The sequence below is a fragment of the Trematomus bernacchii genome, unplaced genomic scaffold, assembly GCF_902827165.1.
Source record: "Trematomus bernacchii unplaced genomic scaffold, fTreBer1.1, whole genome shotgun sequence".
Classification (NCBI taxonomy): domain Eukaryota; kingdom Metazoa; phylum Chordata; class Actinopteri; order Perciformes; family Nototheniidae; genus Trematomus; species Trematomus bernacchii.
This window is the reverse complement of record NW_022987720.1, coordinates 10,310,009-10,411,958: the sequence shown is the minus strand read 5'-3', so window position 1 is coordinate 10,411,958 and position 101,950 is coordinate 10,310,009. Positions and strand designations below refer to the sequence as shown.

Genomic DNA, 101,950 nt, shown 5'->3' with positions numbered 1-101,950 from the left:
CTGCATCACACAGTAGAGTCTCCCGAGGCTCTGCATGAAATGTCAGTTAAATATCAGAGACATGAGTTCCCGCTGACCATAATACTCCCTCAGAGAGCTCCAGCTATCATATGAGCAGTGATGAAGTGCAGCAAAGTGAGTGAGCAACAGCTGGGGTGCAGATATTGCAGTCATCTGTTCTCACTCCTTAAAGAAAACACTGCTGGGGAAAATGTCAAGACAGGCGTAAATGAAGTGAATATTTTTAGGGTTCAACACACAGATTAGATAGAGGACAACGTAAATTCAGCTTTTCTTTTGTAATACTATTTTCAGTTTAGGAGCTTCCACTCACACACTTAGGTTGCTGTCAAATGAAGTCGATAAATGAGTTTTTACTGACATCTCATGGTGAATTCTTATCAATACACTGACCTTCATGGTACAACCAAGTGTGTGTGAACGGGACAGTTGTTGATTTTATTGAAGTACATTTACTCAAGTATTGCACTTTTTGACATATTTGTGCCACTTATTTAAGTATTTTCATTTTATGCTACATATACTTTGTGTCGAATATTGTACTTTTTTATCCATATAATATATGTATCTAAAATGTAGTTACTAGCCAATTTTTAAATATATATTGGCTCAACATTGGTAAACTAAATGTAAACTAAAACATTACATGTTATTAAAACCTAATACTACCATTCTGCATACTGAGTGCTATTCTGTGACTTTTATTGAAGAACAATTTTCATAATTATGTACTTCTAACTTCTATTTTTGCAGATAAGTATTACAGAAAATAGTATTTCTGCTTTAAATCAAGTTAAACGTTCATTAACATTTCGACTTAATTCTAAACACTTCCATTTATTCTTAAGATTTCGACTTTATTCCCGACATTTCCACTTTATGAATATTGAAGTATCAATGTTTTTTTATTTGTTCTCAATATTATAATATTTATTCTCGACATATTGACTTTATTCTCAATATTTTGACTTTATTCTTAATATTTGTAACCTCATTTATTGATTTATTTTCCCTTATGCTGGTCCTTATACTGTAGTCTTCTTTCTGACAGAATATACCTTAATTTTCTGCCGCTTCCTTTAAGCCTGTCACTAATTCATGTGAGTTAGATAAACACATGCTCTTCCCCCATGAGGAAAATATAAAGTTATAACGTCCAGAACAGAAGTGGATTGTCTATAATCAAGATGGAATTCAAAGTGGACGATCACTTTAGAGCTACTTAAGGATGAATTACACGGATGCTCGAGGTTAAAGAGCGTTTATAGACTGCAGGATTCTGCGTAATCTCTGTGCTTTGAAAACTATAACCAAATTAGATAAAGTCAATATGCTGCAGGCCTCTTCTTATCCTATTATGGTTGGGCCTTCTCCACTGGGTATTCGGTATTTGAATAACCACACAGGCTCCACTTCATGTTATGTAATAACTGCTGTTTGAAGCAAAGTGCTGCGTGCTGACACCAGGAAGAGTTTAAGACATGAAATACAATCAGATCATTACATTTTACATAATTAGTCTGACCCGCCCCCTGGTCCAGTCCGTCAGCTGTATGTCTACACCTGTAGAGTACGGCTGTGCTGAGGAGGATTTTACCCCGGAGACATCGCGGAGAGACGGAGTGGCTCCACGCTTCGGGCTTGGCCTGCTTCCACCGGGCGTGTGCTGCTGTGCGGAGGAGGATTTTACCACGGCTGGGGCCTGCTTTCCACCTGTCCTGGTTCTGCTGTTGCGGAGGCCTGCTCCCACCTGTCGTGTGCTGCGGTGTCGTGTGCTGCTTTGCTGAGGAGACCTTTTACCCCGGGGATACCACGGAGAGACCGGAGCGCTTCCACGCTGCTGCTTTCGCCTGTCCTTTGCTGCTGTGCTGATTTGCTCCAGGAACATCGCGGATACTGTGTGCTGGTCTAGGAAAATGGTCCATATTGTGATTCTGCTGTGCTTGTTAACTGTTTTGGACTATGAGAAGATCTCAAGTCATTCTGAGAAGTCTACTGGATTCAGGTCTGTTCTGCCACCCGCAGTGGGCATCCCCTGCAAAGGGTCGGATGTGTTACACAAACAATTACCGGTTGCCTTGTCACAGACAATCTGCTCGACAAAATATGTTTGTCTTTTTTGTTTGCCTGCGATGATGGTTCTTCAGGACTGCTTCTTAAACTCTGATCACACTCTCGCAGACTTTTCCGGTGATTCTAAAGTAGATGACAATGTATGTGTGTCGATTAAGAGGAAAAGATGCCTGTTTTTTTTGTTGTTATTACTGTCAGGAAATGTACAACCTAACCCTGGTCCGCCCAGTAGTAGTAGTCAGATCGCTACTCCTGATGATTTTAAAGCTAGGTCTGGGTTGGGTTTCATCCACTTGAATGTGCGCAGTCTGTTAGGTAAACTAGATTTTGTCCGCATTTGGGCAAGCTCGACTGACGCTGACGTCATTGTTTTATCAGAAACATGGCTAAATAAATCTATTTTGGCCTCTGACATTGCCTTAAATGGTTATAATGTGTATCGTGCCGACCGGCCTAATAAAGGTGGTGGCGTTGCCATTTATGTTAAGAATAAGTTCAGTGTAACCACATTGGTTTCCAAATCTATCAGTAAGCAATTCGAATTTTTTGCCTTAAATATAGAAGTGGCAAAGGGTCAACTGGTCATGGTGGTGGGCTGTTACAGACCCCGCTCAGCTGTCAAGGACTCCTTGTCTTCACGAGCAAATCTTTTATCGCAACTAGACTATAAGGAAATAGTGCTACTTGGTGATTTTAACTGGGACTGGTTAACTGCAGTATCAGAGGATTTTAAAAACCTTTGTATCTCTTTAAATGTTACTCAGATTGTTGACAGTCCTACTCGCCCTAACATTAAGTCCCCTAATAAATCCTCCCTAATTGATCTCATTCTAACTAATGTTCCCTATAAATACTCATCTGTGGGAGTATTTGCGAATGATGTGAGTGACCACTGTGTTGTAGTCACAATTAGGGACACTAAGGTCCAAAAGGTTAAACCTCGTATTATCATTAAGAGAGACACAAAACATTTTGTGGAGCAGGGTTTTGTACACGATCTGTTTGGGTTTGATTGGGGGAAAATCGATCTGTGTGCTGATGTAGAAACTGCATGGTCTTATTTTTATTTTGGTTTTATGGAGATCATTGATAGACATGCACCCCTACGTACATTTAGAGTAAAGTCACGAGACAATCCTTGGTTTTCTGCTGAACTGTCCAGTCTCATGAGAGAAACAAGGCCTGGGCAAAGGCTAGGAAATCAGGCTCAGAGGTAGAATGGCTGCGTTTTAGGCAGCTAAGGAATAGCTTCACTTCACATGTCAAAAGTGCTAAGTCGAAGTACTATTTGTCAGTTACCACAGAAAACCTAAATAATCCTAGGAAATTTTGGAAAGCCATAAAATCGATATCCACCGGTGAGATCCGAAATGAGCTACCTCCGTGCCTTACCACAGCATCTGGCTCTATATCGGACAGGGCCACCATGTTAAATTGCTTTAATGAGCATTTTGTGTCCTGTGGCTCTCTGTTTGATTCTGTGACTAACTCTGCTTCTGTGAACACCCCAATCCGTGACTCTGAACAATGTGGTCTGGAAAACCCTTTCAGTTTTACTCCTTTTACTGTAAATGTTGTTCATGAAGCATTATCTAAGTTAGATCCTAAGAAACCGGCCGGCCCGGACAACGTAGAACCTTTCTTTTTAAAGATAGCTGCAGATTTTATTGCTCCACCTCTCACTACTCTTTTTAACCTCTCCCTCAGCACAAATGCAATTCCAAAAGTATGGAAGTCAGCTTACAGATGTAGCAGCTAATTTAGGACAGTTTGAAACGCGAGGGCCGTGATCAAGAGACTGCCCCCAGTCTGACTTGAGACCACCCCCGTGATAAATAAATGTAATTATTGTGAAGCCAGCTGCAATGGATCATTGATCAACCAGGGGGTGCAGTGGGGTTCCACACTGGAGCTCATGTGAAATTAACTTCGATACAGTAAGCTGGATGTACAGTACGTCTGGTACTACTGTATAGCGGATCTTTGTTAAGATCCATATGTCACGGATAGGATCATAGTCTGTGCTAAATAAGAGACATGTAATCATTTACAAAACATCACCATGTTGTTATTTAACAAAATAATGTTGTTTAGTCGAAAAAAATGAACGAGAGGAAATGCAGCCGGCTCTCGATTTTTAATCCTAATTTAATCATCATCTTCACCACGATAATTTATGTTTATGTTCGCCGAATTGACATGAAATCACTGACAAATATGAATATTCTGTATTCAACTTCATTAAAACGTTATTAACGTGCCTAAACTCAGTAATTCACTAAATATATTTATATTTTAATGGAGCCTTGTCAGGCAGATCAGGATCCCGACGCGTAGCGGAGGGATCCTGATCTGCTTGATTTCCTAGCCTTTGCCCAGGCCTTGTTTCTCTCATGCACGAGACTGGACAGTTCAGCAGAAAACCAAGGATTGTCTCATCCCTTTACTCTAAATGTACGTAGGGGTGCATGTCTATCAATGATCTCCATAAAACCAAAATAAAAATAAGATCCCTGGGTGTTATTTTTCCCCATAATGACCAAGTCGCTGCAAATTATCCCGCTTATTACATGGCCACATTCTCAACAAAGTAACGACATGACTCCCAATATTAATTGAAATGCTTTTATGGATTTAGAAAATGTTTTTATTGATTTAAAAAATAGTTGTATGTATTGATTTAAATTGACATGCATCCGCTAAGAAAAATAGTCCGTTGTTACCGTTTTTTAAACAGTCTGAATGCTGTGTGTTTACACACCTAATGGCCCATCAGCCACAGCTCTCTCTCTCCTCTTAGTAGCGCACACTCCTTTCCTGTAAATTACAGGTCCAGCCAGGCAAAACAGTGCACTTCTCTTTCCCGCACTACTGTGACAGACCATGGGGCTGGGTCAGCCACTAACATATTCATATTGCTCTTCTCAAAAAGAGAAATATGAACGTTAGTTTTTAACTGAAATGATCAAATAAAGTCAAAATGTCACAGTGTTTACAAACATTGACCATACCGTTCACCAGCCCCCACCCCCCTGCCTACTGTAGGCCTATGTGGAGTATACTCTTTGTTTAAAACTAATTGGCCATCGGAATGTGTGTGTCCCAACCCCCCCCCTGTGATATCTCTTCTCCAGCAGTCTGTAGGTTTGTGTTCGCATATTTATGCTGTCGCAGTTCCTAAATGACACATTTACACCTTACAACGATGTTTAAAACGAAAATTAAACGTTCAGGGTTTTTATTAATGGTAATTTTCAGACTGTGGGTTGTTTAGTGGTAGCTCATATAGTCTTGATTCTTGTGGTTAAACTTTTCGGTGGCAATGGTGTTTTTATTTATTTATTCATTTATTTAACAGGGACAGTGCACATTAATGAACATTTCTGTAAATGTGCCAGAGTTAGCCAAGAGGCTATTTTTCATCTGTAGTCCCTGGACAGATTTTAAAAGTCAATCTAAAACACATTTCATTTTAAACAAGTAAATACAATACATTTAAAACATGCAACATACATTACTGGGATACTTAAATAAAACAATTTAAAATACAGAACATTAAAACAAAACAAATAAAACAAAACAAAAGAACATGTTAAAACATGTTAAAACACAGGCAGTGGGTTGTAAGGAGCAGAAGATTGGGTCAGTGTTGGCAGAGCTGATTCCTCACTAACCATATTTTGAGTTTTGATTTAAATAAAGTGAATGTGGACTGGTCTCTGATTGGAGATGGGATTGAGTTCCATTGCTGAGCAGCTTTAACAGAAAATGAAGACTGACTGAAAGAACTTTTTCTGAGTGGAATAATGCAATCTCCTCTCTCTGCACCTCTTGTTACCCTAGTTGCAGTTGTGCGTATGTTAATAAACTGTCTAAGAGGAGGTGAGGTAAGGCCGTTGACAATCTTGTAAAAAAGGCAAGCATTTGCATGTTTACTGAGGTTTTCCCAGCTTAGCAACTTGGCACTAAGAGTACTGATATGTCTACCATTTATTTTCTGAGTGTAATATCTGCATTTTCTCTTTTGAAAAACTAAGGCGCCGTTTACACGAGGAGAAAACTGCTTGTATCTGCATAGTTTCGCGTGCGTATAGCCCTATTATTTACACGAGGCCGATAGAAACTGACCCCACAAACGATAACGGGTCCCAAGGTGGATAGATTTGCAAACGAAACGCTCTGGGGGGTCAACCGAGTCCGTGTAATCACCTCTATACGAATATTTCCTGAAAAAATAACGATAGCCCCACCTTTCCCCACCTCTCCTGCTCACTGCTGTAGCATGGCTGTGTTAATTAAACGCACAAGGGGTTCTTGAATGAAATAATATTATAAAAGGCAAACCAGAATTGTTAACGCCCAATATACTCCTTAAACAAAATAAACAGAGTCAGATTTCATGCATTGATCCATTATATTGACAAAGGAGGATCTCACCCGGTGTTTGTAGAGAATATCTCTCTGAGCGAGTCCTCTCCACGGAGACATGCTCCTCCTCCTGTCAGTAGCTACTGCTAGTGCTACTGCTACTGACCATGCTACAGATATTAGTGCAAAAATATACAGCTCCTCTACCACAACCATCAGCAACAAGTGGACATGGAGAATTACATGAACTACATGTTGCTAAATCCACGGCGCGGCGTAAACAGAAGGGTAGCCATGGCAACATTGCTGCGGGGCTGCTGCGGAGTCTTCTTCACTGCTTTTGGTGTATTTTGTGGCGGAAGTTACAGCGCCACTTACAGTCCCGGCATATGTACTACAGCGTTTCCAGCGGTCTCGTTTGAACAGACACGTTAAATGAAACAAATGCATGTGAACGGAACACTTTTTTGAATACGCATACTGTGCATAAACGCAAACGGTCCCGTGTGAGCGGGGCCTAAGTCTTAGGCCCCGGCTCCACGAGGACAAATACGGCAAAACGCATCGGAGTAACGCAAATGCAACCGCAAAAAACCTTCCGTCCCCACGCAATATACACCGGATTGTGTCAAGCTCCACAAGACGGCTCCGTTTACATCCAAACGCTGGAAAAGCTGCAGTACATATGCCGAACCTGTACGTGGCGCTGTAACTTCCTCCACAAAAGCAGCAACTTCCTCCACAAAAGCAGCGAAGAAGAATGGTTGTCATGGCTGCACTTCTGTGTATTCTCCGCGGTGGGGGCCGACAGAACCGGGCAGAGTTTTTCGCCGGTCAGCGTGTGTTAAAGTTTAAATCTTTATCAAAATTATAAAAGTGCCGGTCAAAGGTCTTCATTGTTATTTATTGAGCTTTAAAACAAATGAATAACGACGATATAATGATATATAATCATCAAATACATCTCTTTTTCCTCTCTTCTGACAGCGTCAGTGTCTGTCTCATGCAGCAGCTGATCCTGTAATGAGTGACCCGACAGTAAAAATGAACATATTTATAACTAGTTTAGGTAGTTTGAGAGGTAATTAAAATAGCTAAGGGTGATGATCTGACTTGAAGTGTGTGTTTTGCTCCCGCTGCATCACAGCGGCAGGAGCTGCGTGTCTCCGTCCTGTCAGATTAGACTTCACTCGCGTTTATGTCCATATCGAGATAAAGATAAATAATCTGAATTCAAGGAGGAGCTCCTGTAGATGTTGCACAAAGAACTGTAGCATGGTCAGTAGCGACTGGAGCACGATAGCAACCCCGCGGGGGAGAGGCAGGGAGAGGCAGGGCTATGAAAACGAATGACCGTATAGGCGACTCCACGGCCCCGTTGGACCCCCCAGAGCGCTCCGTTCCCAGATCTATCCACCTTTGGACCCGTTGTCGTTTGCGGGGTCTGTTTCTACGTTTCCCTTACGGCGTCGTGGAGCTTAGAGGGCTATACGCATGAGAAATATGCGGATTCAACCAGTTTCCGTCCTCGTGGAGCCGGGGCCTTAGTTTGCCCATAGTTTGGCCACTCATTTTTAATCACACACGTCTCCCCATCCCATTCAAATTCAAATTCTTGACTGAAAGAGCAGTGTAGCCTACAGTACATGTAAATAGTTGGCATTGCCTATATGCATTTGAAAAGAAATAGTAACCCCCTCTGAGTGACTAAGTGTTGACTTCACATCTTGTCACAAACCAGGGACTTTACTTCCTGATTTTTGGAAGACAAGACTGACCCAAGATACCTGTCCATAGTGGAAAGTGAAATTGACATTGTCAAATTTAATAAAAATGCAAATTAATGTTCACATTTGGGAACCGATTGGAAACATAGGACTCAATCTTTTGCTTCACATTGAGGGGAAGAGGCATTTTCCCATTGGTCCCAGTCCAGTTGGTTCTTTTCACCATTCTCCCATATGTTACAAATGGCGTTATGGCCATGAAAATATTAGCAGCATACAGTAGATCTCAGGGCGATGCTGTCCCTTAAAAAAGCTGTCCTGATAAAAATGTTCCTCTCGCTCTGAGGAAACTGCCTTGGTGGGTTCATCAGGTGTGGCCGCCGACCCTGGAGTGACCACTGGCACTGGAATGACCGGTGGCAATGGTGTTTTTATTTATTTATTCATTTATTTAACAGGGACAGTGCACAACAATGAAGAGGGTGTCTGTTTCTCTGCTGTGTAAATGTACCACAACCTGCAAAAAGAAGCTGTCTAGCCCTGTTTGTATTTTTGACCTTTCAGATGTTGTTGTATAGCCTCTGGAGCAGAAATGAAAGAGTTTTAAAAATGTTTACGTTTTGGTAAGTTTTTAGGGAAATGTTGTAATATTGCAATGTTGGCCTTAGGTGGGAGCAGAATTTCTAACAATTTCTAACAACCTAAACTAGTTATAAATGTTTATTTTTACTGTCGGCCGGGTCACTCATTACTGGATCAGCTGCTGCATGAGACAGACACTGAAAAGTATTATCATCTGAAATTAATCATTATGTTATTAGTATTAAATACATATAAGTATTTTTACAGCTTGTATTTAGAAATACTCTGTTGTAATTATTGATGCATAAATGTGTTCATCCATTCAATGTGGCATCTGCTATAATGGGGTTAATGTATGATATTACTTAATAATACAATACACTATATAATATATGATATGATAATTACATTTGAATTTGATTCATTTCTTATTTCATAGTTTCTCTTCATTATTGTAACAGTTCTGTTTCATATGAGTGTTGAGAGCTGTATCCATAAATCTCTTAATTTTGCCCTCAAAGTGCACCAGATTGATGCATTTAACTTCAATTTAAAGAAAAACATCTTCTGTTGCCAAAGTGCTGTACATATAATAAAAATACCCTACAGTAAAGACACTTTACAGCAAATACAACAGCATAGTTTGTTCAGAATATCAGTATGAGTATGAGCACCCAATATTGATGTGTTCAAATGCTCTTCTAAACAAAACTGAAAGTCCATGAAAAGTTGTCTTTCTGTATTTGTGAATGAAGCGCCATCTCCTGGTTAAATCCTGAAATTGAAAATCTGGCCACGCCCTCTTGGAAAATAGTGGGAGGGCTTAACATTCCCAGATACTGGTCTTAGGCAGGTAGCTGGCAGGTAGCTGGCAGGAAGCTGTAAGCTGGAGTCTGAAATAAGCTGCTACATCTGTATGTCTTGCCTTTACTGAAAGGAGGGGGGGCAACTATTTTAAATAACTATAGGCCAATCTCTAAATTATCAGTTCTGGCTAAGGTTCTTGAACGCCTAGTGAGTGAACAAGTAAAGGTGTTTTTATGTAAAAATGACATCCTGTCTAAACATCAGTCAGGCTTCAGAAAGAAACATAGCACCATCACTGCGACAATGAAAGTGGTGAATGACATTACGAGTATTTTAGATAATAAGCAGAGTTGTGCAGATCTATTTATTGACCTTTCCAAAGCTTTTTTTTTTTTACCGTCGATCATCGCATCTTAAAGCAGAGGCTACTCAGTATTGGCATATCCAGCCATGCAGTGGGGTGGTTTGTGAACTACCTCTCTGAAAGGTCCCAATGTGTTCATTTTGATGGGCTGTCTTCTGAGTGGTTGAACATTGCTAATGGTGTTTCTCAAGGTTCCGTTTTAGGTCCACTTTTATTCTCCATCTACATCAATAGTTTAGGTGAAAATGTGGATGAAGCTACTTTACATTTTTATGCGGATGATACCGTGATGTATTGTGTAGGTCCCTCCATTAAGGAGGCGGTTGTTAAATTACAGGCTCTTTTTAACATTATTCAGACTCAGCTCGCTGAACTTAAGCTTCTTTTAAATGTTGAGAAAACCAAGGTAATGCTCTTTTCTAAAGCTAAAAAGACTCCAGAGACTGCTTTGGATATTGTTACTATGCAAGGACAAGTACTTTAAGTGGTTACCTGTTATAAATACCTTGGTATCTGGCTTGATGATTGTCTTCAGGTCATTAATCTGCTTAAAAAGCTGAGGGTTAGACTAGGTTTCTTTTTTAGAAACAAGTCCTGTTTCTCTTTTGAAGCCAGGAAAAGGCTAGTCACTGTGACCTTTTTACCTGTGCTGGACTATGGTGATTTGATATATATGAATGTACCTGCCCATTGCCTGGAAAGGTTAGATGCTGCCTATCAAAGTGATCTGAGATTTGTTACTAACTGTAAAGCACTTACTCATCACTGTACCCTGTATGCCAAGGCACGTCTGCCTTCACTTACTGTACGGAGGCTCAGTCATTGGTACATATTTATCTATAAAGCTATGCTGGGTAAACTCCCAACTTATATATGCTCTTTGATCTCACAGAGAGTGACAAGTAGCTATTGCCTGAGATCCCAGGATGTGTTTTTATTACATGTGCCAAGTGCTAGGACTGTTTTAGGTACTAAAGCTTTTATGTGCGCTGCTCCTCTAGCTTGGAACACTATGCAAAACAAATTGAAACTGAGCATTTTGGTTCCCTTGCATCATTTTAAAGCGCGGCTGGATTAAATGTTATTAGATACCTGTCATTGTGAATAGGTTGCTAATTTATACCCCTGTAATTATGTTGTGATGTCCTTTTTGTTTTCTGTTGTTTTTATGTGTAACCAATGTACTGCAGGTCTCCCTTGAAAAAGAGATCGTTGATCTCAATGGGATTTTTTAACCTGGTTAAATAAAGGCTAAAGAAAGAAAGAAAAGAAAGTCTAGCAAAAGACTATAGCAGGTTGAAATACTGTCAGTCTAAAAAACTTGATCGGCATCAGTTACGGAATGTTATTATTATATGTTTTTGTTTGTATTATTACCTATTTTTTACTTCCTTTTTGATGGTTTTGTTGTACATTATTTTACATATTTCTTATTGTAGACTAAATGTTTTTAATTTATACCAATTTTCCTTGACTATTGCATTCTTTTTTACTTTTGATTTTAATTTTGCTCTATGTTATTAAAACAAGGCCAATTATTTTTCGCGGAAAACCTACAAAAATAAACCTGCATTTATAATTATAATTATTTATTTATTACAGCAGATATTTAAACTTTTTAAAGCAGAAGAAGAGAAAAAAAAAATGTGTATTTTTAGACAGTTTTACAGCAGCTAATTCAGAAATAATAAGTAAACAAAGGTTTTATTATAGCACGAGGAAAACACAAAAGAATAGTGTTTTTATTATAAATCTTGCTCTTGTTTAACTTTCATTTATTTCCTAGGTTTGCTGTTTTCAACCCTCGACACATTATTGGTTATTTGATTAATGTTAAATGTTACAGTTAATCAGTTACACCTGGGCTCTTCCTGCTAACATATCTGTGTAAAGTCAGCACAGCTGCTGCCCCCATCTGACTAATCAGCCGGGTAATTAAAAACACCTGTGTGAATGTGCATGGTATTTCAAAATGTCCAAAAACATCAAGGACTTTGCTGATCCCCTTACTTTCCATCTGGTGCCTTGATCAGGTCAAAAAGTTCAATTTGTCCAGTTCACATTCGCCTAAAATGTACTCTGTGATTATTGACATGGCAAACATTTTACCTGCAGAACACCAGACTGTCATAAATAAGTAAAGACTGTCACTGGAAATACTTAAATATACAGTAATTTAGTGCTGCTCGATGATTCGCTTGGTTTTGTCAGTCTTGAAACAAAAGTTGTTCACTTTTATGTGATATAAAACAGAAAAGATGGACATTGCATTTTTCTGATATTTGTGCAAGAAAAAAGTCTTGAAAATGTAATCGAAAATGATGTAGCATATAAATAATTACAATACAATATTGTTATATATAATGATATTGCTACACTGGAACTGCTACTTTCATTCAAGTAAAGGATCAGAAAAAAGCATATCAATAAATGATAAGTAGCTCCACCTTTACCAACTACAACACTAAAGTGATGTAATTATAACCCAATATTGTTATTCTAAAATGGCCCATATTGTATAATAAATACTATTACTTTTGATACTTTAAGTACATCTTGATGTTAATACTTTTGAACTTTTTTTTTTATGAATTTAAATGTGTACACTGTGGAACTGTACTTTATTTTCACTAAATTAAGTAAAATATCTAGATCAGGGGTGTCCAAACTTTTTTCAACGAGGGCTACATACAGAAAAATATACGAAGGGCTGGGCCAGGTGAGGTGTATTGCCTCATAAGGTCAGTTATAAGTTGGAAAAATCAATCCAATGTAGGTAAATTATTCTTGATACTTGAAAATGCTTTAAGAAAAAAACAGCCTACATAACTGCTCTCCATGGTTTCATTTATTTTGTTGGCAGCTCATTCCTTAAAACAGAAGCTTCAGATTGCTTATAATAAGAGGAAATATGAATGGTATATTTCAAGGTTGTTATGTAAATGTGTTATTGGGCTTTTTCTCATCAACTAAGATTTGTTAGAACATGTTTTCAACTTTAATTGACTGAATTTATTTGAAAATTGGGCATATTAACACATGAATACAGTGTAATATTATTGAACATATATATTTAAGAAGTACAAAATAAGAAAAGCAGAAGTTTATTATACTTAAGTCATTATACTTTTTGTATTTGCTGAGGGCTGATTCAAAATGGTCCGCGGGCCGCATTTGGTCCCCGGGCCGTAGTTTGGAAACCCCTGATCTAGATACTTATTTTACCATTAATATCTATAGGCACGTGCACACATAGACATCAAAGTGGGCTTGAGCCCCTGCCCTTTTTCTTCCTCCAGAGAAAGTGCCCTTTTCCCCCACTTTTTTTTATTTTTATAAATGAATATATATATATATATATATATATATATATATATACTGCTGTTTGCGCACAGTTTCCCTTTCCAAAAATATATTGATTGAATAAAAAATTAAAATATCAGGTCGGGAGATTAGACTCTGAAGTTCCGTAGCCCTCCCTCCACGTCTCCTGCACAGCGGTGCGGACATCGGCAGTCCCTTCAGACAGACAGGTACAGACTGCCGAACATATAATAACCACCTGCCCTTTATATAGACCACCCTCGGAAGCCAGCCTCTTCGACGTAGGACCAGAGATGCGGGCATGGCTACACGACACCGAGTTGGACCTCTGACGTTACACGAAAGAAGAAGAAGACAGACAGGTAGCAGCACCTCCCACTTTACTGTCCCATGTTATGCCGGCTTTTCTTGGCTTATTTTGAAGGTGAGGGGTGATGAACAAATTACTAAACTGCCAGTGCCTCAAGTTTACAGCTAATTAGCTAAAAGACAATAACAAATATAGTTAACTAAGGTAGGCTACTAGCTAATGGATAAGTTAGCTCAAGGTTTAGCTAAGGCAATTTATCATGGGCATACAGGCTAATGTACTGTACTTAAGGGGAGACACTTAAAGTGAATACAGTAAAATGTGTATCTAATAATGTCATCACAATCGCCACATTGATATGCAAGTTAGGCGTTAACTAGGCCTAATTCAAATGCGCTAATTTGCATGCAGTTACCAAGGCATTGCAGGTGAAAAGGATAAAACAAAAAAACACATCACCTCACAACTTCCCCAGATAGTTACTTACGTCAAGTCAGTATTTTCCCCTGAAATGTTATGTTTAAATATGCAGATTAGCTTTAATCTAGCCTATAGATGAATTCAGACATTGTAGTAAAACAAACACCATTTATATGTGAAAGAAAACATGGAAGCAAAATAGACCAAAATAACAAGTAGGCTACATGAAAAAACGATATGTTTGCCTGTAATGTCCTTAAACAGTAACTTCATAATTTTGATTGTTGGCTGCTCATTTAATAACTATTAAATGTACTAGTTTGTTGTCTGCTCTTGTACATTGTGAATACTAAAGAAGACCATTGTCTCTGTGTTAGCTGATTATTTTGTAGAATTCTGTTGAGTATTAAACAATTGCGTGAGTGTGAGGGTATTAAAATAAATTGGTCAGTAAGTCAGAGATGTGCAACTATATTTAACTTTTTGTTTTACATTTTTTTTTATAAATGAATATGGGAAGTGCCCTTTTTCTCACTTGAGCACCTGCCCCCCAAAATGTCTGTGCACGTCGCTGTCTAGGACAACATGCATTTTGAAATATGCCTTAACACCAGACTACATAAAGTTACATACAGGTCTAACTTGATTAACTTAAAATCAAAGAGCCAATAAAGAGTATTTTAATAAGTCTAAAAAGTATTTTTACTGCAGTTGCTTCACCAGCTCCTCGTCAGTGACAGAGTCTGGAGGTTTTTGCAGATTCAACATTTTCTCCCTGCCGAGCTTCAGCTTCGGTTTGAAGCCCACAGAGAGCAGCTCCTTCTGGATCCTCTGCTCCCTCTGCCGGCTCAGCAGAGTGAGTATCTCCCGCCTCTGGTCGGCCATGGCGGCATACCGCTGCCTCTCCTCCCGTCTCTGCCGGAGAGCAGACACGCTGGGCGGCTGTGGGGCCGGGGCGGAGGGCTTGGGACCGGCGCTGCTGCTGCGCTGCGGCCGGAACACCGGCAGCCTCTGGCGGATGTCTGCGGACACCAGCCGGGACTCCAGCGGCGGCAGGAGGGACAGCGAGCTCCACAGCTGCCGGGCATGGGACACATCCTCCGGAGAAGAGCCGTCAAACACGGTGAAGCATTTATCTAAGTCCTCCTGCTCAACCGATGCAGACATTTAAATTTTCTTACAGAAAAGTGTTAAAAAGAAACTTGAAGCAAGTGAAGTTAGCTGTTGTTTGGTATAGTCATTAGTCACCATGGAAACCAGACATCGCATAAACCTTTCAAAATAAAAGAACGTTAGGCCCATAGTATGTTAGCTAACTTGATTTCCCCTTAAGACAATTGAGAGTTTACTCAAAAATATCGTTTTCAGTATTCGTAATATGATTGTCAACCCAGTAACGTTTATAATACTTACACATTTGTTCAGCAGGATGTTCTCCACATTAACACCGTTTATTATTAATTTTTTTAAAGCTACAGTTCACTAAGATAAACAAACTAGGCCTACATCTCGGCCCTTGACTTCACATTCACCACCCTGCCCAGTGCCCACTCTGTCGGATCTGTTTTAGTAATGACCGGCTTCACATATCCCTTTTGGTTTGTAAGTAGGCTATAGGCCTACTTTTAACGATATTTGGGAATTAGCCGATATGAAATATGATATATCTTAGTGTAGCCTATGTTGTAGGCTATAGTCGTTTGTGTACAGTAAGTGTTAAATGATTATGTGGAAATCAACAATCAACTACAGCTGGCAAATGAATATTTTGAAGCATGAATTGAGTTAAACTGTAAACGTACAAAATAAGAGTTAAATTAGCGGAAACTTAAAGTTGTTTTAAGTACAATGCTTGAGTGAATTTAGCAGCCAAGAATAATAACAGAAACAATTGCTCAATATCAGAAAAACCCCAAATTCTGTTTAGAACATTTATGCTTTTGTTTTGAAGGCAAACCTCTCCTGCTTCTGTGATTGGCTGAATGGACGTCTCTGCCAACTTTGGAAACGAGGTGGGTCGCGCGCGCTTCTGCTCCACCCCCAGGTATCGCGGGCCAGTTTAAATAGTGAGAAAGGAGGAAGGACATGATCATCATCATCAGTTCATTTACCTGACATGATATTCTCATTTCCCTGGAGTGGAGTCTGCATCCTGCACTGAGGGCTGAAGAACTGCACAGTGAGTACAAATACTTCATTTATTCATATATTATATACTTTTTATACGATCATATTTAATACAGAAGACAAGGGCAGGCTAATACTCCCATGTAATGAATTCAGCTGAAATAACCTGCTGAATTCATTTTAATGTGCAAAAAAATAACTTGTGTGTATATAAAAGTTATGTCACTTTTAGAGCAATATGTGACAATATTAATTAATTATTAATAGAGTTGTTAATTAAGTAGATATGAACATTGATTAAAAAACCAGTAGCCTGCTACATTATCCTGAATTTCTTGTAGTGTTAAATGGTTAACACTTCTTGGTATTTGGATCATTATGGAGGATCATTGACCTTCACTTAAATCATTAAATGTCTCAGTAAAAATGTCAGAAATCTTCATTAGAGATTCCTGCTCACATACCTGCTCTGTTGTGCGTGCACGCCTGTGCCACCCTTGGGTGCACCTTGTGACATGTCACCATTTTGGTGTAAACGGTGAGCTTGGCTGGACACATGAGCCGCACCTTATAAGGTAGTATGCCTGCTAAGTCCCGTAGCATCCCTCTTTGGGCTACCAAAGCTACCAGGAGCAAAGGGGTTAGCCAAACATGGGCATTCCAGCATGGCAGCCGAGTTGTTTGATTATAGGTATTATCTTCTGTGTGCTGCTTTTCATGTTTTATTGCCTGCTCTTCCATCGGAGGTCAACGCAGCCTTGTGACCTGCAGGCAGAGGCAGAGAAGAGGATAAGGGAGTAAGTAGCTCATTGTGAACCTGTAGGGAAATGCACTGAGGCAGTTATCTGCAGTAATGTGTCATAAATGTAAATTAAATTAGAGTGAAAGTCGGCAGCAGTTTGAGGGACGAGGATATGTTTTATGATGCTGGTTTGTCCTCTGTGTGATGTGTTGTAAAACTATCCTCCTCTGTTGGATGATAATTGAGCTCTTTCAATCTTACACTCATTAAGTACTTATTCAAATAGTTTTGAAGAGTTGTTGGGTTAGGTTGGTTTTTTTTGCTCACTGTATGCTTCCAGCTCTTTAATCACATCTGATTAACCAAGGAAGTTTTTGAGTGTTAATATATATATTAAAATAGATTTTTTTTCACCAGGCTTTAACTTTGATTGTTTATTCTTAAAGTATAAATATAAAATGTTACAAAGAAATACTTGAAACTAACGGCCAACGTTTTTTGCTTACTTTTTTTAGGTTCAGTTTTCTTCGGTCCGCAAGACTTTTCACAACACTTTGTTAGTGAATTAATATTTTATTACAGTACAAGTTCATTTTACAGCACATTTTTAACAAAAGCAATTCAACGTGCTTCCAATAAATCATAAAAAAGGCCCAAAAAGATTTTTTAAGAAAACATAAGAAATACTGTAAGCTTTAAGTAGGGCAAAAGAATAAAAATGGAAGTTGATAAGGTATTAATTCAAGAAAAACGATAAGAAATAGTTTTCTGGGAAATCTGATTATTTTCTTTTTTGCTTGAATAAGAGATCAATACCAGTTTCGTGTCTGTACAGTACTGTATGTATGAAGCTACCACCAGCAGCCGATTAGCGTAGCATACATACAGCTGGTAAACCGGGGGCTGCGTGGTCACCAGCACCTAGAATTGTTGTTTCACAAGAAATTATGTGTTCAACTATTTATTTTCTAGCAGCAATGATTTGCAGGATTCTGCTGCTCCTGTTGTCATGTTGTGGTTCACGTTTTCAGCTATTTTGATTATGTCGTCTGTTATGTCAGCAGGCCAGAAGTCAAACCGAGGTCAGAGGTCAACCCGACTCCCATCGACCCACCAGAGGCCGACCCAGTCGTCAGTACCGACCCAGACCCCACAGCCTCTGAATCTGAGCCTGAGATCGACTCGACTCCTGACGCTGAAACCTCCAACATGGCTGACCCGGCCCCCGACGACAGCAAGTTCCTCTTCCTGGATAACGACTTCCGCAACAGTGGGGTGGCGCAGGCGGATTGGTCCGCCAAGAAGATGGTGTGGATCCCGTCGGAGAAGGAGGGCTTCGAGACCGCCAGCATGAAGGAGGATAAGGGGGACGAGGTAAAGGACGCCAGTATGAGATAATCCAACTGTAGTCGCATAACTGCATACCAAGTACTCTGATTCTTTACTGCTGAGGAAAAGTAGAAATAACACATTCTAAATATACTCCTTTACCAGCTTGGCAATATGGAGCCAATTTAAGGTACTTGGCAGAATATTATTTCATCATATCATATCAGTAAAAAAAAGGGTTAGGTAAAAGGTAGAGTTCAGTTAAAAATACAATATTTGCCAATAATTGGGAACCGTTTTAAAATCAATTAATTTGAGAAAATGTATTTACGGCTCTTAAGCCCGATTGCCCCCGCCCTTAAGAGGTTAAATGAGAGGATTTTAAGCTTTTCATTTTCATATATTATAGGTTACTTCATATTTTGGGGTTTCTGGACATGAAATTGCAATTTTTGGGAAAATAAAAAAAAATGTATATACTAAATGAGGTACCATTCATTTAAATAGTTATGGCACATTAATCGATATTGGAAAAATAATCGGTAGTTGCATTAAGCAGAGACTAAAGTGCAGAACTTCAGAAAATGTTGAAATGGTCATACAACAACAACAAAAGTCAAGGTTTTAATGTTCATTGGCAAAAATCTGATATCTTTCCAAAAATATTTTTTGTTTGTGTTTATCTGTATTTCTTTTTTTCAATCTGTTGGTACAACATTTATTTAATTAAAAACATTAGCGGAATCTGTTGAACACTGAAGTTGCATCTTGTGACATGATTTTTTTGTGTTAATCTTTTTCTTATTTTGAACATTCTGTTTTTATGGAAAATGTTGGAAACAATAAGGTCTTAAACGACAACACAGAGGCAGGCAAAGCTTTGATTCCTGGGTGTGTTTTGGGCTGCAGGTGGTGGTGCAGCTCTCTAACGGTCAGAAGGTGACGGTGAACAAAGACGACATCCAGAAGATGAACCCGCCCAAGTTCAGCAAGACGGAGGACATGGCCGCCCTCACCTTCCTCAACGAGGCCTCCGTCCTCCAGAACCTGCGGGAGAGATACTTCTCCAGCCTCATCTATGTGAGCCACACACACACACACACACACACACACACACACACACACACACACACACACACACACACACACACACACACACACACACACACACACACACACACACACACACACACACACACACACATACACAAACACTTATAATTGTCAGAAAGTTATCAAGGCACATACAACATTAAAAATACACGATTTTGCAGGATAAGATGAGCCAATAAATGCAAATACAAAACTCAAAGTATATTCATAGTATAATCCAGTTCAAAATGTTTGTCCTAAAATGTATCATAGGGGATTAAATAAATCATATGTGCAAGAAGAAGGAAAAATGACATGAAGAAACCAAGGATTACTTTCCATAAAAAAAAAAGCATGAACTCAGAGTTACGGGAAATCAAATAACATTTCTTAAACAATAGTGCCGTATTGATGTCTTGAGGATGACTCCTCTCTGGATAAAAGTGAAACAATGAACGTTACATACAAATCTAACTGATGTTATCTCTGTGGAAAAAGAAAGAGAAGCAGCTCTTTTATATCTACCTGTAAAACCTAAATATGAGGACTAAAAAGAAGCTTCCTAAGCCAGAGGTAACCGACTGCTTTTGTTCTCCTTATAAACCCACACAGACTCCACTTTTAGGTGAAAAAGTCCTTGTTCAGGGACTGTGTGCAGGCGCTATAGACTCAGGATGTACTGAGAGGATCAAGGGCTTATGCTTTTTATTTTTTCAGTCTTACAAAGTCTAATAAGGTAGGGCGATGTAAAATTAAAAAAGCCACGCTGATGCATCTAATACAGACGGCCATGAAGATAACTGCAGGTTAGGAACTGAAGTCCCTCCGCTCCATATATGAGCAGGCCAAACCTGAGCAGCCAAAAACAATATTATACTGTGAACTGTGAATTTTAGAGGTGATCCCACAATGTAAAGTAAATACATTATTGAGAACCACCTAAACCTGGATTCCAAATCAAATAGGATGCAGGGTTTGAATTCAAACTGCAAGCAGTCATTTTAATGTGTTTTTTTTTGCATGATATTAAAGTTTTGGAGGCTGTGCAGTATGTCAGAAAAGCTTGTGTAAAATATTCATTTGGGATTTTAAGGTTTAAAATATATGATTTATTTATGTTTCGGCGAATATATTTGGGTTTATTTTAGTTGGCATTAATAAATGTGATGTAGGTCTGAGATTCAATTTTGTTCTCAGTTAATCTAAAGCAAATGTTTTGATTTGTTGACAAATTTCCTTTTCTGTAGAAAATTGTGAAAAATTTCCAAAACCCAAAAGATACTTAGTACCAGTATATCAACTGTATATGCTAACGTATTGTTGCGTAAGGCACAATTAAACCAAAACAAACAAAAGGCACCAGAGGAAAAGAGAAAACAAGACATTTTTAGGAAAACCTGCTCGTGCCAAATGAGGGGCTCAGCAATCTGACACCTTTAAACAAGGAAGGAGAAGGCAGGAAAAGTGCCAAACTACTGAAATAACTGTACCTTTCACCCGGTCCTTTAATGTGTTGGTGGATTGATGGATTACCGAACAGTCCTATGAGGCACAGGTCCAGGGCGCCCTGGCCTTGACTGAACAAAGAGTCCACAAAGACACAAAGCAACTAGAGTACAACATTATGTGTACCTTGCTTCTTCGTAGGACAGATGCTGCAGCCTTTTGCATGTATGTCTGCCCATGGAGAGGTTAAAAGTAAAGGAAACAAACAAGATAAAGCTGACATAATTGTATAGGAAAACAAGTTCTGAGGATTTATTTATATGAAACTTAAAACTAACATTAATACACAAAGCATTTTTGATGTGTCTATTACACCATGTCCCTACTATGTTCTTGGAAAATCATGATATAAGGAGGACAGTGTTCCAGGACAATCTGTTCAGCAGAGTGTGTTTATCACTTTTAACAACCAGAGAGATGATCAGTGCTCTGACGTTGTGACTTCCTCTCTGTTCCCGCAGACATACTCTGGTCTGTTCTGCGTGGTGGTGAACCCCTACAAGATGCTGCCCATCTACTCTGAGAAGATCATCGAGATGTATAAGGGCAAGAAACGCCACGAGGTGCCGCCGCACATCTACTCCATCACAGACAACGCCTACAGGAACATGATGCAGGGTAACTCTGCGTGTGTGTCAGTGATCAATCATATATATATACTGTATATATATATATATATATATATACAGTATATATCATCAGCATTCCCGCCTTCAACGCTCGTGTCTGAATGATAACCCTTGATTTGTGAAACTTAGCAAAACCTCTTTTGTGAATCGATACAACCATGTATGATATTGACATTCAAAGGGTACATTTACCGATTACAAAACAATTAACAAATATTTTGTCCTTTCTAATGGGAGAAAAAAAAGCCTAAATGTTTTCCCTAGCCACTTAAGCTTACCTTTAAGGGATGGTTTTCATTGGTTCAAGAAGCGGATCTGACCAGATTGAGTGTGGCAAAGTGTTTTAAGACATGCCGAAGTGCCCTTCTGTAAGGCACTAGACCCCCGCACTACTCCCTAGGCACTGTATATATTATAACTAACAAAAACACACTTTTCTATGTGAGAGAAAACTATTCTAAATTGCTGGAGTATCCCTTTAGATGTTAAACATGTTCTGCAATACTGCACTCAGTTTGATTTCTAATTACTTTTATGCGAACCTCTTCATCATTGTTATTGTGTTGAAACTTTTAATTCCCTATTTTCTCACGTTTAGAATTTGTAATGTTTAAAAAATGCTGATTCATAGCACAAAATGCCTCGAAAACTATCAATGCAACCGTCCTAAGTGAGTTTTTTCCTAGAGTACCTCACCACACAGACACAATAGCCCAGTGAAAGCTGCTTAATGAAAGTGAAATGGTGCAGAGAGCAGCCCTGCCTGGAGCCCCGGAGCGTGCCGCCTCATGGTCCACCGCTGACCTCAGACCAACTGCGTAGTTTCCACTCAGCCCCAGAATAGCCATACATGGAGCAGGCAGACCAGATTACAGCGATGGAGCCCCGCATCCACCTGCTATTTTTAGACCATATGAGTGATGGAGGCTAATCTCCCTCAGAACGAGATTTCCGAGCTGTTTGCTCTCGTGTCCGAGTGAAGAAGCACCGCCTTCAGAGTTCATGTTTGGTGTGTTCACCCCGGCTTCCACTAATGAGTTCAGCTCAGTCAACATTTCACATTACTTCCCCCTCTTACATCCCTCTCCACCCTCTGTCTTTCTCTCCCCCCACAGACCGTGAGGATCAGTCTATTCTCTGCACGTGAGTCAAAACACACTAAACCATTTTCCATCCCACTGCACCATGCATGTGAGCACACACAGTGTCTATCAATTAAAAGGGCAGTGACTTATAGTCATTTCCTGGAATACATGTTCCTGTTTATGTTTTGGGATTTAGATTCTGTCCCCAAAAGGGAAGCAAGTCCCCATGTGACTTATTTTGTATGGATGTATGTTCAGGTTTATGTAAGGCTGCAACTAACGGTTAGCATCATTACCAATTCATGTGAAAGCCTTTTTTTTTCAATTAGATTATAATTTATTTCTCAAAGGAATTCATCGAGATAATCGCCAAAAGAACGAGATGATTAATTAAACAGTTTTTTAGACAGAATTAAAGGCAACAATTCCCAAAATCAATTGATCGTAAAGCAAACATGCTAATACACTCCAGTTCCAAAGTCCCACATGTTAGTTTGCTATATTCATCAATGAAGGGAAAACGACTAACTATCACCATGAAGTTTACCCGGTTGATTACCCATACAGTATAACAACAGCTCTTTTGTGTTACAAGTTTTGCTTTTGCTTACCTGGTGAATTTAGGCAAACAACCATACAGAAACAAAAACACAAAGTTAGAAATATAAACACCTGCATGTGTGTTTTGGAATGTTCCTTTCCACTTGTCAGAAAGACGACATGGTGTGGAAGTAAAATAGCACACAAACTCAAGAATGGCCAGGGACCCACCCTAGTTCGTAAGGCTTTAAAATGCCAGCTAATATTATTAATAAAAGGCTTTAAATTGTGAAAATTCTTCTTTTGTTACGGGAAAAAGATTTAAAAATCCCCAAAATAATCAGTTTACTATAATGGAAGACAATAACATGTTTAAGTCAATAAACTATTGATTGAGCATCTACTTGTTGCATCCCTAATCAAATGTTCAGGAACTTTATATTGTCACAAAATATCATCTTTAAAAATACCCTGCTTCAATTAACAGTATTTATTTGGTCTCCATTTTAAACTCTCATTTAATATATCATCTGCCCTCTAATATAATAATAATATCCCCCCCCCCCCATCCCCTCTGTCTGTTCCCCAGAGGTGAGTCTGGAGCGGGGAAGACAGAAAACACCAAGAAGGTGATCCAGTACCTGGCTGTGGTCGCATCCTCGCACAAAGGCAAGAAGGACGCCAATCCTGTGAGTGCTGATTCCTCCAGAAGAAAATGAATCTACATGGAAACTAAACACTGACTTAACACATCTAATAACAAATACAAGTTGAATATATCAGAATATAATTTATAAGAACAAAAAAAGTAACTCTTTATAAAAAATGTGTCTTATAGTGAGATACATTATCTCCAAAATATTTTAATAAATATCTTAATTTTCTGCCAAGCGACAATCTTCCCCAGCCGCATTTTTTTTTTTTAAACGTTTGCCAAATGTTGCGAAAGGGCAGTGGCAGGCACACAACATGTTAATACCCAGAGGTAACTGCTAAGAGTTCTCAATCTGATTAATGTACACTTCGAGGGGTATAAGAGTGAATGCTAAATGATATTTCCAATGCATTTTATTTTTAAATGCAGCCTTTTAATGTTGGAAATTCTGTTAACTATTGTTAAATACTAAAAATGTTTTACCGGAAGTACTATACTTAGTTACTTTACTGGAAACACTTGAAAATGTTGGTTTGCTTCATGAAGAATGCCTCAATTTAGAAATCTTTCGAAAAAATCTGGTTACTATTATAACAAAAAATAGATTTTTCTTACACATCCTCCATAACTCTGATTAAAAGTCATAGCTTCTGTTCTCTCAGCTGCGTATGATCCTATCTGTGGTTTGTTTATCATCATTCATTCATTTGAGACCCTAAGCAGACACTTTTTAGGGAATGTAGCTTTTTAAATGAAGATAAATAAAGTTTCTGACCAGTTTTTTGTTGTTTTGTTTCCTGCTTCAGCAGCCACAGCAGCCGCAGGCTGGATCTCTGGCCTACGTGAGTATAACAATTCACACTTTTACATGACAAATAGTTGAAATTCTGTTCACAATAATGAAGAGATATATTATATATGCAGTATAGAAATATTTATATATTTTAATTCAAGTTAAAGAAGTAATGCAGGTACATAATTAGGACTGTCTATGCAGGGCTTACCTGCATTGACAGTCTTAAGTATCAGCATCTAAATGCACAAAAGATACCACAAGTAAAAGTATTATTGCATTAACGGATTTTGAATGTTTTAATGTTACCAACTACAGCTTAAAATAACTATTTACTTCTGTGTTGTTTAATTATAATATTATATCATTATTTATTAGTGATTTTATACTCTGTTTTAAGTTTCAAATGGAAAGTGAAGTACTTAATTAAATGTACTAGTGTACAAATGTGTTCTGTGCTGCAGGGGGAGCTGGAGAAGCAGCTGCTGCAGGCCAACCCCATCCTGGAGGCGTTCGGAAACGCAAAAACCATCAAGAACGATAACTCCTCACGATTTGTAAGTTAATAAATCCCTTATTGGAAAAAACACTCAATAACAGCGTTAAAAAAGAAATGTACTCAGTGATTTATGGCGCCATGTAACTCACTCTCTGCAGATGGAAATGTGCAGTTTATGGCATGAATCACCCTTTTATGAGATGAATGATCTTATGCGTGGTCCTTAAAATAAGGAATCCTAATATCATAACTGTCCTCTGTCCACAGGGAAAGTTCATCAAGCTCAACTTCGATGTGACCGGATATATTGTTGGGGCCAACATTGAAACCTGTATCCTTTAGTTTGTTAATATATGAATTGGAAAGAAATAGATACAAAGTGTTATTTTTGCCAGCCCTGGTTATTCTTTTAACCAGATCAGACCTGCTGGAGAAGTCTCGCTGTATCCGGCAGGGGAACACAGAGAGAGCCTTTCACATCTTCTACTACCTGGTGGCCGGGGCCAAAGACAAGCTGAAAGGTGAGAGGGGTTTTCACTGTGACATTTAACAGTTCATTATTTACCTTTAAAAAAAATTATAATACAGCTTTTATTCAAAATCCATACTTTATTAATGTGGCAATTAGTCAGAGTAACTTAGAGTAAACAACAAAGAAAAACACCAAGCAGCTAAAGTGGGAAATAATAAAGATTAATAAGCATATGCTATAATAAAACATTAAACCCCTATTAAAGAGACAGATGTTGTTCCGTTTTTTTAATATGTGTTCCTCTCAATATCTTTTGAATTTCATGAAAAATCATTTAAAATAAGAAGAATAAAAAATGTGCATTTTTGTAAAAAATAAATAAACAATAATCTCATTAATTAAAGAAATAGCTGTTTTTATGAAGACAAGAATAGTCAAAATAACTTTTGGAAATAATAAAATAAAAGTAATAACAAAAAAGGATAGTTTTACAAGTTGTTTCATTTATACATTTAATATAATTCATTTACATTATTATTCAATTGCTTATGTATTTAATATTGAAGACTTTTGGGCTTCACTGGGGCCAGCAGTTCTTAAAACAATGGTACTTTATTTTTCAGTTAAGCATTTATTTGCATCATCAATACATTCATAATTATACATTTTAAGAATAATTGTTTGTATTTATTATCCATTGATCCTACTGAATGTCACTTTCATTTCTCACACACGGATCCAAGAGTTCAGTTTCTAATAGATTCAAATGTAAATATTATAATGTGTGTGCATGCGTTTGTGTGTGCAGAGGAGCTCCTGCTGGAGGACTTCAGCGCCTACCGCTTCCTGGTGGCGGGACACGTGGAGATCCCGGGTCAGGAGGACGACGAGATGTTTCTGGAGACTCTGGAGGCCATGGAGATCATGGGCTTCACCGAGGAGGAGAGGATAGGTACAGAGGGCTCTGCAAAACTCCAACAATACACCATTTCTCTCTAGGAACAGATCTTACAAAAAAGATCAGACAGAGGAATAAGTACTCAGATCCTCCTTTAGTAAAAGCAGGAAGAAAATGGTGTTAATATTCCATTACAAGTTAAGTCCTGAAATAAAAAAAGATCCTTAAGTGAAGGTACAGAGGTATTATGAGCTAAAAGTACTCAGTATTCAAACAATTCACAGTTATATATTATTATAGAATACTATATTATACTGTTACAGTATTATCACTGAATTGAAAAGCCTTTTAATCTTGAATTGAGTTAATGTGGAGACATTTGAGATACTATGTAAAACACCAGGTAAATTAGTAGTACAGTACAGTACCGCACTGCACCATATCCTAAAGCGTTTTATATGTAACAAACTATGAATGATGAATAGATGTGTTCTATAAAATACACAATATTCCCTGAAATGTAGTGGAATAAAAGTAGCCTAAACTAAATATACTCAAGTAAAGTACAATCATGTCAAAATAGAACTTCAGTACAGTACTTGAGTAAATGTATTTAGTTACATTTCTCCACTGGATTTACCAGCTATCAAATTGTAATCTCATTACTTGAATGAGGCGGAAACTGTTTTTGGACATCTTTAACATTTCTGTAAATTCCTGCACCGTATTGATGTCCCTCCTCCTGCAGGGATGATGAAGGTGGTGTCCACCGTGCTCCAGCTGGGCAACGTCAAGTTTGAGAAGGACAGGAGCAGCGAGCAGGCCACCATGTCCGACGACACCGGTAACCTTTTTAAAAACACCACCAGCACTGTTGGTAAATGTATGTTTCAAACGTCTCTGACTTTTTCTTCTTCCCAACTTTCTGTTACCCATCAACCCCAGCTGCACAGAAGCTGTGTCACCTGCAGGGCATCAACATCACCGACTTCACCCGCGCCATCCTCAACCCCCGCATCAAGGTGGGCCGCGAGGTGGTGCAGAAGGCGCAGACTAAGCAGCAGGTAATGGAAAAACTGACGCCATTAAAACTCAAATATGATTTCAAGGTACATTTGTAATATTTTCTTTTTTAGTTTATGAAAATCTCATGTGGCAAAACTGGGCAAATATGCACTTACTCTCAAAAAATTAAAGACATGAATGAAATATTTCTTGAGTATTAAAGGGTCAATGTTGGAGCAACACAAATATACAAACAATTATTCAAAAATCAATATTTAAAAATTCTAAAGAAATGATAAGAAACGGAAAGTATGATTTTTGTAATCCTGTTTTTTCTGATGTTGCATTGCAAATTCTAGACATAATTGGTACTTCAAAAAGCCTCTTGGATAAATGTCACACATTTCCCGACAGTGGTAATTTCTGCATAAAAATAGGTCTTAACTTTTTTAAGTTCTGGGTGAAATGAAAAGATGTCCATCCTTCTGCATTCCCTCTTCTTCCTCCCCCTCCTCCTCCTCCTCAGGCTGACTTTGCGGTGGAGGCTCTGGCTAAGGCGATGTACGAGCGTCTGTTCCGTTGGATCCTGGCGAGAGTGAACAAGACTCTGAACAAGAGCAAGAGGCAGTCGTCCTCCTTCCTCGGCATCCTGGACATCGCTGGCTTTGAGATCTTTGAGGTGAACGCTTTATGAAAACTAGGGGTGGGAATCACCAGGCTCCCCACGATACGATACTATCGCGATACTTAAGCCACGATACAATAGTATTGCGATTCTACGATTTGCTTAGTATTGCGATACGATATATTGCGATATATTGCGATATATAGAGTGGCGAAGTCACGCCCACCTACTTCCGGGTAATGGGACCTTATTTCGGAAAAATTATGCATTGAAGTCAATGGGGAGAGAAAACTTATCTTTCGATCCCGTTTGAATTGTGCCATGAATTACACATATGATGTTTGTCAATCTTAAAAAATCATTTCCATGTCAAAAAAGTCACAGTTTGTCGTAAAACTGTTGAAATATAAGACTATGAAAAATACGTAACTAGAAAGACTACAAATCCCAGAGTCGCGTAAGTGATGTTTCCTCCACCATTCAGATACCTAAGATCAGCGCAATATAGATAGAATCTATCTATATGACGCTGGCTAAGATAAGATAACTTTCACAAGATGCCTGTGTGCTTAGTACCAGGTTGTTATTATACCAGCAATGGGTCTTGCTCGTTCTTTTGCTTCCCATCTGATGAAAGGACCAGGAGTGGCTTGATCAAGTTAGCTACCTAGCTAGTAGCTAGCACGTTAGTTAGCATTACAGCCTTGTCATTTTTATTAGCCTTAACATGAAGTAACATTAAGTAACCCAAAATGTTAAACAGTAAGAGTAGTAGTCATATTTCGTGAACCCTTTGAATAGTACTGTCACCGGTGTGATCATTCTATAATACACCATTTAAGCCCGGGGGAGAAATGCTAACGCTAACGTTAGCATCGGCAATCTTCTCTACTTCATGCTATCTGCACAAATGGTTGACATTAAACATTAAAACGACCAGGCAGTTCAGAGAGAATCAAAGGAAGGCAGGCAGGCAGCTTTGCATGACTTTCTTCAGGACGTGTTTCATTGTGGTGATAGTGAGGGTAGTCAATCGTTTTGTTGACAAGACAGTAGTGACGGCCATCTTGGTGACGTGTGTTGTTGACCAGAGATGTAGTTCATTGAGCGTTTCACACAAACAAATGTGTTACTTCACAGTTTTACGACACATTTTTTTTTTTTGACTTGCAAAATTATCTTTTAAATTGACAAACATCATATGTGTAATTCGTGGCACAATTCAAACGGGATCGAAAGATAATCTTTCTCTCTCCATTGACTTCAATACATAATTTTTCCGAAATAAGGTCCCATGGAGGTCCACCGGAAGGGGAGGGACTTCGCCACTCTATTGCGATATATTGCGATTGCGTCTTCCCTTCCTGGTTAAAAAATCCAAAATAATTCCACACCTTTTGATTTAAATGCGACCGGCGCATTTCTGGTTTCTTTCCTCGCTGACTCCATCTTTGTTTTGACTAACTTCCTGCGCTAATCCCACTGACTTTACCCATGGCCATGACCGCACAAGAAAAAGCTCAGCACCAGTGGATTGAACAAGCAATTGTTACCAAAAACTTTCATTTGGATTTTCAATATGAAACATATATACATATATTTATATAATAAAATATCGATACTTGGCGTCCGTGTATCGATACAATATCGCCACGCACAGTATCGCGATACTATGCTGTATCGATTATTTGCCCCACCCCTAATGAAAACATACATTGACATACTTTTGTCATTGTTGGATTACTTACTACCACTGGTAGTATTCACACTGTTTCCTAACCACTGTAATGTTTCTGCGCCTCAGGACAACTCCTTCGAGCAGCTGTGCATCAACTACACCAACGAGCGGCTGCAGCAGCTCTTCAACCACACCATGTTCGTGCTGGAGCAGGAGGAGTACAAGAGGGAGGGCATCGAGTGGAACTTCATCGACTTCGGACTGGACCTGCAGCCCTGCATCGAGCTCATCGAGAGGGCGGTCAGTCACCGGTCCTTACCTAAAACCCAACAGAAACAAAGATAAGATGTTTCCTAAGCTAAGCCTCTGTGTGTGTCTCTGTCCTGCAGAACAACCCCCCCGGTATCCTGGCCCTGCTGGACGAGGAGTGCTGGTTCCCCAAAGCCACCGACGTCTCCTTCGTGGAGAAGCTGCTGAACACACACACCGGCCACGTCAAGTTCTCCAAACCCAAACAACACAAAGACAAACTGATATTTACTGTCATGCACTACGCCGGCAATGTGAGGGCCTTTCAGACAAAAAACCTGACAACTTTTCCTTTTTGTCAAAAAATAGTATATTACTATCCCTATAGAACTTCCTTCTCTGCGCCACAAAGCTATAAACTATTAAAAACACATCAATGAGCCACACTGCATTAAGTGTTTCTTTTTCTCCATAAAGTAACGTTTTCATGACATTTTGCATCAGGTATATTGGTTGTCTAGAAATATATTTTATTTCTAGACAACTTTTGGATAGATTGTGACAAAACATGAATTTTTAAACCCTTATTTGGACTTTATTCTCAACAGTAATTGGTTTTGTAGCTGAGGTATTCCTCATGAAATGTGTTGAAAAATAGAGATGAACCGCATCCTGATCACCATCAACGCTCTGCCATTATGTTTGAAGGTTGAGTATAACGCAGCCAGCTGGCTGACTAAGAACATGGACCCTCTGAACGACAACGTGACGGCGCTGCTCAAAGTCTCCTCCAGCAACTTCATCCAGGACCTCTGGAAAGATGGTTGGTATCGAAAGAAATAGTAATAACATGCGATGACACTCAAAGTCATCTTACATCACATAAGAGCTGTAATAAAACCTACAATAATCAACAAAGCACCCGTTTTTAACCCTCAAATAATCATTTCATTAGTAAATATAGCTCAGTTATGAGTTAAAAATCGGTATAAAACCAGTATGTATTTGTTGCCGTCAGTGGACCGTGTGGTGGGACTGGAGACGATGACCAAGATGTCGGAGAGCTCAGCTCCCACTAAATCTAAGAAGGGGATGTTTCGCACGGTGGGTCAGCTGTACAAGGAGTCTCTGGGGAAACTGATGGCCACGCTGCACAACACGCAGCCCAACTTCGTCCGCTGCATCATCCCCAACCACGAGAAGAGGGTAGGAAGCTTCAAACCTTTATAAAGCTATGTTTTGATTAATCACATTTTTTATATCTACAAGGAAGTTAAATGTGAAGCTTGAAAAAGTTGATCAGAGGTCCTCGGAGGACAGAAATATCAGCATCAAAAGACTGACTTTTCACTTAGATAAGTCTTTTAAATAATTCAGTCCTATCATCCAATCATAGCTACCAAATGTATTTCCAGAATGTATTGTTGTGCCTGGAACCAGTAAGATAGCATGTTAATGAAAAAACTTAGTAGAAAACAAAAACATTTAAGCCAAGTTGCAATTCCATTTGTATAAGAAAGTAGGATTGAAAAAATAATAATTAGAAAGCACAATAGGTCCCTAGTGATGCATACGAGTTGAGGTGACATGCTACGTTATATCTCCCTATATACACCCCGAACAATGATTGTATTTGAGCTAAAGCTGCGGTGTGTTGACTGAGTGTGCTGCTGCTGTTGCAGGCGGGGAAGATGGACTCCAACCTGGTGCTGGAGCAGCTCCGCTGTAACGGCGTGCTGGAGGGCATCCGCATCTGCAGGCAGGGCTTCCCCAACCGCATCGTGTTCCAGGAGTTCAGACAGCGGTGAGCAGACCACTCACTGTTAGTGTTCTTTGGAGGTTCCATAACTATATTATGTGTGTGCTAATGTTAATAGAAATGTGAATAATAGTATAAACAACACCCTTACTACACCCTACAGTAAGCATTACATTTGTAAAGATAGTATGCAGAGCAGACATCCTGATGGAAAAAGAGTTTGTCTATTCATTTAAACATGGTTTTGCACTTCCTCACTTAGACCACTGGAGGAAAACACAGATGTACACATTTTCCAATTAAAAAAATAAAATAACCAAAAGCATCAATTGAGAATTTTTCCAAACTGCAACAGGGTCCACAAAAAGTGTTTTTACTTTTTTTAATTAATAAATGTCACGGCAAAATGAAAACAAATGTGTTTCTCTGTTTGCAGATATGAGATTCTGGCTGCCAGCGCCATCCCAAAAGGCTTCATGGACGGGAAGCAGGCGTGCTGTCTGATGGTACGTTTTGTATTATTAATGCTTTTTCTTTTTATGCATACATTCAGTGTTAAAATGAAAGTCAGAGGATGTCCACATTAACAGCTCCTGTGCAGGTCTTTTGAATATGGATTTAGCTGAATTAGGAGGTATAATAAGCAGTTATTCCCCTGTCCTCCCTCTCCTCTCCTCCTGCAGGTGAAGCACCTGGACCTGGACCCCAACCTGTTCCGCATCGGGCAGAGTAAGATGTTCTTCAGGACCGGAGTGCTGGCCCAGCTGGAGGAGGAGCGCGACCTCAAACTGACCGTCGTCATCATCGCTTTCCAGGCACAAGCACGAGGCTTCCTGGCCCGCAAGTAAGAGAAACATATTGAGACACTACACTTTCACATACAAGGAATTTATTTGAGAGTATTGGTGAAAACCTTAACATTAACAATGATGTACAGTATATGTCAATACAAAGTTAATTGCTCTGCAGGTTTAAAAATTAAAGTGTTGTGCAAAATTGTCAGAGGTATGTGCAAAGGATTTGGATTAAGGAACTAAGTACTTATTAAATATAAAATAAATCTGAGGTACTTATGCTTGAGTATTTCAATTTTGTGTCACTACTACACTTTTCATTTACAGCTATCAGACAACTTGTGTTACTCTGCATATTCGGATGTGTAGCATCTAATATTGAAATAATAATCTGAAAATGTATTAAGTAATAACATCTTAAATTAACCTGATCAAAATTGCTTAGTTATTTGGCCATTTTTGCTGAATTCTGAATAAATCTTCAACCTTTTGCAGCTCACATCATATTATTTATTTGTGTGTTTTCAGAGCGTTCAATAAACGGCAGCAGCAGCTGACAGCGATGAAGGTGATCCAGAGAAACTGCGCCTGTTACCTCAAACTGAAGAACTGGCAGTGGTGGAGGCTCTTCACCAAGGTTACACACCTTTTACTGACATTATCAGAACAACGTTTTGTCATTTTTAGAAGTGTTTAAGATATAAGATTAACAAAGAGGTATTCTCCATTAATCATTATCCCTGTTTTTATTTCAGAAATATAATATATCAATGTATGACAATAAAAATAATAAGTAATCGGCCTGCGTGAAGAGAACAATTACAAATTTAAAGTCATTAACAAGAAATACAAAAACAATAAAACGCTTTACAATAAAAGTATGATTTCAGAAGAGACTGCAAGAAAACCATGAGGTGTATATTCAAAATGTAAATGGCTCTGTGTGTGTGTGTGTGTGTGTGTGTGTGTGTGTGTGTGTGTGTGTGTGTGTGTGTGTGTGTGTGTGTGTGTGTGTGTGTGTGTGTGTGTGTGTGTGTGTGTGTGTGTGTGTGTGTGTGTGTGTGTGTGTGTGTGTGTGTGTGTTCCAGGTGAAGCCCCTGCTGCAGGTCACCAGACAGGAAGAGGAGATGGGTCAGAAGGATGAGGAGCTCAAGTCGGCGAAGGAGGTGGCGTTGAAGTCTGAGGCGGAGCTGAAAGACATCTCGCAGAAACACACCCAGGTGAGAGAACATCGTTTTATTTACATTAGATTGGAACCTTAGAAGATCCTGAAGTGACTGAAGTGTGTGTTTGTAGCTGATGGAGGAGCGCACCCTGCTGGAGACGAAGCTCCAGGCGGAGACGGAGCTATACGCCGAGGCGGAGGAGATGAAGGTGCGGCTGGAGACCAAGAAGCAGGAGCTGGAGGAGGTGCTGCACGAGATGGAGGCCCGGCTGGAGGAGGAGGAGGACCGCAGCCACGCCCTGACGCAGGAGAGGAAGGAGACGGAGCAGCAGCTGCAGGTGGGGGCACAGCACTATTATAATAATAATAATAATAATAATAACAACAATATTAATAACAACAACAATACAAATATAATATAAAATTAATATATTATATTAATAATCATACTCATAACAATTCTGATAAACTAAAAGAAAGAAAGACATATATCATTGTTTAAAAAAAAAACTGTGAAATTACAAAATGTTATTGTCTAAATATACTTGACATATTTTCTCATAGTAATTCTCATATTCTTATTTGTACACGTGTTTATTAATCATAATAATAATAATAATAATAATGCATTTTATTTATAGAGCGCTTTTCTGGAAACTCAGACACTTTTCAGAGTAAAAGTTCATAAAAAAACATAATTAAAACAACACACACTTAAAATTAAAGTGGACCTATCATGCTATATTTGAATAATATAGTGTAGGACCATACCTATATAAGGCATATTTATACTTTTTTTTTTTCAAAATACCAAACAGATCATGCATTTTAGCCATGCCTCATTTCGCTCAATTTGAAAAACGTTAGCTCTGTTTTTGCAAGGGCAGATTCAGTGAGAACAGTACCACCTACAGGCCTGGCATATGTACTACAGCGTCTCCAGCGCTTTTGAACGGCAATGGCCGTGGCTGTCTCCTCCTGATTGGTGGAGTTGGCCCAATAGCCGTAGCGCCACTGTCCTGACGTCAGGACAGTGTTCAAATCTGGATCAGTTTTTATCAGATCCGTTGCAGCCCCTTTTTTAGAGATTTGGGTATGGAGGAAAATAGAGAGGGTTGTGTTTTCTGACACTTGGTGAGTTCCCTGGAACACCGGGGACACATATTCATGTATAAAAGACGTACAAAAGTGCATTTTGCATGATAGGTCCCCTTTAAATTAAAATATAAAACACACCATAAATTCCAGATTAAAAGCAGTTCTGAAAAGATGAGTTTTTATTTGTGATTTGCACATGGTAATATCGGTGAAGTTACAGATGTGTTTGGGGAGTGAGTTCCAGAGGGAGGGGGCAGCGACGGAGAAGGCTCTGTCCCCCCAGGTTCGGTCCTATGAGGAAATATGAATGTGAAGCTTTTAAAATATTCATTTGTGGCTCTTATCCTGCTATTCTGATGCTATGTATCGACCAATTCTCTAAACCAAGCTTACACCTACTTGGCATCATCCAAACTGTCCCGCTGTTTTCTCTGCAGCTGATGGAGGCCCACATAGCGGAGCAGGAGGACTCCTGTCAGAAGCTGCAGCTGGAGAAAGCGTCTGTGGAGGGGAAAGTGAAGAAACTGGAGGAGGACGTTCTGGTGACGGAGGACCAGAACAACAAGCTGCAGAAGGTACAAACAATCTGGAAGATTTTGCTAGGTAGATAGCACAATACAATCTTTACTGTTGTGTGTTTTCAGGAGAGAAAGCTTCTGGAGGAGAGGATGTCCGACATGAACTCCAACCTGACCGAGGAGGAGGAGAAGTCCAAGAATCTGACCAAACTCAAAACCAAGCATGAGTCCATGATCTCAGACCTGGAGGGTGAGGCAGCAAAGCACTCACAATACTCTATTCCTTAACGGCGCTTTATTTTGCAGTTAAATGGAAAAGTCCAAAGGAGATTAAGAGAGACAGCGGAATGGATGAAAGCACACAGTAACAGACACAAACACAATAAAGGCACCAGCAATCATAAAGGTTTTACCAGGGAAATGAAAAAAACATTTACATCTAAAGAAATATGTATTTTTTGATCCCAAGCCATTTGTCTGTGTACATGTACTGAAAAGAAAGGGCCCATATTATGCCTTTGGGGGGGGTTTCCTTTCCTGTAGTGTGTTATATATATTTTTGTGTGCACGGAAATGGTCTGCAAAGGCTAAAATCCCATTTTTGTAGGAGAGATTTAGCCTATAAAAGATAACTTGCATTGTATTTTCGAGGCTGTAAAATCCAATTTCTTCTCAGGTGCCCCACTCTAGGGGACCAGTGATTTGAAACAAATAAGGGGACTCACAAGACTTGATGACCTTAAAAATCAGTTTTTGTATAATGAACAGGTCTGTGACACTGTTCTTCTCTCTGCTGCAGTGCGTATGAAGAAGGAGGAGAAGGGCCGTCAGGACGTGGAGAAGGCGAAGAGGAAGGTGGAGGCGGAGCTGGCCGACCTCCAGGAGCAGCACGCCGACCTGCAGAACCAACTGGCAGAGCTCCGAGCCCAGCTGGCCGCCAAGGAGGAGGAGCTGGAGGCCACGCAGGCCCGGTAAACTGGGGAGGTTCAGATAACAGTTCAACACGGTGTTACACAGAATAATCAGCAGTGGAGCTAAACATGTAAAGATTACCCTGGGAGGGGCGCTAAAAAAAGGGAGAATTCCGGAGTTATAACAGGTGTTAATACTGTATTCTGTTTATTTATATGTAAAGATAATGTAACAGTCTTTTCCCGACACAAAGATCTCCTGAATTCAGGCTTATATTGCTCTAAACCTGCTGGGTACCTTTTTATAGAAGTTGACGGCCAGAATAACAGAGTGATAAGTGAGACAACTAATGCAAAACAACTATATTCTATGACACTGCAGATCTCTAGTACGTGGATGTGTGTGGTCTCTCATAGTGAGTGAGCATATGTTTAAAGAAAACTGTTCACAAGAAACAACACAGAGCACATGAGCCCTTAGTGTGTCTTAGCAGCCAACTCTACTGAGATGTTTCTACATAGAACTCCTTAATACTTAGTTTGATGTGAAGATATTAGAAACGTTATCAGAACCTTGCCTGTGTCCCCAGGCTGGAGGAGGAGTGTAATCAGCGCGGCGCGGCGGTGAAGCGAGTCCGGGAGCTGGAGGCTCTTCTCTCAGAGCTGCAGGAGGACCTGGAGGCGGAGAGGGGGGCCCGGGGGAAGGTGGAGGCGGCCCGGAGGGATCTGGGAGAGGAGCTGAACGCTCTCCGCACCGAGCTGGAGGACAGCCTGGACACCACCGCCGCACAGCAGGAGCTACGGTGGGTACTCGGGGTCGGGGGGGGGGGTTACTACTGTGTGGTCAAAGTCGTCTATCACGGTATATGTGTCATTTCAAAGTTTGTAACCACACTTACAAAATGGCAACATCTACTGTACATCAACGTCTACATGTATAATGGCCTAGGACGTTTAAGATAAAATAAATAATCTAGCTTAATCCTTGCACTCTTTACGGTGATAACAGTGAAGGTACTTCATTTAAAGCAAATGTTAAATATTAAAATCTGTGTTAAACAATGTTAAAAACAGCTTCTTTCTAAGATTGTGCAGAAGAATAAAAAAGGGTTTCATCTGCATAAAAAGAGACCTCTGTGACCCCAGATGTGTAGTGTTGATGTTGTGTGTGTGTGTGTTTATTGTACGTCATATGTGTGTATTTGTACCTGACAGGGCGAAGCGTGAGCAGGAAGTGGCCCTGCTGAAGAAAGCCACGGAGGACGAGGGCCGGGGCCACGAGGCTCAGGTCCAGGACCTCCGACAGAAACACAGCCAGGCTGTGGAGGAGCTCAACGAGCAGCTGGAGCAGGCCAAGAGGGTACTCACACACACACGCACACACACACACACACACACACACACACACACACACACACACACACACACACACACACACACACACACACACACACACACACACACACACACACACACACACACACACACACACTGATGCATACCTGGGACACATCATTTCCTCGCTCTGATATTAAAGGGTCAGTTTACTCAAATTGCATTAATTACAAAATATTTTCTCACGTCTAGTTTAGACATACTTAAAATGTGGCCCTGTATTTCCACATGAACTATATTTTACAGTTCACCTGGTGTAGTTTAAACTTTTTTATGGAGAATGCGTTCATGAAAGTAGCAATATAAACACACGTTATGACTGAAATAAATAATGAAGTAATGAAAGATAAGGATATTAGACGAAGGTGGTTTGAATTACTTTCTCAGGCCTGCTTCCTTTTAATCAATAAAGATATATTTAGGGAGGAGCAGTGTGTCATGAACCCCCCCCCCCCTCTCTGCCCCCAGGTGAGAGCGGGTCTGGAGAAGGCGAAGCAGGCTCTGGAGAAGGAGCAGGCGGACCTCAGCGCTGACCTGCGCTCCCTGGGCAGCTCCAAGCAGGACGTGGAGCACAAGAAGAAGAAGGTGGAGGCGCAGCTCAGCGACCTGAACGGACGCTTCAGCGAGAGCGAGCGGCAGAGGACCGAGCTGGGGGAGCGGGTCTCCAAGATGACTGTGAGATCAATAAATAAACAATGGAGTATATCACTAGAAATTAAACAACAAATAAATATTTCTTTATTGTTCTTGCTGTTTCCAAGAGATTTCTGTTATATTTGGCCGACTGAGATAGACGGTTATATTATTAATTAGTTCTACTGTTTTTTTAAAAGGATGTATTGCAAGTCAATTTCAAAATTCTAAAATGATTTGAAAAGTTGGACAAAGTTTATGAAGTTTAGGTTGTTTTGTTCATTAGTTACATTTGAAAAGAACATTTAGTGTAGAGATTATAAGGTGATCATATTAAGCCTTTATTTGTATATATATTATCATTTTTTGTTTGATTCATGTTTGTTTGAAGATCTGCTGATCTAAGTGCATTTAAGTGTTAAGCAGGATGCATTGATTTGACTTTGTTCTTTTGTCTGTTTTAGTGTGATCTTGTATTTGCTTTTGTAAAAGATCTACATAAAATGGGTCATTTCAAGCAGGAGTTAGTCCTGGTTTTACCGCTGCGAGAATGATTTATAATGTGGACAGAGAAAGACAAAACCGTATATTAGAGACTTTATTTATCTTCTTATTTTCTCTGCCCTGTTTTCATTGTTGTGTCCCCCCACATTCCCTCTTCCTATTGTAAAGCGTCCTTGCGTTTTTAAAAAGGCGCTATATAAGTCCACGTTATTATTATTATTATTTAAGATTGCCTATCTTCTCGTTTGCTCGGCCTCCGTCAGATGGAGCTGGACGGTGTGACCGGTCTGCTGAACGATGCGGAGGGGAAGAACATCAAGCTGAGCAAAGACGTCTCCAGTCTGTCCTCCCAGCTGCAGGACGCACAGGTGGGGGGTTTACAGTACAAGTGGGGAATTTCTTGTCTCTTAAATGGGAGTGGTCTTATTTATATGAAGTTGTCACAATAGATATTTTTCAAAAAGTATAGTCCGCGTTGTACGTGTTTTTTTATTTAGATAATTTTGGAGAAAAAGTTGTTGACACCTTTCCCCACCCTATATTCCCCCTCCTTCTCCTGCAGGAGCTGCTGTCGGAGGAGACCCGTCAGAAGCTGAATGTGTCGGGGCGTCTGCGTCAGATGGAGGAGGACAGGAACAGCCTGATGGAGCAGCTGGAGGAGGAGATGGAGGGCAAGAGGGCCGTGGAGAGGCAGCTCTCCAGCCTCAGCATGCAGGTCAGTGACTGTCTAACTGTCGGTGAGGAGAGTACAGAGAAAATACTGTTACAAGTCAAAGTCATGCATTGAAAATATATCATAACTAAAAGTAATTAAGTATATTAAATCAGTAAAATGTAGTTAAAGTAATACATTTAAAATAACACCCAAACAAATTATTAAAAATAAATAAAAAATCAACTTTATAGATGCCAATACATTTTCTTACAATCTCTCAAAAACCAGTTTGTTTTACCTTTAAGCTTCTTTTTTTGTTGTACTTGGCTACATTGAATGTTACAACTGAAGAAATGTAAATGGCCTTTTTTCAAGTTTTCTCTCCCCCTTCTCCTCCTGTCAGCTGTCAGACTACAAGAAGAAGCTGGAGGAGGCGTCGGGGGCGGTGGAGATGCTGGAGGAGGGGAAGAAGCGTCTGCAGCGCGACCTCGAGGCGGCCAACAGCGAGTACGAGGAGAAGGCGGCGGCCTACGATAAGCTGGAGAAGAGTCGCAGCCGCATGCAGCAGGAGCTGGAGGACGTGCTCATGGACCTGGACGGACAGCGGCAGCTCGTCTCCAACCTGGAGAAGAGGCAGAAGAAGTTCGACCAGGTGTTTAAAAAATAAATATAACTTTATTGTTTTTCATAGCTGAGGCAAGGCTACTTATATGGCCCATTTCAACAGCAAGGTCTTTCAATGTGCTTTACAAAAACATGAAAAACATGATAAATAAAACACATTGTATATTATTGCCATTAAAGCCAGCACAAATATAAAAAGCAATCTGAAATAAAATAAGACGGCATACAAAAAACAGGAATAAGAGTTACTGTGCTGTGAAAGAGAAATAAAGTTGTTTGATCTAATATGTCATAGGGATATAGAAACGTTATAATTATTATTTACACAATTATTAATCACGACAGAATCCTCAATATAATCTCTATCAATAAGAAATTAATATTACACTCTAGTCCCTTTTAGTCATTATTTAACTTTGTGTCTGTGTGTTGGATTATTTTACACAATATAATCATGATTATTGTGCATATGGGTATAATGTGACGACCCTAATTGAAATGTATTGTTTTCACACAAGTAATTCTAAAAGATGAGTAGTAGGATTTTCTGAATAGTTATTTTTTCTTACTTTGCATTAAAAAAATTAAATATTTAATGTAAACAAAATATTATGATTTTTGTATGTATTAATAAAGAACCAGAAGCCTTTCGCATTAAGCAAAAAGCACAAAAAAAAGATCCTAAATGTATTTTCAAATTGAACTTTGCTTAAAGGGGACCTATCATGCAAAATGCACTTGTGTACGTCTTTTATACATGAATATGTGTCCCCGGTGTTCCAGGGAACTCACCAAGTGTCAGAAAACACAACTCTCTCTATTTTCCTCCATACCCAAATCTCTAAAAAAGGGGCTGCAACGGATCTGATAAAAACTGATCCAGATTTGAACACTGTCCTGACGTCAGGACGGTGGCGCTACGGCTATTGGGCCAACTCCACCAATCAGGAGGAGACAGCCACGGCCATTGCCGTTCGAAAGCGCTGGAGACGCTGTAGTACATATGCCAGGCCTGTAGATGGTGCTGTTCTCACAGAATCAGCCCTTGCTAAAACAGATCTAAAAAATGTCAAATTGAGCAAAATGAGGCATGGCTAAAATGCATGATCTGTTTGGTATTTTGAAAAAAATATATATAAATATGCCTTATATAGGTATGGTCCTACACTATATTATTCAAATATAGCATGATAGGTCCACTTTAAGCTGTAGGAATTCTGGTGAAAGATTCCATAAAACGTGTCTCTTTCCTCCTCGTGCCCCTCAGATGTTGGCAGAGGAGCGCGCCGTGTCTTGTAAATTTGCTGAGGAGCGTGATCGGGCGGAGGCGGAGGTGAGGGAGAAGGAGACGCGGTTGTTATCTCTGGCCCGGGCGCTGGAGGACAGCCAGGACGCTCTGGAGGAGGCAGAGAAGACCACCAAGGGTCTGAAGGCCGAGATGGAGGACCTCATCAGCTCCAAGGATGACGTGGGAAAGAGCGTAAGAGAAACATCATAAATAAATGTATTACTCACGCGTTATTTAAAAAAGGAAGTGAAAAATAAATAACATTTTATTAATTACTCCTTTTCAGCATGATTTTTTTCTGTGGGTTCCTATTGATGAGCAACAATCGATGAGCAACAATCACTTCCTTACTCGTATTTATAAACGTATATAATGCCCACATTTTCTTTTGTGAAAAGGGAGCTCAATCCTTGAATTTCTTTTGCCAAAAAATATATTTTCATTGGTAATAAAATATTTTAAATACATTTTTCTGAAGTCTCAAACATTTTATAAATAATTGATAAAATCCAAAAATATATATAATAACAAATATTGCATTAACGTATTAATTAAATATGGAGTTTTTAAGACTATGTTGGAAAGAGCTTAAGAGTGAACATCAGAACATGAATACACTTCTCTTTGTTTCTGACGTTGACTTCTCTCCGTCCTGCCTCAGGTCCACGACCTGGAGAAGGCGAAGCGCGGCCTGGAGGCCATGGCGGACGAGATGAGGATGCAGATGGACGAGCTGGAGGACGAGCTGCAGGTCGCCGAGGACGCCAAGCTGCGTCTTGAGGTCAACATCCAGGCTCTGAGGGTGCAGCATGAGAGGGAGCTGCACGGCCGCGATGAGCTGGGCGAGGAGAAGAGGAAGCAGCTCGTCAAACAGGTGGAGTACAAAGGAGCTGCTGTGAGATGTGAGCATGCTGCAGGACGGGAAGATGTTACACTCCCTGCAGGTCCTGGTGGAACCTTAGCCTGCTAAATTGTTTTAAAAAATGTTTTACCTACTATTGCACCTTATTTTTATTAGATTGTTTATGTTCGCACCACCAGATACCAGCGCAAATTCCTTGTATGTCTAAACGTACCTGGCAATAAACTTGATTCTGATTCTCATTCTAATGCTATATTAATTTCAACACCGGACTTTGTAACTGTGTCCCTCTGTTGCTGCATCAGGTGCGAGAGCTGGAGTCGGAGCTGGAGGAGGAGAGGAAGCAGCGCGGCCAGGCCTCAGGCAGCAAGAAGAAGCTGGAGGGGGAGCTGAAGGACATGGAGGACCAGCTGGAGGCCTCCAGCAGGGCCCGCGACGAGGCCGTCAAGCAGCTCCGCAAGATCCAGGTCAGCACACACTTTTCATTTTTCAATATCTTCCTATTGATGAGCAACAATCAAACTGCATCCTGTAATTCCTTATTTTGATTGAGTTACTAAGCGTTACTGTAAGAGTCATATATATGTAAAACCTGACATCCTCTGCTCTCCTCTCAGGGCCAGGTGAAGGATATCCAGAGGGAACTGGAGGACTCTCGTGTGGCCCAGAAGGAGGTGCTGTCTTCAGCCAGAGAGTCTGAGCGCAGAACCAAGGCCATGGAGGCCGACATCGCCCAGCTGCACGAGGTGAGGCCTTTTAACCCTGCAGCTTCAAAATAAACTACATTTCATAAGAGGCAGGACCATTGTTTGGTCTTCCCCAGGAAAATATCAATAAAAACATCACATCAGAATCAGAATCAGAATCAGAATCAGAAACAGGTTTATTGCCAGGTAGGTTCGCACGTACTAGGAATTTGACTTGATGTCATGGTGCATACATAAAATATAAAAAATAAGAAATCTAATATAAAACACAAAATCTTTTACACCGTAATAAAATACAGTTAAATAGCAATAAAATAAAAATTAAATAAAGCAGTAATTTACATGGAAATAGAATGCTATGAATGAATTTTTGCATATAAACTATGAAATGTGAAATCAGAATATGTGCAGAAAGGAGTATGACATTGTGTGCATTAATGTAATGCATATAGTCTATGATGTGGCAGAGGTAAAGTGTCAGCGGGGGGGCCGGGCCTTGTTTAAGAGGCTGGTAGCGGAGGGGAAGAAACTGTTCAGGTGGCGAGAGGTTTTGGTCCTGATGGAGCGCAGCCTCCTGCCAGAGGGGAGGGGGGCGAACAGTTTGTGTCCAGGGTGGGAGGGGTCGGCCACTATCTTCCCTGCCCGCCTCAGGGTCCTGGAGGCGTGCAGGTCGTGGAGGGATGGCAGATTGCAGCCGATCACCCTCTCTGCAGAGCGGATGACACGCTGCAGCCTGCCCTTATCCTTGGCTGTGGCTGCGGCGTACCAGATGGTGATGGAGGAGGTGAGGATGGACTCCATGATGGAGGTGTAGAAGTTCACCATCATCGTCTTTGGCAGGTTGAATTTCTTCAGCTGCCTCAGGAAGAACATCCTCTGCTGGGCTTTTTTAGTGAGGGAGCTGCTGTTCTGCTCCCATTTGAGGTCCTGGGCGATGATGGTGCCCAGGAAGTGGAAAGACTCCACAGCAGTTACTGGGGAGTCACACAGAGTGATGGGGGCGGGCGGGGCTGCGTTCTTCCTGAAGTCCATGACCATCTCCACTGTTTTTAGGGCGTTTAGCTCCAGGTGGTTTTCCCCACACCAGGTCACCAGATGGTCCATCTCCCACCTGTAGGCAGACTCGTCCCCACCAGAGATGAGTCCGATGAGCGTGGTGTCGTCTGAACTTCAGGAGCTTGACAGACTGGTGACTGGAGGTGCAGCTGTTGGTGTACAGGGAGAAGAGCAGAGGGGAAAGAACGCAGCCTTGAGGGGAACCGGTGCTGATGGTCCGGGGGTCAGAGACGTGTTTCCCCAGCCTCACGTGCTGCTTCCTGTCAGACAGGAAGTCTGTGATCCACCTGCAGGTGGAGTCGGGCACGTGCAGCTGGGAGAGCTTGTCCTGCAGCAGAGCCGGGATGATGGTGTTGAAGGCGGAGCTGAAGTCCACAAACAGGATCCTGGCGTAGTAGTTTCCTGGTGTGTCCAGGTGCTGGAGGAGGAAGTGAAGGGCCATGTTGACAGCGTCGTCCACAGACCTGTTGGCTCTGTAGGCGAACTGCAGGGGGTCCAGGAGTGGGTCTGTGATGGATTTCAGGTGGGACAGGACAAGGCGCTCAAAGGACTTCATAACCACAGACGTCAGGGCAACGGGTCTGTAGTCATTTGGTCCTGTGATCCTTGCTTTCTTGGGAACCGGGATGATTGTTGAGGTTTTGAAGCATGCTGGGATGTGGCATGTCTCCAGGGAGGTGTTAAAGATGTCAGTAAACACAGGAGACAGCTGATCAGCACAGAGCTTCAGGGTGGAGGGGGAGACATTGTCAGGGCCAGCCGCTTTTCTGGTATTGAGTTTACTGAAAAGTCTGTTTACATCCCTTTCATTGATTGAGAGAGAGTCTGATGTGTCGGGGGAGGTCAGTGGTGTAGAATAAAAAAGGACAATGATTTTCAAATTGCATCCACGTACATGTTGTACTGTACAGCATACCCTCTCACATTAAAGGTGGGGAAGGTAATTCACTTCAGAAACACTTTTTGTTATATTCCATGGAATGCTCTTAACATCCCGATAGCAATGAATATCTTAAATGCTTTGACAATAAATACATAAAAAAATGTCATCTGTGGAAGCCGTAATACTGTAAAAAGCACGACCAATCATCTGAGCCGGGCCGACTAAAATAACTGGATGGCCTACCTGCCTGTCAGCCTTCCATCTGTGCACAAACTTATCTCGTGCCCTCATTGGTCATGTGCACGTTCGTGTGTGATGGAGGAGGGGCTCTGTGAGGAAGTCTGAAGGAAGGGGCAGATTTTTTTCGGCTGCGTACTTTCAAATTCTAGCGCACTCAAGCTGGTTTCTCCATTCTTACCTATACCCTACCTTTAAGTGTACAGTTACCATCTTTTTTTGCCCACATTGATTGCATTTGAAATAAACCACCTTTTTTTCTTTGCTAAGTTTTAGCATCGTGCTGAGGAGAGCAACTCTTATATTACAAAATAATTACACAAATAATAATATCCTAAACGCTCCTACGAACTCAAAATCAGGTTGGAGGGGATGTGTTGTGATTTTGATCATTTACCAGGCATTTACCCATCAATATGATTTTGATATCCTATTTTGATCATAAGGTCACTATTCTTAAAAGTGTTTCTTGCCTGTCTTTCTGTCTGTCTGTCCGTCCAGATGTTGGCAGCTGCGGAGAGAGCTCGTAAACAGGCGGAGACAGAAAGAGACGAGCTGGCTGATGAGCTCACCAGTAACTCCTCTGGAAAGTGAGTGTCTTGTTTGATGAACACATGTTTATATTTTATTTTATGATGTTCATGTGTTAGCCCTACAGTTTAAATGCATTGTGTTGGAGTTTGTGTCAAATAAGAATGACCATACAACTAAAAACCTCATTCAGTTCTAAAGCTTTACAATTGATCTTTTTATTGGTGAGGTAAAAAGAGAAAATAATAATTTAAAATATGGTAAGTTACATTGAAGATATTATCATACAAATTAGCTATAAAACTGTGTGAATTTCATCTTATTTTGTATTTACTTCCCAACATTCCATTCTTGTTTGTGCTCATCTCTCGATACTCCGCCCCTTTTTCTTCAGATCAATGCTGTCTGATGAAAATCGCCGCATGGATGCAAAGATCATCCAGCTGGAGGAGGAGCTGGAGGAAGAGCAGGCCAACGTGGAGAGCCTCAATGACCGGCTGAGAAAGAGCCAGCAGCTGGTGAGGGTGTGGGAGAGAGTGGAGTGGGTTTAGTCGTCCTGCTCATCAAATAGGCATTTTAAAGTTGCCAAAGATAATTATATGTCCTCATATACTCCTTTAACTCTGCGGAGTTCCACAGGGTTCAATCCTGGGCCCCATGTTTTTTTCCCTTTTCATGTTACATTAAGGCAAACTGCTTATGCGGCTTTCACACCAGCGCTTTTCCCTTTCTAGCTCCTAGCTAGAGCTTTTCTGGTTCAGCTCCGGTTTCCCTTTTCAGCTCCCGCTCTGTTCACACCGCCCAGCTGCCGCTGCTGCGTCATGACGTCACCGTTTACATCGCTGATTTTCTCCCCAACGGAGCTCACAACAACAACAACGGGGGGGGGACTGCGTCGGGTCGATGATCGTGGTGCTTTTAATCATACGAAGCCAGATTAAATTAAATAACGACTTCTCCAACCTTATACTTTTCTCCAGAGTGCCGTGGTTCATTGTTTATTAATGTGTTTCAGCGGCATTTACCGACCGCTGCAGTGCTGGCTGCTCTTCCACGGGAGTTTATTCTCCCGTTAGCTCCGGGTTAGCTCACACGGCTCTAAAGTATTCACTGTCTGACTGTCACACAAGCAGCTGATACATATCCCCAGTTCCCCTTAAGTGAATGTGTGTCAGTCTGAATTGACGCTGTTTGGCATCACAACGCTGTTATGAAAGTTTCTCTGGTATAACATGGGTGATGTTAGCATAGCAACCGAAGCTAAACTGACTACTTGCTAAGCCGTTTTCTACAGGCACATTTTACCGGCGTATTTTTCATTATGATTCTACTTGTGATAGTCGGACATGACAACCTGTGAAGCCCAGGTATTGATTCCATCCGATAGCTACTATAATAACAAACAAAACATCTGCCTGCTCTCCACAATGATCAATAACAGCGAACGGATGGTCAAAGTAAGGTACAAATTTCCTGCACGCCTCGACGTAAGAGAGACGTAAGCGACGCCGCGTCATAGCTCCGAAGCTCTTGCCTCTAGACCGACAATTTTTTGGAGCTGGAAGTGAACCGTATTCCGGAGCTATGACGCGGCGCCGCTGCGGTGTGAACAGGAAAAAGCGCCGGTGTGAAAAGGGCATTAATGGGTTAGGGTGGCAGAAAAAAAGCACTCTGACAAACAAGAGTTTATGATACTTACACGTTTTGTTCAGCAAAATAATTTCCACATACTAACAGTTATATCTTTTTTTGAGGCACAAATGCAATCACCAGTAATAAAAAGCTAACGCGAGGCTATAATGTAACTAAAGCACGGTCATATGACTTCATCTCCCCACGACTAAGCTAAGGTTTGCTAATGTCATAGCGATTACATTTTCCAGTGTCCTAAGCAGCTGCCATTTTGAAGACAAAAGAAGCTACAGTACGGTAAGAGTTGACTATGTACTGACACACTTATTAAGGAATTGCTAAAAAGCTGACTTGTTTCTGGGTTTAGGGAATCTTTCCTGCGCATCTTTATAGGAGCTGCTATTTATTTAGGACTTTATTTATATACGTGTCTTGTGTTTATAAATATGTGTATTGTTTTCCCGGTGAAAGTGCTAAATAAATGAAATCCTACTTACCCATTACCTGCTGGGATATATATACATTAACGCATCAATAATCCAATATTTTTAAATAAAAAACTCTGAAATGAAAAGTAATTTTACTTTTACTACTTAATCTTACTGCTAAAACATCTGAGTACTTCTTCAACCACTGGTTTAAGGCGTTTCCTCCCCGAGTGAATCCCTTTTCCTCGTGTCCCTCGGTGTGCAGGTGGATCAGCTGGGTGCGGAGCTGGCAGTGGAGCGCTCCACCTCTCAGAGCAAGGAGGCGTCCCGGCAGCAGCTGGAGAGGCAGACCCGGGAGCTGAAGGCCAAGCTGCAGGAGGTGGAGGGCCAGGGCCGCTCCAAACTCAAGTCCTCCATCACCGCCCTGGAGTTCAAACTGAGAGAGGTGGAAGAGCAGCTGGAGATAGAGAGCAGGTACTGGTGCATGGTGGGAAACGGAGTTTGTCAAGTTAATTTCCAACTAACAATCATGCAGTGAAACCAAGTTACATAAAAGATCATTATTGTACATGCACAGTATTACATTGTTATACAGGTTGTTGTTATCTTATTCTATCTTATAAATGTTTGGTGATATTTTTTATTTATTTTGTGCAGAGAGCGTCAGTCCAACGCCAAGAATCTGCGTCAGAAGGAGAAGAAACTGAAGGATTTAACCATCCAGATGGAGGACGAGAGGAAGCAGGCGCAGCAGTACAAAGACCAGGTAAATAAAGCTAGTGTAGAAGTATGTAAAGCTGCATGTAACTGTCATTTACTGATGCTACTTGTTGCTGCTGCTTTGTGCAGGCGGAGAAGGGCAACGTGAGAGTGAAGCAGCTGAAGCACCAGCTAGAGGAGGCGGAGGAGGAGGCTCAGCGCGTGGCGGCCGCTCGCAGGAAGCTGCAGAGGGAGCTGGAGGAGGCCAGCGAGGCCAACGACACGATGAACAGAGACATGGCCTCACTCAGGAGCAAACTGAGGTACCGCAGGGACACGAGGAGCTGTTACATAAATGCTATTTAATACATCACAATGATTTTTATTTAAAAAACTATTAACATCTAAATAAATACTACTTTAATAAATCACAACAAAATTAAAATAAAAATTCACTAGAAAATAAATAATATTTAAAAATTCACAACCAAATAAATACTATTTAAAAAAAAATCAAATAACATTTATTTGTGATTTTAATTGACTAAATACATTTTATTTTAAGAAATACATCAGAAAAAATAACTATTTGAAAGAAACATAACTAAATAAATACTTCCCCACAAAATAAATAGTAAAAAATATTCAAACAAAATTAACCAAATCCGAGAAATCCAAACAAAATAAAATACTTAAAAAAAAATCAAAACAAAAACACTAATCACAAATACAACTAAATGTATTCTATTGAAAAAATCCTAACATTATTTGTTTATATATATATTTATATATTTTTTGTTGAAAGATTTCTTAAATATTGAATAATATTGCACATTTTTGCTATTATTAAATGTCGTCCTCCTCCTCTCGTCCTGCCTCGCTTCCCTCAGACACTACTGATCTGCAAACTGCCTCAAAGCTTCCTGCACATATCCTTCTCTGCTTCAACGGGACTCTTTCTCATTTCCTCATCGCTCTCTTTTCACTTTTACGGGGCTTTAACCTTTATTTTGTTCAAACTCGCTTTGCAATAAGCCGCCTTCCTCTTTCCTCAATCTCCTCCTGACCTCCTCTTCCTCCTCTTCTTCTTCCTCCTGGTGTGGTGGGTGTTCCCAGGCGTGGCAGCGGGGGGGAGGCGGTGTTCAGCAGCCCGAGCCCCCGCAGCAGCAGTGGAGGAGGAGGCATGAGCAGCATGAGGAGCCTGGGGCTGGGGGGGGGCCTCAGCCGGAGGAGCATCAAGGAGAACTCGCTGGATCTGCAGGAGGAGGAGCTTCCGTCACGCTCCCCGTCCCCCCCACTGGACCCCCGCGAGGAGTCCTACTCCCCCGACGAGTAGAGGCCCAGGAATGTTTCCACACTTTTTATTTAAATTATTTATAAAGTTGCCTTATATTATAACGTGAAAGAGATATTTGAATATCACAATGGATTTATGTTGAAACTCTAGAGGTACTTACACAAACAAGTTGGCAAAAAGTATAATAATAATAATAATACATATTCACAACAATATTTTTTTTTTTCTATGGCAGAACCTCTGCCAGAAATATTTTCACACATTTATTTTAAATTATTTAAATAGTTTCCTTATATTATAACTTGAACAACAAATAATTTGGAGTTAGGAAAAACATGATTTATGAGTCAAAAGTATCAATTTGAACACGGTTGAAAGGACACATCCAGGTCTGGTTTAGTTCAACACAAATGTGCACAAAATGATCTTCAAATTTTTTTATGTGAATTTAATATATTGAAAATGTCTTTATATTAAATGTAGTTTAAATATTTAAATGTCTATTATATTTATTTATAATGATGCCACAGAGAAAAGTAACCTTTCCACACAAAAATTAATATATTACTCTCTAATCTAGAATACTTTTCTAAACATTACAATTATTCTTATATATCTATTTCACAATGAACACATTTTTTTATCCGTTTCTCAATTTGCTGTATTTTTCATCCAGATAACCAGAAAACATGTGTTTGTAAAACACAATGAAAACATATTGAACAAGAAAAGTCAATATATTGTGATTTATACATTTAAAAAAAATGTTTTCAAGTTTTTAAAATGTTGATGAATATGAAAAATTGAGAAAGGGTTCAATCATATTTTTTAAGAATGCAGCAAAAAATATAGTTTCTCAATTGAATAGCTAAATAAAAATAAGCATTTAAAAAAAACTTCAGATCACTTTGTTTCTCTAAACTAATGGGTTCCTCCAGAAAAAAATCACGGGTTTATTTTTTGGAAAAAGAGGCTTTTGCTCTGGTTTCTTGAGTATTTTAGAGATGATCTGTTCATTTGGAAAGTGTATGTAAAGCTATACATGTAACCCAAATGTTGTATAACCAACTGTAAGATTAGGCGGAGTGATTTAAACCTCACAATATAATATCAAATATAATAATAAATGTGCATTGTACAATGAGTGCTTTGACGCAGCTTGACTTTCTGAAGTGCTATTAAACTGCTCAATACAATCCTCACCGATGTTTCGCCTCCCTTTTTTGGCTTTCTAGAAGGAACAAAATGATGATAATCAAATATTTTATTAACATTTCAAGTTGTATTGCTTTCTCAGAAACATAAGCAGCACTTAAGGTTGACAGAGATCATGGTATTACTCAACAGTCATCAGAATGAGGCCACGGAAAAAAACAAGAACAAAAAAACGTTTGCAACACTTTACAATAACCATTGGAATTAAACCCCAAATAAGTTATTTTACTATGAACAAACAATACAATTATGATTAATGTTTACCTATAAGTCATTCTATAATATGTTATCATCATGAATTGTTTGTTACTAGTAAAATAAATGTATGAATGACCACATATAAATGACGGTTATCACAAAGTGTTCAGTCTGCCCTGAGCAGCTCAATGTTAGTCAACCCTAACATCTGTATTAGTGACTCTACAGTCAAAGTACAGTATATTCAACACTACAATTCAAACCTATTACATACTTTTCCTTTTTAACATAAAACACGAGTAGCCTTCACTGAAGTTTTCATATCTCCTGGCTAACAGGAGACGTTTCCTATTTCACTCCTGAGACCCAGAAGTAGCTCTGCAGAGGGTCAGCCCTGCTGCGTCAGAGTTCATTCACACATCATATCAAAGAATGGGACAGAGTAAACAACATACAGTAACATTATACAATTATATTTTAAAAAACAAATCCTTGCAGTATAATCCAATTCTCATTATCTAGCTGTACAACCTTTTGCTAAAACCGTATAATTCAACCATATAATCTAACCATAACCCTGACACTCCTGCAAGTGTTTTTGTGAAGTAGGGAGCTAGATAAAAGACACTTGGATTATACTGCACACGTTTTGTAAGAGTTTGATGTTATGAAACGCGTCCATTTACTTCAGTTCATCAAGACGCCGTAAAGGCATGACAGTATTCATTAAAGGTGACTGGAGGTGAGTTATTAATATGAAAGGGATCTTTTTGTGGGTGAAATATTCATTCATTCATTCATTCCGGCGCTTATTCTATGTGCACAATTATATAGTTTATTTGGATGCCCTTTATTCTATCTCTGCTTATTTTCAGGTTGTAGCTCGGAGTGTGCGCTGGGCGTCTGCGTCATGCAAGTATCTCGATCGCAGATAACAGATATGAAAAGACTCTGAGCCAAAACAGATATTAGCAAGTCAACAGGAGTTTCCTTATTCAGAGTCTAAGTTCATATCTTGAACAGTTACCATTGAGCTGAATGAGGAACACAACCAGATCGAGTTCAATGAAGATCCGCATAGAGCTGCAAAAAATCATCTCACATTAATTCATTATGTATACAATAAATTAAATAAGGCAGCTTTAAGATGCAGAACCACTGATGGCCACTAGATGTTGGCAAGATCTGCATTTAAACATTATTTTTTCCCCACAAAACATTATCATTTTAACAGTAATTTGAAGTGTAACTCACAAAAAAAAAGAGAATTACTGAGATCCAGTTATGTTAGAGTTGACCTGGTTTTAGATGTAGTACCCAAAGTCAATCAAGTACGACATCCCACGGATTTTCTTTGACATTCAAAGCTTTTATTGATGTTTTCAGATAAGCTCAAAATGTCAAATCAAGCTTTTGATGTCATCTCCCTAAAGATAAAAACCCTTCATTTGAGTAAAGGGATTAAATAGCGTGAGCTTTTGTTTGTGTGCAGGACAGCAGTATTTTGAGGATATTGAAAAAAAATGCTGTTTTTGAAAGGCTTAACGCAAGCAAATGTGTATCGAAGCAGAATATCATTTTTAAACTATTCGCCCAAAGAGATGCATATATGTTGCTAAATGTAAACGACTATTAAATTCAATCGTGATTAATTGACTAATGTAAATGTGGCCTTTATCTCTGTGGCTGTGTTTGTAACTGGATATTACTCTCATATGTAACATTGTGGGAAACCCTGTTATAGTTATAGTGATACCGTTTAAGAATAAAGGCTTTTTCCTCCCTAAGTTCAAGCATCTCCGTCTCAGCGTAACCCTGCATCCGTTTGTGACTTTTCCTTTACCCTGAAATCTGCTTTGAGTTCAGTCTTGACACACAAATACAAAAAAATACAAAAAAAAGTGATGGGGTGACATGCAGCACAAGTCCGTTCCAATAGTTCAAGCTAAGTGCGAGTGCTGAAAGAAGCTGCTGACAAACAGAGTCAATGATAGCTTGAGCCAGTGACACGATCCAAAGTATCCAGAGAAATGTTCATTGGTTTACATCAGCTGCTCCCAGTGTCTGTACGACGTGCAACACAGTACCGTTAAATCCAGGATGGACAGGGGGGGGGGGGGGGGGGGGGGGGGACTGAGGGTGGAAGGAGAGACGTTTCACAGCAGCAGCTTGGGTCCCGCTCCGAAGTCTAACCTCTTCACCAGCCTATAAAACACACAACAAACACTTTACAATGGAACGGTATACAAAGAAACCCTCACAACCCTCAAACCATGAAAGGAAGTAGACTGCTGTTGGCTGGTGGTAGAGAGTAGCTAAGTATGTTTACTCAGGTACAGAGCTCAAGTAAACATATAGGTACTGGAATGAATAAACCCATTTCATGCTGCTTTTTATTCCAATACATTTAGGTCACATTCACACCAGCCTTGTATAGTCCGGTTGAATCGAACCCTGGTGCGTTTAGCCGCTTGGTGCGGTTCATTTGGGTCGGTGTGAACGCAGTCCGAGACCTCTGAAGTGAACTAAACAACCGGACTCTGGTCCGCCTAAAAGAGGTGGTCTCGGACCGCTTGCTAGTGAACTCTGGAGCGGTTCATCGCTGGTGTGAACGCAGTCCGCACCAAAACATAGGAAGAGTAGTATTTACGTGTCACATGAACGCGGGTGTCTTCAAAATCGTTAGCGAAAGAGTGAAGCAGAATGAAGTGTTGAATAGTGTCGTGTAAAGTAAACACAACTATCAAACTAAAAACTATACATAAATGTTAGAGCCACCTGTCGTCGGTGAAACCCCCTCCTTACTGCAGAACGTCTCATTATATGTGTTATAATGCTTTTAATCGCACATTGTCTGATTATATAATCATATGCGCCGTTGCTAGAATCTGTTGATATGCTCTCCAGAATAACAACAGCATGTGACCTGCCGATGCTCCATGGCGGAGGCTCCGGTAGAAATTGCTGGGATTTGCGTTTTTACCCCCTTAATGTCTGACCAATTGTTGAACAGCATTTCCGAGCACATGACTTGTGTTTAAAGTTTATAGTCCGTTTGAGTTTTGCCCGTGTGAACGCAAACCGAACCTTCTGAAAAATGAAACAAACTGTGGTCTGGTGCGCACCAGCGGACTATTAGGTGTGAATGCGACCTTAGAGGGAATATGTTTGGAATGTATGTCAGAAAGTTTTCAGATTAAAGGTCACCACGGCAAAACTTTTTTTCATTAAACATTGTCAAGAACTGACTACCCAACAGTATATGAACTGAAATGTCATTAATACCGCAAAAAATTATCGGAAAATATAATATTAGTGTAATATAGCGCTGACCAGGGGCCATTCCTCATCCTAGGATTTGGACTTTATGTAAATATTTTTGATAACACAAAAATACTTATGTCACTTAAGTAGACATGTATATGCAGTACTTTTATTTGCACGTACATCTTCCACAACTGGTACTTTCTAAAAAACACTGACTGGGATGTAAAAAAAGGGGAGAAAGCGAGTACAGCTCTGGAAAATATTAAGATACCACTCCAAATGTTTCTTAGATCTCAATCTCTACATGTTTGGCAGCCATTCCAGTGTTGAATTCCAACACAGAGAAATGTTGTCAGTAGTTTATCAAATAAAATAAAAATATATTTATTTTACTCAAACACATACCTAGAAATAGAGACAAGAGAAACTGATCATTTTGCAGTGGTCTCTTAATTTTTTTCAGATCTGTACTTCTAAAAACACGTTTTATATATATATATATATTACATTGAAATGTGTGTTTTTCAACAAAACCTGGACTAATTTGAAAAATGTTCTCCCTTTTACAAACTGTTCTGGGTAAGAACACATTGTCTGAACACTTACGATACACACATTTATTATTGCACATATTATTATACTTATTTAACTTCACTTTTTTTTTTTATACCATTTTATTTGTATATTTATTCCACCCATTACGTTTCTTGCACTATTTTATTTCTGTATTTATTTGTATGCCTTATAGATTTAAGATTTACATATGACAAAAAAACGTTAAATCTGTGAACCTCACCCCTTGCTGTAGAGGCCGTTGGCAGGATGGCTCTCTGAGGAGCTGTTCTGGCTCGGCGTGGCCCCCGGACCCCCAGCGGGGCCCCTGCGACACGACGCCAGTTTGGACTCCAGGTTCTACAAGAGGGGAAGAAAACAGGTTTAAGTTATTTTACGTTTGTGATCCTGGAGTTTAGAATCAATGTGTTACGGGGAGGTATTTAAAATAAATCTCATCTGCAGCAAGTTGAGACTGGAGGAGAAATGTAAACAAGGCGAAGAATCCCATGTTTATTATAAAAAAACAGTTAAAAAGGATAAAATGTCGCTACTTTACAAATAGCTAAGAGGCTTCACTCATGTTGATATTCAAATTCTAAACTTTTAATTGCGACAGTGATTATTTTGTTTTGGATGTCTATTTAATGTTTGCCTCACTTTGCAATCAATCATTATTATTTAGCGATATAGGAGTTACAAGACAAGTGCATACACGTACAGTGTCACATATACACAGAAGTGTGTGTGTGTGTGTGTGTGTGTGTGTGTGTGTGTGTGTGTGTGAGTGTGCACGCCTGGGGGACCAGACAAGCAGAGAGTAATAAATTACAAAATTAAAATGAAATGAGTAACAATATAATAGTCATATATCCTAGGAAGGGGGGGGGGCATATAAATAGTAGCATGACCTTAAAGAAGTAGAAAGGGGTGGTGGGTGAAATTGGATTGAGGATTATTAATTAAATGTATCAATGAATGGGTTCCAGATTGCATTAATATCATTGTTGTTGTTTTTTATGCCGACAGATAATTTTTCCATTGAAATGTATTCCATAAGCAGGTTTTTCCAAATTGTGATATTGCTTTTGTGTCCTGATTTCCAATTCATGAGGATAGTTTTGTTTGCAATGATTAGGGCTATGGACAGAATTCTACTTGTTGAGTGAGCAATGAGGACAGATGGCAGAATCTGCAAAACCCATTTTAAACATCCTTTCCCCCGTGTAGTGCACTCTGTGAATAATCTTATATTGTATGAGGTGCATGTTGGTGTTGGTTGATATGGAGAAGATGTTTCTGCAGATTTGAGACCAGAAGTCTGCGTTGGGGGTGATCTGTAGATATCTTTCCCATTTATTTGAGGGTCTGCAGAATAAATTAATTAATATATTTTTGAAAGCAGTTTTTTTCTTGATTTGGGATATTTCTGAGGGGGGATAAGAGTTCAAAGTTTTGCTGTTAACTTTGGTTTGAATGGATGATTTGAGTTGTAAATATTCTAAATATTGATGTTCCCTGATGCCGTACCTCTGGACCAAATCAGAAAATGGAATTAACTTGTGTTCATGAAATATATGTTTGAGGTGTGTGATGATGCCTTTGGCGATCCATGATTTGAAATGTAAAGGTTTTCTGTTTATTAGAAAGTCAGGAGTGTGTTCGGTGGGTGAAATTGTGTTGTTAGTTAATTCGTTACATTTTCACCAGGCTGTCAGAGTTGTGGCTATTGCAGGGTTTTTGAAGCATGGATGACGTATGATGGAGCGGCTTATGAACGGTAAATCTTTAATATGAATATCTTTGCATAATGTCTGTTCAATGTCTAACCAGGAGGTGTCGGAATTATTAGGATTAGTCCATTTGCAAATGTATTGTAGTTGCTGGGCAATGAAGTAATACAGAACGTTTGGTGCTTCTAAGCCACCTTGACTCTTGCGTTTTTGAATAGTAGATAGTTTGATTCTAGGTGTTTTGTTTTTCCAGTAAAATGTTGAGATGGCAGAGTCTATAGATTTGAACCAAGTGGGTGGGGGTTTAATAGGGATCATTAGGCGCTTTCACACCAAGTACTTTGCCGTACTTAGTTCATCAGAACTTAGTTCATCAGAACTCTGTAGTTCTCATGAACTAAGTACAGATCGCGTTCACACCGGAATAAGTCCCTGAGGGAAGATTAGGCAAATGAAGCCGCTGACGTCACTTCTTCTTCTTCTGCTTTGGGTTTACTGGCAGGCCGCAAACCACTTCACGGTGTATACTGCCACCCGAAGTCCCCGGCCGGAAGTCACCGGAGTTGGGGACTGGCTTCAGTAGAAGCTGCTGGGACTCCCAGCAGCTTCTACTGAAGCCTTCCGAGTAAATCGCCAGAAACGCCGACACCTCCTCATCTCCACCGCTCCCATGTTTTCTTTTGTGTTGCCATAAGTTAGTCTCTCTCCGTTTGTGCGCTGGGCTAATGCTAATGCTAATAATGCTAATGCAAGGAAAATAAAATGGCGGCTTCACAAAACTTTTTGGGAGTTTTACGGGGCGTGGTTTGCAATCCGCCCAGCCAATCAGAAATGGGAAAAAATGTCTCCCATGAAAGTACCTGCTCTCTAGCAGGGACTGAAAAGGGGGTGGAAAGGTTCTCATGAACTCAATTCTAGTTCCGGATTTTTTTGGTGTGAACGCACATTTTCGGAACTATATCGGAACTATACTGGGAAAAGTACTCCGGTGTGAAAGCGCCTATTGAGAATAGGTAATATATCATTGGGAGTATGGTCATTTTGACTGTTGCAATTCTGCCTATAAGGGATATTGGGAGATTCATCCAACGTTGAAGGTTGTCTTCTATTGTTTTGAGAAGTGGGGTGAAGTTCAGATGTACTAACTGTCAGCCTGGGGGAAATGTTGATTCCTAAATAAGTGAAATGACCAGTACGCCGAAAAGAAGGCGGTGTTTGGACTGCCATCACACAGCTATTAGATGAGAGTGGAAGAAGGGTTGATTTAGACCAGTTAATAGTATAGTCAGATAATTCAGAAAAGGTGTTTATGAGGCGGATGGTTTCAGGTAGTGAGGTAGAGGGATTTTGTAAATATAGTATAATGTCATCTGCATAAAGGCTAATCTTGTGGTGTATATTATTTGTTTGTATTCCTGTGATGTTAATGTGTTGACGGATAGCTGCAGCAAGTGGTTCAATGAATATAGCAAATAGTGATGGAGAGAGTGGACATCCTTGCCTAGTACCCCTGTGTGAAGTGAAGCATTGTGATATCAGTCCATTGGTGGTGATTGTGGCCATCGGGGAAGTGTATAAGATCTTGACCCATTGAATAAAAGACTCACCGAATCCGAATTGTTTTAGTGCTGCAAAATAAAAAAAATCCAGGTTTAACTGTTCTTTTTGTCATAAACACTTTCACACAGAATGCCAATTTTACATTGCGAAGAAGTGATGATTATTTCCCGGAGAGAGTTGATATTTCTAAGCTAAAAGTTAAATATGGCAATAGAGATTTAAAGCTTCATCGAAAAAGAGAAAATGGCATTTAACGACCGACACGTGGAAGGAAATGTTCTAATCTATTCAAGAAGAACAATTATTGGTTTGTGCTTGTTTGTATTGTGGGTACCCTGCAGCGTCACATGCTGAGAAGGCAGCAGCTAATACAAATTCTGGGTCAAAAATCACAAGAGCGTCTCTTACCCCGACTTTCCTCAGGAGCTCTCCGACGATGCTCAGAGCCGAGATCCTCGCCGACGAGGGGAGAGGAGTCGCTGAGAGGCTTTCACCTGCAGGAGCAAATCAGATTAATACAAAGAAATACAAGTTGTAAGTATTATAAAACAGGGTGAATCCTCACAGTGGAGAAGTTGCGAATGATATGATTCGTTGCTGGATAACTTACTTCAACTATTAAGTGACTGTTTTCATATTATAAATAGACAAAGTTCCCAGAAGTATATTTTTTAGAGAGCAATATCATCTAAACTTGCTATGCACATAACACGAGACCATTAAAGGTCCCCTATTATACTCTTTCATCAATATATTAAAGGTCTCGGATATATCAAAAACACATCTCTGAAGTGTTTGGCTCCAAATACCAAACAGATCGTGCATTGTAGCATCCCATAAACCCCTCTGTTTCAGCCCTGTTTCAAAAGTGCTGAGTCTGCGTCGGTAGCTCTAAATGCTAATGAGCTGCTGCTAGACACGCCCCTCAATGAAGTGATTGGTTTAAAATTATACAATGGTGCTCTAGGAGGAGATTCAGGTGATAAGGTGGGGGGGGGGGGGTTACCTTGGTTGGTAATTGGCTATCAATTGCACAACCCAAAAAAACATTGTGACATCACAAAGTGGCCAAAATCTGATCAGCTCATTTTCAGACAGATTTCTATATAAATGGATCAGGACAAAAAGTGAGCGAATCTTTTTTCCTGAAACTTTCAGAATCTCTTTACACAGAGGGGACACATGTTGATGTATGAAAGACATGAAGAAGTGGATTTCGCATAATAGGTGACCTTTAAGTTTTAAGTAAGTAAGGAATATCAATCTTTATCCTGAATATTGTCGTTATGAAAATGGTTAATTGTTATAATATTGGAGTTAAAGACAAAACAAATCGGAGAGTATGTACATTTCTGTAATATCAATGCACACATTTTACTTCCACTTAAGTTAAGTTAAGTTTTCTTGATAAAAGCCTGATACTTTATGATTGTATTTCCATCTTTAATACAAAAAGAAAAGCCTTTATCTTTGACTTAGGTTCAATTGTATTGAGTGTAAAACTAAACATTTGTAATTTTAACTCTACTTTAGTTGATATATTCCTATTTACATTTAGTTTATACAATATGTCTGACTTGAATTGACGTATTTTCTTTTTGTCTTGTGTTGTTCAAAGCCCTTTGAGCTACATCCTGTGAATTATCTATATTATTATAGCCTGTTCTAAGTTGACTAAGAGGCAAACTCCAGGATAAAATACATCTTCAAATCCCTTTCTTCTGCCCCTCTTATCTGAAATCTGGGGGCAGGACACATCTAGTGAGTAAATACTTTTAAAGAGCGAGCAAAAACAGGACTTTGAAAAGTGAACAGGCGTCTCCAATGGAAATGAAACCCTTTGATACTGATGTGTTGATAATTAGTCCAGAACACATGACCAGACCTCTGCTGACGGAGGGCGGGGGGGTGCTGAAGCTCTCCACTGAGGCTGGAGGTCTGGACGGAGTGATGGCCGAGGGGGGGGGGCTGGGTGGAGGATGTGGTTTTGTCCTCGGCTCGTTTGTCCGGGGGGGTGAGGGGCGGGGTGGGCAGACCCGCCGTGGTGGAGGAGGAAGAGGAGGAAGAGGAAGGGTCTTTGATTGCACTGCTGAGGGACGGCCTCCTGTCCTGCTTCTGCTGCACCGCAAGCTCTTGCCTCAGGTCTGGGACACAAATCAAATAACAAATAACAGTTACAGAAGTGAAACAGAGACTTGTGATTTTATTATAACCAGAACATCTAATTAAATAATCGGTCTTCCCCTACCCTCGCTGGAAAACACCACACCTTATTGCATTTCAATCTTAATTTGAAGCAGTAAAAACAACCGCTGTATTTACTTCTTTAAATAATAATTGAGTAATTGTTCTTATATAAGTACATGATGATATATAAGTTTATTATGACTGGTTTACCAAAAAAACAAAAACGAAAATCTGCTATAAAACTCAGAAATCGATGAGATTTCTATTTGACAGTGTGAACATTTTCTCTTGTTAAGCCACATCACACACGTTTGTAAAACGAATCTCCACTCTGTACCTCTGGCCTCGTCCTTCAGCCTCTGGAAGGACTCCAGGAGGTTTTCCTTCTCGTCCAGCTCGCTCTCCAGGAAGGCGTTCCTCTCGATGACATGGTTCATCCTCTGCTCAAAGTCCTCCAGCGACATGATGGTCGCCCTGAAACACACAGCATGAGAAATTAGTGGAGCTCAGGTAAAATATTAAGGGGTCTAGAAAGGCAGCCAAAAGCATTGATTTGGTAGGCTACGTTTCTGCAGATCTGGCAGATCTGTAACTTGGGTTTGGACAGCTTTTTAGTCAAGCCCTTTCAAAGTATCTTAACTAAAATGACCAGACATTTCAATCATTCATATCAAAATGGTTGCTATATATAAAATTGAAAAGTTCAAATATTTGATATCCACATTAATCAATGCGTCTTGTCACTTAGTCAGACAACATACAAATATGGCAATGTGTTTCTTGTTTCATTGCAAGCAGAACATTCATAATTAAGGCTCACATTTCAAACAAATCCCGAACCTTTAAAAAAAAATAACAGTTATTTTTGTGTGGTCAAACAATTGTGCATAAGTTGTGCGCTGACCTCTTGGTTCTCTCCAGGTCATCGTTGGCCTGCTCCAGCTCTCTGATGTATTTGTGGAGCTGGTCTCTGACGGCGGTGGTCTCAGCCAGATCCCCCTCCAGGGTGGAGATCTGCCTGTAGGCCTCCGAGTGCTGCGTCTCGTACTTCTCCTGCAGACCGTGTCAGGAGGAGACAGAATGTTAAAGGACTACAAATTCAAAAGGCTTCAAAGCATCACTCCTTATTTTTGAAACAATACAAATATTTTTTCACAGGAGTTTGTCGTATATCTATTGTATTTTTTTTGAATATTTGTTTTCTTGTACACATTTATTATGTTGTAATACTTTCATATTATTTTTATATCTCTTTTTGTTTGAATATTTACTCTAATTTGTTTACCTTCTAATATATTTTACTCTGATGTAAGGCACTAATTCTGATATTAATAGTACGATTGTTTAAATGTTTTGAAAATGTGATGCTATGTAGCTTAAAGGTGGGGTAGGTAATTTTGGAGAAACCAGCTCGAGTGCGCCAGAATCTGAAAATACACAACCGGAGAAAATCTGCCACTTCCTCACAGAGCCCCTCCTCCAACACACACGAACGCGCACATGACCAATGAGGGCACGAGATAAGTTTGTGCACAGATGGAAGGCTGACAGGCAGGTAGGCCATCCAGTTATTTTAGCCGGGCCGGCTAAAATGATTGGTCGTGCTTTTTACAGTACTACGGCTTCCACAGATGACATTTTTTTATGGATTTTTTGTCAAAGCATTTCATATATTCATTGCTATCGGGATGTTAAGAGCATTCCATGGAATATAACAAAAAGTGTTTCTGAAGTAAATTACCTACCCCACCTTTAACCAAAAACAACTTTGATGTTTGAAAACATGTCAGTGTGATTAAAAGTATAATGTAAAAGGCAACATCTACAAGCCTAAAAACATACTTTGGTGCACAGACATCATGTGTTTTATAGAATATCAAACATTGACAGCAGAAATCAAAACATAATGAACATTGTCTCGTTGCTTATGTGGTTCTGGATATTTATCCACATTAGTTTTTTAATGTAAAAGATATGTTAGTACTGGGCTCCCAGGAGGCAGTGTGTGAGAACAGGTCAAGCTTCAGCATGCTTTCGCTAAATTCCATGAAGTCTCTGCATACTGCACATACATGCAGTCTCAGAGTGATAAGCTCTTTCCTCTCTCAACACAGTGTCAGATTTAGTATTTACTGGGTATAGGTAAGTATGAGTTAAAAGTTCACATTATTAGAACTTACACTTGAAAATAAATAAATCTGTCAATTTGTTGAACGTTTTAACATTTTTGGACTTTAATCATTATATAGGATATGATATAGTTATAAAATAAATAACGTTGTCATTTTTTCTTACCTAGGATTTGTCCTAAGATAGGTTGAGTGCTGACATTTTAGTGCAACTCTTTTCGTCGCGTAGGAATGTTTTGTTCTATTCTAAAGTTGTGTAAAATAGGATTTATTCATTTATCTATATTTTTATACTATTTAGTAATTTTCATTGTTTACAAAGCATAGTGGTCTTTTAAAATTAATAAATACTACACAAACACTTCAACTCTTATAGTGTAATCAGTTATATCATCCAACGCAATTGATATTTTATATTTGTTTATATTTTAAAATGTGCTGTATATTTTATTATGTCTATACTTTACTCAATTTTTTTTATATTTTAAGGGCTAAACACACTCCTGTAACACAAGAGTTTTCCAATTTGGAATCAATAAAGCATCTTTCAATCTATCTATCTAACCACTAGTGACGTTGCTGAAAACGACCATTATATCTGCAGAAGTAGCTCCACCTCAGAACATATCTTTTTGTTTATGTATAAATGGTGCTCCACCCTCTGAAGCCTTTAACCTTTCAATAGGCTTGTTTGAGATGAGCGAGACCGACGCAGACCTGCGCAATTGTGATCGCCGTCTTGCTAGTGCGTTGCATGATGGTTAGTCATTTTGTCCGACTTGCTCTGGAGGCTCGTCTACATGAGACGTTGAAATCTCGCGGGACAAAGACGCCCGCAGACTTGAGAGCCAGGCGGCGTAGTTTCTCTCCACGGGCTGCGGAAGCGAAATGCTTGATGGGAAACGACTCGCTGGTATCTCGAGCTGAGCGCTCATTGGTGGTTTTTACCCCGTGCTGGGGATGAAACTCTCCATTGGCTCGACAATTGTTTTTGTTTTGTGTCAGTTTTACGTCGCCACTTCCATTCACATTTTTCATCATTGTTCCACAATGTTTATCATCATGAAATTAATATCTATATATTTGTATACTATACTTGCACTGCTTACCGTTTTCATACTTTATATATCTTAGCATATTCATACACACTGTGTTAATACTGTTCATACAGGCTACTGTGTATATAGTGTATTCATACCCCTCACTGTTTATTCATCATTCAATTAATTCTATATTTTATTCTGTAGATTGTGTACATTACTTTTCACTTTACTGCTTGTTGCACTCCTGGTTAGAAGCTAAACTGCATTTCGTTGTCTCAGTACCTGTAATCTGTGCAATAACAATAAAGTTGAATCTAATCTTGAGCAGGAACAAATGTATTTACTTAGTACATATCTGACATTAACGATTAAACACATTTGTGCATTCTTTAGAAGAGAGAAACTTGCTCTGTCATAGGCCTACTGGGTCAGGCTACAAGGAAGTGGAGAGGGAAATATCACAAACAGAATACTACAGGATTGCTGGGAATATACAAAGTTCCAGGGGCGTGGATTTGGCTGGACAAGTAAGGAGAGAACGAGGGCATATGGAGTGGAGACCATCACGTTTGCCAAAGCAAGCCCATTTAGCAGTGTTCCCCCATGGCTTACCCCAGAAGCTATATAGATATGAGTATCATAGAAAGGAAAAAAAGAGTGGCAAATAAATGAAGTGGGAATTAAAACGAGTATGTACCTGAACGAAAAGTATTACAATTACCTCAAAATGTATACAGATGGATCTAAGAAGCAAGAATGCGTGGGGATAGGCGTGTATAGACCAGAATTCAAAATATCAATCTCAAAACGAGTGTCACATAACTTATCAGTTTATACAGCAGAAATACTAGCAGCAATTATTGGGCTACAATCAGGGGCGGACTGGCCATTGGGAATACCGGGAGTTTTCCCGGTGGGCCGGTAGGTACCGAAGTGGGCCGGTCGGACAATTCACTAGCAAAGAGGCAGGAAGGGAGTGGAGCCTGATGGGGATACTGGGAACAGAAGGTGAGGGGGTAAGAGCTACCAGGAAGGCCATTCTTAAGTATTTCAGTGAAACAGGATTGATTGGAAGAATTTAAAACAACGTAAACACAGTGGTATAATTCCACAAGTGGTGATAGGATGATATGGTGATACACACTCTTGTACAGTAGGTGGGGGTATGCACCTTAAAGTTGTTTGCAATCCGCCAAAAACCGAGAGAAGAAGAAGAAGAAGCCGACTCCGAGCTGTCCGACTTCAGGCGAGCTTTTTGAGACCTCCCCGGCTGCAATCGGCTATTCTCGTCTACTTTCGAGGCGAGCCGCAGCTCATCTCAAACAAGCCTACTGTGTGTGTGTGTGTGTGCACACGGCACTGCAGTATGATGCCCTTTTATGGTCGTTATCAGGCGTTAACCTGCTAATTAGGATCAGCTGGCACATGCTTTTAATAAGGACAATTCATCAGGAGAACAGGTGGGAACACTTCTGCCATAGACTTTTCTCAAGAACAAATGTAAGACTTAAGTTAGAAGTACATTGTTTAATGAGGTCCAATGTTTTCCTCAAGAATTCAAAGCAACACAAGCTGAGTGTTTGATATGCCAATACTCATTGTGTGAGTGAAGTATCCCTTGGGGAACGTTCCAGTGATAAATTCTAATCAAACTATTTAAACTTTATTTTACTCTGAGCCCCTTCAAGCTTTCTTACTGTGATCTTCAAAGCCTAATGTTAGTTTACAAATGAGGCTTGTTTTGGCTGTTGGACATTGTTTATAGTGACAGAGCCAGACAAGACAATAATATGACACAAATAAAGGCGGCTCTTTATATTAAATGTTTCAGAGCAGCAGTTGAAACTGCCTCTGACCCACATAATTATAAGTAGTCTCAATTTTCCCAATGAAATGTTGATCAATAACGCCAAGTTGCACAAATGGGGAGTGCACAACCACATGCTACAATGGCTGGAGACAGTGCAGCCTCCACACATGTTGCAATGACCTCACTGTCAGCCTGCACCACTTGCTCCGGGAACCCTGAACAGACTGACTGAAATGTAAAGCAATCACTCTCTGTCTCATGTTTTTTTAAAGAGCCACTGTCCCTGCACATGCCTCTTGTAATGATAGCAGAAGGATATCCTAAAATGTTTTAAAAGGAGAGAACTGCTTCATAACTGGGGTAGATCTTATGAGAAGCACTGCCATCCCCTCCAGACACAGACCGTGTAGTCATCAGCTGCCTCGTTCTGCTCTGAATAAATCCTCTGTGAAGTGTGTGTGTGTGTGTGTGTGTGTGTGTGTGTGTGTGTGTGTGTGTGTGTGTGTGTGTGTGTGTGTGTGTGTGTGTGTGTGTGTGTGTTCAGACAAGAGCACCAGTCAAGCCCAGGGAGCAGAGGCAACAGGAGCCATGAAACCTACCCTTTTATCAGCTGATAGATATGGAAATCCCCAGTCAAATGCACTTAACAGTTTGTTGAACGTTATTTAAATAACTTCCTGACTGGTATTACATATTCTGAGAGGGTTAGGTAAACTCTCTACCACTTCCACTATGTCTTTATTTTTAAGTTTGTATGCAGGATGTTGAACAGTATCTAATAACTGATGATTTCCTCTTTACCTTGTAGTTTTCCAGCTCCATTCGGAGGCGGTTGTTGGCGGAGAGCAGCTCACGGTTTCGATCCTCACACTGTTTGAGCTCCGTCTCCAGCTCACCCTCATAGTCCCGACTCATCTGCTGGAACTCCTGCAGTTCCTCCTGGGCTTCCTCCGCACTGCACAAACATACGCAGAATATAATCCATATATTTGAGCTATTATTCATGTTAGTAATCCCTAATAATCACATTCATGTTTAAAGTAAACCAGATAGACCAAGACTTGGTGAAGAGGAAGGTTTCCAACATCATTCTAAACCCGACCTGTTTGGACAAAAAACAAAACCTGACGAGTTTCCCACCAAACCACAGGAAGTTTGGGCAATATCAATTAAATGGTAAAGTCTTAAAATCACAGAAATGTGTTTAATAGGAAAACACCTTGAGAATCATGACTGTTTGTCTTGCAGGATTGCCCGGTGACTCACTTTTCTACAAACTTAACTGGAGAGCAGAAAAATAGTTGATTATTTTTCCAGAATTTACTATGGAGCCCCCAGAAGTTGTGAGAAAAAAAGAGTAAAAAAGGCCATTTTGAAGGACTCTGAGGCATAAAAACATTATGAAATACGACAGCATGCAACAAAAACTAACCAAGAACTGCATTTTTTATATAATTACGGAGCACTTTCACATCTTTGTGCAGGAGGCAGGAGTGGTGGTGTCTGAGGTCAGTTTAAAAATAACAAACACAGAGGGGTACACACCTGTGTTGGTGGGTGGCAGCCTGCTCCTTCCAGTAACCCAGCTCTTCCTCCAGGGACCCAAACTCTGGAGGCTCCGGATCCCCCATCTCCAGCCCGGCCCAGGGGGAGAGGTGAGTCTCCACTCAGCACACCAACAATGGCCTGTGGATCAATTTAAAACAAGCCATTTAGACAAGGTAATGTCGGTTGAAAGTCCGTTTAGAAATCTGTCGATTTAAAGTTAACGTGACACTGTTGAATGAGAAATGAGAAATGATCTTAAAACAGGACATCAGACTATTCACCAGGATCTCCACATTAATTCGGCAAAGTGATTTAACCATCAATGCACAACGTTGCAGATTCAATCTTAGTATATACATTTCGGTAGTCACCGTCACACATGATGTTGACGATGTTTTTAGTAGCAGAGATAACAGAGAAAAAGCAGCTAATAAGTTTCAACCAATAATAAATCTTATTTTTCTTCATGCCGAATTAAAGAAAAGTTCATATCGATTGAGAATACATATTTTCATACCTCAAAGTTGATCAAATGTATCTCAAGCTACTCCTGAAGTATTTTAGATACAATATTTATACGGAGTCTGGTCAGAGCAAGCTCCACTAAAAACAGGAACCTAAAGCAAACCTTACCCTGAAGATAACGGGTAATCCATACCCTCATTATCACGAGTAACAAACACCTGCTTCTATAAACATTGCATAAAATAAGCTAAAACTATTAACAACAGAGTGTTAAACAAGACAGCATACTGATGTTATGAATGTGCTTGGCTTTTAAAGATGAATAAATTAGCAAGTCCAGCTAACGGAGTTTGGCGTTAACCATTTAAATCCCAGCTGAGGCAAACATAACAAAGCTATGACTTACGCTTAACAGATCGCTTCTTTCGACGCAATGTTGACCAATGTCCTCTAATTCCTCTTTATATGATGGTATGACTACTGACCAACGTTTGTCGCTTAATGAAAATAGCAAAACCGCTGAAGAAAACTATAAAAAAGACTTTCTCGTAGTTGGAAACCGCAAAGTTGCTACTGTCTTGGGAAGACGTCGAACAATACAAGTTACCATTGATATTGTCCGGACAGCTAAACCAATCACAAGTTAGATGACAGCTCGTTGCCTGTTGCTATTCGTCATTAGGCTATCAATCAAAAAATAAAAGGCGGGATCAGATTATTGTCCAATCAGAGAAGGGGTGTCAGTTGGGTGACGGCAGAATCTTCACGGTCTGGTCTAGACGTTTGTGATGGATTACCAGGGCCAGTGGTGCCTTCAAGTGCTGTCGGAAACATGATTAATGTATTTTTATATAACGTTATAAAAGAGTGCATTTTGTTGGTTGGTTGTTCTATGTCAAGTGATGGGAGAAGTATTCAAAGGACAGAGGGTGTCATATTCATATTCTGTACAAACTGTAAAGTCCACTTAGACAAATGTAACATTTGTGATATTGGGCTATAAACATACACTTTGATTGAGTCACATCTTTGTATTAGGCCTACTTGAGTATTTCCATTTTACTTCTACTCCACTACATTGGAAAGAATACAAGTTTACATGAATCCAGTGGATGAAAGAGCACTTGGAAATAGCACCTAAGTAGAAGTAGCTACACTTCAAAGTACTCTTAAAGTTCACTGAGGAAAAACAAAGTAGTAGCATAAAATATACTTGAATTACCGAAATGCAATACAATCAAGACTGTAGCATTATGATGAATGGCCCATTCCCATATTATTTGGGTAAGTGTTCACTCACTTACTCACTAGCTGGTAGTGAAATAACACATTTTAAGGAGTGCATACTGCTGGGTAGCTTAACTTCTAATGGTATTGATTTATATTGTTGTGCATATACTTGTATATGTTTTCTGAATCTGCAAAATGAAGCTGTCAGATAGTAGAGTTAAAAGCATAGTTGTATTTAAATGCATGTTCCCTCCTCTTTCCACACGGTGTCAGTATTTACCATAGACTCCATGGATATTTACATGCTGCTTTCTGCTGTCAAATCATCTGATGTGGTAAAATAAATGGCTTTTAGAGACAAATCTCCCAGATACTCAGGCATCGAGAATATGGCTATTTAAATACCATCATCTATTAAAAATAACGTTTCTGTGTTTTACATTTCCAAACTTGGACCCAGAGAAGTCTGAATGAGGAGGAAACATGAGAAGTGTAAAAGCTATTTTTCAAGTTTTTCAACCAAATATCCAAGTAGGATCCAAATGTTATCATCACTAAATTATTTTGACATAAGGAAAGTGTGCATGTTATGTAGGTACTGTATATGATTACTACTTCAACAAATAAAAGTAACATTATTTTTCTGATGTGTACCATTACAGCAGTGACAAATGAATGGCGTACATTCAAATCCTGCGTAAGGTAAACTTACTTAAATATATAATATATTGTTTATTATGTTCACAGTAACATGTCAATCGTTTGTTTGAATAAAATAAACATGTCATTAAGGACTTTACAATGTTTAAATTAAATCTATAATCTTTAGTGGCAGATTGCACAACACATGGTTATATTGCTGACTGTAATCATATGCATGTCCATCTGCAGACTATAAATATGTTTACACTTCAGTGTATTGTGTGATGTTTTTCCATATTCTGGAATAATCACGAATCATGCAATTATTTCTTTCTATGCATAATGCCGTTTTTTTCATTAGCCTACTTTTTCTTTACATAACTCCCATGAAATATTACATTGAACATATGCTGAGATTGTTTTTCTCTGGTATTAATGATATTAAGGATAATTCCATACTGCAATGACACACTTTCCTCCTCTCTGATGAATTGTGTAAATATGCAAGCTGTATGCATATGAAATGGAAACCAGCACGGTCCAAAAAAGTGATAAAACATTTGAAATATTTGAATGACTGTAAATTATAAAACATTCTTAAAACATTTAAATGGCTTTTCGCGATGGACATTGTTTGTATTCCCTTTTATATGTTCAGTATTTCTGCTATAGCTTCAGGAAACCATTGTTTTTTTCTTTATCATTTCAGTATTGTGTGTGCAACAAACATGGAGGACTAAAGCTGCATTATAATAATAAAAAGGTAAAAATGGAAATAAATGAATAAAAAAATAAGACATTTGTAAAATATAAATGAAATGTATTTATTTCCTTGCAATTTTATTGTCATATTGTCCTGCCCAATTATTTTATGTGTTATGAGTCCTTTATAATTAAGCGTATTTCTTTAAAACGTATTTATTTTATTATACTTATTTTGTTTAGAATGGAATTGATTTCCTTATCCTGTAAATAACTTATTTCTTTATAATCTAATTTGTATTAAGTCATGGGTTAACGTTTCTATAAAAGTAGTATATGTGTCATCGCTCAAAGTGTTTACGACTCAACAGCTGTTCATTTGAGCTGTTCACAGGTGCAGAAAGATGTCATTCACCAAAGAAATTCCCTTTTTGATGTGGGATCGCTTCCAGGTGAGGCATGCTGCAGTAATTAAATCCTCGTTGCCATGCAGAATAATCTGCATTAAAAAAGAAAGAAAGAAAAGAAGCCGTCAGAATATCTTTGTTCTCTTTGCCATTGATGTATATTTGCTCCCTGTGTTTAGTTGCTCGGGGAGTATCCGCTGTATTTCACGAGACCATTATGTTTCTGCATAAATTACTGCCTGCAGCTGTAGAGCAGCAGGACAGAGACAGTGGGCTCAATTATTTCTGACAGTGAGACTAATAACAGTATTTTTCTACTCTTAAAGTATAAATCCAATATCACTTAATTCACTTGCTCTGATGGATTATCTGCGTTCACTGAGGCTCAGACTGTATCATCCTGCAGAGCGTTGAAGTAGAAAATCAAACAAATATACTCCTGAATTTCTGAACTTCACTTGAGGAAATGTCAATACCTTGTCTTGAAGACCTGTTTGCAGCCACACATATCAGCTGTGTGGAAAGTATCACATTAATTGGGAGATATTGGAAGAATGCGTAGTTCATCGTCGACTGGAAAACTGTTTCATGCCTGCTTGAAATAAAAGCCAGAGCTGCTGCATTTTCTAATGACATATTTTCCAACAATGCTAAATCTATGTTGTGAGAAGCGTGGAATTGACCTAGATTAACTCTGCAATGCACTAAGAGATATACAAATGTTGGGGGGTGTAATTTCCGTTTTTACTACCCTACTGTATACCCAAAACCAAACATATAAGATGCTAAGGAATACTATGCAGCAATAATCGTGGCAGATCTAATTGCAGATAAGTGTGCAGAGTTGGAGCAGTATTTCAATCAGTGTGTGAGTAATCCGATTTGTAAATGTGGAAAATAATCGTGAAATCCAAACTGATATTTGTGATTGCGTACAGGAATCTGCAGATATGTATAGAGAAGCTGCGTGTGCGTAATCTGCTTTCCCACATTTACAGGAGATACCTTGGCCAATAGGAGAGCGTGGGGCATTTTTGGAGATCATTATTGAAGCATGTTGAACCTCATTATTACATAATGGTTCATTTTTTAGTATCTTCAAAAACTTTTTAAAGTTATGCCCTTGGACAAAGTGTTGAGTTGTGCAATCTTAGAGAAATGTCTCACGTGGAGTTAGTCAATGTTTTTTGTAGTGGTACATTTTCACGTTGTCAATGATAAGTGTAACCTCAGTGGCCCAGGTTCAACACTTGCCTGGTCCCTTTGCTGCAAGTCATCCACTCTTCTCTCTTGCATGCCTTTTTCTGTCTCCTTTCTAATATGTCGACAGATGTGCCAGAAAAAAACAACAAATGTCAACTTTATGACAGCTACCATGGAGCTTGGGAACCCGCCATGCTGATGTGTTTCTCTCGTTGTCTCTTTACTGTCTTAGCGTGGAGTTCTGTGCGTCTGTAGTCTACTGAGGGAGTTCATATTCAGAGCAGTGAGCTGTCGGATCAGGAGGAGCTGACATCCCTTCATGCACACGTGACTAAACCTCACACAGATTATGTGGCCTTAAAGAGGAAAAACACACAAGCCCGCTCATGCACACACATTCATTAATTACACAATCCGCAACATGAAGTATAGTGAATTATATACTCATCTGTGACAAGAACAACACATTATAAATCCGCCATCTGCTTCACAGTCTCATACTGAAACATGCTCTGCTGCTATCTGATGGATACATTTGATCTATTTTTGCCTGGCAGCGCAGTTAGCGGTTGCTTTCAGCTTTTGCAGGTGCTGTTAGAATCAGGTATTTTTCCTTCCCTGTATAGTGTGCTATATAGATTTGTATGCATGTAAATGGTTTTCAAAGGCTAAATTCCCAAAGTTTCCTCCAGAGGGATGTCGTCGTCATCCCCGCCCCCCAGAATGTCTTTGATACAATGTATTTCATGCAGATTGACTTAAATCAAGCGATCTCTTTCCTCTCTAGCTAGAAGCTGATGCTGCTCTAATTTACAGCCAGGCGATAGATAACCAGCTGTCCGCGGTCTTTACACAGCTGCAAAGAGACAAGTTGAATCATTATCATCATCATTCACCTCTTGAAATGCAAGAACAAGCTAGGATATTTATGCTATTGTACTTGGAGAATGTTAGTAATAAAACACTTTAATTACTGTAAGAAGTTGTTTTTGGTCACGACAAACAGAGGAGAGCCTTGATGGATAACAAAACAAATGTTCCCTCTATGAAGCTGTTGTCAGGGAAGTTATCAGAAGAAAAAGAATATACGAAGCAAACGAGAGCAGTGTCAGAGTGCCATTTATTCTGCCTGCGTGCACGTGTGTCGTGTCTGCCACACGTGGAGCTCTCATTTGTTGGAGTGCTGAGGTCTCATGTGGGGGTTGATGCTTTTCCTCTGCTGTCAAACAAACACGCCACACGGCAGATGTTCACTATGGCAGATCCAAAACACCCTTCACCTGACTTAGTTTCTGCCCTCTGCAACAACAGCAGGGGGCACGAGCTGCAGGAGGATTTGCATAGAGTGGATGATTTGACCCAGGAGAAACTGAGGAAAGACCAGTTTGGAGAGTTCTCATCAGCTCTGTTGTATAATCCCTCTGGATTTTCTGGCATTACTAACATACTGCATGAGAGTTAATGGTTGTTTTCGAGCATGGTGCTGCAGGGAGATTTTTAAAGTCCAAACCGGAAGCTAGCACTGCCCTGATTACCTTGACAAAAAGCCAATGGGTTTTTTAATTTGGATTGAAAAACAATTGGAAAAAAAGCTCCATATCAAACATGATTTACAGGTCTTTGTTCAGTAAAATAGTCTGTACAAATGAAAACCACTTTGATGTTTTATGAAGCATGAATGCAGTCGCCATAAGTAAAAATCTAACATTTGGCTTTTTAACAAACTACGCCACGGTTGCAAGACTTTAACCTCATCAACACTTAACTTCCTCAGCCTAATCCCCTAATGCGATGAAATGATTAATCTGCAGGTTGAAATGTCCCAGAAAACCTCTGTAGTTAAATGTGTCCCCTTGTTATTGGCAGCCTGTTTAAAGATGCCTACAACGGTGACCCTGGCCGCTCTCCCCCATTGTGCAAGAAACTAGCGCATGGTTCGGCAAAAGGCCTTCCCTTCATCTTCACGTCACCCCAAGCAAACGGGCGCAGTTGTGTGGTTACTCGGAGGTACTGATGGCTCTTACTGATGGTCTCCAGTCAATGCAATGCATGTCTCTTTTGCCACAACCTCCGCTGTCTTTGCCTTTTCACAGCCATTCGATTCATGCACAACATCTGCACTGGTATCATGGGAGGAACTGAGGCTCGACCTTGGTAAATGGATTAAATCCGCATTAGTTAAGGTTTCCGGATTAATAACGAGCATTTCATATTCATAGCATTTCATATTTAGAATCAGAAACAGATAACACATTGTCTATTAAATATACAAAGAATTGAAATTAGTCTATGGCACTGGAAAATTAAACAACACTTACCATACACAGCATAACATACAGTTAACATTGAGGGTCCTAATCGAAACATATCACAAAACACAACAACATTTTGTGAAGGTCGTTTTTCTTTTTTCTATGTTGTGTTTTGACCTTCAGGGCCACCGTAGATTGTCCAAAAGGGTGCTTGTGCTGGACAAGATAATCTGCATTGTGAGCTTGTTTGCGAGGGCACACATGTTTAAACAATCCTTTATATGTAAAAGCTTTAACTTCCAAACAGCAGTTTTAATATTGAGGATGAATTACTGCTGCAGCTCGAGGCCGCCATGTTGTTCCTCATTCTGTGCATTTAACATAATTACATAACACCAGCAATCTTTCCCCCAATCTCACGCTGTGCCTCAGCCTCATAGAGATTGTCATCAGGCTGGGAAATTGAATCTGGTTATCTGCAGAGAAGATTTAACAGACGGGGCAGTAACTGGCTCCCCTGCGTCTGACTCCTGGCCAGATTAACATTCTGGGAAATTGCACCATAACCTTGATTTAAGGAGTCCCAGCTGTTCAGTTTTTTGTGTGGTAGTAAACAAGAGTGAAGACAAACGTGAGGCACAAATCATTCTTAATGTTCCACTTCTTATTTTGTGCTAAATGTGTTTGTGTTGTGTGTTTGCAGGTATAGTGACATCCTCCCACTGTTTTCTCTCAACCCTGGGATCTCATTGTTCCTGCCCGACACGAATTTGATGAAACCATGCAGTCAAACACGTCGGGATGATAAAGAACCAACAGCCGACTAATTATTAGCTCTTAGACTTCCTACTAGAATAACTATCTGGCCTTCCCCGTCACCATCCAAAAACAGCAGGGCAGACTGTGATCGTAAACCTTTAATATGAGGAGGTCATACTTGTTATGTGACCAACAGGAGAAACCAAGCAGGCAAGTATCCAGTCAAACACAAACATGACTTTTCACAGTTGCACTTTTGTCTGTGGTCCAAGGTTTTTAAACAATAGTAGCAATACTACTGGCTTATACTGTACATGACAAATGCTACTGATATATTTAGGATTAAGTTGAAAAAATGTGTTTACGTTTAAAAATCACTTAATACTCTAAATTCAAAAGAGTGATCCCAGATAAAAATGGTTAAAAGTCACTGTTTTAGCTTCTAATGCATCATACAATTAAAACATTCAGCAGGTTTAAGAGCTGCACATTCAGGTGATGATTCTCCATTGATTTATCACTATTCATGAAGTCATGTGAAACCATTTTTATAGGCAGAATGATAGGATTTTTTGGTAGAAAACACAACATTCAAAGTCTTACCCCCGTTCCCGGGTCCCGGTTACATATTTACCGTAGAGTCAATCATCATATACTGTATATATATGGTGTGCAGCAATTACATTATTACAGCTGTTCTGTGAATTGTTTACCTTGGGACAAAGCCAGGCTAGCTGTTCCCCTCGGTTTTCAGTTTGTATGCTAAGCTAGGCTAATTGGATGCTAGCTTCAATTACATATTTACCATACAGACAATCATCATACATATATAATGTGTGCAGCAATCAGATTATAAGAACTGTTGTGTGAATTTATTTTACCTTAGGACAAAGCTAGGCTAGCTATTTCCGCTGTTTTCAGTTTTTATGCTAAGATAATTGGATGCTAGATGCAACTACATACCGTACACAGACAATTGTCTCAGCTAACTCTTGGCAAATACAATTATTTATATAATTCCAAAACTGGCACACTATTCCTTTAATGGTCTTTCAGCTTTTCAGATTCCCGGAATGGGTTTGTTTCATTACACTGTACTCCTTTGGTCTTCATGGAGCGCCTGCAACCTTTCAAAGATGAATGGACATTGTTCTCAATGATTGCACCAGGTTTGCAGCAGCCTACCTAGATGATGTGGTAATCTACAGTGAATCCTGGGAAGAACATCTGCAGCATCTTAAAGCTGTGTTGGGCAAGATACAGGAAGTCGGGCTAACCCTGAATGCCAACAAGTGTTCCTGGTCTCAAGAGGAGGTGAAATACCTTGGATACCTGGTTGGACGTGGGCAAATACGACCACAAGTTGAGAAGATAAAGGCCATACAGGTGATACCCAGACCCCAGACAAAGAAGCAAGTGAGGTCCTTTTTAGGCCTGGTGGGGTGGTACAGAAGGTTTGTTCCCCACTTTGCTACATTAGCTGCCCCACTTACTGATCTAACAAAAAAATCTCCCACTAAAGTTGTGTGGAATGATGAGTGTGAAAATGCCTTCCAGGCATTAAAGAGGCAGATCTGTCAAGCTCCTGTGTTGCAGAGCCCAGACTTCACAAAACTATTTATTGTGCAAGTTGATGCTTCTGGTGTTGGACTAGGAGCAGTGCTAGCCCAATACAAGGAGAGCCTGGAAAGAGAAGCCTATACTGAGTAAGAAACTGTTTGACCGGGAAAAAAAAAGTACTCTGAGGAAAAAGAGGGACTGGCTATAAAGTGGGCTATAGATTCATTGAAGTATTACCTTCTTGGAAGAGAGTTTGTGTTGCAGACAGACCACAGACCTTTGAAGTGGATGCAATCTAAGCAGCATCAGAATGCAAGGATTCTACGTTGGTGCCTAGCCCTCCAGCCATACCAGTTCACCATACGGTATTGTCCCGGTAAGAATAACCTAATAGCTGACTATCTTTCTCGTTTGCCTGACCTGTGCAAGCCAGAGGGGGAGGAGGTGTGAAATGTGAGGAAGCGCACACACTCCCTCACTAACATTTTGGCTTAACTATTTGTTTGTTAAGAAAGGTAGTACATGTTTCTTCAAAGTTGTCTTTATTTCAGTTAAAGTTATAAAAACAGTTTACATAGAAAAACTAACAAAATGCATCGAAATGAACTTGTCAGTCTTTAAAACACACAATCACAAAGTAATCACCATTTCCTCTGTTCAGACCTGGAAGCCATCTTGTGCCAGTGCTCAAAGGGGGAGCACGCCTCCAAAGTACTCCTTATATGTGCCGTATGAGTAGGCGGAGTCTTGGACATGATTGGTCAGGAAATGTGTGATTGTATGAGTGTCAATTAGGTTAAAAATGATCCGTTTTAAGCAGACCTTGTTGTTTTTGAAGGTACCATATTTATGTTGATGCAATTATGAATTTACTTAAGCCTTTAGGGTTTTATTAAATGTAGACAATAGTGTTTAATTTTGTATTTAACCCTTCACTCCGCTTTCAGAACCATGACCTGATTGGCCAGGTTGGATTGGGAAGGCGGGCAGTCTCCTATAAATGTGGTTGGGAAGAGAGGGGAGGGGGCATTTTGTGTTTGTTCCTTGCTGGTGAACGCAGCACCAGGCATGACGTTTTGTGTTCCTGTAAAATAATATGGAAGGCTAAGAAATAAAACGCCTGTTTATTTTTTAAAGAAAACCCTCTCTCCACGTATTGTTTGTTCACCTGCACCTCACATTGTAACACACATACATTCTCCTAAACTTACAAAGTAAGGACACCTCTGTCCTTTGAGACAAACACAAACACCAGTCTCACCTCTTCCTGTCTTCCTGTATTTCTTCTTCTGGGGTTTGCCTCTTCAGCCTGATTTAGGATGATGTCAGCTAGTTAATTATTAAAGGAGGACACAACTCTGCTCCAAACATTCACCATGTGAGCGGTAACTAAAAATGCTCCAAGACAGACACAAGAGACTTTAAAGCTGAAAATGAATTAATTAACCTTGGATTTATTCAGCTGTGATTTCATTGTGGATAAAAAGGAAATCAATGTATCTCCCCTGCTCACTGCTGCCTGTTTCTGTTTCTCTCCTGAGTCTTTATTCCTTTGCCTGCAGAATAACAATCAGCTTTGGTGACGCAGCTGATGACTCAGGACACCTTGAATTAAAAAATATTATCTGGCATCATGTTTCTGTCACCGTAAGGTGTGAACGCTTGATTAATGTTCAAATCACTGCAGATCCATGTTCTTTGGAGTTATCATTTTTAACTCTGACTAAACCCAATCACACAGAAGATGACCTAGAGGAAATTCATTTCTGTGTTCAAATAATTATATATCAATATTTGTTCCACTTTCACTGAGTTAAATCTTAAAAATGTAACCCTTTGAATTCCAGTTTGTTTAGATGATTCCCCTGTATTTAATGGGGGGAATCACAAAGTCAGTACTAAATAGGAGTATGCTTGGGAACATTTGAAATATTGATTTTGACGCATTTATATTTTTTGTGTCAGCTTAAAAAAAAAAACACAATGTAACAAAATGTATGCCATATGCCTAAACAATTCCAAAATGAATAGCATTTTCAAAATTTGAAAGCCAAATATACATCACTATTCAGGCTCAAGGTTTAATTTAATGATTTTCTATTCTATTTAAATAAGAATCTCATTCTCATGTTTTTAAATGTTTTATTTGACTCTTTTGGAGATATTTTCCTGCTCAATTGTTAATGTTCTTATTTTTTGCAGATGTTTTTTTGTCCCTTTGTAACACATTTGGCATTCCTTATGGTGCATGAAGGAAGAGCTTTGACAGCAGTACAGTGTGAATGAATAATAAAATATAGCAGATGGACAAAAAGAGACAGAAAAATACCACAAAGGGACACACAATGTCTACAAAGAGACAAGAAAGTGCTAGAGGAAGACAACAAATCATCACAAAGATCTACTACAGAGACACAACATCCCCAAAAGATGCCTACAACTATAAAGAGACAACAATTAAGGGGCGAAAGCACCAGTGTCCAAATCATTCACCAAATGTTGGTTGAACCTCTATGTGGGAAAATCTTTAATCTGCATATTTGAATGCATTTTGAGTGTGAACTTAAACACTAAGTTATCGTCTTTTGATCATCGCAGGTTGAAGTTGTATGTACAGTTCTTCATCACAGTTAGTATGATTTTAATGATTTATACAGGCAAAAGTAGGTAAACGCATTATTCACAATGAAATGTAAAGAAAAGCATTGTTTGTATTTCTTTAATCATCTTGTGACCCCTCAACCCTGCTTTGCATGAATAGAAAATGATCACAACTGACTCATGATGCATCCTCCCTATCATGCCCCTGCTCAAAACAATGCAATCTAACATCATGAGGGCCTTCACAACCAAACTACAATATAATGATGATTAGTATGCTTTCCATCGCAGAGATAAATCAATACAAACAAACAGCAGTCATCACTCTTTTAGTAAAAACAGCCCAGTCTCTTTGTAGTAGCAGTTTTTATTTAGAGTTTATTTACAATGACTCGTTTTTTTGTTATTCTCACCTTCTGCAAACAGACATTTATTTAAAAAAATGTATATTAATGTGAGCTTCACATTTCATCCAGAACATGTTGTGCTTTGCTTTATTGCATCCTCATGCTGCATTCAAGGACGTGGGAATTTTATGGGGCGAGGACTTTCCTGAGACAAGTTAGGCTACTGGCCAAAAGATATTTTAATAAATAAATACTTCTGATCGATTTTCTTAACATTATTTTAAAGAAATATCTCTAGGTATTGCAAACTATGGTTTTTGGGCTCAGCCAAATACAAAGTACAAGTACAACTTTGAGGTTGACTATTTGTAGTGAAATGAAGTAGTAATTGAAATGAAGACAAATTGTTTACTTTTTAATGCAATAAATGTACATACCAGCTTTAGTTGATTTAGAAATAGGGATTTTTGCATTAAAAACACAAGAGAAGTTTATCAAATATAACGGTTTGATTTATATTTTTCCAAATGCAATGATAAGTCCATTCATCAATTGACAGAAATTAATTGATATTTTAATAATCTTTTAGTCATTCTATAATTTATTTTTTAATAAAGACATTGCATTTTTAATAATGTTGGGGAATTATATTATTTGCATTTGGTACTTTTACTTGTAATGTGTTTTTCTGATTATAATTACATCTAATTATAATGTTAGCCAGTGAAAGCACAAGTGTCAGCAGCTCATGTAAACGTTTTGGGCAAGTCCAGAATGTCAAAGTAACATACATGTTAATTGATGCTACATTTATCTGTTGCTAAGTGACTTAATTTATTTTTATTAGGTAACATTGGCATTTCAGGAATTGCTATTGCAGCAGCATATATAACATTGTGGTGATACTACTTTTACTCGAATAAAAGAGCTCAATATTGCTTCAAATCGACCTATGAGTCGCCGGTTGTGGTCGACAGTATGAATTCCTACATCACTTGGACGCAGGATCGTTGCAGAGAAGCGCACCGCCGCTCTGAGCTCCGATTGGACGGTAGCAGCGATGGGCGGGGCCTGTCTGCAGGAGCGCAGAGACAATAGAGAGAGAGAGAAAGCGGCTGCAGGGGGACTGACTGACAGCGGCGGAGCAGACAACCACAGACTCCTGCTTTATTCCAAATACTGTGAAGAAGAAAAACAACAAAAATAATTCAAGGATCTGTTCCCAATTCAGTTTTAGTTACAATAAGGTGTTGTCTGGATGGATTAACACATTGCATGCAGCACCGTTTGAAAGGTAGGATCAGATCCTCATTTCCTGACCGGTTTGAAGCACTTAACTGCAAATGAAATGCTCGTTTGTGTCTTTAAATGTGTTTTTTTAATTCATTCACAGCTAATATTCTGCTTTGTGTAATTGCATGTCTTTGCAATGCTCTGTTGCAAAGCATAACACTGCAAAAGTGTTGGGTTTACAAGCCGGCTTTGTCATTTACCCTCTTTTAAACTGCTTTATTTAAATGATAAATCACGTTTTATATTCTGTATAATGCGAAAAGTTGGACACCATGTGACCAAACACAGCCTGAGCAGAACAATGGAGCTGCTGTGAAGCTTTTGTGTCCCAGCTCCACATCTGTACACCGCTATATGTGGGATTTATTGTTTACATGCTACATTTCTACACATTATTTTTCCAAGGCGAACAAGCTTACTGTGCACGCTCCTGCTCTACCTGCACTACACGTTGTGTTCATTAGGATGCTTGCTTTGTGTCTGCAGAGCTGGTTCACTCCATGTCTTTGTGCTGCTTTTGATGATGACTCCCAGACAGTAAACACTGAGACTGAGTCTTGTGAAGGGGGATACACTGTGGATGCCTACATCCTTGATGTATTATTTAGTACATTATTTGTATTGATGGGAACTCTCTTTATTTTGGGGTCATGGCTTCTAAAAGCTTGATATGGCTGCAGAAATCCACCGTGGATTGATTAGTCGATTAATCGATTGATGTAATCTACAACTATTCTGATAATCCAGTATCCTTTACAGTTTTTTCAAGCAAATGAAGGTACCCAGAATTCTCCGGGTTCAATCAAATATCATTTAGGCCTATGTAGCCATTTTATTATTATTATACAACTAAATGATTGAAAACGCTTCATCAACTAGCTAGCTACAGCTAATCAACGGTCTCAACAAAGATACTTGCAAGCTAGAATTGAAGAGCTACTTTTGTCTACTTCCTTCTAAATTATAGACCCTTGGTTTTAAAACATTTAGCATTTTAAGTGAATTTGACTAGTATCGTCAAGTTTTAGACATTTTTGTTATAATAGAACAATACATTTGAAGACAATACATTGGGCTCTCGGAAGACTGCTTTTAAACTTGTGTTGGACATTTTTTTTGCTTTAATACATTCATTATATTTAATAAAACAATTAATATATGATTCAATTGTGCTGCACTATTTGCCTGAAGGGTCATGCATGTTCGTTTCACCTTGATATTATATATATTTTCTATAGCCATGAGACAGGGGGAAGCTAACGTTAGCTTTCAAGGGGCAAATTTACCCCTGATGACGTCACACTGGTCTCTTGGGAGAAGAATCAATCAATCTGGAAATAATCGTTAGTTGATTACTTACTAGTTTTTTTTCTGGTATTCTTACTGCAATAATCTATATTAAGTTTGATCAGTATTGATAGAAAATATTGCCTGTAGTTTTTCTGAAAACCAGCCTCCTTGGCAGAGAAGTACTACTAAAATGAGATCGTTAGCTCCTTTTTCCTCGTCTTAATTCACTGAAATCTAAATATCTTCAGGTTTTTTAGAACTAGACATTTGAAGATGTTACCTCTGGGAAGTAGTGTTGGGTATATGCACAATCAATTATTCTGAAAATGAATTATCCTAACAGCCCTAAACCAGACACACACAAATCTATATCAGCAAATAGGCATTGGCTTATTGTCCCAGAGGGATATTTGTTTCACAGCTTGTACACAGCAGCAACATATATAAAAAGTACACTCAATTATCCCAGATAATGGCAGTGTCAGTGTGGCAGATGGCTCATGGCTGCTGGTGCAGAAGGAATAAAACTCATCTTGAAGCAAGCTCTTCTCCCTGTTCGTGCCCTGCTTCTCCATCCATGTGGATATAATGTGAAGTTATCATCGAGCACTCGATCAGTGTCATTTATTATTGTGAGTGCTAACGCTCTGAGATTCAGTGAGTAATCTAGCAATCATTTTCTACATTAATCATTTGGTCTTTAAAATGTCCATCCCAGTTTTTCAAAAGGTTATTAAATGTCTTGTTTTGTCAGTGCAAAACCCACTCACTTTAAAGAGGACATATCATCCTCATTTTCAGCTTCTTATTTGTATTTCTGCCTCTACTGTGACATGCCTCCATGCTTTAATGTTCAAAAAGCTCTTTATTCTTCTCATACTGTCTGTGCTGCAGCACCTCTTTTCACCCTCTGTCTGAAACCAGAGCCCAGTCTGCTCTGATTGGTTAACTGGCCGGCTCTGTAGAGATTAGTGAACTGTTTGGAGATGCCCCGCCTCTTAGCCTATCCCGTACAACGATACCTATCACGTACAACGATAGCTAGCCAATAGAAGTGCTAGTGTTACATAGTGATGTCACTATGTTACGGAAGTAAAAGAAGGAGTCTAATGGCGCATTTCCACTACAGCACGGAGCGCGGTTTAAGCGTGCCGTGCCGTGCCCGGCCCGTTTTTGGTTGCGTTTCCACTTGGCGTAGTACCGGCTAGCGGGTACTATTTCACAGTTTTTCTGGCCCCATAAAATCGAGGTTCTTAGCGGGCCAACAACCAGGCTGAGTCGGGCTGAGTATGCTAAACTAGAGAGAGAATCGCTGGCAAGGGGGCTACAACTACAACAAGATGAACATATTTGACCGTGATTTAATTGTAATACACGTTTCAAAATGATGCCGAAGTAACAACATACTGATACCGGCTAGTGAAAACCATGAATTAATGCTTTGACAAGTCTGCAGACAGACGGCAGGCGAAAAACCTTTTAAAATGCGTGTTGTCTAAATGGAGATCGGCTAAGCTAACGTTGTATATGCTCCGACCGTCCACACTCACAACAACGGCCTATACAGACATAAATAAAGCAGCGGCTGTATTCGCCATGACACAGGCAGTCTGTGGTTTGTACTTGTTTAACTTTTGTCTAGTTTCTGAACATATATGAGGAGCTGTGAGCTCTGAGTGCTAACAGCTAACGGCTGATGTTGTTTTTCTGTGTTTCGCATTGAAGATGACGTCACGGCTCCGCCTACACTGCGTTACTATAGTTACTGACCCAGCTACTAAACTGTAATGGAAACGCAGCATAAAGTAAGCCAGTCCTAACAAGGCCTAACTATACCGTACTAAGCCGAGCGAGGCCCTGCAATGGAAATGCGCCATAAGTGTTTCAGGCTGAGGGGGGAGTGTGTGGGAGATAAAGAGAGATGATTTTCAAATTAGTTGGTGATTCAATGTTCTGTGGATCGATTGGTCGACTAATCGTTGCAGCTCTAGACAGTTTTTCGTCGCACACTGATGCATGTTTGCACACAGCAGACAGGGGATCATGCATTAACAGTGCAGAGGGAGAAAGTGAGAGCAGAAGAAAAAGAGGCAGAGATTAAAGCAGACAAAGGGGGCAGCGTTACCTACTGTAGCGTGGGGTTCACAGCAGCAGAAATGGGTTGGCATTAAAGGAGAGCGCCCAGTGATGCGCCGCCGACCATGCACACACAAAGCCCCAGTGTACGCGCATGTTGGAGCCCGAGCCGGCTTTGATGTGCTCCACAGCTCCATGAGAGGCCTGCAGCTCGGCCCCCTTTGGAAGAGGGAGTGAGGGCCAGAGCTGTGGCTGTGACGGCTTTAGCTCTTCAAACATTTGCGCAGGAAAGAGCTGCTCGTGGTGCAGAAATAATGTCCCCGGTTGTGTTATCTCAGCGGGCAGATTCAGAGAATAGTATTTTACACATGTTGGTTCACTGGCACTGACTTGAATAGGTAAGAATGACAAAAGGCCCACAGAGACTGGTACAGGGGGGGAAGACAAGCAGGTCTGATTGTGCAGTCGAGGCATCGTTGAAAAGCTGACAGTCAGTGGGAATGTCAAAATACCAGAAAAGTCGTTTTTGAAACCAATATCAGTGGAATTCCCCATGGAGTGTAGTATTTTTCTCGTCTAACCCTGAAGATAGCACTGCAAGGGGCTTGCTCAACCAAACACAATGTAACTGGGAATAATGTTCGGCGTCATGACATAAAGTAGTCTAATTTAGTCACTTAGTTAGCAACACTTAGTTAGCAACAGCTGCTTTAAAGACAGCTTTAAATAATCAGGAGTGAGGTTTTTGCTGACATATTTTATGTTGCAGAACAACACTTTAAAAGCTCTTAAGCCTCTGCTAACCAGACTGTTTTTCAAGCATCTAACCAAAAACTCATAGACTTCGAGATGATTACATTACTTGTCACTTGTTAGACGCTTTTATCCAAAATCGACTTACATACTCAATACTGTGGGCAATCCCCACAGGAGCAATTTGGGGTGAAGTGTCTTGCCCAGGGACACAACGACATGCTGACTGCAGTGGGGTTTGAACCTGTGCTCCCCTGATCCGAACACCAACTCACAACCCACTGCACCACACGCCCCCTTTGATCAAACCGAAACTGCCAAAGTGTTCCACCTTCCTGCACTGCTCTTTCCAATATCACGATAAAAAACTAAACAAAATCCATTAATCAACATATTGCATTTGAATACTGTTTATTGTTCGGAAGTTAAGAAGGCCGTACTTCTTTATAAATCATAAATGATTGGTTCCCTTTTGAAATCATTGATGTGTTCTTGCAGAGCAGACATTCTCCCTCGTATGGTTACTTTTAAGTTAATTTGTGAATTTATTGAGACATCTGTTGGCTTCAACCTAATTTACGACTATAATGCCCCTTTCACACCGGCGCTTTTCCAGCTCCTGCTGGGAGCTAGAGCCTGAAAAGCGCCGGTTTTTCCTGTTCACACCGCAGCGGCGGCGCGTCATAGCTCAGGAATGCGGTTCACTTCCAGCTCCAAAAAGTTGTCGGTCCAGAGGCAAGAGCTTTGGAGCTATGACGCGGCGTCGCTTACGTCGAGGCGTGCAGGAAACCTTACTTTGACCATCCGTTCGCTGTTATTGATCATTGTGGAGAGCAGGCAGACGTTTTGTTTGTTATTATAGCAGCTATCGGATGGAATTAATACATGGGCTGTACAGGTTGTCATGTCCGACTATCAGAAGTAGAATCATAATGAAAAATACGCCGGTAAAATGTGCCTGTAGAAAACTGCTTAGCAAGTACTCAGTTTAGCTTCGGTTGCTATGCTAACATCACCCATGTTATACCAGAGAAACTTTCATAACAGCGTTGTGATGCCAAACAGCGTCAATTCAGACTGACACACATTCACTTAAGGGGAACTGGGGATATGTATCAGCTGCTTGTGTGACAGTCAGACAGTGAATACTTTAGAGCCGTGTGAGCTAACGGGAGAATAAACTCCCGTTGAAGAGCAGTCAGCACTGTAGCGGTCGGTAAATGCCGCTGCAACCACGGCACTCTGGAGAAAAGTACAAGGTTGGAGAAGTCGTTATTTAATTTAATCTGGCTTCGTATGATTAAAAGCAACACGATCGTCGACCCGACGCAGTCCCCGGCCCGTTGTTGTTGTGGGAGAAAATCTCTCGGCAGCTCTGGGCGGTGTGAACAGAGCGGGAGCTGAAAAGGGAAACCGGAGCTGAACCAGAAAAGCTCTCGCTAGGAGCTAGAAAGGGAAAAGCGCTGGTGTGAAAGCCGCATTAGAGGGTATCTGTTTATACCACAGATCTATTTTTCCTTCCTTTCTTATTCATCACCTCCACTAAAGGTATCGTCCGGTAGAAATATTGTCTTTGTTTCCTCCTCTTTAGGATTAACTCAGGGATGAGTTCTGCATCAGAGAAGCAGAGATCACTCATTTTCATATCTATTGAGAATTTACGAGATGTGAAACTGCAAGTAGTTATTTTAATCATCTATTATTCTGCTGACTTTTATTTTCAATCAGTCGTCTTGAATCTAGTAGTAAAGCTTTCTCTCTTTAGTTAATAATAAAAGATTCCCCTGTGTTTATAAGTGTGTTTCAGTGTAAGCACAGTATAAAGCTCCTCTGGCCCAGCAGGTCTGCAGGTAATTACACAACCAGCCAGACCTGACCAACTCACTGTTCATTACACTAAAAAGGACGGCTTTCTGTTGGTAATGCAGTCCATGCTATGTTGGTGTTTTCAGCTAGAGAGGAATTATTTGGCCAATTATAATTGGGTTCAGCTGTGGATGATTGATGTTATTAACAAAGACAGATTATGGATTGGAAAACAATTATTGAGTCTAACCTGTAAAATAGTTCAGTATGGTGAAATTCTTACAAAACTATGGATTCTGATTGTTGGAAATGATTAGAACTTCTATCACAGATGGTTGGGTTCTGTCCCATTTGTTTTTCAGTTTTCAATATTTTATTATTCGTTTGTTTGTGTGGGAGTTGCCAGGACATCTTAAAAATGTTGGCATACATTTGACCAACTGTAAAACCTTGTGAATATTTGTTTGTGGACATGTAGGTGTTTATTTAAAACATTTAAATCTTAGGGGCTTACAACTATAGATGATGCTAGCAACTCTGTGAAGTTGTACTTGAGCTAAATGCTAACATGATAATGCTAAGCAGGTGTTTTAACACGTTTTTTCTCTCAGATTAGTTACATTTGTAAATGTAATAAACCAAAGTTTGGGTCAAAGTAGGGCTGCTCGATTATGGCAAAAATCATAATCTCGATTATTTGGGTCAATAATTGATATCACGATTATTAAAAACGATTATCCATTTACTTTGAAAACATCATTTATTGAAAAAAAAATGTTGAACAGTATGTTTTTAACAGTTGATTACCCTGAACTTTAAGTATAATTCAACTGAAAAACCAATAAATATTTTTCTTTTTTAAATAAATTAAAAAAAAAAGAAAAAAAATCGTTTTATTTCAATTATGTTGTTTTCATAATCGTTGCTAGCCAAAATTGTAATTGCAATTAAAATACGATTAATTGAGCAGCCCTACTGTAGGTCAAAGTGAAACTTTGGGACTAGATGATACGTTTAAGGAACAGTTGTCGACATATTTCACTCTAAATCACAGATTTTGACCCTATGGTGGCAGAAGAGGAAAAGACAGAGGATCCCCAAAGTCACAAGGATTCATCCTCTCCGGATCAGGAATATAAGTCCAAAATGTAATATCCATCTTTCAAATGTTTGTTGAAATATTTTATTTCTGAAATACAAATGAACAGGTGTTCCTCTTTCTGAAACTCTTGGTGTCTAGCAGACCTTTTTGAGCTATATGACTGAAGATGGTAGCATTTGTTCCTGAAGTATTTCTTAGATGGCTGACATATTGATTAAGCGTTACAAATGATTAATTAGGTGCTGATGTTTTACAAGTCGATGTTGGCCTGGACACAAATGAGGTGGCAGAGGCAGTTTTTCTGCATTGCTTAATGTGTTTCTGCTAGCAGTAGTGAGACAATTACTCGGCACTTTTATCAGGTTTAACGTACAATTACATCTTGTAATATCTCGTAGAAATTAATGATCAGGTCTCTGCTGATGTCTGGGTGAAAGAATAACTGTAAAGTAGCAATGTGATCTTGGTTGTTTGTTGCAGTATCAAATCCTGCAGTCTCATGCAAGTTGTAATTGATTTACTGACAGCTTTGCATTGCAGCAGTTGGAATCGCTTGAAATAAAAGCTTGCACACGTTTCTTTGTGTCAAGGCAAAACAATAACATACTGACATTTTTAGTAATGTTAATTTTCTGTGACAATTAGTCCAGTCAGTCACACATACATGTTTTGCCGATGTAATCTATAGGCTTTTACTCTCTCATTATTTACAGTTGGCTTACTCAGAAATGACATTTCTTTGGATGTGAGTTTTACAACATGGTTTTTGTCTAAGAGTTCTGTATAGGAATGGATGGAGGATGTCAGTGTTACTGGAATGTGTTCATTCTGTTGGTGGGGTATCGAGACACAAATGAATGCCATGGTGTCTAGAAATGTTTTGTTTGCCAGTCCAACACCTAAATACATTTAGTTTGTCATGAAATAAATTGTCCAAAACAGCATATGTTGCCATCATTGCCAATATTGTGTGATTAAATGATTATCATGTTAGTCAACAATTGTTATTGTAACTGGATTTAATCTTCCGCCTTTTATACGTTTACATTTTGGCAATTTGCACCATTTCAAGTACGCTGAATTAGCTGGCAGCTTCTGTTTGCAGAGTGCCCATAGATAGGCAGTGTAACACAGACAACTCTTATTTCTTAGCAGATTTATGGATGCTTTTCTGTTTCTTTTGAGAAAGTGTGAGATCATTTGTTACATTCATACATCAAGGTTTTGATCCAAAAAAACAAGAAATGTTTTCAATGCAGAATTGGCCGAAAATGCAGTTTTCAGGCTTCAACTACTTTTCTTCATTGTAAAGTGAATATATTTGGGTTTTGGACTGACAAAAACCTTTGGTATACTTGGATGGATATGGTTTGATATACAATATGAACTGATTAATAGTTATTCTACACAAATACCCAAGCTAGGCATGACGATAGGCAGGTAGATGAATAAAAGCTCTTGAACACTGTGAGCTGTTCACCTCTGTGCCATCCTGCAGCCTGCCCTCCATCAGGCTGAGAGACACACCTCCTCTCCAGTTTGGTGCAATAGGCAGGTAACATGAGCCTGGAGGTACAGAAGGAGATGAAAAAACAGCAATGACGCACATCCGACTTTCAGCTTTGATTACAGATGAGCATTTCACACAAAAGAAAGACAGGAAGGAGGGCTCATAACCATCATTCGTCCAGGAGGAAGGCGGGGCTTGGTGCTCCTGGAAGCCCTCCGGGGACCCACCGTGGCACCGTTACCCAGAGAGAGAGTCAGGGCTGCCAGAATACAGAAGATGCTTTTAATTAGTGCTGGGTGTGAGTTCTTTCATCTGCAGCTCTTTGATATGACGGCAGGGTGAGAGCACATATGAGCTAATCTTAATGCCCAGGAGGTTCTGTGGTACATACATTGAGCGTGAACGTGTGCACACTGCATGCGTCTGTGTCAAGGTTATCATGGTTAGAAGAGCTGAGAATTAAACAAGGCAGCAAGTGAACATATTTGATGGTGCAGCACTCAGCAGGTATAAAGAATAATAGAAAAAATGTACCTTAAAAAGTGGTTGAAACGACAATTTTATTAATACGATTGAATTCAGCTTTTATTGTCATTGTGCTGAGACAACAACATGCTGTTTAGCATCTTATTAGTATAATTCAATTGTAATATAGGGAATACATGTAATTTAGAATAAAGATAAATACAATATGAATGTATGCAGGAGTTATATAGTGTAGGTATAAATAGGGTTTTGTAGTAATATTTAATGTAACAACATTAATAACTTACAAAAATGCAAAGTAACAATGGTATGAAACACAAAATGATATTCCCCTCTCACATTTACAAATGATACCTTGCTGATCGTAGTAAAACAAACGTTAATCAAACCTGATAGAAAGAAAGTGAAACTATTCAAACCATATTGTTGTTTTCTTTCCAATTGATTATCACCCAATCATTGGTGATTATTTTAAGATTTCTGTTTTCAAATATCCAGCATTTACAATCTGGTGTTTTTGATGCCTGGATATAAAATGGGCATACAAATACAATAACACCTTTTTATCTTCCATTGGAATATTTCCGTCTCCTTGCCATGAGCACATAGTGAGCTGCTTATTTTTGAAAAACATCTCTGTGTTTAAAAACTGTGTACAGCCTGTTTGTGTGGAAACCCTCTGTTTCCATTGCACTTATTCTCAGTTTAGTTTGAAATGTATATGCCACCTTTCCAACAACTTAATCCAAGCATAGATGCTTGTTTTGAGATTATTATTATTTCCCCAATATTTCCAGTCTTGTGTTTTTGATGCATAAATCTAAAACAGGCTTAAAACAAAGACACTTCCCACCATCAGGGGGTTTTCACAGCTATTGCAAAGTGCCTTTTTTACAGGTTGTACTGTTTGTATAACTTGAATGCGGGGGACAAAACATTTGTGTGAAATTTAAGTTCAAACCATCTGCTCCTTTATTTTCAGTGAGAATTGGGGAACCATGTGTGATACATGAAAAAAAAAAAAAATCTTTAAAGCATCTCCTCGTGCACCTGTTATGTCTGAAAAGCAGGCGAGGCCAGGCTTAGCGACTCTTTTTGCATGCAGACACAAAACCCATTTCCTGTATTGTGCTGATAATGCGGCTACTCTGTCACTGTTACTGTGTTGCCGATAAACTGGACAGAAAAGAGCTTGAATTTTAATTAAATTCGAATCACAGAGGCAGGAAATAAAAAGGCTGTTTGCGGGTAGTTCTTCAGTCTGCAGCCTCGCTGTCTCGTTTAATGTGTGTTTGTTTTATTGACCTTGTCAGACGGATGCTGAGTGGCCCGGTGATGGACAGCCGGTCGGCTCCTCTGGGTTCAGCTGACTCCTCATTTTTTGTCTGCTGGTTGTACTTTCATGCTCAGCACATACTGTCGGCGTCTGGAGCCACTTTCCCTCTGTCACTGCGAGATGATCCTTTTGATTTAACTGGCTTTCATCAGAGGTGGAAGAAATACTCGTAACTTAAGTAAATTAAAATAAAGTAAACTATGGCAATTTTTCTGAATAGTTATATCACTGGAGTTAATTATCCATTAATGTGTACATAATTTTACATTTTGCAGCTGATAAAGTTGGAGCAAACTTTGCCTTTTTTTACATCATGGTATCTTTTATCCATAGCAGTATATACAAAGTCATTATGAGATTGTTATAGTTTGTTATGATCATTTTAAAGGGGTCCTATAGTATATGCTTTTCTAGGTCTTCTCTTTCCTGTAGTGTGTATATAGATTGTTGTGCATTGTCTGCAGGACCACAGGGGATTTTAATACCCCCGCCTGAAACGACTTCTTTGTTTACTTCCGCAACATAGTGACATCACTATGTCACACTGGCTAGCGCTCCAACACATTGTACGTAATAGGTTAAGGGGCGAGACATCTCTAAGCGGTTGACCAATCACAACAGAGCTGACCAGCTAACCAATCAGAGCAGACTGGGCTCTGGTTTCAGACAGAGGGTGAAAAGAGGTGCTGCAGCACAGGTAGTATGTGAAAAATAAGGAGCTTTTTGAACATTAAAGCATGGAGACATGTCCCAGTAGAGACACTAAATACTGATATGAACCTGAACATAATTGCGCCCTTTTAAAGGTGGGGTAGGTAAGTTTAAGAAACCGGCTCGAGATACACTTTTTGTTATATTCCATGGAATGCTCTTAACATCCCGATAGCAATGAATATCTTAAGTGCTTTGACAAAAAATCCATTAAAAAATGTCATCTGTGGAAGCCGTAGTACTGTAAAAAGTATGACCAATCATTTTAGCCGGCCCGGCTAAAATAACTGGATGGCCTACCTGCCTGTCAGCCTTCCATCTGTGCACAAACTTATCTCGTGCCCTCATTGGTCATGTGCGCGTTCGTGTGTGTTGGAGGAGGGGCTCTGTAAGGAAGTGGCAGATTTTCTCCGGTTGTGTATTTTCAAATTCTAGCGATCTCGAGCCGGTTTCTCAAATGTACCTACCCCACCTTTAACAAAAAAAAAAAAAAAAAAAGAAAGAATTTCCCAATTTGGGATCAATAAAGTACGATCTATCTATCTATCTATCTAACCTGCAAAGTAGCAACTAATGTTAAATACATTTGAGGAGTAAAATACAATATGTGGTTCCAAATTGTAGTAAAGTAGAAGTTGAAATGTGTGCAACAGTTTCCTAGTCATGCATGCTCAGGCTGCAGACAGGAACACAGATGGACCTGATGCACAGGAAGTGGCTAGCACCCGTCTCCTCGACACGTTCTCATCCTCGTTATGCGAGAGGCTTCATTGTGCTGTGCCATCAGGCCTCAGAGTGTCTGCAGTCTCTCAGAGAGGTTGGCCCGCTGCGGGGGGTCACACTGGAGGAGGAGAGTGTTGTGTGGCTTCTTGTTTTAGAAGCAGAAGGAGGAAGGTGGGACTGATTTTTTTGGAATTGGTGATGGGAAACACGTCGGGTCAGAATTAGATGTTCATTATTGCAGGAGGATCATGTATCAGCTGCTCCGCTCTACAAAGAGCAAAACTTCCCTCATCTGTGATCCAATCTGACACATTGTATTTCTCTGACTGCAGTGTAGAAGATATTGACTTGTCTGCTGTACCTACGATGTTGAGATACTTGCGTAATTCCATTTTTTTTCTACTGAAGCAACAAAAGCTATTTATTTTCCTTTATACTTTTTATTGTATTACATACAGTATACACGTTTCAAGGCTTTATTGTCATTTGTACATTAGCTACAGTGTAGATATGGAGATGAAAAACTTAGGTCAGGCTCCTCCAACAGTGCAACATGAATATACTGTATATAGGACATATAAACAGATAAAATAGTGCAAGAGAATGTTTTGAGATGTGCAAGTAAATACAAATAAAATCGAAATAGTGCAAGAAGAGAGTATATGGTAAAATCCACTACTGTACATTTATTGAAAATATTAATAGTTTAGAAACAGATTTACAAACTCAATACAAAATAAAACTAACTAATAAACTATTATATATTATTATTTAAATGTATCCAGCAGTACTTACTTAGAAATAAACTGCACCTATAATTTATGTTCTGTATTAAAACAATAACATAATCTGTATTATTCTAAAAAATATATATTTTTACTTTTGTATAAAAATATGTTTTCATGCTAATACTTTGTAACTGGTAAACCTTTTACATTGAAATGCGATATTCATATTGTATTTTATTTTTCACACTGTCGATTGTACTTTTCAAAATGCTGCTTAGCATCTTAGAATTCAGTTATATAGGGAGTAATGTAGAATAAAGATACAATGTGATCTTATGCAGGAGTTATATAGTGTAGTGAAAATAGCGTTTTCTAGTAATATTAAATGTTATAATGTTAATAACTTCCAAAGACATTGAAATGTGATATTCATATTGTACTTTTCACACTGTAGAGCTTCTTCTACAGCTTATAATGGAGCACTAACCACACATCCTTGTTCACGCTCCATGTGATCTTTATAAAAGAACTTTCTCATGAACACAAAGCATCCAGCTCCCATACGTTCACATAAAACCCAATACGTGGCGGTGCTGTGTTTACAGAGGTGGGCTCTGGTCTCGTAGTGAACCTCCTCTCTTCCTTCCTGCAGGAACATCTGTCTCCAGCCTGGACCCTCGCCCCGGACCCTCATCCCGGCCCGCCCTCCACAACAATGAACTCCTCGCCACACGGCTCCCGCGCCTCCATCGACATCCTGGAGGAACTCCAGCTGATTGCTGCTCAGAACCTGGAGAAACTGGACATCAACAAATACTATGAGGTGGTCTGTGAGCTGGGGAAGGGCACGTACGGGAAGGTGGACCTGGTCGTACACAAAATCAGAGGTAACTGTGTGTGTGTTGACGCTGAAGCTGATTCCAAATACTTCTTTTGATGTTCCTTTGAAATGAAGTGTTTTGAAGCTAGGCTTGGAAGGTGCATCACACCTTGGATTTCTCCACATGATTAAAGGAATACTCACCCAAAAATACATCATTTGTGTATCAATTACTCACCCCGTGTTACCTTGATCTTTTTCTCACATGCCTCCATGGCAAACAAAGAAGGAAACAACTGACACAAGTGTTGTTCAGTGGAAGTACATAGGGAAACAACAATATCAAAACTTCAGTTCTCACATTCTTACATACTCACATACTCACATACTTACTTAGTTACTTACTAACATACTTACTTATTCACTAACTTACATACTTGCTTACATACTTACTTACTTTCTGACTTCCTTAATTACTTATTCACTTACATACTAACTTACATACTTACTTAGTTAGTTTCTTACTTACTTTCTTACATATTAACTTACATACTTACTTAGTTACTTACTTACTTACTCATTCACTTATACTTACTAGTCAAATACAAAAAACATAGCATACACATAAGTAACATCCTACATATACATATTTATATACTTAGCAATACTTACTTACCTACTTAAAGCCATATTGACTTCAATACCTACTTACTTGGTACCTGGTATTGAAGCATCAGCAAACAAAGAATACCATTTTTTACTGTTTTATCTTCCACAATCACTTATAAAAGCCCTTTCATGATGTTTAAGTGTTTACTTTAGAAAAATACATTTGATGTAATTGTCCACATATTTAATGCAGTATTTTGGCATATATCTGAACTCAGATTCCTTAAATGTACTACTTAACTAATGGAAAATCTGTTGAACCTTTCCACATTAAAATCCCATGATGTCCTATTTCCTTTTTATGGAGCACAAAGCACATTTTGAAAGCAGCGGTAGTGTGTCACCGAGATGAGTTCTGACCTTTCCAGCCTGTGAAGTGTGGAGTTGAAACAACGTGCACCTGTGCTTTTACCTTGTGCTTTATTACTGAGATCTTCTCCATCAGAGAGCAGATCCAATTGTCTGATGGTGCTCGGTTTAAATGTCAGGTTCACTATGGGGATAAATGGCCTGAAGGCAATATCGTTTCTGACCTTTTGAATCATAACTGTGTTAGAGTTTTAGTGAAGAGGGAAACTGAAATGTGAATCAGTCACAGTTAGAAATGGGGTTGTCCTTTAATATTCAGTTTCCTCCGCCAAATAAAATCCAATATTTAATTTGTCAGCATTTTATGCATTTAACATATTTTGAATATTTTCTTTTCATTTCGATATTTTCAACTTTGACCTCATGCTACAGCTGCAGTCACACGACTTTATATCCGTTTTTTATACCTTCCTTTAATATTTGAGACTTTTTCTCTAAAAGTATTTGTTCAATATTTGTGCCGAGGAGAGTCAGTGTGGAAATATAATGTTCCTTTAAAGTTACTTCACAGTAAACACGTGTCTCACAGTTAAAATACTACATTAAAAGTCCTTCATTGAATATGTTACCGACTTATTAGAAGTATGTACTAGAAGTGTTATTCAATGTAACAAGTTAAAAAATAAGTAACAGAAAGATAAAAGCATACTGTTTTTATTTTGAAGTGCTGTTGTTTTTACAGTTAAGGGGCCGTGGGGTAGATTTTAAATGCAGCTTATTTGTAGGTCCTGCCCTGAAACCCTCACAGTTTAGAGTCAGCTGAGTTCCTCTGAACATGTTTGTCCTCGTGCAAATGAGCCAGCAGGCTGACTTTCAGAAAACAACTCATCTTCCATGAAAACATGAAACGTCTGGAACACAAGCTGCTGCTTAGAGAATACAACATTATCTATTTGTTGTTTCAAATATTCTGTACTGTAAAAAATAGTATTGCCATGCGCCTTTTAGATATAGATAAATATGATGGCAAATAACTCTCTACAAATAATAAATAATACAAATGAAAAAATAAAACTATAATTATTATAATAATGTATTACAATTAATAAGTGTTAAAAATAACGTTATAGCCTACTGTTGGCAACCATAATAAGAATATTAATATTACTTGTACGGCAATTATTATTTGACGCCTTCTGCCGGATTAGAGACTTAAAATAGACGATATTCTTACAAATGTTTTTATTTGATGCACAGCTCACAGAAAGCACATTCTCTCGAGGTAAATTGTGCATCACTTCTGTGATTGGGACTTATTTCTCTTGTGTATAGTCCGGTCAACATTACAAAGCGTTATGAACAGACTCTGGACCTTCCCCAAAGGCTCTCTGTTGACCTGCACAAAGCGCTCTGCAGAGCTGAGCCGGTGCTATTGGAGACCCCTCCCCTCTCCTCTCCTCTCCTCCTCGCTGACACACTGACTGATGGTGCAGAGAGGCAGACGTGGCAGCGCTCCACCTTTTTATATTTTTATATTAGCTCTGTTCATTTCTCTCTTGTTGCAATAAAGTGTCTGCCAAGGTGAGCCTCTGAACCTCACAAGACTACATTTGTTTTAGTGCATCACTTTGACATGATAGTGGTGTCAATTGATTGAATTGCATTAATCATAACGACGATAGAAGACACCTTTTTTTTTATTTGGCACAAAAGTCCATTTGTCCTAAACATGATCAAAGTTCAAGGTCACTTAGATCTCACAAATTACATTTCATATGCAGATTTTACACAACTGTTTATCATATACAATGATGGAGTGATGACATATTGAACGTAATAATGTATTTAATGGTTCAACATCATTAAATACAGTCTCTTACATTTATACTGTTTCATATTTACAACACAACGTAAAATGCGCCATTGACACAAATCAAAGACGGAAAAAATGAAGTACATTTATTGCACAAGATGCAAAATATAACAAAATAATATATAAAAGTAAATCGCTGACAGGGAACAATTTACTGCACAATTAATAGTTATACTTGAAATACCTACAAATAAATGTTGCTGATTCATACATAAGTAAATGCAGGACTTTTATTTGTGTTAAAAATGTAGAAACCTTACTTTGTTAAAGTGTAAGCAGGTCACTCTATGGGAACATAGTCTGGAGGATTTAACTCAGTGACGTGGGAGATTTTAATTATTCATCACATTTTGATCATTTTAATTAAGTTTCATACTTGCAATTAGGCAGATGAAAGGTGAAATAATTACCCTAGACACATCTCATATGCAAGAAGAACGAGGGAGCGAGGATGGAGATTTATGGAGTTATGTAACATTCCTCTGTCCTCCTTTTTTGTTTCTCAGGCACTAAAATGGCCCTGAAGTTTCTGAAGAGGAAGACGACGAAGCTGAAGAGTTTCCTGAGAGAGTACAGCATCTCCCTGTACCTGTCGCCCTGCCCCTTCATCATCAACATGTACGGCATCGCCTTCGAGACCGACGAGTACTACATCTTCGCTCAGGAGTACGCGCTGGCAGGAGATCTGTTCGACATCATCCCTCCACAGGTGAGAGAAAGATTATCATGTATATGTTGTGTTCAGGGACACTTGCACTTTCCATCATGAATACATGTCAAAAAATCTGCTTAGAAATCATAAGGACGCTACTTATAACTCAAATCTTGTTGAAACATGTTTTTTTTTATGACCTTTAACAATAGTATTTATGACATATGAATTATGACTTTGTATACTAACCAAAGATTAGTTTTATGACAATTTGATAGACATTTCTGTAAACTTTTATATGACATGCTGACTTTGAAGAGTTTTTTGGGCAACCAGTCCCTTTATTCAAGTGACAGCTATGGTCCCGGGCGGGATTCGAACCTCCGCTTGTCAGCTCTACCAATTGAGCTATACAACGGCGTAAATCAAATTCTACTTTTTTTTTTTTACTAACTATTTTATTACTTTTTCTACATTTTTGACACAATATTCTATGGCTTTTTTAAAAACTTTTTTTACTTCTTCGACATACTGGCTTTTTTTCTATACTTTTTTCTGATAAGATGGACATTGTTTTGGATTTTTTTTATTCGAAAGACTATACTTTTTTTCTAAATATCATACTTTGACATTCTTTTAATATTTTAGACACACTACTACACTATGACATTTTTAAAACCTTTTATCACATTATACTATGACTTTTTTCCTATACTGTGTTTGTTTTTACTGATCATTTCGTTATACTATAATGACAATTTGTTATATATTTTCGATATACATGTATACATTTTAACACATTATACCAGTGGTTCCCAACCTGGGGGGGCACAGCGCTATTGCAGGGGGGGCGCGTGAAGCTTGGGAAGAAGTTGTAAACAAACATTGTTTGCTCGTAAAATCAATAAAATGGACACATTTTTAACACAGTTAAAAGAAAAGTGACCACGACAAGCCTTTCAGTTATAATGCCCAAATCAACAACGTTTTTATATTTTTTGACATTCTGTACTTTGATGTTTTTTATGATATTTTGGATCATACCTTACTATTACTTAATTTTTTTACATAGTAAGCTATAACTGTTTTTTTCATAATTCTCGACCTACTACTCTGACTTATTTTATATTTCTTGACAGAATGTACAATGAATGTTTTGACATTTATTGATGTACCATACTTTGATGTTTTTTCTTATATTTCTGACATACTATAACATGACTTGTTTCAACATACTATCCTATTACAGTTTTTAATATTTGAATGGGTTTCATTTCTTTGACCTCGTTCTTCCACTCCTTTGTTCAGGTGGGTCTTCCTGAGTGTGTGGCGAAGCGCTGCGTCCACCAGGTGGCGATCGCCCTGGATTACCTGCATTGTAAGAAACTCGTGCACAGAGACATCAAACCCGAGAACATCCTCATTTTCGACAAAGAGTGTCGCAAAGTCAAGCTCTCAGACTTTGGCATGACGCGGCGCGCCGGCTCCCCGGTGAAGCGCGTCAGCGGCACCATCCCATACACGGCGCCCGAGCTGTGCGACACCTCGCGGCACGAGGGCTTCTGCGTGGACTACAGCACGGACGTGTGGGCGTTCGGCGTGCTGCTCTTCTGCATGTTGACGGGGAACTTCCCCTGGGAGAAGGCCATGCCAAACGACACCTTCTACGAGGAGTTTGTGCGCTGGCAGCGGCGCCGGACAGGCACGGTGCCGTCGCAGTGGCGCCGCTTCACCGATTATTCTCTCCGAATGTTCCGAAGGCTCCTCTCCATTGAGCAGGAGCGCCGCTGCTCCGTCAAAGAAGTCTTCAGCTACTTCAACCAGAGCTGGATGCTGGACACGGAGAACGGGAACGGCTTGGCGAGCAGCGCGGCGCCCCCTCTGGACATCAGCTCGTCGTCGTCTGAGGAGAACGTGTTGGTGGACCGGCTGAAGCACCAGAGCCTGTCCCCCGCCTGCATGGCAGCGAAGGGGAGCCTCATGATGGACACACACTTCTCCTCCGTGTCCACGAACAGCTCGCCCTCCTCCACCGGCAGCTACGATCGCGTCAACAGAGAGAACAACGAGAGAGGGCGCCACCTGGTGGCCACGCCCATCGAGATCTGCGTCTAGAGGCGCTGGACGCTGCGTTTCATGTGAGGAGGGGGATTTCTCTGAGGTAGAGGAGCAAAGAGCGGATCAAAAAGTCGTCGCCTCGCTGCTGATTTACTCATTTCTGATGAAGACTCGCTCTGAGGAAATGAGCAGAGAGCCTCCTGTATGTGCTCGATACTTGGGATACTGAAATGGACGACCTGTTGAAAAAATAATGCTGAAGGACAAATACAAAAACAAAGACATTCACAATCCACGAGCAATACGAAAATGATCCAGTCCATGCAAAAAATAATTCTCGATCGGCTTTCAGTAAAAACATTTCTTTATGGTACTTTTGTGTGTTTATAGATAAGTGTTATTTCTTAGTATGTGTTTTTTTTATTTGGAGTTCAATTATTTATTTAAAGCAGATGCATATATTTATGATTTGTAAGAGGTTAGAAGCCTTTTGTTTTACTCTGGCTTTCCCTGAGAAAAAAAATGTAATTACTGTAGTATGGTTTTTTTAAATATTCGTCATCATGTTGTCGTGATCTCTCACCATAATGTCCTCTCCCATGTTTGCCTGTGATCCCTCTTGTACAGCAGCAATCCATACATGGTACATTGTTTTCTTTGGGTAAAAAATACATAATAATCAGCTATTTGGTAGAATGACACGCGGGAAAAAAGTAAGAATTTTTCTGATTTTTCAATTTGCATGGTTAAAGAAGACAATAGTATCTTTCATTGAGGAAGTAGCATAATTATCTAACAAGTGATTCATTTGGACTTTCTTCTTCTCCGAAAATAAATAAATAAAAGAAACAATCATTGACATTAAAATTGCTGATTGAATACAAATAAATACATACAATTCTGTAAGGATTTGGGGATGTTACCTGCCCTATTAAATATGTATTCTGTTGTTTTTATTGCTGTTTAATTTAAAAGTAAAACCCTGAACGTGTCAAACATTTGGGAATTCAAATGTTTACTTTCTGTTTTCCATAAGTATTGCATGTTCATTCCTGTGGTGACATTTGTTGAAATAAACACCCCCAAAATTAAATTGGAGCCAATTTGTCTTTTTATTCCTTTTTTTATAAAGGTTTAGCATTTCTAGAAGATTTGCTTCCACTCTGATTCTTAATATGATGTTTATTCATAACGTTCCTAAAATGAAGGTAACATATTTAAAACAGTCATAGTGTAGTATTTCATCAAGAAATATTCAATGTGTCATAATATGATATTAAAAAGTCAAAAGAAAATCACAGCAGATTTCTTAATTAAATGATCGTCAGTCATAATGTCATATTTTATAGATTTCTCATAAAAAATGCATATTATCGTATACCATACATGTAAGGTGTCATTTAAAAAAGTAATAATAGAGTAAGTCATACAAATATCACCAAAAAGTATAGTTTCAAAAATATTATCAAAATGAATGCATGTCAACAGTCATTGTACAGTTTGCATTAAAAAAATCAATAGAAATCCTTTCAATAGTATTTTATAAACACCTGATTAGTAAAGTATGGCATAGAAACATCCTAAAAAGTGAGTTAGTATTTCATAAAATGCTAAAAATAATAAAGTATGTAAATAATTATCTAAAAGTGTAGCATCATTTGTCATATTTATTTTAAAAAGAGATGTACATAGTGGGTCCTAATATTAAAAGAAAATGTCATATTACATTATTTCATCAAAGCATCATAAGAAAATCAGTGCATGGTATTTTATACAAATATAAATTAAAAAGTAAATATAGAAAAGGCATGATAATATATTTAAGAATGTATAAAATATTATTGCATATCATAAAAAGTCACAAAGTCGTGTAGTGTGTTTATAAAAATGTGAATAGGTACTCATTATTATTATTATTATTATTATAACTATTATTATTTTATACACTTATTCTGAACATCATTATTATTTTGTATTGTTCTTGGTTTTCTGGTTAAATTACGTATGTTAAACCACTATAAATTAAATATATAGTATGTCATTATAAAAGTCAGTTGGAGGGAGCTTTACCCAGACTAGATTCAGCGGACAAATCCTGATTTCACATTGGTGCACAAGTATTACTGGGGCGAAGCCTGCGAGCTAGTTCAGGCAGTCAACTCGAGCACTTATGCTGCATTCATACATAACGCCCCTTGCCACTCTACAACCAACCAAACAGAGTCTCCTTAATGTGCCGCTCTATTTAACCTGCCTGATATCTCTCTATGCATTGCTTGCTGCTGCTATTGCTGCAGCTACCTCTACGTTGCTGCTGCTTGCCTGTCCCACCACCACCCCAGCTTCCACCTGTAGGCTCGGGGGATAGTTATCTAATCATCACTCATCGTGCTATGTATATCTATGGAGTGATGATACCCGAGCCTAGACGCCAAACTCAACTATATTCTGCTTCTATTAAACATGTTAAAGAAACACGTGAGTTGTCTGACTGAAATAATCCAATGATCTATTATTCAATAGTAAAAGAGTCATGGGGACATTTCTCCTGCTATGATTACTTTCAGGTTTAATCATTTTCCTGACTATAGTCGATGCCAGGAGATCCTCTCTCATCAAAATTAGAGCTTTAGCGTTTTCACATCAAACTAAATGAAAGCTGAAACTCAGATCATTTGGCTCATTAGATCAAGCTCCTGTTTGATAGTCACGGAAATATTCTGTAAAACCACTGAGACGTGTTTCTGGC

At 39.4% G+C, this 101,950-nt stretch overlaps 3 protein-coding genes and 1 pseudogene across 6 annotated transcripts; 2 read left to right on the top strand and 2 right to left on the bottom strand.

Annotated features, from left to right (window-relative positions):
- Positions 1-14,698: 14,698 nt before the first annotated feature.
- On the bottom strand, positions 14,699-15,163 carry cunh11orf88 (chromosome unknown C11orf88 homolog). The gene has a single exon (XM_034144266.1). The coding sequence runs from the start codon at positions 15,161-15,163 to the stop codon at positions 14,699-14,701; it is 465 nt and encodes a 154-aa protein (XP_034000157.1).
- A 934-nt stretch (positions 15,164-16,097) lies between these two features.
- On the top strand, positions 16,098-50,798 carry LOC117493603 (myosin-11-like). 4 transcript variants are annotated; one of them, XM_034144242.1, is made up of 43 exons: positions 16,098-16,175; positions 17,930-18,239; positions 19,104-19,274; positions 21,254-21,410; positions 22,537-22,564; positions 23,636-23,735; positions 24,508-24,543; positions 24,959-25,051; positions 25,261-25,324; positions 25,416-25,514; positions 26,274-26,417; positions 27,112-27,207; positions 27,309-27,427; positions 27,895-28,047; positions 29,798-29,971; positions 30,061-30,234; positions 30,629-30,743; positions 30,939-31,126; positions 31,603-31,724; positions 32,116-32,185; positions 32,363-32,523; positions 33,002-33,110; positions 33,562-33,693; positions 33,770-33,976; positions 35,174-35,311; positions 35,381-35,504; positions 36,054-36,225; positions 36,756-36,968; positions 37,381-37,525; positions 38,029-38,235; positions 38,961-39,065; positions 39,260-39,412; positions 39,756-40,004; positions 41,244-41,456; positions 41,926-42,138; positions 42,432-42,593; positions 42,744-42,872; positions 45,511-45,599; positions 45,935-46,058; positions 47,866-48,074; positions 48,258-48,366; positions 48,450-48,622; positions 49,416-50,798. In XM_034144242.1, exons 2-43 carry the CDS (start codon positions 18,075-18,077, stop codon positions 49,633-49,635), a joined length of 6,024 nt encoding a protein of 2,007 aa, XP_034000133.1. In that variant the 5' UTR covers positions 16,098-16,175; positions 17,930-18,074; the 3' UTR covers positions 49,636-50,798. The 4 variants fall into 4 exon arrangements, with proteins under 4 accessions (XP_034000133.1, XP_034000136.1, XP_034000134.1 ...); XM_034144245.1 differs by having other exon boundaries at positions 49,190-49,565; XM_034144243.1 differs by having other exon boundaries at positions 16,101-16,175; positions 17,927-18,239.
- A 2,326-nt stretch (positions 50,799-53,124) lies between these two features.
- LOC117493614 lies at positions 53,125-67,905 on the bottom strand (annotated as a pseudogene).
- A 12,228-nt stretch (positions 67,906-80,133) lies between these two features.
- LOC117493612 (serine/threonine-protein kinase SBK1-like) lies at positions 80,134-100,916 on the top strand. Its single transcript, XM_034144256.1, has 4 exons — positions 80,134-80,300; positions 93,473-93,707; positions 96,998-97,200; positions 98,452-100,916. The coding sequence occupies exons 2-4, from the start codon at positions 93,536-93,538 to the stop codon at positions 99,256-99,258; spliced, it is 1,182 nt and encodes a 393-aa protein (XP_034000147.1). The 5' UTR covers positions 80,134-80,300; positions 93,473-93,535; the 3' UTR covers positions 99,259-100,916.
- The last annotated feature ends 1,034 nt before the right edge of the window (positions 100,917-101,950 follow it).

Bases quoted from the DNA above. Each gene is read 5' to 3' on its own strand.
- cunh11orf88 (XM_034144266.1), bottom strand. From the start codon at position 15,163: ATGTCTGCATCGGTTGAGCAGGAGGACTTAGATAAATGCTTCACCGTG.
- LOC117493603 (XM_034144242.1), top strand. From the start codon at position 18,075: ATGGCTGACCCGGCCCCCGACGACAGCAAGTTCCTCTTCCTGGATAAC. The intron at 41,457-41,925 runs GTAAGAGAAACA...GTCCTGCCTCAG, and splicing joins AGGATGACGTGGGAAAGAGC to GTCCACGACCTGGAGAAGGC. The intron at 42,873-45,510 runs GTGAGGCCTTTT...CTGTCCGTCCAG, and splicing joins ACATCGCCCAGCTGCACGAG to ATGTTGGCAGCTGCGGAGAG.
- LOC117493612 (XM_034144256.1), top strand. From the start codon at position 93,536: ATGAACTCCTCGCCACACGGCTCCCGCGCCTCCATCGACATCCTGGAG. The intron at 93,708-96,997 runs GTAACTGTGTGT...TTTGTTTCTCAG, and splicing joins GGTCGTACACAAAATCAGAG to GCACTAAAATGGCCCTGAAG. The intron at 97,201-98,451 runs GTGAGAGAAAGA...TCCTTTGTTCAG, and splicing joins TCGACATCATCCCTCCACAG to GTGGGTCTTCCTGAGTGTGT.